The 142358-nt window shown below is 31.7% G+C and overlaps 12 protein-coding genes and 1 long non-coding RNA gene across 71 annotated transcripts; 9 read left to right on the top strand and 4 right to left on the bottom strand.

Moving 5' to 3' along the window:
• Positions 1 to 3472: 3472 nt before the first annotated feature.
• On the top strand, positions 3473 to 7813 carry LOC129315885 (zinc finger BED domain-containing protein RICESLEEPER 1-like). 5 transcript variants are annotated; one of them, XR_008594631.1, is made up of 5 exons: positions 3473 to 3919; positions 4292 to 6289; positions 6383 to 6453; positions 6607 to 6728; positions 7456 to 7813. XR_008594631.1 is itself a non-coding variant. In XM_054960018.1 (4 exons), exons 2-3 carry the CDS (start codon positions 4318 to 4320, stop codon positions 6442 to 6444), a joined length of 2034 nt encoding a protein of 677 aa, XP_054815993.1. In that variant the 5' UTR covers positions 3473 to 3762; positions 4292 to 4317; the 3' UTR covers positions 6445 to 6453; positions 6607 to 6901. The 5 variants fall into 5 exon arrangements, 2 of the variants coding, with proteins under 2 accessions (XP_054815993.1, XP_054815992.1); XR_008594630.1 differs by having other exon boundaries at positions 7357 to 7813; XR_008594629.1 differs by having other exon boundaries at positions 7341 to 7813.
• Positions 7814 to 24102: 16289 nt separating this feature from the next.
• Positions 24103 to 45728, top strand: LOC129314854 (alpha,alpha-trehalose-phosphate synthase [UDP-forming] 1). 10 transcript variants are annotated; one of them, XM_054958300.1, is made up of 21 exons: positions 24110 to 24471; positions 24574 to 24631; positions 24716 to 24786; positions 34861 to 35060; positions 35127 to 35321; positions 35461 to 35558; positions 35669 to 36057; positions 37146 to 37260; positions 37486 to 37587; positions 38745 to 38895; positions 39655 to 39743; positions 40491 to 40539; positions 41186 to 41286; positions 41818 to 42005; positions 42420 to 42537; positions 43635 to 43802; positions 43871 to 43993; positions 44080 to 44173; positions 44259 to 44389; positions 44474 to 44572; positions 45054 to 45728. In XM_054958300.1, the coding sequence occupies exons 4-21, from the start codon at positions 34937 to 34939 to the stop codon at positions 45462 to 45464; spliced, it is 2745 nt and encodes a 914-aa protein (XP_054814275.1). In that variant the 5' UTR covers positions 24110 to 24471; positions 24574 to 24631; positions 24716 to 24786; positions 34861 to 34936; the 3' UTR covers positions 45465 to 45728. The 10 variants fall into 10 exon arrangements, 7 of the variants coding, with proteins under 7 accessions (XP_054814278.1, XP_054814275.1, XP_054814271.1 ...); XM_054958301.1 differs by having other exon boundaries at positions 24111 to 24471; positions 34861 to 34958; XR_008594302.1 differs by lacking the exon at positions 45054 to 45728 and adding an exon at positions 44910 to 45022 and having other exon boundaries at positions 24103 to 24471; positions 34861 to 35321; positions 44102 to 44173.
• A 2943-nt stretch (positions 45729 to 48671) lies between these two features.
• LOC129316142 (trifunctional UDP-glucose 4,6-dehydratase/UDP-4-keto-6-deoxy-D-glucose 3,5-epimerase/UDP-4-keto-L-rhamnose-reductase RHM1-like) lies at positions 48672 to 51965 on the bottom strand. 2 transcript variants are annotated; one of them, XM_054960419.1, is made up of 3 exons: positions 51808 to 51965; positions 49499 to 51070; positions 48672 to 49414 (listed from the first exon to the last, which is right to left on the bottom strand). In XM_054960419.1, exons 2-3 carry the CDS (start codon positions 51059 to 51061, stop codon positions 48962 to 48964), a joined length of 2016 nt encoding a protein of 671 aa, XP_054816394.1. In that variant the 5' UTR covers positions 51062 to 51070; positions 51808 to 51965; the 3' UTR covers positions 48672 to 48961. The 2 variants fall into 2 exon arrangements, with proteins under 2 accessions (XP_054816394.1, XP_054816395.1); XM_054960420.1 differs by having other exon boundaries at positions 49499 to 51073; positions 51808 to 51964.
• An 11772-nt stretch (positions 51966 to 63737) lies between these two features.
• LOC129316274 (uncharacterized) lies at positions 63738 to 68228 on the top strand. Of its 4 annotated transcripts, XR_008594728.1 has the most exons (6): positions 63738 to 63837; positions 63922 to 64031; positions 64141 to 64317; positions 64543 to 64702; positions 65128 to 67231; positions 67469 to 68228. It is a non-coding gene; the product is annotated as an uncharacterized LOC129316274 (long non-coding RNA). The 4 variants fall into 4 exon arrangements; XR_008594727.1 differs by having other exon boundaries at positions 63791 to 64031; XR_008594729.1 differs by having other exon boundaries at positions 63791 to 64031; positions 64123 to 64317.
• A 2720-nt stretch (positions 68229 to 70948) lies between these two features.
• On the top strand, positions 70949 to 73343 carry LOC129315114 (bidirectional sugar transporter SWEET2-like). Of its 3 annotated transcripts, XM_054958663.1 has the most exons (7): positions 70954 to 71240; positions 71340 to 71444; positions 71565 to 71601; positions 71689 to 71905; positions 71998 to 72156; positions 72730 to 72849; positions 72945 to 73343. In XM_054958663.1, the coding sequence occupies exons 2-7, from the start codon at positions 71384 to 71386 to the stop codon at positions 73056 to 73058; spliced, it is 708 nt and encodes a 235-aa protein (XP_054814638.1). In that variant the 5' UTR covers positions 70954 to 71240; positions 71340 to 71383; the 3' UTR covers positions 73059 to 73343. The 3 variants fall into 3 exon arrangements, with proteins under 3 accessions (XP_054814639.1, XP_054814638.1, XP_054814637.1); XM_054958662.1 differs by having other exon boundaries at positions 70954 to 71444; XM_054958664.1 differs by lacking the exon at positions 72730 to 72849 and having other exon boundaries at positions 70949 to 71444.
• Positions 73344 to 74061: 718 nt separating this feature from the next.
• LOC129316747 (uncharacterized) lies at positions 74062 to 75024 on the bottom strand. The gene is made up of 2 exons (XM_054961130.1): positions 74521 to 75024; positions 74062 to 74183 (listed from the first exon to the last, which is right to left on the bottom strand). The coding sequence occupies exons 1-2, from the start codon at positions 75022 to 75024 to the stop codon at positions 74130 to 74132; spliced, it is 558 nt and encodes a 185-aa protein (XP_054817105.1). The 3' UTR covers positions 74062 to 74129.
• Positions 75025 to 78656: 3632 nt separating this feature from the next.
• On the top strand, positions 78657 to 89409 carry LOC129316337 (protein FLX-like 1). 38 transcript variants are annotated; one of them, XR_008594757.1, is made up of 11 exons: positions 78657 to 78815; positions 79441 to 80101; positions 80202 to 80365; positions 80669 to 80751; positions 81271 to 81397; positions 83317 to 86908; positions 87274 to 87384; positions 87544 to 87592; positions 88276 to 88357; positions 88792 to 88884; positions 89004 to 89409. XR_008594757.1 is itself a non-coding variant. In XM_054960701.1 (6 exons), the coding sequence occupies exons 2-5, from the start codon at positions 79503 to 79505 to the stop codon at positions 81361 to 81363; spliced, it is 939 nt and encodes a 312-aa protein (XP_054816676.1). In that variant the 5' UTR covers positions 78657 to 78815; positions 79441 to 79502; the 3' UTR covers positions 81364 to 81397; positions 88276 to 88358. The 38 variants fall into 38 exon arrangements, 2 of the variants coding, with proteins under 2 accessions (XP_054816676.1, XP_054816675.1); XR_008594763.1 differs by lacking the exons at positions 87274 to 87384; positions 87544 to 87592 and having other exon boundaries at positions 83317 to 86493; positions 86846 to 86908; XR_008594759.1 differs by lacking the exons at positions 87274 to 87384; positions 87544 to 87592 and having other exon boundaries at positions 83317 to 86493; positions 86846 to 86908; positions 88256 to 88357.
• A 1268-nt stretch (positions 89410 to 90677) lies between these two features.
• LOC129315521 (uncharacterized) lies at positions 90678 to 93622 on the top strand. Its single transcript, XM_054959271.1, has 4 exons — positions 90678 to 91035; positions 91604 to 92214; positions 92713 to 93228; positions 93310 to 93622. The coding sequence occupies exons 1-4, from the start codon at positions 90804 to 90806 to the stop codon at positions 93445 to 93447; spliced, it is 1497 nt and encodes a 498-aa protein (XP_054815246.1). The 5' UTR covers positions 90678 to 90803; the 3' UTR covers positions 93448 to 93622.
• A 258-nt stretch (positions 93623 to 93880) lies between these two features.
• On the bottom strand, positions 93881 to 98924 carry LOC129315520 (mitogen-activated protein kinase 19-like). The gene is made up of 10 exons (XM_054959270.1): positions 98385 to 98924; positions 97347 to 97755; positions 97065 to 97192; positions 96887 to 96946; positions 96101 to 96250; positions 95824 to 95979; positions 95498 to 95709; positions 95270 to 95371; positions 95006 to 95163; positions 93881 to 94509 (listed from the first exon to the last, which is right to left on the bottom strand). Exons 1-10 carry the CDS (start codon positions 98406 to 98408, stop codon positions 94127 to 94129), a joined length of 1782 nt encoding a protein of 593 aa, XP_054815245.1. The 5' UTR covers positions 98409 to 98924; the 3' UTR covers positions 93881 to 94126.
• Positions 98925 to 108614: 9690 nt separating this feature from the next.
• Positions 108615 to 111001, top strand: LOC129315822 (peptide methionine sulfoxide reductase B1, chloroplastic). Its single transcript, XM_054959898.1, has 5 exons — positions 108615 to 108903; positions 109332 to 109443; positions 110266 to 110331; positions 110437 to 110634; positions 110731 to 111001. Exons 1-5 carry the CDS (start codon positions 108717 to 108719, stop codon positions 110759 to 110761), a joined length of 594 nt encoding a protein of 197 aa, XP_054815873.1. The 5' UTR covers positions 108615 to 108716; the 3' UTR covers positions 110762 to 111001.
• A 992-nt stretch (positions 111002 to 111993) lies between these two features.
• Positions 111994 to 115339, bottom strand: LOC129314935 (F-box/FBD/LRR-repeat protein At3g14710). 3 transcript variants are annotated; one of them, XM_054958413.1, is made up of 5 exons: positions 115094 to 115329; positions 114446 to 114526; positions 113348 to 114316; positions 112724 to 112867; positions 111994 to 112595 (listed from the first exon to the last, which is right to left on the bottom strand). In XM_054958413.1, the coding sequence occupies exons 3-5, from the start codon at positions 114299 to 114301 to the stop codon at positions 112299 to 112301; spliced, it is 1395 nt and encodes a 464-aa protein (XP_054814388.1). In that variant the 5' UTR covers positions 114302 to 114316; positions 114446 to 114526; positions 115094 to 115329; the 3' UTR covers positions 111994 to 112298. The 3 variants fall into 3 exon arrangements, with proteins under 3 accessions (XP_054814388.1, XP_054814389.1, XP_054814390.1); XM_054958414.1 differs by lacking the exon at positions 115094 to 115329 and adding an exon at positions 114709 to 115078; XM_054958415.1 differs by having other exon boundaries at positions 112330 to 112552; positions 115094 to 115339.
• Positions 115340 to 130459: 15120 nt separating this feature from the next.
• On the top strand, positions 130460 to 138028 carry LOC129316552 (SH2 domain-containing protein A-like). Its single transcript, XM_054960972.1, has 12 exons — positions 130460 to 130846; positions 132009 to 132200; positions 132603 to 132812; positions 132931 to 133020; positions 133585 to 133662; positions 133749 to 133913; positions 134869 to 135201; positions 135397 to 135671; positions 136082 to 136244; positions 136420 to 136769; positions 137420 to 137497; positions 137761 to 138028. Exons 1-12 carry the CDS (start codon positions 130697 to 130699, stop codon positions 137777 to 137779), a joined length of 2103 nt encoding a protein of 700 aa, XP_054816947.1. The 5' UTR covers positions 130460 to 130696; the 3' UTR covers positions 137780 to 138028.
• Positions 138029 to 138699: 671 nt separating this feature from the next.
• Positions 138700 to 140857, top strand: LOC129315107 (probable purine permease 11). The gene is made up of 2 exons (XM_054958648.1): positions 138700 to 138792; positions 139752 to 140857. The coding sequence occupies exons 1-2, from the start codon at positions 138750 to 138752 to the stop codon at positions 140819 to 140821; spliced, it is 1113 nt and encodes a 370-aa protein (XP_054814623.1). The 5' UTR covers positions 138700 to 138749; the 3' UTR covers positions 140822 to 140857.
• Positions 140858 to 142358: the final 1501 nt, after the last annotated feature.

Genomic DNA, 142358 nt, shown 5'->3' with positions numbered 1-142358 from the left:
ATTATTGTTAATTTCAAACCCATAATAAAAATTTTATAAGCATTTTTTTTTATTTTAAACTCATATTTTTAATTCCAGATAAATACTATTATTATTATTTTAAAATTTTTAAGTAATTTTATGAGATGCTTAGTTGTTATACATCAAAAGTCAAACACCGCGAGTCATATACTCAAAATTATCAAAGAATTATGAAGACGTGCCCTTTCACGGTTTTCAATTTTATTGCCAAAAAAAAATTCTATAACTTGATTGATTTTCGATCCTCTAAACTTTTCTTTTTGCTTAGGACCATGAAAAAGTTGACAATATATAGAGATATATATATATATATATATATAAAAGGTCATGAAAAAAATACATGTAGAATAAAACAAAAACCAGGATAAATCAATAGCAGGAAATCTTTAAAAAAATTCAACTATAGTATTCAGTGACAAATGAGAAAGTCAATTGTTTATCTACAAACATGGTCAAGACTCAAAAATAATCATTCAATCTCTCGTTATGGTTTTGCTAAATTCTATAACTTCATTTTTGGTATGGCTAATCAACTTTAAAAAGTTGGCAAAAAAAAATTTAAAAATGACGTGATATATAAGCCATTGTTGAATACATGAGTCTGTCTAGGCTGAAAAAATAATTGTTAAAAAAGAAGGAAGTGTAAAAAAAGAAGTGAATAAGAGAAAACAGAATGAAAGAGGAATAGGAATAAAATAATGAATGAAAACTTATTTCGTTCAAAAATATAATATATTGTTTGAAGAATTAAATATTAAAAAATATAAAATATTTTTGGTATTTTAAATTATAATCATTACATTTTTTCATAAGTACTCCTACTAAATAATTACTTTATCTTTATTTTAAAGTAAAACATCATATTATATAAGGGTAACTGTCAAAAGATAGTATTAACTTAAAAATAAGTAACTATTTTATTGAATGATGAGATTCAATTAAAAATAACTTATATTTTTAAATAGAGGGAGTAACTACTATGGTTATATTTAGTAGTAAAGATTTAATTCTATTTAAATAAGATAATTGAGTTGAAACTCTTCCTTTACCCAACTTTGAAATTTAATTTAAAGAAATAGCATCAAAGAAATCTAACATCACTCAAGTCTAAATCCCACACACACACTCAGTTTCTCTCTTCATCTTAAACTAGTTAATCACCCATGTATTACATGAGATGTTATTTTTACAAATTCTTTTCAATATTAAATGGTATGAATTAGTCATGCGGAATGGATGAAATCTAGCTGAGCAAACAACTATTTTTAAAGAATACAATGACTACTTTTATGGAAATGTAAGGTGTCGGACATCATACTAAGAGCCCTCTAAAAATTTAAGTAAGCTCTTCATAGAGCGTGTGATTGAATTTTGATATGACCTAAAAAATCTTTACTTGAGCTTGCATTATACTGTCCTAATAAGAGAGTTAAACAAAAATAATTAATTGCACATAACATATAAATAAAAGGTCAACCATAGACAAAAGAATCATACCTTCACGGCATATACAATGAAGTTAAAACTGAAAACAATTTTAATTGATCTAACCTTTGTCAAAACCTCATACACCCTAGCAACTTGCAACTTGATCGGTTGGAAGTAGTGGTTTCACTCTAACTTGAATAGCAGCTGAACGTTGATGTAGTGACCCATTGAAAAAAAATATTCAAAAATAAGAACACATCAACTTAATAGAAGGCTAAAGAGAATATGCAAGTGCACTTGCACTATCTATCTATATCTATGTTGTGTCTATATAGCAGTCACAAAATTTTTGCGAGCAAATTGCATGACTATATAATTGGATGATTTAACAATAATAATTTACTGATGCAGCCCTCAAATTGGCGTGTTGATAATGATATATGAATTATTTCATATATCAACATTCAAAAAACAAAATCAATGATGTCGACAATAAATTAATTAACAGTTTCAATAAAGTCAAGGTAATAATGAAAATTATTTCAAAAGTTTTTACTAACGGCAATCTCCAGTGACTTGTGCTTATAGAAATCAAAAAAATTGCTCCCAGTTTCCATAAATTAATTCACGGCATGGTTTCAATTTTTATAAATACAATGACTCTATGCTATGCCATCAGCTTATTCCCTTCGTAAGTTCATAGTTTAAATTATATATATATTTATTTCCAGAAATTAATTCAATGCACAATTTCAATTTCCATAAATAGAATGACTATAATTTTCATAACTTAAATAATCAAATTATGAATTATTTAATTGCATTTACAAATATTTTATTACATTGAAAAATTATTCAACCTAGATATCCACTTGTCAATAGAAGAAGAGAGAAAGGTGGAGTTGATGTGGTTTCATAATGCCGATATGTGTGCTCGAGACTCTTGATTTTATGTAGATATATAGATTGAAAGACAATTATGAGGGAGATTTGGTGTCCAAAAAATTTAAAATATTTTAAAAAAATAATATTTTATTAATAATATTTTTTAATATTACTTTTTTTATATATTCTCTCTCTTTAATTTTGTTATAAATAAAGTATTAAATGAAAGGTATTTTTAAAAATTTATATTTTTATCTTAAAAAAGTAAAATTATAAAATATATTTAATAAACTTTATTAATACATGTGATTTTATGTAAAAATATCCTATAAGTAAAGACGGAGGTAGTATTATATTTGATAGTTGTTCATTTTTTAATATATACAAAAGAAAATAATTAACTCACATGATTTTAAAAAATTTGATTAAGTTTAATAATTATGTATGAAAATAAAATAGCTCAAATAAAATATATTTATACTTAATCAATTAAATCTAAATTAATTTTTTTATCTCGAGAACAAAATTATAATTTTATGAGAAGTAATTTTAAAAAATTGTGATAAGTGATTGTTGAAATTTGTAATTTTATTTATAAAAAAATATCATATAACAGTTTCTTTTTTTTTTGTTGGGCCAACATCATATAATAGTTTCTCGCACATTAAAAATCACAGGGTGAGGATATTATATCAAGGAAAATAATTAATACATAATAGTCGACATAATTATGAGACGCTAACCAAAAAAGCAATGAAAAGTTCAAAACCACGAATTGGTGAGGCAGTAAATTCTTGACCCAGCTTGACTGGGTCCAAATCAGCACTCCTCACCTCAACCCAACTAACCACCCGCCCAAACCGGAACCATAGTTGGATCCGCTTGACCCACCCGCGCAATCCGACGCCCGTCCAATGAGTGTTGTGCACCAATCAGTTTTCGTATGGCTTTATCGGATCTAACCCAGATTCCCTCCTACACGCATCGGGTTGTCTACTTTCTCTTACCTTACAATCCAACCCTAATTCTGCCGGACCATCCGATCGGACTCCCAGAAATTTCCAACGCCACATCCTCGTATTATGTAAGAAACCATTCACTTCTTGTTTTTTGCTCCGTTTCCCCTCAAAATGTAACCTTTAGCTCCTTCATTCTTGCATTTACTCTGTCTTTCATGAACTTTTTTTGGTAAACAAAATCATAGTCATAATGGATAAGTCCTATACTAGATAGTGATGTGCCCCATGTTTGATTATGAAGCTAAAGATTCCTTCATAGGTGGAAATTGCATCCTTTGATGGGTGAATTTGTTCGACGTATCTAATTGCAAAATCTTGACGTGGGTGTATCTTAGTCCGTGGAACTTCGAGATAATTTTGCTTTTTGATTGTTATTTTTGATACTGAAAGAGACATGTTCAATATCAATGTAAAATAAACCTCATCTTTGTCGTTATCTTATCTCCAATTTATGCATTAGCCCATTTTTCAAATTCATATGTTGGTTGCTGAACATTTGGCCATGGCTGTTTTCTGTTACTTGTTCTTGCGATGTGGTCAGACTGAATGTACTGCAGATTCCCCCAGTATTTTTCTGTCTCTCAGTTTTTATTTTTTAGTCCTGGCACGGATATTATTGAGTCGATTTGGTCAAATTTATTGCCCCGATGACTATGTCTTATGATAGAATACTTGGTTCGTGTTTCTTAGCTCTTGCAATCTTTCAGTCTTCCTCAAGCAGCCCTCTATACATTTCCCTATTTGCTCTCTCTCTTCTTTTTAACGGGCAGCTGACTACTGACAATGGCTTTATGCAATTATATATTCATGCTTTGTTGTTTTATATTTCATGAGACTATGCTATTTTTCCTCTTTGTATTCTTGGGTGGATTCATAAGTGAGTTTTATTAATTTTACTCCAAGTTCATGGATTAATTTAATTTCAACATGACGAGCAGATTTTTGGCAGTCACAATCCTATGTGATGGAAATACCAAATGATTCAGGTGCTAAGAAACCAAAGAGACTAACATCTGTTGTGTGGAACCACTTTGAAAGGGTCAGGAAGGCTGACATTTGTTATGCTGTTTGTGTGCACTGTAACAAAAAGCTTAGTGGATCCAGTAACAGTGGTACTACTCATCTGAGAAATCACTTGATGCGATGTCTTAAAAGATCAAATTTCGATGTTTCTCAGCTACTTGCAGCAAAGAGAAGGAAAAAAGATAATACTGTCAGCCTTGCAAATATTAGTTTTGATGAAGATCAGAGGAAAGAAGAGTATCTAAAGTCAACAGCAATCATCAAGTTTGAACAGGAACACAAGAAAGATGATATCAATAATTTCTGGACTAGTAAATTTGATCAGGAGAGAAGTCGACTTGATCTTGCACGCATGATTATATTACATGGGTACCCCTTAGGTATGGCTGAACATATAGGGTTCAAAGTCTTCGTGAAAAACCTCCAACCTCTGTTTGAATTTGTGTCCAATAGTGGTGTAGAGGTTTCCTGCATGGAAATCTACAGGAGAGAGAAAGAGAGAGTTTTTGACATGATAAACAAATTGCACGGAAGAATTAATTTGTCTGTTGAACGGTGGTCTTCAACAGAAAATTCTTCATATTTGTGTTCAGTTGCGCATTATATTGATGAGGAATGGTCATTACAGAAGAAGATCCTGAACTTTATCACACTTGATTCTTCTCATACTGATGACAAGCTTCCAGAAGTGATTATCAAATGTCTTAATGACTGGGATATTGACTGTAAGCTGTTTGCTTTAACACTAGATGACTGTTCCATTGATGATGACATCACTTTGAGAATCAAAGAGCAAATTTCCGAGAAAAGGCCTTTTTTAAGTACTCGACAATTACTTGACATTCGCTCTGCAGAACATGTTTTAAATTCCATTGTTCATGATGCCATGGATGCATTGCGTGGAGTAATAAAAAAGATCCGAGAAAGCATTGGATATGTCAGAAGTTCACAGGCAACACAAGGAAAATTTAATGAGATTGCTCAACATGCTGGAATTAACTCTCAGAAGGCTTTAGTTCTTGATTGTCCTGGTCTTTGGAACACAACATATCACATGCTTCAAATTGCACTAGAATACAAGACTGCATTTTCTCTCTTCCAAGAGCATGATCCCTCTTATTCGTCAGCTCTAACTGATGAAGAGTGGCAATGGGCAAATTCTGTCACTGGTTATTTGAAGCTTCTAGTTGAAGTCACTGGTATCATTTCAAGCAACAGAAATCCGACTGCAAATATATACTTCCCTGAGATTTGTGACATACATATCCAATTAATTGACTGGTGCAGAAGTTCAGATAGTTTTCTTAGTTCCTTCGCTTTGAAGATGAAAGCTAGATTTGATAAATACTGGAGCAAGTGCAGTTTAGCTCTAGCAGTAGCGGCTATCTTAGATCCCCGGTTTAAAATGAAGTTAGTTGAATATTACTACTCCCAGATTTACGGCAGCACTGCTTTGGATCGTATCAAGGAAGTTTCTGATGGTATCAAAGAACTTTTCAATGCATACACTATCTGTTCAACGATGGTTGATCAAGGTTCGGCTTTGCCAGGCAGCAGCTTACCTAGTACAAATAATGAAACTAGGGATAGACTAAAAGGTTTTGACAAATTTCTCCATGAGACTTCTCAAGGTCAGAGCCTTACATCAGACTTGGACAAGTATCTAGAGGAACCAATCTTTCCTCGTAACTCTGATTTCAACATATTGAATTGGTGGAAAGTCCACACACCAAGGTATCCAATCTTGTCAATGATGGCACGTGACATTCTTGCGACTCCCATGTCAACAGTGGCTCCAGAATTGGCATTTAGTGCTGGAGGAAGAATGCTAGATCCCAGTCGTAGTTCACTAAACCCTGATATACGACAAGCTTTAATATGCACTCAAGATTGGCTCCGAAATGAATCAGGAGGTATGCTCCCATTTTTATTCTTTTTCATTTTCCTTATAGCAATCCAAATATGTTGGTTATCTCTGATTTATTATTTTGTTTTAATAATCTCAGATTTTAGTACGTCCGCAAGTGCTTCTGCCCTACCTCTACCACTTCTCATTGAGCCAAGTTAACCTTTCCAGGTCATAGTTCTGCAATTGACGTCTTATATTTCTAAATTATCCACATATCATTGTTGTAAATGTTGTAAAGTTTACTTATAACTGAATCATGAGTTGTGTTGCAAGGTCGATTAATCTGTCGTTGTGTCTCACAAGACATCTTGTGGTTTACAGAAAATGTCAGGTCTTAAAGAAGCTGCATTGGGGTTTTCAAGTAAACCGTTTGTTTCTTCTTCCTGATCATATGTTGCTGAGAGGTAGTCAATAAACCAAACTTGCAAGAACCCTATCATGAGGTAATGTACATTCTTAGGACAGCGGTGCTTGTGTATATGGTACTCATAGGGGCTTTTTCTGTCTTAATTGCTGGCTGAGCCATCTGCTGGTGTTGTTGGACAATTGTTTCAAAAGGTGACTCAGTTTGTACAGAGGGTTGCATGCCCTTAAATATGGAAATTTCTCTTATACAGTTTTTCTTCCTCATCTTCTCATGGTAGGGTTCTTCAATTAGCTTCTCACGAAAATCAGGTCATGTGAATTTTTTTTTTTTAATAACTATGTACCAGTTTCCTTCATATATCATGTTAATGAAAGATAAACTGGCAATCAAAGCACAACTTGCTGGTGAGGCCTAGTGTTAGTGTTGCTAAACTGGTAACACCGTCAATATCAGGCTCAAAAATCTAAATGCAATCATGGGGAGGCTCAAACAATAACCTCCCAACCCTAAGGGCCACAATGGCAAGTCTATGAGCATAAGCATATTTGTGAACAAAGGCAATTTTCAAGTTAGCCTGATTACAATCTCACCTTTTATTCGTGTTATAATTCTCGAGGATAATAACGCAATTGCCTTTTTTTCGTTCATTTTAATCACAACTTATAGTCAAATAATATGCTTCAATTAGTTGCTTTTGTCTGCAGTTTTGAGATATACACTCAATTGTTACCAGTTACCAATTAAGCCATTTTATAACACTGGAATGATCAAATGGATCGGATCTTGTGTATTGGAGTGTTCAGGCTAGATTGCATCGATCTCAAGCATCTGAAATGGCTTCGTGTCTACTGACAACGATTATATGCTTCCATAGGAGTACGGCTTTCTCATGCAGTCCTCCATACCTCAAGACTCTCAAGTTACGACAAAGAAAAACAAAAAAGAGCATGGTGACGTTGGATACATGTGATGTGAGGATATTTCTATTTCAGAGGTAACATATAATGGGCATCGGAATGTACCATACCATGAAAAGGAGAAATCCCTAGTCCCTATAGTTATGGGACGGATTGGACTTTGAAGAGCATTTAGGTTTTAAGACTTTTTTGTTTTATTAACGTAAAGTAAAGTAAAAAATAAAATTTGTCAGTGCACATTACATTCAAAGTTTCAAATTCTTACATCGTAATCCATTCATTTTTATTTATAAGTCACTTATCAAAAAATTTTGAAATTTTTATTTACGAGGCATTTTTGTACAGGCCCTTAGTTTAGATATTGCTGTAATAATTGTGGCAAAAAGAGGGATTGAGAGAGGCGCCCATATCCAATTATCTAGAGCCCTTCCGGCCTTCCCTATGAGAAGAAAACACATGGGCATCCTCCACAGCCACCTTGTTCTTGTTAAAAGAGGTGCCACTCTGCGGCACCTACGAAAAATTAAATTAAAGAAACAATAAATTAGAAGTAATTTTTTAAAAAAAAAAATAATGTGACCACGATCAAAACTGTGCGATTTCAAATACATCGGGATAACTTTTGAGGCAAAAAGTCCTTAACCTAAAGGGAAGATCATTAAAAAAACAAAATCTAATATCAAAACTATTTTAGTCCGCGTGATAAGTTGAGTGGGCCAGCCTAATAATTTGTTTATCTGAGAAAATATGATCAATGAAAACTTTCCAATCACATATAAAAAGATTTATGATCCTTCTAATAGGGCTAAAGAGAGGATGATTATGGTTGTGTTTACTGTGATGAGGTGAATTGCTTCAATAAAGTCATGGTAATTAAACATTGACGTAGAAGTAATTTTCTTTCCAATTGGCTAAGAGACCCTTTAAGAATTTTCAAAAGTTTACTAGCAATGTTCAGATCATTTGTCCAATTTACTTTCAATCTGATCCATCCTGAATTGGGTGGGAATTGGAGGACATATATGTCTCTGCCGGCAGTTAATATGTTCATACGAGCTTCCAATTAATATTTCGTTGTGCGAGGATATAGCTAAATTATTATTTTGTTTTCGAATATAATTTGTTTTTTATAACAGTTTCTCTTTATTTTTATTTATAAGTAAAATTACAAATTTTTAAAAGTATTTATCATATTTTCCTTAAATTATCCCTCATAAAGTTAATGTTTATTTTTACTTAACAAATTGTTTCATTAATTATAGGTATAATTTAGTCTAGTTTTTTATTTTTAAATTTAATATACTTAATCAATTTTCTTAAGGGAAAATATTCTTGTTTCACTCAATTTTGAATTGTGTTATTACAATTTATTTTATTTTAATCAATCCTTTATAATTTCAATTATTATATATATTGACCCCTGAGGTTGAAATTAATAAGAATTAGTAAATTTTACAAAACAAAAATACTTTTGGAGGTTGTAGAAAATTTAATTTAATGCTTTTAGCTAAAATAAAAAAATTGATTTAATCCCCTGTTTATATTTTTATTATAATTTTTTATGAAAATTCTACATGTATAAAAAATATTTAGAAAACAAGCTAATTATATAAATTTTGAGGTACAAAAATTATGGAATTAATTCTAAACTCATATAATCATTAAATAAAAAAATGTGAGGATTTTAATTTTGGTTTTTAAAAGAAAAAATGTGAGGATTTTAATTTTCAGGATTAAAAAACTTAATTGATCAAACTATAAAAACTCAATTAAAATAAAATAAACTGTAGGGATCTAATTTAAAGTTGAATGAAATTGAAAAAAAAACCTGTAGATTTGTTTTTCATTTTCTTGACTGTGTGAGTTTGTTTTGTTTTTTTTTTTTTTTTTGCCCTTTCTTTTTTTAATTCGGGAAGGGAGGGAGTAGAATCAGCATTTGATTTTGATCCCTTGACTTTGGGAAGCACCGCCAACTTGGAATGAGAGGTGCCAAACAGCAGAATAGGGAGAGTGGTCCCGTTTGGTATCTTGAAAAATAACGTCACCAGAAATTGGTGGTAATCAGAAGGCAAATCCATTGTGTGCAACCGGAAAAATTAAAATAAATAATTAATTAAGAATAATGATAGAGACCCCATTTGTCTCGGGGATTCACAACATCGAAATCATATATCTCCAAAGTTAATTAGAGACCCTTGACGTGTCTGAACTTTCTGAATTTGACTCCTCTTCCTTTCACTTGCGGTTACCCGTACTCCACCTGTTCCTTTCACACTCAACAAACACCATTTACTAATCCTTATCCTCGTATAACAATTCTAGATTCTTTCACATGATTTCAAAGCCTTCTCTAATACTAATTAATAGTATATCACACAAAAGAAAAAAAGAATATAATCATGTATTGACATCTGACTTAATTTGTTGAAAGAGCACGTATATATTGATTATCGGATAAGAGTTATGAAAACTATGTGTAGTGTCAATTGATGCTATCTAATCAACATTTGCTTTTATTATTTGTTTATTATTTAAATCCAGTGACGGTGACTCGGATAGATCTTGTTGCTAATTTGTTCTTTCTAGGGTTGGAGTTTGGAGAAGCTAGTAGAAGGAGGAGGAAATAAGTTAAAAACTCAGATACTATAAGATACATATGGTGACGTAAAGCACGGCTTGAAGATTATTATTGACATGTGCATTTTTTGGGATAGATTATGATGAAGGCACATGTAGAAGAAATTAGAAGAATTATAACATAAATCCTCTTCATCCAATACAATTAAAGAGAAATAGATGCAGACATACAGCAACGAGCCTCTTTACTTTACATGTTTGGTCCTTTTTTTATAATTTTTAATGTCATTTTATATTATTTTTTAGTCAATTACATATTTGATACTACTGAACCTAAAATTCAGAAAATAATTTACTCATTTATCATATTTATTTATTTTTTCAAATAAATAATTATAATAGACTCCCTCTCTTACTCGGATATCAACTATGAACATTCTATATCCGTATCATTTGATTAAAAAGATTCTATAAACAGGAATAAATGGATGTGCGATCTCTTTTTTTAAAAAAAAAATCATCGTGAAATTAAATTCGCATGAAGTAGAAGGATGAAAAAGCGGGACATGGATGGAGTTAGAAAAGACAGTAGCAGTAATAAGAAAGAGAAGAGAATGAACGGAAGGCGTGGTTTGATAACAGAGGCACATGAAGAAGGACAGTGTTGGCTAGTTGGTAGGGGTGTAATGGGCGACCTTCAAGCACGGGTTCCCTCATTACAGGCAGCATCAACACGACAATCGTAATTACCTTCATTAAATGTCTCACCAACCAAATAAAGTTCATATCACTGCCTAATTCTCTTCAGACACGCAAGTTTTAATTTCAAACACTAAACAATCCCCCATCCCCCTTTTTCCTGTTATGTTTTGGTCCTCTTTTCATGCTGTATTTATATTTACAATTTTTTAAATATATTTTTATCATTTTGCTCATATTAAATGTAAATAAAGTTATTAAATGTTGAAGTATTTTATTTTTAAAATATGTACATTTAATAGGATAAAATTATAAATTTGTTGAATTTTTAAACAAACTTAACAAAATTTAATGTTGAAGTAAGTAAAATCCAAGCCTGCCCTAATCACCAAATCACACCGATGAAAAAGTCATAAAATGATGCCCGTCTATTTGCTATTTATCTTCAGGCAACTCTAACAACCCAATTACTCTCTCTCTCTAATATTATTGTGTAAGACAATTTTTATGAGATATCATATTAAAAAATATAAATCATTTTAGTTTAGGTCTTTCAGGTGTAATTTATAATTTTTTTTAAAAAAATGCCTTTAAATAGTAGTGTAATTAATAAAAATTTTTAATCAAAATACTTTATTTAATAAAAATAAATATAAAAATAATGTGTAATTTTGAATGTTTTTAACTAGATCGTGTAAATTAGTAAAAAATACCTCACAATTCAAAACAGATAGAGTAGATTAGAACAAGGAAAAAGATGGTTAGAAATGCATTGTAATATTAAATGGGTGGAGAATATTTTTCCTCAAAAACACATGATAAAATGGGATGGAAAAGACAGGTGGAGGGAGTATACTAAATGAGTTTGTCATCTTAAGAATAAATGTGTTAATTCTTCATTATTAAAAAACAATTAGTGGTGAGTTATGTGTCGTGGCTGAAATGGATGACTGGTGCCTGGTGGCACTTCGGGTGAGAAGAAATGCACTGATACGTTTGATTGGATGGGCAAGATGGGTTGGTTGGTGTGTACTCGGTAGGCCCGCTGTGCTGTCAGATTCTCTTATTTTTTTAACGATGTATATTACATTCATTTAAAAATATAAAATATTTTTAATAAAATAATATTTATTTTTTAATTAATTTTATTTTTTATATTTATTTTTTTTAAACACCTTATAATAAATATAAATTTATTATTAATAGAGATACTTTTAAAAAAAGGTAATAATTACATTTTAAAAGATTAAAAATATCTTATATTTTTTAACATACAATTCCTTAAAGAATATTTTATATTTTTAAACGAAGAAAGTATATTATTTCAATCTTTAATATTAGATGAAATTTAAAAAAATTAATCCTAAATATACATTTGAAGTTAGAGTAATTAATATTTTTTAAATTTTACCCCTTATACATTCATTATTATTTGAATTCCTAAACAATAATCTATTATAGTTATTAATTATAAAAAATGATAAAATTAAAAAATTGCGTTTTTTAATACTATTTTTAAGGTTATAACTAACATTTTTCAGTAAGTATGAAATTTGTTAGCTTTGTTTTATATTAAGGATAAGAAGGAGTATGTGAGTTATCTTTTCCATGCTGGGCTAATGATGCCTTATGTTTAAGAGTGTCACTTCCACACCAAACATTTCATCACGCTATCCTTTCAACAGTTTAATTTGCTGTTTCCCATCAAACCCATGTTTTTTCATGTCTCAACTTGCTGTTTATCACTGTATCGATCGTTAATATTGTATTAAGCGTAAACTCAAACCCATATTTCGTAAAGACATACATTTAAATCATGTTATGGATATGAGTATCTTGTTAATCGAAAAGATATACATTTAAACATGTGTAAATGTTTTTGACTGTGAGGCTTGCCAAATTCGTAACGAACGTAACTTGTGAAAGTTGTACATCTTGCCCAAAATTTCTGTTACCCAAAAGAAAATGGCGGTTATTGTTTTCAGATCATCTGAATAAGTTATATGCGCGCGCGCACGCACACAAAATATCATCCTAGTTAATCCTTTAAATTTTATTTTTAAAATAAGAATCAAATATAGAACAAAATACAAATTAAATTGTTTCAATGGTTGATCTAAAAAAATTCACATGAGCTTTAGCACGAATTATATATTATTAACTAAACACATCCTATCCTTTGGTCAAATTGTCTTCATATTCAACGCACGATATCAACAGCGACATACACAAGCACAAACTTTAGACCGAGTCGGGTATTATTTTTCGGAAAGTAGTTTAAACAGTTTGACTATATTTTTCAGATGAGTGTTTATATTGCCAAACTTGATAATAATAGGTTGTGTTTTGAGTAATGGTATGGTTAGTTGATTGGTTAGCTACGTTGAGTTAAAAAAAGATGAGTGCTTATATTTATTTTTTATTTTTAAAATATAATGTCATGATATAAACCTCAAACCCATTTTTGGAGGTTGGATTTGCTAATTAATTAGCTCATTTCTCAAATTTTGCTATAATTTTTTGCATTTTTTTCAGTGTTTTAAGTTTTTATATTTTTGGTTTAATTTTTAGTATTCTAAATCCCCATAATACCACTTATAGAAAGATCTATAATATCAACAAAAAAAACAGAAACTTATAATAAAATTTGAGTAAAGTGCATGATTAATAGTTATGTTTTCCCTCCTTATTAACACCATTCTTCTATTTGCCTTCAGCAAAAGGTGGCTTGTCAAAATTGAAAGGTCTAGATTTAGTATAATTTTATTCTTATATTTTTAGTAAATTTTTATTTTAATATGTACATAAATTAAAACAAAAATAATCTTATAATTGTGATCTTGTCAAAAAAATAATTTTCATATAAAAATTACAAATTCAAAATTTTAAATCCACAAAACTCTCGATCCCCTTGCCAGCTCAGTATTGGGCAATTAATTCTATGAAAAAATCGTGGCAACGTGTTCAATTATATGCTCTTGAAACTTGAATTGTTACCACTTATGCAACTATTTATATCAATTCTTTAATGCATCCAATACTAAAAGAAACATAAAACCCCAAAAGAAACTTGGCGGTATAAATTTGTTGTTCTTAAGTGAAAATGAAATAAAACGGTGAAAATACGAGACAAAATTTCTTCCTTTTTTCAAATTTATTCTTGCTAATTATTTTTTAATTGAAATTTTTTTAAATTGTTATATCTTGATAATTAACATCAAGTGATAGGATATAGTCCCTCCATTTTAAAATATAAGATAATTTAAAATAAAATTACACATATAAAAAAAACACAATAATGATACTTTACAAACTTACTTTTTCATAATAAAATTATAAAACTTTTAAAAGTATTATTATACACTTAATTATTATGCTACAATATTATTTTAATTATCTCTTCACTTAAAGAATATAATGTTTAAAAAGTATCATTAATAAAACTTTATTTTTTAAATTATCTTATATTTTAGAATAATAAATTATTTTAAATTTTTTTTATAATTTGGAATAGAAGAAATATCATTTTATATCTGGATCACGAGGCATCCGCCACAGAGCCCATGTGGTCTGTATATTTAAATTTTGGAAAGAAATACCAGTCACAGTGAGGAGAGACAAGCGGAAGTTAGGAAAAAGAAAATATTTCAATAGTATAAAATTTGGATCTATCATTTAAAGTTAAATGTTTAAAAACTATCTTTGATCTAATAGGAGTTGATTGATTAATTAAATGAGGCAAAAATACACATAGAGAAGGGAAATTAAGGTTAGAAAATTATTACCCCATTTACTTGTTTTGGAGCTTCTATACAACCATGCACACTATTTATTGTCTCCACATTTTTGAGCCAACATATGAATTGAACATCGAGGCTAGTAATTGCACATGTTTTGCTGAACATCAGAAATAGCTAGAGCCCCTATCAGAAAGTTTGAGACCACCTTTACAGTTGGCTAAAAATTGAATTATGTTTTTGATACTTTTATTTTATTTTATTTTTATTTATTTTTTGCGAAACTTTTGATAGTTTTAGTTAGACACGCGACTTTTGAAGTTCATACGACCCAAATTAATTAATTACTAAATTAAACTAAACTGATAAACATCAATTTTACCAAAATGTGCCCTGTAGATGGAAATTTCTGTACTCTATTTAGTAATGCTGAATAATTAAGCTATAGAGTTATTGAATTAATTTGATTATAGAAATTAAAGCAAGGATTTCCAGCTTATTTGTATATTGTGTGCCAGCCTCTCTCTCTCTCTCTCTCTATATATATATATATATAAAAGGAAAGTGATCACACTCTAGTTTAAAATATATAATCCAATGTGAGGTTTTTAAATTTAATTTATAGATGATCTATAAATGTTGGCATGAAAAGAAAGGTGCTTAGATTTATGTACTCAGTTTCTTTTAATCAAAACGAGATAAGTATTTGTTATTAATAATTTTAATTTATTTTTAAATTTAAAATTTACTTGTCCTAATTTAATTGAAAAAGATGTATTTTCTATATTAATTTAACCACCTGATTTTTTTCAGCAATTCTTTTTTAAAAAACAAATAAAGAAATGGAAGGGGAGGGCATGACTTGGGGAAAAAAGGGAGGGATCTGTATACGGGAGACTAGAGTATAGGATAAGGTAGGAATTTTGGGTGGTCGGGCAAGGAATGGGAAAAAGACGAAGTGATGGCCAGAGCATGAGCATTATGAGTTATCGAGTGTGCGCAGAGAGAGAGAGAGAGAGAGAGAGAGTTCAATCAGCTGATAATTGAATTTGAGTTTTAACATGTACAATCGGCTTATTAATGGGACTGAGTCAAGCAAAAATGAACTAGACTCTCACCACATAAATAATCAAGATTTAAAATTTTTATTAAAAGCAATATTTATATTTAGTATTCAATATATTCTACAAGGTTGTTTTTAATTAAAAAAGCAAAAACATATACAATCATGTTGAATAAAAAAAATAAAAATATCCTCAACATTTCCATGAGATCGATCACCGTTAATAGTAGTGGTCTCACATAACGAGAAGAATTAGTCTAAACAAACGGTAGCAATGTCTTGAAAATTTTTAGAATACCACAATTTTAAGTGATGAAATAAAAAAGGAAAATTATATTCAAGGATCATCTAAAAAATTAGTCACAGGCAATGATTAATATAAAATAAATTGTTATAAAATAAAAATGTGGTTTATTTTTTCTCAAACAAAAATTATTATTAATTATTATTTATGAATAATTTATTCAAGTGATGAAGGGAGGATTAGATTCAGAACAGTGGGGAAATGAGAGATAGGGAGATTTTGGTAAATGTCCCCATCAAGTTGCATGGTGTACGTCACAGAATCTAATTACAGGATAACTACGTGCATGCGACACGGAAAAACGGAATCTTCCCTATTCTATTTCGCATATTGTTGCCGTTGCTTTCTCTCTTTCAACATCAATCACCTCTTACCAAACCACAAGGGGCAAAAAAAAAAAAAAAAAAGGGCCAAAGTAGCTAGTTCCATTGATAATAATCTGGCTTATACCTGGTAAGAACGTAAGATATGTTATAAATGTGAAATTTTTTTCATCGATAAGTTGTATCTAAAATCATGAATGACAATAAGAAAATATCTCTATTTTTCTTATAGTTCTAACTTTATTAATTAAGAAAAAATGTCTGCCTAATTATAGAAGTTGCAAAATAATTCTCAACAACAATGTTCTTGATGTGACTCATACCACACACACATGTACATGGCATGTATATCATTACTAGATCGGTATCCATATTTTTAGATAAAAATACGATGAGGATACTAAAAATTAAAATAGTTATCCAACTAGTTAGAAGACAGAGGTTTAAGAATCAATTGTTCAATCGTAACTGAATAGGGACCAACTTTGTTATAATTAAAATAACATAAACTAAGAAAAATATACAAAATAATCATATATAATCTTGATGAAAAGAGTAATATTTAATTAAAAAGTAATTCAACAAATTAAAAATGGTTTACTCAAGCGAAAATTTGATGGACTTCTATTTTTGTTTGTTTTTTAAAACTCAAAACAATTGTCATTTCAAGCTTAACAAGATATGGTAAGGAAAAAGAAAAATTCAACCTGGTATGTTGACTTGTTTAAAACCCTTAACTAGACCAATCATATAACACTGATTCGCTAGGTTAGTTCACTGGTTTGACCAACCAACTGAAATTGAATTTCAAGAGTATGAGCATTAACAGACTCACATAAAAAGTTGCCCCTGCAATACCTTGAGAAAAATAAAGTATGCTGTCGATGGAGTATAATCGTTATTTGAAAAAAACTACACGGAAAAAATATAATCACGGGCTAATAAAAACAGAGAACGAAATAGAAAAAAAATGGTGAATGAAGAAATAGAATTTTTAATTTTTTTTCCTAAAAAGGAGAGATGGTCCACTACATATACATGTGTGTGTGTGTGTGTGTGTGTGTGTTTGTGTGTGTGTCTGGAGTGACCCATGATAACAAAAGTGAATGTAGTTAAGATTATACGAGGGTTTAACGCAAATTAAAAATAAAACCAAACAAATAAATTTTATATTGTACACAGTCACACACAGGCATTTCCAACAACATGACATACACAGGATGTTAATTATAAGACATGGTGATATAGAACGTTTATATGGTTTATTTTTTTTAATTAAGACCAGATACTGAAGACAACGTGACCTGAACATTTTGGAGTTGCTTTTCTTCACTTTTGATGTGTGGATCCTTTTTGCTTGAGCTTTTATTCTCCGTTTCTTGGCCATTACTTACACTTAGAAAAACAAAATAGTGCGATCTGTTGCTTTCTTTTATTTCTGGGTTGTCTTCCTTTCCACAAAGCGTCCCACTTTATTTTACTGCCTTTTAACTTGCGAATACGTGATCAAGTGCGACCACACTCATACAGATTTCGATTCGTTCTCCCCTAAAAAGTAATGCCATTACAATCCAAAGGAACGGACCAAAAATATAAAATATACTCCCTCTTGAAATACATGCCTTTTTGTTTAAAGTGTTAATTTTTCTCTCTTTAATATCATTATATATATATATATATTCCATATCGTTAATTTCATTAGGGATAATTTTAATTGCTCAAGTGGCGCTACCGAGCAGAGAAGAGTTGTCGCGGTATCCCTGTTTGTTGATCTCGGTAGGCTATAGATCATTATATTGTAGTTATAAGAGAATATTTAATGTTAGTGATTCTACGAGTCATTCACAAAACTGTGAGTCGTTTTCAACATACACGCGAAAGCTTTATCCAATTTACACCGGTTATAAAGAGAGATAGTAATAAAATTTATAATTTAGAAATTATGAATAGCGCCTATAAATGCTTTGTTAGAAATCTTCTATGGGAACCGGCCCATTGTTGGGAGAGGCTTATTAAAAAAAAAGATTAAAATATATATTTAATCCTTTAATTTTATACAAAGTTTTATTTTAATTCCTTAACTTTATAAAGTATTTTTTTAATTATTTAACCCTAATATTATTAGTTTTATTTCAATAAATTTTTATATTGAACTTTCAAATATTGATAAAATATTATCAAATATCAACACATTAAATTTAATTTTTTTTTTCAAAAAAATAATAATTGATACAACAAATAATTATTTAAAACTAAAGATATTAGAATTAAAAAAATAAAAAGATACTTTATAAAATTAAAAAAGTAAATTAAAACCTTATATAAAGTTAAAAGATTAAAAGTATATTTTAGCCAAAAAAATGTTAGCTATTGATAAAAAAAAAATGTTAGCATGTTAGATAGAAAAATTTCTTAAACTTATAAACTATGCATTTCGAATAAAGTTTCCTTTTATCAGAGTCTTTTAACAAAAGAAAGTTTCAATTAAAAAACATGATACAAAGTCGAGAGGGGAAAAACCTAAAAAGCGGGAAACAGATGAAAAAGGGAAGAGCAGCGGAAATACTCCATTCTGTCTTAAATATAATTATATAATCCAATCTTTCATTGGAATTAAGAATACTTATTGATTATAAGTTTGCAAAAATGATATAAGTTTTTATCATTTAAATAAATAGTTGAAAATTTAAATGTTAATCCTTGTATACATGTAATATGAAGTAACTTAATTGGGAAGAGTCTATCTGTTGCCTTTAGCACATCAAAAGATGAAGTCAGAGCATATTCTTTGCGGTGAAAAAAAAAAAAGAATAGGCAGTTAAATAATTAAAATTGTACTCTTTCTTTCTCAAATTATAAGATAATTTTGATAAAAACTTGTTGTTCCAAAATATAACATACTTTAAAAAGATTAAGGTTTCATTAAATAGATTTATTTTAATATTATATTTTTTCTCTCTATTTAATACTAATTAGGCATGAATTTAAGGTTATTAAATAAAAGATAGTTTTAAAAATTTATATTTTTATTTTAAAAATAAGATTATTAAATGTATTTAATAAAAATTATTAATATATAATATTTTATTTAAAATTATTTTATAATTTAAGATGAATGGGGTATAAAAATGAAATAACTTCCTAAATGTACCATTATTTCAAAACATGAGTTTTAAAAAAAATGAAAATAAAGAAGATTTTTATTAATTATAATTGGGAGAGATATTATCATGTATAATTGGGAGGGTGATTATAAACACTAAATTTCATTTTCCTCTTTCGTTATTTCAAAACATAAGATATTATCATACGTAATTGAAAGATAACTTTTGAGTACGTTTTTAAAGAAGCTAATAGATGTGTCGATCTTATAGCACATAAGGCGTCACCGAATAATTTTGATATTTGTCGTTTTAATATTTTACCAATTAATTGTATAAGCTTTATGACTTTTGACCTTATCTGATCCCGATGCTTACACAATTTTAACATGGCTTTTTATTAAAAAAAAAACATGATACAAAGTCGAGAGGGGAAAAATGAAATAACTTCCCAAATGTGCCGTTATTTCAAAACATGAATTAAAAAAAAAGAAAAATAAAGATTTTTAATTAATAGCCTGCGTTTTAATGTGAAGTGACGTAATAAATGAGAGGAGGAATTTTTTGGAAGATGGGACCAAGAGGAAGAAAGAAAGGAGGGGGACATGAGATCGGAGGGGATCGCGTATCGAGCAGCACATATATTGCTAACAACAAAGCTGACTCCACCGAGACAACTAGACAGGCTCAAAAGCTGCCTACCCCCCACCCCATCTCCCTTTCATCATTATATTATATCGAACGCCCTTGGATTCTCCCCTCCATGTGGATTCCCTCCTCCCTTCTTAGTTCCTTGTGTACGGTAGATCTTTTTCCCCCTCTCCCCTCATCAAATACGATCTTATTTAAGATATGGTCAGCTCGTTTTGTTGCTATAAATATGTGAGAATTGAATGAATTAAATAAATCAAAATACAAAATAAATTCAATCACCCTCCTCTCTCATTATAATTATAATTATAATAAAGCACAGTCTGTATCGTACACTACAAATGTCAAAATAATTACATTCTTTATAAATTTTATGAATTAAATTATTTTTTCTTTTATAAACATGATTAGCATATTTCTCCTTTGCATTTTGACTAGTTTGTTTTTTCTTTTTGTTAAATATATTTCATTCTCATCATTTCCAACAACAAAGCAAGTCCAAAATATGTTGGAGTTATGTTTAATACATTTTTAAAAATATAAATTCATTTATATCATTAAAACTTAATTGGGATACTTCAAAAGTGCAACGGAAATGAATTATAATTCAGACAAGTCTCGGGTAATATAAATTTAATATTATTTTAATTATGAATTCATTTATATCCATTCTAAACTCTTTTCTACAATTACATGAGACTTGTCTATTTTTCTTGAAAAGAAATGTCCTCAGAAGTCAGAATTGAAGAAATTTTGAAAAGAAAAAAAAATACACCTTTTAGAATTGCCCAAATGTCGCAGCACTTTAAAAAGGAATCCACATTTTTTTTTCCATGCAAGTATTCTTTTTGTGTTTTCCTCCTATTCATTCTGGTAATAAAAATAAAATTCCGTCCAAAAAAATAAAAATAAAAAAATCCTCTCAGTGTTTTTTTCCTTCCAATGGCTCTCCTCCAATTTTTTCCTCTTCTCGAGCAAACAAAATTCAAATGAATAATTTATTACAATAGAAATTTATCATGTTAAATTGAGGATTGGAAGTTTATAATTTATAAAATTATACATTAATCTATGCCTCCGAAGGTTTATTTGAACATCTCGAAATTGTGTGGGAAAGGCGAAATAGAGCAAAATGTAATGAAGACAGATTGGACTCCTCTTTCAATGTCTTGTGATGAAGTTAATCATAAGCTTGCCAGGGCAAATTATGCATTACTTCTCTAGTCATATTTATAGAATAAAAAAAATATTTATTTTAACTATATTCAAAAGACATCTCAATTATTATTATATTTATCTTTAACATTTTGTCCTATTAAATGTAAGGAAATTTATTAAACATTGGAACTGATTTATACTGGAAGTGTGTGTGATTGAAAGAACTATGTTTAAATTCTCTATTTTAATTGAGTACTCTTGCTCCTTTCATTAAAAATACTAAAAGTAATTTATAAATGGGACTAGATGTGTGTGTGTTTTCTCCACTTTAATTGATCACTCTTTCTGTTAAAAAAATATATGATATTTTTTAGAGAGTTAGATATTTAAAAGTGTAAAATATTTTTAATCTTTATTAAGGTATAATCATTGTACTCTTTTCCTAAAAAGTGCCCTTATTGAATAAATTACTTACATTTATTTTAGGATGAAATACTATATTAAATAAAAATAAATATAAAAAGATAAAGTCACTTTGAAGACAAGTAACTACTTTATTAGAGTACGATTTAATTAAAAATATCTTATATTATTGAACAAATGGAGTATGTTTTTCCAAGTGACCTGCTTTTTCGTCCTTATATATGGGGTATTTTGTTGAACCTTATTTTGTCTATAAATATAAGGGTGCTATGATATATTTGAGCAATTACATAATTTTGTCATTGTCTTGAAAAAAGATGGCTAAAATATATAAAATCTCCTTAAACTTTAAGACAGTTGTATATAATCTCCCTCACCTTTAAAAGTTTAAAATTAACCTCTAACCTTTAATTTTATCTTTCAAAACTCCCTATTGTTAATTATGTTATTTTTTCATAAAGGTTAAAATATCATTTAATTAAAAAAATGTTATTGAACAAGATATTATATTGTAAAACTATGGCTAATTAATTTTTTATATTTTTTGAATAGTTGAGGTATTGATAATACCCAAAACAAATGTTATTATCACTATATAAAATTTTAAATATTTACTTTTGTATTAGCTTTATCTATTTTTATGTTACCAATGGTGCATAGTTTTCTAATATTAAAAGATAAATTATTCTAACATGATAATATTTAAAATTTAAATATTTTAATCATGTGCATTACATTAATCTAACATGAAAATATAAATACAAATTTATCTTTCAAAACAATAAAATCATGAACCATTGATGACAAAAACATGGATAAAACTAATATAAATATAAACATGTAAAATTTTAAACAGTGATAATAATATTTTTTTTGTTATCAATGCCTCAACTATTCAAAAAAATATAAAAAATTTATTATAAATAGTTATACAATATACTTCTTTTGTTTAAAAATATAAGACATTTTTAACTAAATTTCATCCCAATAAAGTAATTACTTACTTTCAAACTAACTCTTTTTTTTTATATTTACCTCTATTAAATACCCTATAGTAAATATAAAGTCATTATTAATAGGGGCACTTTTGAAAAAAAAGCATTAATTATATCTCAAGAAATTAAAAAATACTTTATAATTTTAAACATTCAACTTCAAAAAAATGATTTATATTTTTGAATGAAGGGAGTAATATTTTTGTTTAATAACATTTGTTAGTTGAATGACATTTTAACCCTCATGAAAAGATAATACAAGTAACAATAGAGAGTTTTGAAAATAAAATTAAACATTAGGAGAGTTAATTTTAAATTTTTAAAGATGTAAATTGTATACAACTGTCTTAAAATTTAAAAAAATTTTATGTATTTTAGCCAAAAAAAAAAGAAGAGATGTTACCTGCGTGCTTTATCTAACATCATCATGACATTAAATTAGGAGCAAAATTAAAAAAAAAAACATTGTAATTTGATGAGATTTCAATTAAATAATAAATTTTTATTGATATATATGGTTTGATTAAAAACACATTTTATATAAGGACAGAAGTGGGATATATATATATATATATATATACACATCCTTAAATTCATTTGCATTTCATCTCATCAATGCATTAACCCAAATTAACTAAAAGGTTTTATCCATTAAAATACAAAGTTTGATGAATCAGAAAGGTCACATGAATTTCAGGAATTTTAGGTTGGTCAAGTTAAATGCACAGCATCTACAATATTTTAATTTTAATGCCATATAAGTGTGGCGGGTTCCGCGTGAGGCTGTGATCCAAAGTCAGGAGCTAAAAGATGCTGAAGTTGTAAAGTAAAAGAATATGTCCATACCTTTTTAACGAACAAAAAGAGAAGATTTAAATAGCCCACATAAAAGATGTCATATGATATGATAATGGTAATATTTTATATATTTTGTAAATAAATTCATACCACTGCTAATAAATAACAACAATTTAGAAAAATCTAGAAGTATATATGTAAATACTCTTTAAATATAGGGGCATATTCTATTCTAATAAGTTTATTTGTTGAATTCAATTCCCCTAGATTTATACACACACTCTAGACTAGAGAGAGAGCGTTTGGTCATGACTTTTTAAAAGGCCAAAAGTATTTTTAACAAACTTACGTTTGGATAACATGTTAGGGTAGTTTTAACAAAGCTCATTTTAAGAAGTAAAAATTACTAAGAAAATCCATTTAAAAAAGTTGGTACTCGTAATTGCTTCTTATGAAATGGAGTTTGCAAGTGTAATTTAAATTTCAACGCTGGGCAACCAAACATGCCAAGAATAAACTCAGTGGGCTTGGAACATGCTTTTAAAACCACAACCAGAACCTCGTGTATATATTAAAAATTGATTTCAAAATCAAAAAAAAAGAATAAAAAGAACAAATTCCCTCCAATTGATTGGGCACAAATAAAGTTCGGCACCTCATCAGTCTCAACTAAGCACCTCCCTTATCATCTTCCTCCTGCTGCCCCGCCAAAAAATGCGTGCGTAACGATTCGATGTCTGCTAAATGCGCCTTCTGATTCCTCCCTACTTAAGCCTATCTCATTGTTCCTCACTCCTCCAGAACCCTCCCCATCTCTCTCTCTCTCTCTCTCTATATATATATATATATGATCTCTCTGTAAACGAAGAACCCTTGCACCCTTGCGTTTCCAGCCTCTCTCTCTGAAATTTACACTTGTACTAAAGCAGAATACGTAGTAGATTAGCCTTCTCTTTGTCGATCTTCATCTCTGTTTCTTTTCATTACCATAACAAGTGAAGAATCGCTGCATTTCTAGTTTTGCTCCTTGAAAGTCTAACTGGCGAGTTAATCTGACTTCGCGCATCGTTCAGGTTAGTTTTTGGTCTAACTCTGCGATGCGATCTTGTTGTTCAGTCTCCTTTGATTATCATAATAAACGAAGATTTACCGTATTTCCGGTTTGGCTCTTTGAGATTCACGCGCAGAAGGAAGCACGAAGAACTCGCAGGTCGGGAGATTCGCGTCGTTTAGGTTAGCCTTCTGTCTTACCATGTGATTATCTCGGTTCTGGTCCTCTTAATTATCATAATAAACGAGTAATTGCTGCATTTCCAGTTTTGCCCTACGAAATCCGTACGTAGAAGAAGCCAGGAAGCATTTGCAGTTTACAGAGCTTGGCGTTTCAGGTTAGCATTCACTCTTTTACTCTGATGAACTCTTAGTTCCTGTTCTTTTGATTATTATAATAAACGAAGAATTGTCAGATACATAGTTTCGCTCTTCAATTAAAACTCGCAAACTGAAAAAGGCAGGCTGCATTCGTGTTGCTTTAGTTAGCCTTTCATCTTTCTGTGCGGTGATTTTGTAGTTCTGGTTCCTGTGCTTGTGTTAGGATTTGAACTTTAGGTTCGTTTTTTTTTTTTATTTTGACCAGAACTTTAGGTTCGTTTACTACAAGTGTTTGAATAACAAAAGAAGAATTGGGATTAGATTCGGTATTCTTCTTCTGTGAGCAACTTATTTTGGTTTTATGTGCTTTAATTTAGATGAATTTGACTAGTAACCTGAAGTTCTCTTTTGGTTGATGATAATTAAGTGTGCAAGAATATCCAATTGCAGCGCGAAAAGTGACCTTGTTCGTTTGCTAGGTCCCTGTTGTTGCATACAGAAGCTGGATTATTCTTTAATAGGATCGACTTGTGATATAGAATGTGCAATTTTCGACATTCGCTGCTGTTTTTATAATGTTTTTTTTTTTTTTTAAATTTCCTTGCAACAAAGTTGTGTCGCAAATTCGGTAGTTGAAAGGGAGCTAATATAAAAAGCAGCAGTCTGCGTGCCAAACTGCTTAGTTAGATAGCTGCATAGACATATATTAAGAAATGATTAGATATCAGGCATGACATTTTTTGTGCTTTTAATTTATAAAAATCCAAATAAAAAACGATCAAAATAAAAATACAAATATTTTTAAAAAAGCAGACATATGTAATAATTCTTCACATATATTGACTTGGAAACGCAAGTAAGGGTGAGAATTAGAGGGGTCCCCCAACGGGCTCAGGTTTAAAATGACCGCGTCTGAAAAAATTCCTCTATGTAATGGGTAGAGATCTTTATATATGTGTGTGCAAAAAATACAAATAAAAATAAATATTAAAATCAAAATATTTTTAATTCAAATCATAAATTATTGATGCACATAACATAAATCATTATCTCAATCTTAAATCAAAACATTTTCCAAACTTCGGAAAATAAATCATTGTCCATAAAACAACTAAACAAACCAAACCATTTTTTAAAGTTCGATTCTATAAATAAGTTTGAGTAGTAAAAAAAAAATAGATAAAATTATATCAAAATAAATATAAAATAACCTTATAATCAAAACCGTGCAATTAATTAGGGCACAAACGATAGCTTGAATATTATAAAAGGAAAGGACAGGGTTTGAGTTTATTTTTTAATTTATAAAAATTGAAAAAGAAAAAAAAAGAAAAGAAAATAACCTAAACGTGACTCATTTAGTTCTAAGCCTTTAGGCCTAGCCTATTTATGCCTGAATGTCTTTTGAACTCTTTGAATCCAAACCTGGCTCCAGTCATTTTAGGGCCTAAACGGGCCGGTGCAACGCGTCAAACCCGTTTTCCTCCTCTAAACGGAAGCCAATATTAAAAAGTTGGAGAGAGTCAAAGTATGTTCAATTGTTTCACCGGAGCATTCCCTGGTAGAGACATTTGTAAAAGGAAGCACTTGCTGGTTACTAAGTAAAGCAGGTGTACAAAAGGTCTATCTAAGTGATGTAACGTTGATAAGCGACCCTCAAGGCTCAAACCATAAAATTAGCCATGAACTATAAATCGCCAAGAGCATGCGTTGATTTCTACTGTGCGGTGTGCTTGTAGGTTATAGTTTACTGTCAGGCGGGGCGGACCTACATTCGTCTCGAGGGGGCCACCCGTCCTCCCCCTTAGTATGTATTAGGAGAGTATGTATTAGGAGTATAGCGAAGTGATGGCAAATGTGGAATTTTTGGGCTCCCAATCCCTTTCTTTTTTAAATCCTACAAAACCCACTCACACTCATAAATGTTGATACAATAGCGCTCTGCCAACCTATATATGTATGTATCTATATATCTATCCACTCATCCAGTTAAACGTTCACTGAACATAGAGAAGATTATTTTTTAATCTTATTTACATGTCACTTTACTATTTTTATGTTCATATTTACTTTGCCTGGCTTTATTAAACACTAAATCAATTATTATAAATAATTAATTTGCCTTTGTTAGGGGTGGAAGAGGTGAAAGTTTATTAAATTTTAACACAAGTAAATGAAGTTTAAAGCTCCTTTTTTTTTTCGGTGAAATATATTATAAGTGACTTGTAAATATACCTGGATGGAACCAACAAAGGTTTGGGCCTGGAGTCAAGAATAAGGGTTGGGCTTAGAGGCCTTGTTTAAATAAAAGTTTGGATTTTAAAAATAATTTTTTTACAGTAATTGAGTTTGAAAGCTTAGCCTTGATAAGCCTTGTAAAAAAAGTCTTGAGTTTGAGTGACCTTTTAAACCCTGTTATATTATTATTTTCTTTAGTACAACACGTGTTTGAAGCCAATAATTTGCTCACCCGATCCTATACGCATTATATTATTATTAATTTTAATTTATTCTAAAATTAATTTAATATTTTTATTTTTTATAATTATTATGTTTGTGTATTTATAAAAAAATGACCCTTTTTTAATTAAGGTTTAAATTTTATTATTAGACTTCTAAATGTGTGTTGTTTAATTTCTAAAAAATTATAAGAATTTTGATTTTTTTAATTCCAAAATATTTTAATTAATTTATAATATTTAATTTAATTTTAATTTTTTATTTTTTAAAAAAGGGCTTACGATCGTCCCTAAGCCCTTCATATAAGGGTTGGGCTTGAGAAATGAAGCTCAAAATAGAAAATCGAGCTTTAGGGCTCAGGTCCTTAAGGGTCGGGCCCGCCTGTATTTTTAACTCTAGATCTAGTAGAAGGGTCTAGTTTTTCACAATGGAAAGAAGCAATGTTTTGATCCTATTGAGAGAGGTGTTTACATTTAATACTTAGGTACTTCAAATAAGCTTGCTTCGTAAAGAAAATACTTATGAGTAATAGAAAATACAAGTGGATAGAGGATATATGATTGCTGTAATTATTTTTTACTTAAAAATATTATATAATTATAATGTATTATTATCTTATAAAACCAATCATTCTAAATATGAAAAAAAATAAAAAACTATATATTAATTGATTTTTTTAAACAAATTTGGTCCCCCCTGTATTTGCACCCTGGTTCCGCCCCTGCTTGCGGTGGTCCTGTCAACGTGGGGTGTAATGAAGCAAAATATACGGAGAAACTTTCAGATTATGAAATATTCAAGGAAGAGATGTAAATGAATTGGGCCATCGCTTTTAAAAGTTAGGCTTCAGATGGTAGTCATCTATGATCAGATACAACATGTTACTCAAACGAGCGCACTCTTGTGAACGAGTTTGTTGATCCCATAAACTTAAATGATGGGCCCTGAGAAAGAGCATTTTCCTGGAGCTTTCTCTCGTCACATACATGAAATACACCGGAGGTCAGATGATTCTTGATTGAGTTTACTAGAGGGCCCCACGAAGTCCCTGGAATTTATAAGATGTGATCATTCTACATCAGTCCATCTCTTATTTAGTAATACGGGATACAAAAAGGACAAGCATAATTCCATTAGGTGAGGTTAATTATATGAATCATATTGCCTCAATGTGTTTTTTCAATAAAAATAAAAATTTATCAACGTTAACCCTGATTACTGATTAGGAAAGTTTGGAGCCTGTTAAAAATTGAAAATAAAAATTTAATAAAACAGCAATGCTGTTAGGAAAAAAGTCATGTTATTTTATAACCGCAATTAATTGTGGTTCTAGGGATTTGAGGCATTGGTTAGTCAGTAGATAGATCCTTTCGGTTTCGTGCCCTAACCATTTAGGATAAATTGTGCGAGGAGTAAATCTAAAAATCTAAAAAACTTGTATTGAATACACAGACACAAGTAGAAACATGAACTCACTATTTTGGAACTTTGAATTAAAATAGTGACCGTGTCTCTAATAACGCAATGTACTCGGATGTATCTTAGCCATACGGCTGACGTGTCGTGCGTGGTCAGCGCAGAAGTACGTAGAGTCTGCAGTGCATCTTAATGAGCATTGGTTTCGAAAACCTGATTTTTGTCTACCCGTTCAGGTTAAATGGACATTGAAGTTCTTATTTCTCCAGTCTCATAGAGATTTGCTTTATCCTTCGATCTCGTATAGGGTGCGCTCAAGAACTCACGATGAATGTTGTCAAGTGCTGGGGTAAAATTACTTAGCATCCTTTAAAACTAGTACATTGAGCAGATTCACATGGGTCAGGAAAGTAGAATTCATGTGGACGGTAGTCTATTCTCGGGATTCTGTGGATATCTTTTTCTATTGGAGCAGACGCTGGCTGCCCGACAAAGTAATTGCATGACAAAGACTAAGGAATAACAAATTAACAATTGATAACCTCTTCGTGATACAGTTTCTTAATTGGTAAAAATGATGGCCAATGAAACATACCACTAAATTACATGATTAAAGTTTAAGAATGTTATGCTCTAAAATACTTTAAATAATTTATATTAGAATATTATTATTATAATTAGCTATTAATATAACTTGTATATCGTATACCAATGTAACTATAAGAGTAGTTTGGAGAACAAGTGATAAATATTCGATACAAAATGAATTGAGATTTTATATTTAAGATTAAAGTAAATTTTTCAACTAGCTTTCACATTTAGATTCGGCTATATATAGCATATGTTTTCAAAATGTCAGCGCCATGTTTATATTTTATTTTTTCTCTAGTTTGAACCCCAGACATTCAATTTCAATCAAACTTTGCTGCCTTCTTCAACAAAGCAATCTACTCATTAGCGTCCGACTTTTTCCTGGGTTCTCGCCCTCTTTCGTCTTTACCACCGGGGAAAAAGTGCCAGCCTTTTCATCATTACCATAGTGTTTGGACAACGTTTTGATTCCCTTTTTCCTGCAGAAATATATACCTCAATCTTAGCTGGGCCCTTGCGGCCAGGCACTTCGAGAACAATCGTTTAGATTTTTTGAGAGTAATTTTTATATTCTATTTTAAAAATATATAACAAATTATTAAGGAATCAACCTAATGATATGTTAAAAAAAAACCATACATTAATTTATATATTTTATCTATTTATCATATTTCAATTAATTTTTTAGAGCTTATTATACTTTCTGCTTTTTGCTCTGTTTAGTTTTAGCGACCAAGATATGCAAACGTTCATCCTTACTTTGACATACATCAAATAGAAGCAAACTTTTTTTTTTAAAAAAAAAAAAGCGGTCTAATATCCAGATTCAAAATAAGTAAATTAAAGTCTTATAACGCGGACCATTTTTGTGGAATTGCATGTAAAGAATATATCTATCAACACACACACACACACACACACAAACTTAGTGATTTTTTTTTTTTAAATCTCCTTATATATTAAATTTGTGGTGCCATCCCCTCCTGCATGCATGACAACTTTATTATTAATTGGAAATCCCCTGGCTACCGTGTAGCTTTGATGGTCCGCCCTCCTTTAGAAAGCAGAACTCACGAATCTTTGTTGACAGCAATCATGCTAACTCCACTTGCAATATTTTATCAGAGAAAATTTCAACTTCTGTCTTCGTGGCTCCATGCATGTCTTATGCATCTATCAAAATTAATTACAACTTTTGTCGCTTATCCCTTCATCTGTTCGTCGATTTTGTCACGTGGAGTTGTATATATGTAATGTGTTTCTGTATTCCTTTTCCTTGGCTTGATATATTACTGATATCTATTGACTATTATCATAGCCCAAGATCGAACCAAAAGTGCATGTAGAGGAAGGCTAGATTTTTTCATTGCCTCGAAGTATATGTTTGTCTCTGCCCATGCATGCCCAGCTTGTTCTCATTTACTAGATGTAGGATCTGTTTGCTGCAGAAAGTTTCTGATGCGGTCTCTTCCCTTGCAGCCATGCATTTTATTTTTTAGCCACCCTAATATCTTAATATAAAATTATTTTGAATAAATTACCAAGAACCATGAGCTTCATATGCACTTGAATGATTGGACAATATGGCATGCTTAATGAGAAATAAATGCTTGTATTCCTTAGATAATGGGATATTAAAATGGAAGCCCTCAGACTTCGGAGAGCCAATGCCTGTGGTATTTCCGCATAAAGCCAGAAATGTTTTGTATCTTGTTCCATTAGTTTAACATTGGACTTGCTAATTGTTAGCTTCCAATTGTAGAATTCTTGGGGTTCTCAAATAACATTAGAATTGGTTAAGGATAAATCTATTAGAAAATCTAACTTATTAAATAAAATTTCATAAATTTTTTTTTATTGTAATTGGCTAGCTTAGATTGTATCTGTGTGTTTAATTTCCCTGGGAAAGGCAAATGGGTCAATCTCTAGGAGAAGTTGATAATGACAGTTATTATTATTATTATTATTTTTTGGCTCTTTCTGTTGGTGCACCGAGGTAGTGAGACTGAAAATTACTTGCCATAAGGAGATGAATTCTTTAGAAAATTTATGGATGATGTATTTGTTAATAATAATACAACATGCAGAGAAAACATATTTGAACCCCAATTAAGTCTGACTATGCTTGAAATGATCTAATAATACTGAATTCCAAGTAATTGTGTAAAAAATAAAATGAGATACGCATTATATATACTCCCTCAAATACAAAATATAAGCATCTTTTAATAATAATCTATATATCAATAAATTCTTATTTTCATAAAAGTATTGGAGTACATTGTTTTTTCTACTCTTAGTTTTAATTTATGATGAGTGATAATAAGGTTATATATATTTTATTGACACAAAAATTGAAGTTAATAGACATAAGAGATAAAATTAGAATTTTTTTACTAGTACTCCCTCTGGATTTTAATATAAGATGTTTTTTTAAAAGCTTTTTTTAATTTAAAATATAGAACATTGGGTAAATGTTATGTGTGTGTGTGTATTATTTTATTGAGGTATTATTAATTAATGGCATCATTTTAATGATGAACTTGAATCTCTCTCTGTTTTTTTTTTTAAAGAACATGGATGTTTTTACTTGAGATGTAAACTTCAATTGCAGTTGACATTGTTCCTGTGGTTTTTTAACTGATGCGAAGTGTCTCATTTGTTTTATTTTTTCCTGATGATTGCAAAATTGGTTGACAGGGATGAAATCAATAAACTCTTGATGTCGATATAAAATATTAAAATGCCTTTCAATAAAAAAAGTTTTATGATAAATGCAGGGACTGACCTTTGCCCTGTTACCTAGCGCGTAACAAAAAACCCTGATCGTAATTTCTCGATTGTAAGTTATTGCTAATTCAATAGCCTAAGCCCTAACGTAGGGTCTCGTCGTTGGAACTATACCATATACTTTGAACACCAATTGCACTGAGCAAAAATGTTCGAGGAGTTTTAACATTTAGGGAAACACTGCATTTGAATTTCACATTGGAGGTCAAAAGTGTAGATATATACAGTTAATAGATAGTAAATCATGAATCATGAAATACAAAAATAAGAGGATCGCTTGATTAAAAAAAGATTATTTTTAATTTTTCTATCAGTTCAATTGTTTGGTCAATTATTCTTTCAAGTCAAAAAAGATCAGCGTAGGTTAGGGAAAAAAAATTGAATTCTATTTATTAGATTAGATTTGGGGCACGCTGCATCAGCGTTTCTTCACAATGCCGTTTTCTCATTAATGGGGCGGGCAAAGAAAAGGAACCGAGCACGGGGATAACCTCATTACGTCTTATGGCGTCCTGGCTTTCACTTATTTTTTGGTCTTGTGTAGGTAAGATCTTAATAGACTCACATGTAGTATGGAAAACATTTTTTGTTTTTATAGTTATGATCAATTAACTTGGATCAGGATTCTTGTAATTTTTTTTTAGGGAATTAATATCTAGAGTTGTAGTCAATTTTGGTCAAAGTTTTTAATGCCACTGAATATTATTATCACATAGTAATATGTCAGTACCACAAAGCTGAATAAAGACTACTTCCTTGATAAAAAAAGCCATAAATACTGACTCAAATTGACCACAACTTTAGATTAAAAAAAAAAAAACTGTTTACCCCAGAATTTAACATTATATTTGGTCTTGGTTCATAAAATTATGAATATTACAATTTATTTTTATAATTTACTATATTTACAAACCGAACAAGTAAATGTATTGGGCCATGTGACTGATGGATTTTATGCTCATTTTGCTGGGCATGCAAAGCTTGCATTTCATATTTTCATTTGTATCAGTTAGATAAAATTGTCTAAAATTTTAGGAGTTGTCAATAATATAAATTTTATAATTGATTATTGATGTGTTGATATTTTCGTATCTTTATTAAAAAAAAGGAAAAATTATAATCAACCACTACTGGGCAAAATTTGTTGTTTTGAATTAATAAATAATGATAATATTACTCTATAAAACCAAATGATTTAAGTTTTGTCATGAAAAGACAAAACTATCATTTTTATATATGTATATACTCCCTCCATTTAAAAATATAATATATTTTTTAAAGAGTTGAATGTTAAAAAATATAAAATATTTTTAATTTTTTGAGGTGTAATCATTATTTTTTTAAAGTGTCTTTATTGATAATAACTTTATCTTTATTATAGAGTGTTTAATAGAGATAAATATAAAAAAATAAGGTTAATTTTAAAGTAGGTAATTATTATATTAGGGTGTGAGATTCAGTTAAAAATACTTTACATTTTTAAATAAAAGGAGTATTCTTTTTAACAATAAATATCTATTAAAAAAAAATTCTTCTTCATTTTAACAACAATTAATTCCTTTATCAACAACTTAAAAAAAACTAATTTGGTAGTGGAAAATAATAAGTATTGTGACTTGTTGAATGAATCCCTATTAAAAAAATAAGTTTTATTTCTATTTTAACAATAATTAATTTTTTATTAATGACTTTAAAATATTAATTTGGTGATAGAAAGGAATTGTAATTGTAATGTGATAAATAAGTTTCTATAAAAAATCAATAATCAATTCTCCCATTATAACAAATATATATAAGAAATAGTTTTATATTTTTACAGTAAATTTTAATTATATTTAGCTCTTTTAATCTCATATAGGAATATCAGAATTCTTTGAACATGTGTAATTAATTTGGACCGTGGTTGTGATTTTCCCATTAAATCATTTTCTCTGTCTTCAACTGAACCTCCGGTCTTGCCTGCATGTCTCAGAGGCCCTATGCTCCTTATAAAGCTTCCACGAGGATTGTATTGCTTACGCTCATTTCTCACTATGTTATTGTTATTGATTCTCTGCAATTCAGATTATGCTGATTTCCCACCTTTCCCAATTTCTCTATTTCACACTGTATGTAATCCTCTCATTCTTACCCAGCTTTTCTCTTGCTGCTGAACTCGGAGATTGACTTGTTGAACCCGAAACAGTTGACGACCACCCTAGATTTTCTAGACAGAACCTTCTCTTGTTTAAGTGTTAGCTGATTTTTGAGGAGACTCCTGTATTGGCGTTTGAATTTGTTCTTCTTAATTTTTTTTTTGGAATTTTTGTGACATATTAGAAGTCTCTGCATCAGATGGGCAATGCTCGTACTTTTCGATTTGTTTCAATACTTTCCTTCGTACAATGTGCCTGGAATTCATCTTAATGAAATGGCTGCCATGGCCTAGCGTTTCACCGAATACTCTCCTAAGTCTCAGGTGGCAATTGTTCTCTTTTGTTTTTCTGTATATTATTTATGAAAGTGAAATTTCCGGTTCCATGGTCTGAGTATCTTGATACCGACTAATTACTATTGCCCTTTGTAAATTCTGTGCGCCCACTCGCTCTTTCTTGTCTACTCTTTCAATTTATTTATGAACCTTTCGAGTTTTACATTTCAATGAGTGGATGATTTTTTTCACTGCCACGGGAATACTCTGTTGTCTATGGTTCTCAATTTTATTGTTCCTTTCTACCCTGAATTTAGATCCATTAGTTTATGCTCTGTTCTATTAGACACTGAATTAGGTATGCTTCAGAATTCTGTTTGTCTACCGTATTTCATATAAATTTAATCTCCTTAACAAAATGCAGGGGAGGAAGTTACTCCAAGGACTTGAGCACCTACTGGTGAAATTGATATTCACCGGTTCGCTTCCAGAGTGAACGTATGCCTGGGAATAAGTATAACGGTAATCATCATCATCATCATTTTCCAGATCGTGTTGAACGACTTGTCAGAGAAAGAGAGCTAAGAAAAAGCAGCAGGGCTTCTCATTTCAATGAGTCAGCTGGTAATAATAATAGGGTTACTGAACCTTTTGAGCATAACCAGCGTTTAAGAGAAGATAATAACTCAGGTGCCTCGCATGTACAATACCTGGAGGGAGGAACTGCACGGTTGCTTAGTGAGGGATGTGAAAGACAAGAGGGGAGGCCTTATAGACAACGACTTTTGGTGGTGGCTAACAGGCTGCCAGTCTCTGCAGTTAGGAGGGGCGAAGACTCATGGTCTCTGGAGATTAGTGCTGGAGGTCTAGTTAGCGCTCTTTTAGGTACGTAATTATAGGACTGGCCTTATAAACAATTGTTTGTTTGAGATGGTTTATCATGTTTGACATGGTTTCCTTTAAACTGAAGTGCGTCTTCTTCTTTACAAAGATGCATCTAATGTGACTGCCTTATTTAACCAAGGTGTGAAGGAGTTTGAGGCAAGATGGATAGGATGGGCTGGTGTCAATGTGCCTGACGAGATTGGACAGAAGGCACTTACTAAAGCTTTGGCTGAAAAGGTACGAAGCGTCTTACACTAAAAATTTTCAAGTGCTTTTGCTAATATGCCATCTATCCCTCTGCATTGTTCAGTATGATTTTTGTTCTCCTCTTCTTACCTGCATTGCAGAGGTGCATTCCGGTATTTCTTGATGAAGAGATTGTTCACCAATATTATAATGGCTACTGCAACAACATCTTGTGGCCGCTTTTTCATTACCTTGGACTACCCCAAGAAGAACGCCTTGCTACCACACGGAGCTTTCAGTCTCAGTTTGCAGCATACAAGAAAGCGAACCAGATGTTTGCTGATGTCGTGAACAAGCACTATGAAGAGGGTGATGTTGTTTGGTGTCATGACTACCATCTTATGTTTCTTCCAAAATGTTTAAAGGAATATAACAGTAAAATGAAAGTTGGCTGGTTTCTCCACACCCCATTTCCATCTTCTGAAATTCATAGGACATTACCGTCACGTTCAGAGCTCCTTCATGCTGTTCTTGCTGCTGATTTAGTAGGGTAAGTTGCAATATGCTCCTTTGACTAAGAATGAGGCTCATTACTGATGGTCTGATTTTATGTTTGAACTTCCTTTACTTTAAGTAAATTTGATAAATATGTGCTCGCTTGTTTTGGAATATCTTTTGGTTTATGAGACCTTTGGACAAAACAGTTTTGGAAGCTATGCTATATGTTGTCCATCCAACTCAAACTATTTGCCAACAAGTAGCATGAGTTTCCTTATGGTGAATATACTTTTGGGCAAAGTCATAACCTACTAGTTGAGGTCAGGTAGCAGGCAACCATAAAATCCTTGCTCTGATTTTCCTGGCATAATTGCTGTTGATAGAAAAATTTATTCTATGCTTTTGATAGAAGCTGATGCTATGGGTGCCCTGCATCTTACGCATACAGCTGGATAAAAAAAAGAAGAAGAAGAACAAGAAAATTTAGTTTCTTTTTCTACTCATGATTGAGATCCTTTCATTCAAATGGCATCAGAAATCAACAAATTTCCTTGAATCTGCATTATTGATTATTTGGTAATCTGACATGGTTTCAAGTAAAGTCTTATCAATGCTCTTTTCTCTAGTCTATGGTTTAATTCTCATCCATGAACTATTGTGGTATTCAACTTGAACTCATCATATGAAAAATTTAAGGGCAGTAAACCTGACTCTTGCCTCCAACTAATCGATCTAAGATCTAATGACTGCAGTCTGAATGTTACCAGTTTCTCTTAGTTTGGTGGTCAAAGGGCTGGAAAGTGAGTCGACTGAAAACTGTTTGGCACACAAGTTGGTTTTAATCTTGTGGATTTCATAGTGAATAAACATGATAATTCCTAAAGAAAAGCACGTTCACATTTACACCAAAAGTTAAAAAAGGCTTGTTTAGATTGTCTATGCTGCCTATATAGTTTTTGTATTTTAGTTTGATGGTTTCTCCTCTTTTCACTTAGGTTCCAACTCTGGGACTCTCCTTTTGTGTGACTGTAGCGTATACCTTTCAATAAATCCCCCCCCTGCTATGTTATGTCTGTTAAGCTCTATATTCCAGTATGATCATTGCTTCTGATTTGTATAAGTGTAATTTCATTCAAACAGATTTCACACCTATGATTATGCACGCCATTTTGTTAGTGCCTGTACTCGCATTCTTGGACTTGAGGGAACTCCTGAAGGGGTTGAGGATCAGGGGAGATTGACTCGAGTTGCTGCAGTATGTGCCTGCAAATTTTTATTCAATAAAATCAGCCTTACATTTTTTTTATGCATAGCACTTAACGTTACTTATTGGAATTCTGCACCAAACTTTATTCATTAAAAGGTAAAAACAGTGCAAAAAAGAAAGGAAAGCTATTTAATTGTTCATCTTTTACTGAGGTCTTTTGCCATGATGATTTTGACAACTTGCTTATGTATTTCTTGTGCATTTTAATTCAAGTTTCCAATTGGGATAGACTCTGATCGATTCAGGCGTGCACTTGAGCTTACTCAAGTGAAGGATCATATCAAAGAATTAGAAGAAAGATTTGAGGGTAGAAAGGTACATATATATCTTTGTAATGGCAGCTTACTAATATCTATGATTTTGTAATGTTGATTGACGTAATAATCCTAATAACTTTGAATTTTTTGACTTATTTTTCATAATTTTTTAAATTTTTATTTTCCTTCTTTTTCTAATGACTTGTAGCTTTTGGGTTCATGTCAGTATTGAACAAATTATACACCATTCAATAATTGCAAAAAATATAAAGATTATGCTTTTGGTAAGAGATCATGGCGTCAAGAACATGACAACTGTTGTTGCCACAGTCTAGTCTTATGAAAGCATGGGAAACTTCTAAATGACCTCGGAATTGTCTTTCTTTAAACACCATAGACGTGACCCACAGCCATAATTACTCATCATTGTGAACTATAGTATCACTGCCGTAACTATACAATGAAACTGATTTTTATTACTAGCAGGCTCAAGATTTACTCTATTCTATGTGTTTTGGAGTCTAACTACCAAATTATTTGGATGCTGTAGATCAATTCAATTTCTTTATTGAATATTTTGGCTATTATCATTTCCTTTAGTTGTGAAGTGTTGTTGGGAGTATTTGTTGTTGTTCTGTTATTTTCAAGTAGATATCAAGTAAGTAACATAAGGATTTAGGGGTAACAATCATGCATGCAAAAATCAATGCTTCTTTTTCTTTTCTTTAAAAATTTTCTTATTGTTAATTCCAAAGAGCTGATAGGTCAGCTAGCAATCTGTTACCTGTGATCCCTCAATTAGATGTTTCTATGAATTTGTCTAATTGTAGGAGGTTCTCACTATCAATTTATGGCAAGCATATTCCATGTTATCACTGTTCGATAGACAATGAGGAAAGCGTTTTTGTAGTTATTCACTCATTAGACACTCCTTACACCCTCATCTTCCTCTATTTATGCTAATCCCTAACTAACTTCATTAACCATCCTTAAATCCCTAATAATGATTTGTCTTTATCAAATTTGTGTTGCTTTTTCAAGTGATTGTGTACTTCAGCAGATAGAACATGTTGTTTTTAATGATGTTGCTTTCACTACATAAGTTTTGTTGTTAAATATGAAGCTTCATGTAATTCTGTTTTAGTTTCTTTGGGCATAGTTATAACTTTATTTAGTACATTCTTTTGGCTTCTTAACATTTTTGTGCCTTGACAGGTAATGCTAGGTGTTGATCGTCTTGATATGATTAAAGGGATTCCTCAGAAAATTCTAGCATTTGAAAATTTTTTGGAAGAGAATGCTTATTGGCGTGATAAAGTAGTTTTGCTTCAAATTGCTGTGCCAACGAGAACAGATGTTCCTGAGTGTATGCTCCTTATGTTAACTTTTCTTTTGTGCCTTCTACAGTATAAAGGTCCATGAAATAGGCTTGTCTTAAAAATATTTCTCATGTCCGACAAGTGAAAGATCAAAATTTTCTAAGTTGTCTATTATAATATGTCGGAGATGTGCTATGACATGAAACTTATGTTCAAAGTCTTCTTTGGCAAGATTGAGAAACTAGCACTGAGTTGAAAGTCGATACTTGAATACTAAAATGACTGTGATTCTACCTTTTGTCAACTTGGAGTTCTGCTGGTTTATATAATATAATTAACATAGTGGCAAGGTAAAAATATGGTGGGGTGTGGGTAGTGGTTAAGGGTTTGAACCTTCTTGATGTGACAGGAAAAAATTCACTCAAGGAATTCTAGAATTGAATTGAAACCTTTTGGTAGCTTTATAACGAAAGAAACAAATTATTTCTGAGAGGGTTCTTCTGGTATACTCTATTACCTTAAGGTGCTCTTTGGTAGAGGGGAAACAGAGTTAGAGAAAGGGAATGAGTCAGGCAAAGAAACTTTTCTCCTGTTCGGTTGATGTCAGGGAACTTTCCTTAGGAATATTGCATTCTGCTGACGGCAGGTCCTTGTACCCTTTTTACCATTTCTTTTGCTTTGATTGAGATAGCATTTCTACAGAAGCTCATTATCCCATGTGCCAAGTTTCAACTTTTCTTTGCATGAATTGTGATTTTAGTTCTCTTTTGGATCATGAATTGGATACATTTCTTGCATTTTCCCAGATCAGAAGCTTACAAGCCAGGTTCATGAAATTGTTGGTCGCATTAATGGAAGATTTGGAACATTAACTGCTGTTCCTATACATCACTTGGTGAGGTTTTAACTTATTGATAATCTGATAAACATTGTATTGATATTTCACACTGTTGAGGAGCTAATTTTTAATGGTACAATGTTAATAACCAGTATCTCATTCAGGAGATAGAAAAGTAGACGACAAGTTTATTTTGGACATTAGCATAATAGCCCAATCATATTCTGTATCTACTATTGTGAAAGAAGTAAACTAGCTCAGTGAAACAATAAGAGGAGTCTAAATTTCACATACTATGTCTGTTCAATAAGTTTACTGATTCTTATTTTGTGCAAAACATCATCTTTTCAGAGTTGGGTGCAGTAAACACTGTTAATAAATCTGGTGTTTAATTATTGACCGCAATAGATTATAGTAATCCAAATGGATTTATACTCAACTACTGGCATATTGTAACCAAATGGATTTATACTCAACTACTGGCAGCGTTAATTACTCGATTGTCTTTCTATTATCTTTTTAAAAACAGCTGACCTTAGACAAAATTAAGTATGATATTGTCTTGTACAATGGATCAGACACATTGGATATTAGAAGCTAGCAATTATTGAGGATACAACCTTTATTCACATCTTTGAGCACTTATTGTTAGATAAAAAATTTATATGAAAACTATATTAGACATTTGTATTACTTTTTACACTTGTCAGCTTATATATTTTCATTTTCATCCTTTATTTGTAATCAATCTTTAATTAATCCATGACAATGCTAAATTATCTGATGTGTTTGTTCTGTTTGCAGGACCGGTCACTTGATTTTCATGCACTGTGTGCTTTATATGCTGTTACTGGTACAAATTTTTTCCTTTGTTTATTAATTTATTTGATTGAAGTCTTTCCTGTAAAATAATACTTAATCTGGGTTGATCGCCTTTTGTCTGTCCAACCTGAACAGTCATGCTGTCTGAACCTATTTTCTTGTCATTTTGTCAATCATCAACATATATGAAGTTGCAATGAGAATCTACATGCCTTTATGAATTTGAATTTCTTATACTCTTTGTTACTTTTAAATACATATTTTGCTCATTTGTAAGCTGTAACATTTAATCTGCACTATTCAGCACATAGTTATTCTCGTTTGTTTTTAAAGGTAAATTTCTTCAGCGTGTTGAGAGTACTTTATGGTGTTTGATGCCTTGCGTAATAGGAAAAATAACTATTGATTGATCTGAAACAATTATACTAGAGAATAACAGCATGAAATCCATTTTCCACTTGGCAAGAGCCATCAATTACACCAACTGTCCGTTGGCCACTGGTAATTTATAACATTCACGCTTCTATTACTTGAAAGTTGAGGCACGCAAGATATTTTGTGTGATTGCATACTTCCATGAGTTGTCAACTGTTTCTGAAGCATGAAATTTTTTTTGCTTGTTTTCAAGTTTTATAGGTACACTTATACTAATTGTATCTAACCAATCTCTTACACAGATGTTGCACTGGTCACATCTTTGAGGGATGGGATGAATCTTGTCAGTTATGAATTTGTGGCCTGCCAGGAGAAAAAGAAAGGGGTTCTCATTCTTAGTGAAGTAATTACAGAACGCCCTTGTTTTTGTCCTTGTATTTAATTTTTTAATGCACATTATTCTAATCATTGTTTAGATTGTAGCAATGTTCTAAGTTACCTGGCATTGTTCCCATTTGCTTGCCTTTTTAAAACCTGTTCGATATGAATCGTTCAACTAGAAACCATTTTACCAAAACACTTGAGGCATTGCCTAGTTTTGCCGTGCTGACGGCCTTTCTAATAGGAAACTTGGAACCAATTGCTGGTATATTCCATCATACTCATGATAATCAATTCGAAAATTCATTAAATAAATTACTCCTAATTCCAGTGTCAAGCCTCTTGGAACTATCTGCACTTCTAAAGCTTCTTCCATTTGAAGTAATCGAATAGATGATGAATTTGAAATTTTCATCTCCTTTTGTTTATGTCATGGTAAAGAATTTCAGTCATAATTTTGGTTGATAGAAGGGTTCCATCTGCTTTGTTTATATTCTCCTTTGCTTGTGTATCTCTTCCATAATCCCATGCCTGAAATTTGTTGTGCTTGTAGTTTGCTGGCGCTGCACAATCTCTAGGTGCAGGAGCAATTCTGGTTAACCCCTGGAACATAACAGAAGTTGCCGCTGCAATTGCACAGGCTCTGAATATGTCACCTGGGGAAAGAGAGAAACGTCATAAGCACAATTATGTACATGTAACGACCCACACTGCTCAAGAATGGGCGGAGACTTTTGTGAGGTATACATATCAGTGTTCTGAATTCTTGTTCTCAGATTAGCTGCTCTCCGTTCATGTGTGAGTGTGACAAACTACAGCATAATAACTTCTTAGAGCATGTTGATTTCTATAAGTTCTGTAAAGCGGTTTTGAAGTGCTGACTTCTTAAACATTAGTCTTAAATCTGAAGGCCTAGTTAGTCAAAAAAAATCTGAGGGCCTAACTTAAGGTTTCTATTGCTATGCATTTTTACAAATATGTGCATAGCATAAAACTTAAATTTGATGGTAGAATATATGGGATGGTGTTTTGATTTACTAATTAAAATATATTTTTTGGGACAATACTAATTAAAATGTGTTATTAGATAATGTTTCTTGCCTTTATATTTTGGATAGATGCTGCGGTGAAAATTTATTCATGAATGCTTTACAGTGAACTTAATGATACTGTGGTTGAGGCACAATTAAGGACAAGACAAGTTCCACCTCCACTTCCAACCAAGACTACAATTGACCGCTATCTGCAGTCAACTAATCGATTGCTCATATTGGTATGCTGTCTCAACATGAAGCTTCTTAATTCTCTGGATATTGTTCTTTCATAAAACTTCTTAAATCTTCTCCTTGTCAATGATATAATGTTTTCTAGTTACCAAGAAAAAGTTTAAGAAGATTGTAGTCAAGGCGAGATTTGAAGACTGTAGCCAACATGAGCTGTCAGTTAACAGTTCACAGGGAGAAAGACTTTCATATGAGAAAATTAAGGCATTATTTGAGATCCTGCGAATTTCATGATTTCCCTCCTTTTTTTCAAATATAAAAAGGAAAATAAAATCTAAATAAGCAATGAAACAATCACTGTTATTGTTAAAGTAGACTTCTTTCGATTCTCTTTTTTTGTATTCCTCATATAATATGGCCATTCTTAATTGCACCACATCCCGAGATGCAATTGTAATATACCTTTAAAGAGGCTTAATGGAATGAATGATTACTTTAAGTTTGAATGGCTTCAGTAACTCCCCTGTGGAAATTTGCAAGGGCTTGTCCTTGGTATTCCTGTTTAGGATAGAGTCATATATTTTAAGATGGAGACACTTCAAATTTCCAATTGAGATTTTTCGATATGCTTATGTCTAGTGGGAAAAATGTAGACACCTAGATGAGGGAGAACATTTGGCTGCCATAACTAGAACGTGAAGTCAAGAGTACAAGCTACAAATAAAGTTCCAAAATCAATTGAGGAATCAAGCTGAAAATTCGTAAGATGAATCCATTTGAAAGAACGATGAGCATGTTGCATGTTAAGAATCAAAACTTACAGTTTTAAGGAGCCTGTTTATCTGTTATCAACATCAGCAGCCACGGGAATTATGTTCTGTGTGAATATGTTAAATCAAATATTCATGTACCTCTGTGTGTGTGAGAGAGATTCATAGGTGTATGAGAAAATTTTCTTCATAAATGTGTGTAGTTCCAAAGTTGAGTTTCCAATATTTTCCAGATCAGAAAGCAAATAAAGGAAAATTGAAAAAACTGGGTAGTTTTTGGTTCCGTTTGTGTGTTCCTCAATTAGTAAATCATGAACTCTAGCATTGGTCATGATTATTTTATTACATTTCCTTGACTCTGGTGATACACCCTATAGGGATTCAATGCAACTTTAACTGAACCAGTCGAAAAGAAAGGCGATCAGATTAAGGAAATGGAACTCAAGGTGCATCCAGAATTAAAACAACCGTTGACAGCACTTTGTGATGACCCGAAGACCACAATTGTTGTGCTCAGTGGAAGTGGTCGAAGTGTCCTATATAATGTAAATATTAGCACTCTCCCTTGTTTAGTAAGCTGCTTGATTGACTTTCTAACTAGGTCATATTACAGAACTTCAAGGAATACAACATGTGGCTAGCAGCAGAGAACGGTATGTTCTTACGCCCTGCGAAGGGAGAATGGATGACAACGATGCCGGAGCATCTGAATATGGAATGGGTTGACAGTGTGAAGGTCGTCTATATTGATGTTTTCGTTTTCTATTATTACTGCCCCTTTGTTCATGCTATCAACTTACAGTACTGATCCTGTATTTTCAGCATGTTTTTGAATACTTCACAGAAAGAACCCCCCGGTCCCATTTTGATTTTGAAGAAAGGGAAACCTCGCTTGTATGGAACTACAAATATGCAGGTACATATTTTGTTTTCTTTTCTTCGGAGACTCTTCAACTTTTCCTCCTGTCTTGTCAGTTCTTATCTTTTCATCACAATTGTAGATGTTGAGTTTGGGAGACTTCAAGCAAGGGATATGTTGCAGCATCTCTGGACCGGTCCAATTTCCAATGCATCAGTTGATGTTGTTCAAGGTAGCCGATCTGTTGAAGTGCGAGCTGTTGGTGTTACGAAGGTGACCTCTTGTTTCTAATAATTCAAACATCTCAGTTCTGTTATCACTTGGAATTCTTATACAGCTATAAACTTCTCCAATCAGGGAGCAGCTATTGACCGCATCTTAGGTGAGATAGTTCACAGCAAATCCATGATAGCACCAATCGATTATGTTCTATGTATAGGACATTTTCTGTCAAAGGTGATTTCTATCTCTGCTGCAAATTAGTTTTGTCATATTTATCTTCTCCTTTATCTGACTAATATGAGTGTGCTCCTTGAGCATGTTGTCATATACTCCCTCCATTTTTATATATAAGAGAATTTCAACTAATTCATACAATTTAAAAAAGTTAGTTAATCCTAATAATTATGTCCGAAATTGAAATGTATGGGCTAAAATGCCCTTATAATTTTACTATTTTTCTCTAATTTGATGGTACTATCCAAGTAACCATTTGAGAAACAATTTGAGAAAAATGTAATTAATGCTTCTTGAAATTTGTAGTTTGCTTATATAGGGTAGTTTATATTTGAAGATGGAAGGAGTATGTTGCTAATTGCCTAGCTGTTCACCATAAAGTCGCAGCTTGCAAATCAGAATTTCAACCGTTATATTATATATCTGGTCGGTCAAGTGTCAAACTGTATAGTGCAACCTCACTTCACGTGAGTGATTTCAGCAGGATGAAGATGTTTATTCCTTCTTCGAGCCGGAGCTTCCTTCGGGTGGCGTGGGTGTTGCACGAGCCAAGGCGTCAGAAGCGGTTAAGTTTCCTGCCGAGAGACGATCCTCTCTGAAAATCCCAACTAATACCAAAAGTGGAACAAAATCATCTCAAAATAAGGCACAACGGCTAGTGTCAAATTCTGAGAAGAAAACAACAAACCATATCTGTAATGCACCCAGGAGGCCAGCACCTGAGAAAATCTCATGGAATGTGCTTGACCTCAAGAAGGAGAATTACTTCTCTTGTGCCGTTGGCCGAACCCGAACAAATGCTCGGTATACGCTTGGATCCTCGGATGATGTTGTTTCTTTTCTCAAGGAACTGGCTCAGGCTTCTTCTCCAAACTATTCATCAACGAATTAAAAATTCACGCGGGATGCTTCCATTTTTAAAATAGGTACATCCTATTTCTAATGTAATCTTTATCTCACAACATTTAACTATTTATTGTACATATATGATATAATCTTTTGGGAGAATCACATCTAAGAACCATTCAAAAGACTTATTGATAGACAAGACCTATGCAGGATGGATTATTGTTAAAATAAAAATAAAAATTTATTTTTCTCTTAAAAGGGACTTATTGATTCTTAAATGTGATTCTTCCTAATCTTTTTTTAATTAGTTCTTCATGTGCGTCACTATTCTTTCCCTCATCTTCTATGAAGGCTTCCGCTCCAAAGTTATCAACAAAATCCTTTAAGCTGAAGACAAATATACACTTTAAATAGTTCTATTTCACTAAATTAGGGTTGTAGCTCTCTATAAATTTTATACTTTGATGCTAATAACTTAAAATGTTTCTTGAGCATAGTGATTATTGATATTGCTTTAATCTTAAAATTAATAAATATAAGTAAACAAATTAAAAAAAAATACTTTTCGTTCATTTTTAAGTGTGAAATGTTCAGTGCATAAGTTTTAGGCATGAATTCTTCACCATAAATATCATGTGTTACTACGATATGGCAAATGAGAAATTTAATTTGCATAATTTTACTACTAGAACATTAAAATTTAAATCATCCATGTCATATAAAATTGTTGAAACTGGAAAGTCGATTAGAAAATCGTTGAATCAGTTGTGATTGGTTCATTTTTTATTTTTAAAATCAGTGAAGAAAAAATTCAGTATGAAACTAAACAAGCTGATAAAATCTAGTCATTTGGCACTGAATTGGTTAAAACTAATTTTTGACTTTAATTTAAAATGAATTTTTTGACATTTTATAATGAAGATTCATAATGTTTTTTGTATAAACTAGGCGTAAAATGGTTTAAATATTATTTATAATATATACTTATTTAATCATTAAATATCACGTGTACTACCCACCCATCTCATTGAAATTAGCCTGTCAATCTCTCCACAAGTCAACCAACCCGCGTCTCCCGAGCCCTTTGTGGAATGCGAGACTGGCGAATTGTGATAGCATTGTGTGGAGGAAAAATATTTAAGTAAATTAGATATATTATATTATTTGTAATATGTTCATTAAAAAAATAATATTTAAGTGATATTAAATATAAATTAATTATAATATTAATAATAATAGAGAGAAAAAATAAAAAATTAAATATGTATTTTATTATAAAAATAAAATCAATTTAAAAAGTGTCACACAAAATTTTATTTAGATTATATAGAGTATTTTAATTAAATAAATTATAAATAATATGATATATCTGATCTATTTAAGTATTGCCGAGAACCGAAAACTTAGCAGTCAGCTAGTCAATAAAATTTAAAATTTTCTTGTCTTTTTTCCCCTTCCTTTTGACGGATGAAGACGTTGAATAAATTAGAGCTGATCAAGGTTGGACTTGAAAATCACGCCCCACGTTAATATAAAATATAATTCATAGTTCAGCTCTAATGCACTAGTAATGTAAATTAAGTGTGGTTACTTTTTCATCAAGCAAAAGTTAGTTTGTCAAAAATTTATTTAATAAAAATCAATTAAATAAAAGTTAATTGTTATAATAAAATTTTTATTTAAATATATTTTTTAAAAAATTAATTTGATATACTTAAAACTATTTGAATTAATAATTATTTGTACTTTTAAAATTTTTTTTGAATATACAATAATAAAAAAAGATATTGATTTATAATAATTTATAAATGTTTAAAAAGTGAAATAAAAATTTTAAATAATATAAAATTTGATATGTTAAATAATAAGAATAAAAAATATAAAGTTTGACATGTTGAAAAAAAATTATGTAATAAATAGTTCAACATACATTATTAATATATAATGAAAAGAGCATTTAAATATATAATTATAAAAAAGACATTAATTTTTATAATTTATAATTTTTATTATACTTAAAATGTTTGGAAAATTATATAATAAATATTTTAAATATTAAGTTAAGAATCAATGTTATCGTGCAAACAAAAAAAATTTAAGAAGTAATGTTTTATACAGTGAATGAAGGGCAGATTTGAGAATTACTTAACACCCAAATGGACTCTCTAAATGCTATTGGGTCCGTTTGATTTTTACGTAGGATCTGCAAAAAAAAATTTTAAAATGAATTTTAAATCTAAATATTGTTTGGTTTTTAATTTTTTTAAAAAAATTATTTAAAAAGTCATTTTCAAATATGATTGAATATGCTTTTGACTAACTTAAAATGAAAGAGCTTTTAAAAAGTTAATATTATTTGACTATACTACTCCTAAATTTAATATCTTATTTTTATTTAAAAAATAATTAATTCATTAAAAATACAACTATCATTTAAATAATAATAATTATATATCAAATTTTTAACATTATAAGTTAAATAATTAATCATATTAAATTTTAACATTAATGTATAACAATAATTACAAATCTTTATCATATTTTTTAAAATTATAAATTAAAAAAGTATAAATAATTATATATCAACTTTTTGGTATTATAAATCAAATTTTATATTATTTAAAATCTGTTAATTTTTTAAATATTTTAAATATATTATATTTGTATAATAAAAATTACAAATTATTATAAAATTAATATTTTTTTTATAATTGTACATTAAAAAATACATTTTACTGTCATAATCTAAATAACTTTTTATTGACTAAACTAACTTTTGAAAAAATATATTCAAACATAAATTTTATTACAATAATTAACTTTTACTAAACTAATTTTTGTCAAATGAATTTTTAACGAAAGAACTTTTGACATGCTACAAACCAAACACACAATCCAAATTCATCCACATTTAAAATGGACTTTAGAAAAGTACTTTCATGCTTATGCTTTTACCCAAACAACATTTAGCTTTATTATTTTTTAAAAAAAACATTTAGTTTTTGGAAAGTACCTAAATGCTTATGTTTTTTCCCCCAAAATGGGTTTTAGAAATGTTGAAAGCGCAAAATACACATTACATCATCTAATTATAGTTAACAAGGATTGTGGTGGGCACTAAGGTTATGACATCCATATTTTACATGAAGACCTTGTTCCATAGCACCAGAAGTTCACATAAACTGGAGGAAATGAAAAGAGTATCTTAATAGCATCCATTTCTCAATACATGTAGCGCACAAAATGGATATAGATGAGTAAAGAATATTCTTTATTGCAGGATGCGAAAAGGTGCTCGTATACAATCATTTATCTAAGGCTCCTCGAAGTACAGGACGCTAGGACTACAAAAAAGTTACACGAATTAAACCCAAAGAACCGAGCCTCACAGAACTATAATGTTTAATTGCTTATCCCCCAACTACAGGCAATAATTGGATTGAACTAACAGCTAGTAATGAGCAATCTAATTAAATAAACACAATGTCGCCCAACACAAGATGCAGAGATTAATTTTGATACCTCAAAACAAGAAGCTGCTTATTTTTTATCGGTTTTCTTGTTTGGTTCAAAGACGTATTTCAGCAGTGATTCCTTGATGGGCAGCAACTCTGGGAACTCTTTCTTCAACTTCGATGCATCCATCTCATTGTTGCTCCTTGGAGCAATTATCACCTTGGCTTGCTCTTCAAGTGTGAAGTTAACCCACTTGAAGTTGGGATCAATGTAATCCCTGTACATCTCAAGGATCTCATTGTGGCTCACAGCCCCAGGATTTGTGAAGTTCCAGATGCCACGCAAGTTTCTCTTTGCCATTTCAATTGAAACAGGCAAAAGTTCATCCAAGATAGTCATGCTGTTTGGAATGTTAACCACTTTGTTATAACGAGTAATTTTTGTGATGAAGTTGCGTGGGTTACTCAGATCAGATGAAATTGGCATGCGAACCCTGAGAGTGCACACATTGTCATATTCTTTCAAAAGCTCTTCAACCTGTTCAAAATTCGAAGTTATTATTTTGGAAATAGTAATGCAGTGGGAATAAATCATGTGAAGTTAGGTTTTAAGTAAACCTACTATAGCTTTGGTTTTGGAATAGAAAGAACCAATGAAGTTGGGCTTGTCTTCCTCCTTAAAACCAATGCCAGAACCCTCTGGATGTGCTGCATCATACTCAAATATACACCCGGTGGCATAATTTATCATCAAGAGCCCCTGTTCTCTGCAGACATCAGCCAGTGTTAAAGTACCAGCAACATTGGTGCGAATGGTTTCTGTTTTATGAGATTCACACCAGTCAACATTGGGTCTGCCAGTCACTCCTGCAGCATTGAAAACATGTGTAGGCTTCACATTGTGGATATCTGCCATGAGTGATGAGCGATCCTCTAAGCGCCCTTTTCCATATTCAAATGGAATCCCTTGTTTTTCACAGAGTTTCCCTAACAGACCCCCAATCCAACCTGTCCTACCATAGATCAAGAACTTATAGGCATGTTTCTGCTGAGTGCCGGTGATCTTAGACGATGGAACCACCATCCGAGTGTTAGTGGAGGCATAGGATGCAGGCTTATCTTCTTCAGAGCCTTCAAAATGTCTCTCCAACCCACCCGGCATCATCAGCATCCTTGGATGAGGAAGCAATGCCCCACTGACATCACCCCACCAATCAGGATTCTTAGTATACCACTCTATGGTTTTCTTCAGCCCCTCTTCCCAGGTGGTCCTCTCAGACCAACCCAAGTTCTTAAGCTTTTGATCATCAAGAAAGTATCTCTGGTCATTAAATGGTCTGTTCTCCACAAATTTTATACTGGAATCTGGGTCCATTGAGAAAAGTCTGCATACATCTTTGGCTACATCAATAACTCTCCTTTCTTTCATGGTCCCAATATTGTAAACATGGCCAACCTCTCCTTTGTGAAGTATAACTTCAAAAGCCTCTGCAACATCTTCACAGTATAAATAACTCCTCACATTCGAACCATCCCCGTGAATTGGAAGAGGCTTGCCTTGCATAGCTAACAGGATGAACTTTGGAATTAGCTTCTCAGGAAACTGGTTGGGCCCATAAACGTTATTTCCACGAGTTGTGATCACAGGCAACCCGTATGACCTGCCATATGCCATGACCAGCATTTCTGCACCAGCTTTTGTGGCAGAGTATGGATTTGTGGGAAGAAGTTGAGAAGCCTCATGGTTTCCAACAACAGCATCCTCATCTGTTTCCCCATAGACCTCATCTGTGCTCACATGAATGAACCGTTTGATCTGGCCAGTGACCTTACAGGCTTCTAACAGAACATGAGTACCGTATATGTTGTTCTTGGTGAACTCAAAGCTGTTACCAAAAGAGTTGTCAACATGGGTCTGAGCAGCAAAGTGCATTATCGTGTCTATGGACTCAGTGATAAGAAGGTAGTTGACAAGGTCAGCGCTTGCAATATCCCCCTTCACAAACTTGAAGTTGGCAGATGATTTTGAAGGAATGAGGTTCTTCAAATTAGAACAGTAATCAAGTTTGTCAAGAACGACAATTTTGTAGTCAGGGTAGTTCCGGATGAGCCGGTTAGCAACATGAGATGCAATAAATCCAGCTGCGCCAGTGATGAGGATATTCTTTGGGGTATGTGTGGCCATTACAAGCAACTTCTAGTAGAAAAACAAACAAATCAGAATACATCGAAGCTGAAATATAAAGTTAACAGTACAGAACGATGGGGGAATTGTCCACTAGCAAGAAAATTATCTAAAATCCATTCCTCCTATTCTCACGTAAATCCCAAAGAGAGAGTAAATAAGGGACTACTTAAATATGTACAAATTTTTTTCGTTAGAAAAAAACGAGTTATTACTTATCTGCAAATGGCAAGTCTAACCTTCGATAACTAGGAAAACAAACAATAAAGTAGTATAGACTCTCTCTCTCCCTCTCTCTCGCACACACATACACACTCAAATCAATCTATCTATATATCTATGAAACAGAATGCACAAAAATAATCAAGAAGGAAGCCAAAAGAAAAAAAAAAGAAAAAGAAAAGAAAAGCATCAGGACTCAAAATTTAGCACAATCAGTGCCAGTGCAGAACGTAATTAACACATTAACCAGATTCATACGTACGGATGAACGTTGAATTGCAAATCAGAAACCATTTCAAGATACACATACAGATCTGATATTTCACTCGTTTCAGCTCAAATGTCCAGAAGGACTGATCAAAGTAGTATGACCAGCAACGATTATCTTCACGATTATAGCAGATCATGAATAATTCTCATAAGACCTGGTGTCACTAGCTTTCAGGAAAAGAAACACGCAAAGGGAAGCAAACACTGAACAATACACAGATCACAACAAGAAACAGAGAGCTGGATCGACTTACAAAATGGCACTAGATCCACGCCTATGAATATGATCCGAAGATAGAAGAAGAGAGGGAAGAAAAATCAAAAGACAGAAAATGTAAGAAGCAACCTCGCAGCAACGGGAGCGTCTTACAGAGATGGAAATAAAGGGGAGTAGATGTAAATATACGCCTCTGTAATTCTCAACTTGGACAGTTGAGCCATGAAAATGGATTTAACTGACCGAAATGTCCTGCTTGATCCCAAAAATTACGTCGCCCTGCTGTCCGGGGATGGGGCCCTCCCTATTAAATGTCGTTAAGGACGTGGATGTTTTTGATCGTCTGTAGACGGGACCAGATGAACCGTTTCTCCGCCTAGACCTTATTGGACCACCGACTAAAGATGAGAAGTTTTATTGGTTGGAATCGTTACCTACCGCGACCCATCTTTCTTCTTCGGTGCGTTCTGAAGCTTGGGTCAACATGTAGAAAAGGCTCACCGAATTTGGATGAAACAGTAATTTCCCTTTTTGGGGCCGTGGGAATTAGAGAATGGTCATGGTTAGTCTAATTCAGTGTACTCGAACTCACGTTAATTTTAATACTTCATTAATATATTAACGCATAATATTACCAATTTACCGTTAAGATAAACTTCGTTAAATTAGATTCTAACATACTCGTAATTGAAAGATGCGTGGGTACAAGTTTTCAACTCCATGGACGATTGGACTCTTCAGCCCTGTTTGGAACGCGAAATTGAAAAATATGGAAATAAAAAGATTCGATGAGGAAAATGCAATAAGAATAAGAAATAATGTTTAAATCCAAAAGATAAATTAATAATAGTTAAGTTATCAAAAAAAATTCTAAAAACAAAATTATAAATTTCAATTCAGTTGCAAACAAAAACCCTTGATAAATACATTATATACAATTAAGATTTGTAGAATGTTCCTTTGGCTCATGAGTCATGACCGCATTCTCTTGCTAATAAATCACATTGTGATCAACACTTGAGCAACTAGCCATGGTGTAGTCGCTGCCCAGGGGTAGTGGAAGATACTTTTCTTGAGATGAGACTATCCTGAAGCAAGGGAAGTGTGGATGAGACTAATGCAGCTTGCTCAAGGATGAGATTTCTTCTCAAGAGATTTGCATAACTGGAGTAGTGGTGTAAACATCTTTTATTCTCTAGCTTTCATGGATAGAGTGAATTAGCATCTACAACATACTTCCTTGCCTGGCATTCGTCTCTTGCAGGAAGAAACCTCGACCACCTTGATAGAAGAAGATGACCTCTCAATCTATGTTGATGGGGGGCTTTGCTTCGTCTTCGGGAATAGCAAGAAGTAAAGGGATTGTTAAGGATGTTAGAGGGAAAGCAATTAACAAGCTCATGCTCCAGCTTGATAGGGGCAACAACTTAATAAGGAGCTGTGGGCTATTTGTGTGGGGCTGAAATGAGCTTGGAATATCAAAACTAAGCATGTGAGGCTACATGGTGATTGCCAAGAAGCTCTCTCTTTGCTAAAATTAAAGCAATTGACTATGATCTTCGTGAGATATGGGAACTTATTGTTATGATACAACAGTTGATACAAGGAACTTGGCACGTTGAGCTTGTGTTTGTGGGGAGGGAGTTGGATATAGAAGCCGATCTGCTTGCGAAAAGAACCCTGTCTCTACCACAGGCGCTTCACACTGTGGCTAGGGACTCTCTTCCCTCAATTTTGGCAGTCATTTATGACTTATTTAATTTCTATTTCTATTTTTTGTTTTAAAAACTATTTCGTAGTACAATTTTTAAAATTATTTTTTAAAACAAAATAAAATAAAATTATGTTTAGTTATAATAATTTAAAAACAGTTTTAAAATTAAAAATGAATTGATAGTAATAATTATAGATGATTAATGATGATGATTTAAAAAAATTGTTAAGATAATTATAATCTTCAATAATTAAATGTAATGTATTTTTAAAATAAAAAAAATGAAAAGAACTTAAAGTTAGCCTTGTTTGTTTTCTATTTTTTTAAAAAACTGTTTTTTATTTTTAAAAATAAAAAATTTAAAAATTTGTTTAAATAAATATTTTTGATTTAATTTTTTCAAAAATTTTTTTCATTTTTTATTTTTAAAATATATTATATTTTATTATTAAAAATTACAATTATCTTAATCAATTTATATCATAAATTATTACCACTAACATTTTATAACAATCACTATTAATCTGTTTTTTTAATTTTAAAATAAAAATAGTTTTTAAAATTAAGATAACTAAATGAATTTTCATTTAAAAACTATATTCCAAAACAGATTTTAAAAATAAAAAATATAAACAGAAATCAAACAGTTTTAAAAAAAATAAAAAAATTCGTTTGGTTGCGTTAATTTAAAAATCAGTTTTATAATTAAAAATTAATTGATAATAATGATCGTTGCTAATTAATAGTGGTAACTTATAATATTAATTTTTTAAGATGGTTATAGTATTCAATAAATAAAATGTAATGTATTTTAAAAATAAGAAAAATAAAAAATAAATAAATTTAAAGTGTTTTTTTGTATTTTGAAAAAAAAATTAAAAAAATAAATTTAAAATATTTTTATTTTTTAGCAATAAAAACAGTTTTAAAAACAGTTAAATTCAGAACACTTATGTTTTTAATTTTTTTTGTTTTTAAAAATAGAAACTAAACAGGATCCTATTTAAAACTTTTTTTATTTTATTGTTCTAAAAACTAATATTTTGTAGAGCATGTTTTGCAAATAAAAAATAATAATAAGAGGTATCTTTCTCATTGCTCTTTTGTTCTCCATAACAATAATTTAAGAAAACTTAAAATTTTTTTTCTATTCTTCATAATAATATTTTATTTTTTTTTTTTAAAATAATTTTTAAAAACATATTACCAAATAAATTTTTAAATTTTTTTATTTTGAAGAATAGAAAATTATTTTCAAAGCAGGTTACCAAACAGCCACTAATTTCTTTGTTTTTGTTATTTTTGTTTTTTGCCTTTTCCTCTGCATTAAAAAACCAGTTATTCACAACTTAATTGTCATTAATAAGGATTATGGATTACTCGACATCATTTATTACTCATTTTATAGGATTGTAGATCATATTCCACGTTAGGGTAAAAAATTAAATGTCTATGACTATAAATTTTAAACACTTTTATATATTATTATACTCAACATTTTTTTGTTTTTGTTTTCGGCGAATTCTTCCGGTGAGGCACAATGAATATGCTTTCCCGAGTATACTGTCTAATCTTTCAAGAATAAATGGTAGATCATTCTTAATTAGATTGACACATAGAATAGTTAAAATTTAAATCTCTAACCACTGAGAGTCCATGTATACCAATTTTAGTTCATTTATAGTAAATTTTATTTTACCTCCGAAAAAATAATTCTTATTTTTTATTGATTTTTAAATAAAACATGGAAACATATTTTTCCATTTTAAAAGAGTCTTTTATTGAACTAGAAATAATAATAAAACGTCAACATATCTTGATCAAATATTCAAATGTATGATGGTAAGTATGTAAATCAAGTCATTGTCATTGACTAGAAATTTATGTCTCATTCATTTTAGCTTATTTCATAAAGAAATCACTTATATTTTTTTAAAGAAATTATTCTGTGAATTTTTATTATATTTATTTAAACTTTTAAAAATAATAAAAATATGAAGAAAAGCAAATTTACTATTATTTTAAAAAATTACTTCAAATAACTTATGAAAATAATTTAATATGATATATGAAAGATAGTGTCTGAAAGAGGTGGGATATGAAAATATATTATAAAATTTTAAACTAATATAATAAGAAATCATTTTTATGAAAAAAAAGTAAGGAAGGCAATATAAAATTTAAAAATAATTAATTAATAATTACTTTTTTATTATTTAAAAATTATTTATTTTTAAATTTTAAACAAACGGATCCTTAAAATATGGTTTATTTACTTACGGGTTTCACTAACGTAGTCATGGATGGTTGTGGCAACATGCACTCACGACACGATGTCAGATGTGAACATAGATAGAGAGGTGACGGGATGTGGCTGTGGCAAGTAATGCAGGGATGATAATGAAATGAAAGGATGATATATCAGTAAATTATTAAAAAAAAACATTTTTAGTCAAAAAAATGACACAGTTTTATACATAACAACTGAACCGTATAGGCCAATTTTAAGAAAAAATAGAATAAATTACCGTGAGTTGAAACAAATATTTGAGATAAATTAATATTGTTCTATTAATCCAATTTTAAATAATTTAAATTTAAATCAGTCAAATAATTAAATATAAATACCGAAGTCATGCAACTTAAAAAATAGTATTTACAAACGACTTTGATAAGCTCTCTATAGAATTATAGACTAATAATAGTTTATAGGCGTGCTTTTTTTTTTTGCACAAAATCTAATATAAACTATATTTTTTTATTAATATCAAAGTCATACCAAGGCAAATAAAATCAAACTAAAGGAAAAAAAAAGAAGTAAACGAATAAAGTTAACTTAAAAGGTTAACTCTTGAAAGTTTTGAAGATAGGATATATGTCATCAAAAGGCAGAAAGTTGTTCACTGCATCCATCTTGACTAAAGAGAAAGATGTCACTAATTGAGTAATATCTTCATTAATAATCAGTGAAGCCATCAATTTCTCATTTGTGTGGAACATTAACTTCGACCATACCAAACCAAGAGGATCGAGTTGGAAATCTACATGTCATTCTAAGCTGCAATAATCCACTAGAGAATGGAGCGAAAGCAGTCTAAAGCAAAAGATGAATTCGGTAAGCTCCATTGCTTTTTCCAAGTTAAGCCCATGACTGATTCTTTATTAAGCAACACAGTAATTCGAATCTCAGGACAGGTGAGGTATTTTTATGGAGGAGTCGGATGTTTGAAGGAGAAACATGCACATATTCGCTTGAACACACATAAAAGGATCTCCTATTCCGATTACATGCATCATGAAGAAAGAGGTACTCTTGATGAACTTTCCTTATAACACATGATACCCAAATGCTTTCCTGTGTGCAAGGATGAGTTCTTGATCTGCTAAATAGTGTGATGATTACGGTCTTTATTAGCATTTCATTTTTCTTGCTTGTCAATAAGCAATTTGAGAAAGTCGTTAATGGCTTATAGAGAGTCAATTGCGTTTCAATTCTCAACTTTAAGACCAATAGAACCAAACCAGAGAGCTTTAAAGAATGGACATTGAACGAAAAGATGAGATAGAGATTCCTCAGCAAGGCATCCAAAGGCACATTTCCCATTGATAGGTAAATGATGCTTTGCAATAATATCGTTTGCGGGAATCATTTCATTGAGAAGCTTCCAAACAAACAGTTGCTTCATGGCAAGATGAATCTTCCAAAAATCAGCCTAAAGGAAGGGACTTGAATCATGATGGATGACACTACGTTGAAACTATTTAAAGCATTTGTTCATAAAAAAATTCCCCATTCGAATTTCCCAGCCAGATAATCTTATCTTCAATCTCATTATAAGAAAAAAAAAAAAACAAAGTATGAGATTGCTTTTGCAGTTTCTGGTATAGAGATTAATTATATAAGATGAAGATTCTATTTAAAGGGCTTTCATGGATCATTTGAGGTGCTGAGCAAATCCGACACCACATGCACTTCATAGCCATTAGGAGAGGATTGGAAGTTAGTTCTGTGAGGGGCTATTTATGACTAGAGCCAACTACCCACCGTAGCTTTGAAGAAATTAAGTTAGCCTGATTCAATATTCCTTTCCACATCCAAGAAGTTATAAAGAATTCTAATCGTACATTGGGAGCTCAAGTCAATGTACTTCCATTGTTGATCCCACCAAAGAGCTATCAGAAGCATTAATAAGTCTCCAAAATTATTTTGCAAGGAGGCTTTGGTTAACAAGATGCATTTTGTCTCGAACCTAAACCTCCATAGTTTTTAGGTCAAAACAAATTAGACTTCCTTATTAAGTGCATACGTTTCTTTCCTTCAGCAATTACCAAAAAGAAGTCAATACACATAGCATCAATCTTGTCACATACATATCTAGGCAATTTAACACAAGACATCTGATAGATGTTAGTAGCTGGAGGAATAAATTGAATTAAGGCTAACCTTGGTGCTTGAAAAGCATGGGAATTTTCTAGGAAGCTAATCTCTTGCTTATAGCCTCAAGAATTTGATTAAAAAGAACAGATGTATCCTTTCCACGATCAACCCACGTCCTAAGTTATTTGCCTAATTTATCCTATAGATTGACTCCAAAGAAGGAGGCCCATTCGTTCCTGAGATCCATTTGAGTGTTAGGGCTCACAATAAGAGGGGATTTTTGAAGATTGATTTGTTGCCCAAATAAAGAGCAATAAACTCCCAACACAAGTTTGGCTGCCTCTAAACTACCTTATGTACTCTTAAAATAGAAAGGAGAATCACCTGCATAGAAGAGGTGAGAGACAGGTTTGGCACTTTGACAGATTTTAGTACATTTTCAATTACCTTTTTGCTCTTCGTTTTCAATTAGATAGCTTAGAGTATTAGCTGCTAGAATGTAAAGACAAGGTGAGAGAGGATCACATTGCCTGATTCCTCTTTTTGGATGAATAGATCCTGAAAGGTATCTATTAACCAAAATTTGACATTCCATAATGAAGACATATTGATGAAGTAAATTGATCCATTCTTGTGAAAATCCCATTTTAAACACGCGCGCGCGCACATAATGGTAGAGATGAAGTCCCTTGATAACTTATCAAAAGCTTTGGAAAAATCAATTTTAAAAGCTGCCAACTTCCTTTTTCTTACACCTGCATGATAAATCCGATACATCAAATATGAAACAAAGAGGATGTTGTCTGTAATGAGCCTGTTTTTCAAGAATGTAGATTGTGAATGAGAGATGAGATCCTTTAAAACCTCCTTAAATCTATTACGAATTGTTTTAGAGAAGATCTTATATATGGCATTACTTAAACTAATTGGACTTAGATCCTTGAAAGTCTGAATTTTTCCTCCCTTAGGTATAAGAGTGATGTGAGTTTTATTTATAACCATTAGAAGAAATTCAGAATTTCAGATATGCCTAACCACAGTGATAACATCCTCCCCTACAATACTCCAATTTTTTTTTTTTTTTATATAGAAACCAGCATGAAATTCATAAGGGCCTGGAGCACTATCTTTAGGTGGACCAAAAGTAGCTTGCTTGATTTCACCACTAGAAAGATTTTGAGACAATAAAGAGATATTAGCAGCAGAGGGAGTTGGCATATTTACCCCTTGTAATATAAGCTATATATATATATATATATAGTTGTATGGATAATTATATTGCGTTATCTATGATCGCTAGTTAAAAAAAAAATTGCGGTATAATATTTTATTCCACCGTCCACCTCCAAATGAGGTGCTGTGCATGGGAAACGACTAGCATAGCTTTGTAAAGAAGCTATTTTGCTTGTTAATTATTTTTGTTGACCAAGGGTTTTTATTAAAATTTATTTCGCTTACAAACTGAAAGTTGTAACTTGCAAGAAAATCCCCGTATTATTAACTGTTAATAAATAATTTAATATGAAATGACATTTTTAAAAAATAGGACGTCAAGTATAATTAAAATTTTAATAAGTGAATAAATAATTTAATTTTAGGGTTCTCTAAAAAATCCAATTGTGGTTGGAACGTAATTTATTTTTATTTATTTAATTTTGTTCTCTATCATTTTCAAGGGGAAATCGAAAGCGATGGGAAATGTTGTCGATGAATATGTTTTATATTTTTCGATGCATGTGATTTGTATCTTTCTCTCGTTCCCCGTAATGACAACTCATCTCTTTGAAAATAATGGTTTTCCTTTCTTTGTATCAAAGCGTACAACCATGAGGTAATTAACCACTTTTATACAGTAAATGTGTGGTTGACAGAATATAATATTATTTGCAAACACTTTTTCTCAATGTATAATAAGTTCTTTTTTACCAGGAAAAAAAACAGTTTTCTAGATTAATTGCTTACTCTATTATTATTATTATTATTATTATTATTATTGATCATCACATGTGTTTCTCTATTAAAAACAATCTTATTTGAGGATAAACGTGAATATTTTTTTTAAGTGAAATTTGAATCTTGTTTAATAATGTTGCGAGAGACAAACCCATTTCACTAATATTCTATTGTTATTTTAACACTCTTATTGTTATATAGTATCAATGTATTTCCTACATCTTACTTACACGATGAAAAGGATAAAACCTAGTCCATATAAGGTGTTTCTTGATATTACATTATGATTTTTCAATTTTATCTATCAATACTTTTTATTATTAATCTCATAAAGTGTGTTGAAGGTTTTAATACGAGTAAAAATAAAAATTTTGGATACTTTTAGACGACTTTAATAATGCTATAACAAAATTCTCTCAATATGTGTGGACAAATTGAAATATCATATAAATAGAATAAGAAGAGTATATGTGTTAAAGAGAATGACCTAATTTCTCTCTCTTTGTCCCAAAAAAAAAAAAAAAACTTTTCCACTCTCATTGTGGATCCAAGCACCTTCATTAGGACCACTAGCATGGCCCTCCATTTCAATTTAAATTGATTCTTGCTGTTTATTAAGATTAATTTTTAAATATTTTTAACATTATATTTATTGAAATAAAAAGTATAATTTTAATATTAAATCTGGACTATGTAAAATACATTTAAATAATTAATTTATAAAATTTATAAATTTTTTAATATTAAAATAAAATGCTAGATTAAATCTGTACTATCAAATTGGCAATGAACATATTTATTGAAATTTTAAGTTTTTTATAATTTTTATATTAATAAATGTAATATTAAACATAGTTAAAAATTAATTTAAGTGAACAGCAGCAGGGATCAATCTGAATTAAAATGAAGGGCCAAGTTTGGCCCTCATGAGCTCGCTCGTCACCGAATGCAAATCGCCTGACATGTGGAAGGATAATTTTCCTCAACACCATGACACTAGAATCTTTGACAGGGAACGGCCTATTTGATTATATCCGAGAACAGATTGTCATGTTTTTCACAAGCAAAATTTGAACCCATATTATTATTGTTGTTGTTGCAGTTATAAGTCGTGCCTTTACTAATTTGGCTAATTTTTATTGGCAAATAAATTTAAATTTTAAATGGAATTCCCTTATGTGAACAAGCAATGTTTTAATTTATTTAATTAGAGTCTGAGTATATATTTGTTTATTTATTTTATTTTCTTTTTATATAACCATATACTTACTTAAATTATATAGCTTAACATTATAGCACTTGTGAGTTAGAAGTCATTTATGGTTATTGTGTACTTCACTTTAAATTATAATTGTTATAATTATATTTTTTTCATTTTAAATTATAGTTGCTGTAACTCAATAATTAAATTTATTTATTCATGTTGTTTTAATTTTAGACTTAACAAGTTATGTAATTTGATAAATGTTATTTTTCAAATCTCTCTTATATGTCTTGTTTGCTTTATTCAGACATTCCAATCTGATCCTATCTCATTTAGTATTATTAACTTCTTGAGACAAGATGGTTCCTTCTATCTCGTGAAACATTCCTAGTTTATCCTATATTACAATGATATTAATGTATTTTTTTAAGGAATTATATTAATGTGTTGTATTGCTAATGCAACACATGAACTGAGCCTTGAAAACAAAAAACTTACTTTCTCATTTAAAAAAATATAAAACATTTTTTAAGAGGTCAGAAATTGAATAATGTAAGACATTTTTAGTGTTTCAAGGTTAATCATTGTTTTTTTAAGGTACCCCTAATGAATAAATTATTTTATGTTTATTTGATAATAAAACACCCAACTAAATAAGGGTAAATATGCAAAGATAATATTAGCTTAAAGACAAAAGTAATTACTCTATTAAAAGGTAATATTTAATTAAAAATATCTCATATTTTGTAATAGTGAGAGTATATGATAAGGATGGTTTAAATTTATATCAATACCTTTTTCTTTGTTGCTTAAGGTATCTTTATGGCTGACAGTCGTGAAACTAATTTATCAAAAAATTTGAACATAATTTAAGGGATTGTTCTCTTTTAAGTAATGTTTTTTCATACACACCGCTAACAATTGAACCATAAAATAACGTTTAAGGAGTCCAAGCCATTATTATCTGTATGTTATATCAATACTTTAAATCTTGATTTAACTGAAAATTTAAAACTTATTTTAAAATAAAAATATAATAATTTAAAAAGAATAAGTTTTTAGAGGTAGGGGATGCAGCCACAACACAAACCAGAGCGGGGGTTGGGTCCATGACTATAATTGAGGAATGAATACGGTGTTTGATCGCTGTGAGCTGTAACCAAGAAAAACACGATGCCCTGTTGCTGCCACGCGCTTTAAGTATAAAATATACCAATGGAATTGATAAAAAAAGATGACATCGGTGGCCAAATGTCATCCACTATTTTTTTTCTGAAAATAAGAAATGCGTCAGCAAGGCACCCTCTGTTTAACTTTATTTTCATCGTATCACCATTACCAGCGATATTATTTAAAAAAAAAACAGATGATTTAAATTTAACAAGCAATCCTTAATTTCACTCTCAATAAAATAATTATTTATTTTTAAATTAATTTTTTTATATTTATTTCTTTTAAACATTTTACAATAAATATAAAGCTATTTATTCATAAGGACACTCATAAGGACACTTAAAAAAAGTAATAATTACACCTTAAAAGATTAAAAATATCTTACATTTTTTAATAAAGAAAGTATTTTTTTGTAAATAAACTCAAAGCTAATATTAAATTAGATTTGCCAATGAGATTAAAATCCAATAGAAGGAATTAATATCTTATAATGTGATGATTTATAATCAAATCCTCCCTTAAAAAATGTATCCATATTTAGTGCCTAATTAATTATGTCTAGAATATATCAATATAACATAAAAAATAAAAATGGGCTACATGGCTTCATCATGGCTCCTCTCACGAGACACCAGTCATATAAATGTGGCTCCAACGCATGCTCATTTGGCTAGCTTTTATCCAAAGCCATGTGTGATTCAAATTTTTTGGGCAAATTGCATATTTGAACTCGTTCTTCCTTCTTCTCCCTTCTTTTCTCTTCCTTTCACCTCTTCTCTTTTCTGGTTCAAGATCTGCCTTAGCATCCCATACTTCCTCCGCTCAACTTTCTCGTCCGTGGGTTATCGAGGGAGAGAGCTCAGGTGCAGATAATGAGACAGAATTTTGAAGCGTAAAGCGATGAAAATCATATTATTGAATCTTGATTAACGAAACTTAGCATCTGTAATTGTTCCTTTAAAAAAATTCCACTCGTCATTTTTCACAAAATTATATATTAAAATTTTATAGTATAATAATTTTAATAAAACACTAAATTAATTCAATAGTGAAATGAAAATCAGCATTTACAAAATCCTTCTACTCCAACTTATATATTAGAATAGAATGTAAAATATTATTAATGTCACTGATATGGGGTGGCAATATATTTTTAACAAAAAATATATAATTAAGATTAATAATATCAATGATTAATGTGAAAAATCAATAATAATTATATAAATTATAAACATGATTTTAATAAGCCTTAAAAATGTGTCTTAATGGTCTAAAATTACACAAGGTATTGATACTGATATTTTCAATATTTTAGGCTTTAGTATAAGAAAAGGTAAAAATGAAAAGTGAGACTATAAGAGGGATTTAAAATAGGCTGATGGAGTACAAAGTAGTATGTTGTGAATTTCACTATTATTTTTTATGTGGATAATGAGTTCAGCAATTAATGTTACTTTTTATTTTCTTGTATTTACAATTAAGTGTATAATAATACAAATATTAATTACGCGCTCGCACACACATGCATGCAACAGGGTGTTGAGAAATTTTTTGGAGGGCTAAGCTAATTGCCTCACTTGCCTTATAGCTTACACGGCCTTACTCGGGAGTGTGAGTTCTCACGGTGGCCACCTCGGAGCAACAGGTTCACGCTTTGAGTGTCTTCAAATTTACTCGCATTGCTCTGTGTCTCTCCTTACTGTTCTTCACTTCTTCCATTTTGATCTAGAAGGAGAGGCCGTCACATCCTTAATTCTTCATGTTCAGTAGCCATCTTTCAGTGAGTAGATGGAGCTTCGGGTAAATGAAAAGCAGCAAAAACATCAAAGCTCAGAAGAGGTGGATTTATTTGCAAACCTTGGTGGTTTTCTTTTTCTTTTTTCCCTTTTATTCATCTCTTTCATCATGAATTTGACTCTTTTTGTTCAAGAAATTGTTGAATTATCAGGTTGGCGTAGTTGTTTGAAGCGGAGCATGATGTTGTCAAGGCTCTTGGGGGAAGTGGGATTCAGGTCATGGTGGGAATCCCTAATGAAATATTGTCTTGGGATCTTTCCCTTTTGTTGCTGATTTGTGGGTTCTCCAGAATGTTTCGTCGTTTATTTGAATGTGGTGTGGATATCAGGTTGGTCTTAGCTCTATGGTTCTCGATCCTCATTTTACTTTTCATTTTGTTTCTTGAGAAAGCAAGAAGTCCATTCTCTCTTTGTTCAATATGCTTAACTACTTCATTTAAGATTAATTTTTGAAATAATAGTAATTACCATTAAGATCATAGAAGTACCAGAGTATATTTTCATTGCTTAACTACTCTATCTAAGACCTCTGTCATTGGGGTTTCTTTGCTTAGCTGCTTTATCCTAGAATCATCCACAGCTCTACATCTACTAAGACCAATGGTGAGATGTAGTTGGCAACTAATTGCCTCATTGGGCCTTTGATAAGAAGAGAAAGATGAACTTCTATTTTTTAGAGCAGGAGACTTAGCAGAAATCAGGTTCCCATGAAAGGTATTCATCACTGTTGCTCTTTCCATTTTGCTTGCTCTTTCGTGATATATTAATTAATAGTACATTCGTAACCAGCGAAGCTTAAGATGAAACTGAATAGTAGAGCTATATCCTCTAAAATTACTTCCGCATATGCTGATATATATATGTATGTATGCATACATGTATATACACAAGTCGAGGGAAATGTATCTTTTCAAAAAGAGTAGTTTCTTTGTATTCTTGGATGTGAATAGTTAGACAGGAGGTCATACTATTGAAGGAAGTTTTAGTCAATTCCATTAAATTATTTAAAGATGCCCTTGTGATTTAGAGTCTCTTTTTCTTTAATTTATAATTCAACAATTCCTGTAAGGTCTAAACATTCCTCGACCTCTTTTTCCAAGTGTTGAAGAAAACTCATATGCTCCTCCTTCATAATGCAGATCAAGGGAGAGATCAAAATATTACAGAATCTTTGTGAGGGCCTAATATTGTATAGTTGCCTGATATTGTTAGAGACCAACAATCGAAGGCTCCAAGCCTAATTTTTGAACATGTCAACAACACTGATGTCTCTCTTGGATTCTGCCATGTGCTTCCTCAATTTTCCTATAAGGAGTATCGATATTTTTTCTTGAGTACATGGTTGTTGATTATTGCATTTGATAATTATTCCTTCAGTGTGGAAATTATCTGTATAACTACCATCTATATCTGTCATGACAGTGTCTATAGCTGTTTTTTGTGCTCGGAGCAGATGCAGGACTTGAGAACTTGCTCTCTCTTTTGATGTTATTTCCATGAACTGTGAATTTTTTTTCCAACTGTATAAATATTTGCTGAATTTGTCCTAAGAATAAAGTTATTTTCATGTCATATGGCAAAGGAAAAAAAAAGCTATTTCTTTAGTTTCCCTCCAAAATTAATCTTTTGTGAACCAATGATTTTCTTTTGAACACTTGATTTGGTTGAACTTCCAATGGTTCCATCATAGATGGCTTGAAGAATATCTCCTTCCCTAAAAAGCAGATTTTCCAAAATGAACTTTATTTAGTATCTTTAGCGCCTCATCGTTTAATTTAATTTCTTGAGTTTTTATTGAGTCAATGTTGTGCTGCTTATCAGCATTTAGAAAAATCAACATGTATTTCAAAAATTATGTTTTGCTAGCATACTTGGTTGTGATCTCCAAGCCACATGAACTCACTAGATGACATGTAAAAATAGGGCATTCTTAATTGAAGGCTTATTTTTTGAAATTAAATAGATTATAATGAATGTTGCTCTTATGGCTTCTTGAGTGGTAATGGTATTTGTACTCTTACGACAAATCAAAGAAACACTTTGATAAATTTCGTATGCATATTGCTATTTGATAGGGGCCCAGCACTCTAAATCTTTGATTAGGTTGGACCCTTTAACCATCAATTTTAATTTGAAGTTATTTGCTGTCACTTATCTTTTGTACCTGTATACAAATTTGGAAGAGGTTGAGGACTTTTCATATATTAATGCCTGGACATGATTGCCACTTTTCTATGTGGTTTAAATTTATTTTAGATTTCCTTACTCTTAATGTTTTGATCTTTGCAAGATTACATTTTCCTATTTATTTGGGGACATTTATAATTATAAGCAGCTTCATTTTTTTAAGTGAAATAAGCATTTTCATTTATTTATGTAGCTTTGACTCTAAGGAGGTAATAAATAAATTTATGTTATAGTAAGTTTAAAGCATATATATCATCAAGTTAATTATTTTCACAATATATTTCGCAATAAAATATGTTGAAGTTGCAAAATTTCAGTGCAATTTTTAAAGTTTTTAAAATTTATAATTGCCAATTAATTTGAAACATGTATATATTGAGCAAATTAAATGTATTTTTTCATGTTTTATTTTCTTTGGCGTTAGGATGTTACATGTATTTTAAATTACTTATCATGAAAGCCCAGCAGATGGCATAATCTTAGACATTGTCGAAACAATTCTCATCTCATGACTCACCTTTTCTTGAAAGACTTTTAAACGCAGAAATTAAAATCTCAGCTTCCGTGTGATTGGGCCAACATGATAATTCATGTTGGATACTACGCTCATTTTCTTGAAGCAAAACACTTGTAATCAATTTAGCTATTACATGTTTTTGTGTAAATGACTTTAACTGAATTTGTGCAATGTTGTTTGTGAATATCTATAAAAAGTTATTTGCTTGGGAGATTTTGTATTGTTGGTATAATTCAATCCGTTAGAGTGGAATGGCATTTTCAATCAAAGAAGGGCATTAAAAAAGCACAGAAACATGAATTTATAGATGCAGCTAGAGCCAGTACATCAACCATCACTCCCACTGATATCTGGAAGAAGCCATGGAAGAGACGCCCCTTGCCCATAATCAAACACTTTGTGTGGCGGATATTATCAAATGCTGTGGCAACCAATGCAGCTCTTGTCCAGAGGTGGAGTTGGAATGTTGAGTTACGCCCCATCTACAAAGCTGATCCTGAAACTGTAGAACATATGCTTTTTTTTGTGCCCTGGATGAGGTACGTTTGGTTTGGTTGTGATTTATCGTTTTGAGTTGATCCATGCATGATTTCTTATTTTCAAAATTGGTGGCTCAGTATCACTGGCTTGAATAGTCCTTTTATGGACTACGATGTTTCTCATATAATATGGACCACTAGAAATATCTCTGTTTTTAACCATAATAAAGTGGACCCTTTGGCTGTGATTACAAGAGCTAAAAGTGCTGTAACTGAATTTTGGAATGTGTGGTGTAGATCTGGTCTGGGAGAGGAGGACAATGGCTCTATGCATCTTGAATGTGTTTAGCGTTTTCCACCAAATGGCTATTTGAAAATTAATTATGATGGGGCTTTCCACCACAAAAAAAGTATTGCAGCAATTGGAATTGTCTGTAGGAACCATACTAGTGAGTTCCAATGGGTATTTGTGGAGAAAATTAAGTCCCAATCAGCATTTATGATAGAAGCTATGTCCCTGAAAAAGGCTTTGATGCTTGCCATAGATTTAGGAAGAGATAAGGTTGTGTTTGAGATTGATTGCTCCACTCTTGTTTCTTGTATTCAAGATCGAAGACCAGAATTATGTGAATGGTTTAGTAGAGATGTGGTCTTAGATATCATAGATTTGATGATGCCCAATGCTAGTTTTTCCATCTCTTTCACCAGGCGTGAAGGTAACAAAGTAGCTGATTTGTTGGTCATTGGTGGTTGTAAGGATGTGTATGGGTGTCAACACGTCCACTTCCTTTGCTTAATTTGATAGCTGTAGATGCCATGAGAGCTGGGTCGTCTGCAGAGGAGCATCTGCATTCAGATGATAGAATGGGTATTGGCTGATCCTGATGCTGCACTTTAATTTCGTTGTTTGCTTTTTTTTTTTTTTCGGGCTTTGTTGTTTGTCATTCATTTTCGTTTGGTTATTTGCTTTTGGACTTTCATTGTTGCTTTGACTTTTTTGTGGAGAATGAAGTGTTCAGTTGATACAAAGAATTAAAAAAAAAAATCTTTTTCCAAACTGAAATGAACTATTATATTTATTAAGAATTTATTGATTTTTCTTCCTGTCTAAAGAAGTATTTTTACAATTTAATTTCTTTATATTCAACAACATTGTGGTTATAATAATATGATTTAGATTTTAGATGCTTGGCCCTGATAATTATTGTAATTTTGTTATAATATTTATTTATAAATTATTCTTTAATTGAGTTTATGCACGGGTATGCTTCCCGTCGTACGGCGCATCACAGTGGGGAATAATTGCTAGTTGCAACCAATAAAAGAATGCTTATCAATAATTAAAAAAAAATATTGAATCAGATTTATTATTTTCCTTCTCTTTTATGTGGGCAAGGCTGCTTTTTAAAACACATTCTTTTTTGGATGACAACATGCGAGATATACACGGAAAGGTCAACAGCACTTCGTGCGAGGAGGAGAGGCCAGACCAGATCAATATAGTATTTAGATTTTTTCCATACTTTCTCCCAGAATATTTTTCCATATCCAATCTTAATTATTTATTTAATTATTATTTTAGTTTAATGATGTGAGATTATTAATTATAATATTAATTTAATGGTTATCGTTAATAAGCATTTTAATTTTATTTTCAAAAACATTTAAGTAATGAAAACGGATAATTTATTTATTTTAATATTATAATTAACAATATCATATCATTAAAGTAAAATAATAATTAAATGAATGGTTACGATTGAGTATGAAAAAATTTATTGGGAGAGAGTAGGAAACAGACTCAAATCCGACCAGCATATATGAACACGTAAAAACGTGAATAAACGTGGAGGAAAAAATGATACAGGAAGGATTCAGTCGAATCAGGCTTTATGAACTTGAGTATCATTTTTTTGGTTGGGATAATTTCAGACTCATGAAATAAGAAAATAAAGTTTTATATAATTTTAAAGTAGTGATTTTAAAAATAGATTGGACTGGTCTGACCGTCGACGAGTCCGAAATTCAGTTTAATCAATATATAAAAACTGTTTTGAAGATTGAGCCGTCAGACTGAAAACCAAAATCAGGCTAAAAATAGGATTTGGTTTCAAGAACCGGACTGTTAAAAAACATTTTTTGTTATTTATTTATTTTTTTAGAAAATGATTAATTTTTTTAATCATTTGATGTTATGTTGTATTATGTGGTTTTTTAAGTCATAATAAACTTAAAATATTTGATTTTTTTAAAGTTAAGCAGCAATTTCATATTATATTTAAATTATTATATATATATATATAATTTTTTAGTTTAATTATTATATCATCGGTTTGATCATTGGTCCAATCCAATTGAACCATGATTGAACCATGTGAATCGTAAATTATAGATTTTTGTTGATTCAATATTCAATTCAATTTTGTAAACATTGTTCCAAAACAAACGGTGATTGTCAGAATACTAGTGTGACTTGATCCTGTCAAAGCATGCGATCAAGCTCAAAAGTTCTGGAGCTGGGGATGCCAACTCCCAGTCTCCTGACAATCATATACGCCTCATACTAGCTTCTCATGAAATAATACCCGATCTAGATGAAGAGAAATGAAAGGAGAACAGGGAGAAGGAAAATTGAGAAAAAAAAATTGTCAAAAATAGCAATGTTTGGGAGTTTTTATTAAGATGAAATAGAATGAAATGGCTAGAAGCTTTATCTTATTATTTAAGAGAATTTGTTACAAAAAGAGATTGGCTTGAGATGATCTTTTAAACTATCACTTATCATCATAAACCCAGTTTTTTGACCCTACAAGAGTAGAATGGTTTGGGGTGATCTTTCAAACTATTGCTATTCTAAATTCATTCTTGACCTTCCAATTTGGAGGTAAAAAGTGAAATGATATCATATAAATAATAATATTATAATATTATAAAATTACTTTCATCTTTCTTACCTCCTCTCACTCTTTTGCTCCATTTATTGTAAAATTAAAAAGTATAATTATATTTAATTCTAATATATTAATTTTGTAATTATTTTGAAATAATAATTAAATAAAATTATTTATTCTTTTAATAAAACTTTCAAACAACAAATTGTTCAATTTCATTTTACTCCATCTCATTTTATCTTATTCTGTTTTATTAATGATCATTTTCCTTCGTTTTATCATATATTTTTAAATATAAAGGAGAGATAGATGATAGAAAAAAGTGGTTCTAAGTTTCCACGGGTAAAAAAATGTACTTTTAATTTATATATGGATGATAATAGGTAATTCATAATAGATTAGAATATTCAGATTAAAAAAGTAGAATGGGACTAGAAGCATGTAGCATGCTTATCATCTCCAGAGGAATATCTTATCCTGAAGACAACAGTGATCCAATGACGCGGAAGTTAAATAAGATGATTTGTACTCCTTCCGTTTAAAAAGAATTAAACGTTAAAAAATATAAATATTTTTAATTTTTTAAAGTATAATTATTTTTTTTAAAATATCTCTATTAATAATAATTTTATATTTATTATAAAATATTTAATAGAAATAAATATAAAAAGATAGAGTTACTTAAAAAATAAGTAATTATTTATTGAGATAAAATTTAATTAAAAATTTCATACATTTTTTAGTGAAGGAGTAACAATTTATAAAATTAGGAGAAAATGCGCTTGAACGACCCAAAATTTGTAAGATTGGCCCCACATGACCACATAATCTTCGCTTACCCTCTCCCCAATCGGATCCTACTGTGGTAAGTGAACTTTTGTTTGACATTTTTTTTCTCCCGATGAGCAAGTGATTTTATTTCAAACGTTCTGTGTTTTTTTTTTCTTTTTCTTTTTTACCTGAATCAAACGTCTAGTGTTAAGTTTATGCACATTCTGCTGAAAATATAGTAAACATCAGCAAGTTGTTTATCTGCAGTCCAACTATCCAGGTCATCGTCTTTGAACTGCTCGGCGATATGAGTATGAGTTGATCCTACACAAGGGCTCATGCCGGGTTTTCTGCTCCGATCGTCAACAATTCTTTTTACACTGTAGCATCGAGTGGATACTGGATAAGTATGAAAATCACATGTGGAAAACGTGGATAAATTAACGATTTGAGAGTATTTATGTGTAATGCCTGCTCTGGCTTGGTTTGGCTTTTACCGTTTTTAGGCGTTTCTTGTTGAGGTTTCCCTGGAAGTTGTATTTGAAGATTGATGATTCTTTCTCCCGCAAATTCCGTCTATACAATCTGCAAAGATGCAGCAGGAATCGCCGGTACTTCTTGTCTGGGTCTTAGTTTCTGGGTTTATGAAGTTTTGCTCATGAACCAGCAAGAAAATCTGCATCTTCGGGAAATGACTCCTTTAACCTCTTCTTTTACTTGACTATATGCAGGGAACATATTTGCTTTGGGCTTATTTGTTTCGCCCGTGTAAGTTTTTCTCTGAGATTTCTTGAGCTCAGAAGAACTTAAAATGTTTGCTTTCTCGATTAAAGTTTGCTCTTGTTTGAAATGTAGATCCACGTTTAAGAGGATTATCAGAAATGGGTCAACAGAAATGTTCTCAGGGTTGCCTTATATTTATGCTCTATTGAACTGCTTGATCAGCATGTGGTATGGCTCGCCACTCATATCTTCTGATAATATGATGGTCATGTCGGTCAATTCAGTTGGAGCTGTATTTCAGTTTGTGTACATAATTGTCTTCATTGTACATGCAGAGAATGCAAAAAAGGTTACTCTTCTGAAAGCTTTAGACTTATTCTTGTGATAATACCATAAGACTATTGATTAGATTGTCATAATCTAAGACCTGCGATTTGGTAGGTAAGAATGCTTGGATTGCTGCTGGCTGTTTTATGCATATTTGCAATCATTGTAACTGTAAGCTTGCAAATAACCAATCATTCAACGCGGCGAATGTTTGTGGGATTTCTGAGTTGTGCTACTCTCATATCAATGTTTGCCTCTCCCTTGTTTATAATTGTAAGTTTCAGCTGTGCTAAAATATTTATCCAAACAATTATCTACTCATAGTCTGTGGCGGAACTAGGATCTAAAGTCGAGAGGTGTGAGATAATTTAATTTAAAAATTAATAATTTAAATAATGAAAAATAATAATTACACCAAGACTAAAATTGTAAAAACATAAGTAGATTGATTATCATTTTTCATTTTAGAAAATTATATTGGACATATTAATATGATCTTTTATGTAAATATGCTTTTCATATCTTATCTTGATCATTAAAATATTACACATCTAATAATTTTTTGAGCCTAAATATTTTTTTATTTAGTTCAAAGGGTGCAAAATACAAAAGTAAGGGGTGCAAAATTGTAACATTTATATATCCTACTTGTAATTTTTCCCAAAGTGAGGGGATGCCACCCTCACCTAAACGTGGCTCTGCCATTGCATATAAACTAATCTTAAAACGTATTTTTGTGTGAATTGAAAAGTATCCTTGCTTCATAGTAGCCATCTTATGTAAAATTTTCTGCATCAGTTAGCTTAGTTGATTGACTTTAGTGATGAATCCCAATGTATTTTCCAGAAATTGGTGATACAGACAAGGAGTGTTGACTATATGCCATTTTATCTCTCTCTTTCCACCTTCTTAATGAGCACCTCTTTCTTTATTTATGGATTGCTCAATCAGGATGCTTTTGTTTATGTAAGGTTCCTTTCCTTTTTGTAATTGATTCATATATGTGATTTACAATGCGCATATAACATCACTCAAGCATTCATCTGTGTTTGATTTTCTAGGCACCAAATGGGGTAGGATCCATTTTGGGATCGATTCAGCTGGTATTATACTTCTATTACAAGAGAGCATCTGTAGAAGACTCTAGAGAACCTTTGCTAGTGCCATATGCATGACACATTCGACAAGAAGGTAAAGTCAGATACACATTTTATCTGTTCTTTCAGTTTCACAGCCTGTGATGAAACCTACCTTGGGGCTTCTTGTTGTAAGATCCAATACTCAAATGAAAGACAGTAAGGGGGCATACTATTTGTGCAAATAAGAGGATGCAAATCCTTGCATTCATAGAATGATATTCAATTATTCATTTCTATCTTGATGCTTGATAGCATAATGCCGATACTATTGCCGCAAAACAAAAGTAAACATTCTTTATTGTATCGTTTTTGTTCGATCTATCTTCCAGTGCCAGTATATTATAACACAAGAATAATGTGTTCTCTTTTGCATAATATATTATAACACAAGAAGGAGAGGGAGAAGCTTTATCTCGCTAGATGTGGTTGGCAACATGAATTGTATAATGTGTTAGTTATCAAAAATAAAATTCATTTAAAAAGAATTTGAGCCTGCACACGTTTGGGGCAATTCAAAACATGCATGAGTCGCCTTTCTATGTTAGACTTTGATCTAGATTTTGGAATGCTATTGTTACTTCATAGGTTCTAAATTAGTTTTGAAATATCTGGTGGGCAATGCTATCCCGTTCTAATTCTTGAAGCGACCTTTGCTGACAGTGATCAATGGCGAAAGTGAACCTTTGTTGCATACACATTATTCTTGAAGTAAATAATTTAATACCACTCTTCAATAATTAACTGCCAAATCACATGCAAGCACTAATTATAAAGTTAAATGATCATTATAGAAAAAAGGTTTTTTCATAAATGTGGGAGGCGAGCAATAATTGTCTGCTTCTATATTTTCCAAGTGTTTCTCAACTTCCCAATGTTCTTTGCCTTTTCTGTGTGTATTTCCTTTCTCTGGTTTTACTGCTGTCTATGCTGTATATAGAATTGTGGGTTTGAAGCTTTCTAACCTTATTCAGATGGGTTCATTAATTACCAATGAAAGGGAAATACACTGCTTCGATATGGTAAGATGATCATTGCATATTAAAACTAGATCACATGTCTTTACTGTCAAACTTGGATGCCTTTTACAACTTACAAGGAGTAGGAGAACTAAGATGACAGTAGATCTCTTAGAGTAGTTCTCACGGTACCCACTCTCTTTCCCTGCACAAAACACCCACGAAGTCAGAGATAAGTATGCTAAACTTAATCTAACTCTTTTATTTATCAGATCTACTTGTGAGTCTGTTATGACAGATGACATGAGCATCAGAGCATGTATAACTTATCAGCAACGTTTCATTACATTATTAAGGTCTGATTCTGATATGCCATTTTGATTAAACAAGCTATAAGATCAGAATGATAGAACAATTAGTGGTTCATCCCACTATTTGTCTTTTACTCTCTATGTTTTACCATTAATGAGCTCGAATCTGTTAAGAAGAACCGGGTTCTGTTACCATGCAATGCAAGAATGTCAAGGTGACAGATTGATTACCTGGTTCAAACTTTCATTGCATCTAGTTTCGTCCTCAGAATCTCTAAGCAATCTCCCCTTTTCATCATAGAGAATTAGGCCACTAAACCTTGGCAGCTCACACTTCTCCCCCCTCAGTATAGGCCTTTGCCACACTGCAGACGCTGAGTTATGACTCTGTCTTCCAATTTCAACACTGCCCCTTTCTAATCCAAGCAGCTTCCTCTGGCTCCCTACATTCGCCTTCCATTTGCATGCCCAGCTCCACTGCACCGACCCCATTAACACGCTTTTCACCGAGATCCAGCCACACCTCGGCTCTGACCATTCCATCGTGCTAATTTCAGTCTCACCATTGCCAATGTCAACTTCTTGATGAGCAATTCTGTTCTTCCTAGCCTTCCTTTTGAGCACAACAAAGGTGCAGATTGCAGCAAGTGCAAAGCATGCAGAGGCTAGTATCAGAAGAGCCCCTTGGGTTGAAAGCTTTAGTTTGTCTTCCAAGTCCCACAAGGCTTCTGCCATGAATGTGTGGGTCTGTGTCTGTGAGAGCGTGTGAGGATGTGTAGTAGTGTTGTGAAGTAAGAGACGAGAGTGGAAGGAATGAATATATTTTGGTGAGATTGAATGGAGCGAGAAAGAAGAAATGAGCATGCGGGGTTGTGAAAGAAGCAAGCTTCTCACGAGGGTCCACCGCTAGTTAACATGAGAGTAGAAAGAAGTGCCTTCATTTACATCTGTGGGCCATGCCTTGTGTTTTTTAGCCTTTTAATGGGTTGAGACTTCTGAGGAATCTCACCGTTCAAAGCTAATAAAGACATTACACGGGAAGCTTGTCAATCCAACCCAGCAAGCTAAATAATAATTGATGGTGAAGTTTAAAAAGTTTCCTAATTTTTATTACTAGTTTTTATAATGGTCAAGAGGTTGGCATTGGTTTGTACTTGAGTCATTGATTTTATCACCATCAACGGTGATTTATCATGAAATGAACTGAAACTGCAGCGGCAATTAATATGACTGAATGTTTTTTTTTTTTGTTTATTTGTTTATTTACATTTGGGTGTAAACACTCTTCCAGTGCAACTGCAGTCATGCTTTAGAAAATTTTTCTAGTGCAAACTATGATTTACTTTTGGGTAATGTTTCGTGCATGAAGTATCCTTTCCTGTCTTGCTTTTGGCTGCAATTTAAAAGTGAGTGTTACCAGCATGATTGGATTTAACGTAAAAGGTTAGTCTCTCATCACATACAGAACTGAAATTGAAATTTTCACTAGAAAAAGTGTTCACATTTAGCACCTGATTATGTCCTGAACAAGATTGTCTCTAATGAGAGAATATTAGGATATTTTGTGAATAATAAAAAAGTGAGTTAAAAGTCAAATAGTTCATGTAGGAAATGTGCAGTCTCCTTAAAATTTAATGCAAGTAAATAGGGGTGATAATGAAAAATATTATAATTTTAAAAAACAAATTTGATTTGATTAGTTTGTTAGGTGTGAAATTAGTTGAATGACACTTGTATTTTTATTTAAAGATATCAAATTATACATAATTTCTTTGAGGAATATCCAAACAATTATACCCACGTTTAACACTAGACGACAAATTCTCTGAAGTTTTAAATTTGTTCAGATGATATTTGTTTGGCTAGTTCTAATTTCTTTAACATCAAGGTTAACATGCAATTCAGGTGAAGTGGTAAATCAATGTGATCTAATGAGTTTACACAAAATTTCTATTTTAACAACATCAAGGTTGCTATCAATCTCCTCTTTTGCTTTCAATCTCTTATTCAATCAATGTCTTTTATTATTATCATTATTATCCAGTTTGATTCGTCATCTATTATTTAACAGTTTCATCATTGTATCAATAGCATGGCACGAGGCATTTTTTTTTTAAACAAAATTGAATTAACTGTATTAAATTTGTTTCTATTTAACATGCAATTTATATCTCTACCACATTATTCTTTTATCATCATAGTATTTAAAATCGGGTTGGCCTGATAAACCATTGAATCATTACTTTAATTTGTTTAATGGAATATTTTTTTTATATTATTAGTCTAACTACAATTTGACTACAATTTTAATAATTAATCCTTAAATTATTGCCTTGACTACGGGGGTAAGAATAGATTAGACTCTTGACAGAGGCCTATTGTCTAGTTTAGTTTATTTACTAAATAAGTCCAAGCCTTTAATTAAGTCTATTTAATTAAATAAGTCATGTCCATTTTTTCAAGGCCTAACTTATAAGTTTAACAGGCTAGCCTATATATATTATGTACTATATTATAAACACATCAGTTTCATCTTATGATTTTTAATCAATTTATTCTTTATTACTTCTAGTTATATTTTTAATTATATTTAACTTATATGTTAATTTTAATATTATCACTTTATTGTTATATTATATTATAGTTAGTAAGTCCTTTTAATTCTTATCTATTGTAATTGATAAATTAGGTTATATATTATATATTATATATTATAATAGTTTTAAAGTATATTTGAAATGTTTAAAACTAAAATGCGAGCCTATTTAAAAAGCTTTATTTTAAATAGGCTTGTAAGCTAGCCAAGCTTTAAGTAGACTCAAGCTTGAGTCATTAAAAAAAAGCTTTATATAAACTTCAAGTCAGATTCAGGCCTTTGATTTATCACACAGGTTCAGGTTTATTTGATTAAAGCATAAATTGGTCCAACTTATTTTTACCCTTACTTGATTGATTATTAGTCTAATTTTTTTGAATGGGAAGATAAAAAATCTATTGCACTAAAAAGAAAAAAAAAAATATCCACACAAGTTCAACTAAAACTAATAATTAAATACCCTTCATCAACCTCTATCTCCTAAATTGGAGGTAGTGGTTTATTAGTCTTTTTTTTTTTTGATACTAGATCGCATGATATCCTGTAATATCTTGAGTTTATTATCCAGATTGAATTTTGATCCCTGTGTTGGAAACGTTATCGTAGTTTATCAATCTAATTTTTAATACGTGGTTTTTTATTAAAAAGGATCAACATGGCTCTTGAGATTCAAAACCAAAAGTTGTGGCTAATTGAAGCCCCACCTGAAGTTACAAGACCACCTGAAGTTGTGGCTAATTGATTCATACAGACGGTCAAAGATAACTGTTACAAGGCCACCTTTTCACTCTCTCCGGCTCTTTTATTTCTGTTTTCGGTCAGTCAAATTCTCACGGGCTCTTAGTTCTTTGCTTGATTAATAGGAAATTATTTTTATTAATCCAATATAATTATTAATTTTTAAATCTGATAGGTGGATCATTTCAATATAAAAAGTCTACATGAATACGATTGATAATAAAAATGGGATATAAAGATAAAATATTCAAATTTTCAGATAATTTATTTGTACAATATTTATTGAATTTATTATCACCAAACAATCTGTATTTTTCCCAGTAAAAATGTATTTTTTATTCAACCTCTTAGTCTCCTTTAATATATTCAAAATTTAATATTTTGTGTAAAAAAGGAAAACTAGTATTCTGTATACCAAATTAAAATCTTCTACTCCTTTCGTTAAAAAATGTAATACATTTTTAATTGAATTCCATCTCTCAATAAAGTGGTTACTTATTTTTTAACTAATCCTATCTTTTCATATTTACTTCTATTAAACAACCTATAATAAATATAAAATTATTATTAATAGAGACACTTTAAAAAAAAAATAATGATTACACCTCAAAAGACTAAAAATATCTTACATTTTAAAACATTTAATTCTCTAAAAATGCCTTATATTTTTAAATGGAGGGACAGTTTAATAAAATGTTAGCAACTTTTTTTTTTGCCAATTTTAGGGGCTGTTGGAAATTATTTTTATTTTATTATTTTGAGAATTGGTGTTTTATAAAACATGTTTTGATAAAAAATAATAAAAATAGATATTTTTTTATTTTTTTTGTTCTTCACAACAATAATTACAGAACACCTAAAAATTATTTTTATTGTTTTATTCTTCAAAATAATATTTTATTTTTTAATTTTTTATAATAATATTTTATTTTTTATTTTTAAAAATACATTATTAAATAAATTTTTTTTATTTTATTATTTTGGATAACAGAAACTGTTCTTTTCCAAACATGCCCTTGTTTTCTTACTCTCTGTCATTCTCTTTTCTGGCCGTCTTGATTCTGATTCTGATAGTTAGGGAGAGAATGCTCAAGCTAGGGCTTTCCTTAAATCGACCGGCTGAATCTAAGATGACTGAAATCGCCGCATGAGCCCTCAATTCCTGCTACGTTGCCGATTCTGCTCCTGAGAGGTCTGTTATCTTATCCCTACATGGGATACGTACTCTAAAATTCCAGGGATTTCATCGGCAAGAACGTATTTCTTATAATTCTTTGTGTCATATAGTTGATGGAAAAGGAGTGAGCTTTATCTAGTACCGATATATTTTTTATTCTGTTTCCCAAATAATTGAGTGTCTAGGCTGCATTTTTCATCTTTTTCTCATCCTCACCCTCGCTCTCTTGGGTTTTGTTGAATCGGGTTTCATTTTGAGCAGCTAGGTTTTATCGGCATCGAAACGGAATAGTTCTGCTATGAACAGGATTTTTGATAACGTTTTGGGTAAGATTTTACTGACGAAAAGGATGTCAGAAAAGAATTCTCGAGGGCAAAAATTTTGGTTGTGTTCAGTGGTTTTATCCCTCGTCCATACTTTCCTACACCTAGTGAAGTTTTTTCTTTCTTTCACAATTTTTTTTACTTCACATCCTTTTCCTTTTTCTTTTTTCCTTTTTTTGGGGGGCATTACTTGGGAGCTAATTTTCATTTTCAGGTTTGAATTTGGATATTTATAGGCTTATTGGTTGAAAATGGTTTTCCTGGTTAAACATGACACCTAGTTATGTATTTTAACTTCGTAGATGACTTTTCTGCAGCTTGTGCTTTCGAGGGATTCCATACATTTCTTGGTATTTGAATTGAAATTTTTTGACATACCATGTCGGGAAGAAATCGTGGACCTCCTCTTCCAATGAAAGGTGCTCCTCACGCTGGACTACCTCCTCCAATGCATGAACCTCCTTTTGGTGGCAGAGGGCTAGGGCCATTGCCACACCCAGCTCTACTAGAAGAGATGAGGGAATCTCGGTTGGGCCCCAGGCCCCTTCCTCCTCACCCTGCTATAATTGAGGAGCGTCTTGCTGGTCAGCATCAAGAAATTCAAAGTCTCTTAGTGGATAACCAGAGGCTGGCTGCAACTCATGTGGCTCTGAAACAAGAACTGGAAGCGGCCCAGCATGAGCTGCAGAGGATGGCACATTTTGCAGAGTCACTGAGGGCAGAGAAGGATGTGCAGATGAGAGAATTGTATGACAAGTCTGTCCGGATGGAAGTGGATCTTCGTGGGGTTGAAGCCATGAGGTCTGAACTTCTTCAGGTTCATTCTGATATTAAGGAGCTTACTGCTGTGAAGCAGGAACTCACCGGTCAGGTTCAACTAATGACCCAAGATTTAGCCAGGATGACGGCAGATTTGCAGCAGGTTCCTGCTTTGAGGGCAGATATTGAGGCTATGAAACAAGAGTTACAGCGTGCAAGGTAATCTCTGTGTGTGTCTTTCAAATGATTGAAAGCATAGTGTGACTTTCACTAAAAATGATTCATTATGTAATTGTTTCTTCGGCTTGTTGGCTTATAGAGCTGCCATTGAATATGAGAAGAAAGGGTATGCAGAAAATTATGAACATGGTCAGATGATGGAGCAGAAGTTGATCACAATGGCTCGGGAGCTGGAGAAGCTTCGTGCTGAGGTTGCTAATGCTGAGAAAAGAGCACGTGCTTCTGTAGCTGTTGGGAATCCAGGTATCTAATGGGTCAACTTGTGAAATAGTGATCTAGTTTTAAATGCTGGTAATCAAGGCATGTGATTTCTTCTTTGTACATGCGGTCACATAGTAGTGGTGTAATCTTAATCACTACCATCTAATTGTGATAGTGATGTAGGTGGAATGGGGTCTACTTTTCTTTTGAAATCTCATTATTATATTGCATTTAATAGCCAACTATGACATTCATGCTTGGGTATTTTTGTTATTGATACACCTCACTCGAACTTATCAATGCTTTCTCAATTCCTTCTTTCCTTTGTTATAACATTATCTGCAGGTCCAGGTTATACTGCAAACTATGGCAGTGCTGAGGTTGGGTATGCTGGAAATGCTTACCCGGTCAACTATGTCATGAATCCTGTAAGTTTCTATGTATTTTAATGTAATTGCATTTACATCTGAAATTAAGTACGCTATGGATGAACAGGCTTGAATATTAATTAGCTCAAGCTTGCTCATTGTATACCAAACTTGAATTCAACCTGAATTAAATCGTTGCCATTTATACTTAAACTTTTAGGTCCAGTTCTTGGTTCTTGCTAAGTTTTATAGTATGCTATTTTAGCAATGAGCAAAATCCTACCAATCTGAGCAAAGTATGTGTCACGTTTGTTGCTGAATCTAATGTTCCATTTGGTTTAAAAGGTTCAATTTGGTTGCAAGCTAAATCAGGGTGAATGTATAATGTAGTCCTGAGCTTCTTTATTAAAGAAAATCCCGGCTGGGATTATGTAACTCACAAATGACTTAATTTCACCCTTAAATGCATAAGCAGATGTTGGTAAGTGCTTTTATTATGCATGTTATATGGGAATGTGAGGACCATTGATTTACTTGTTTAGGTCACTTTAGATATCATTCTTTGCTGGTAAATTTCAGGTACAGTCTGGTGTGGAGAATTACCCTCAGTATGGGCCTGGACCTGGCACTTGGGGTGCGTATGACATGCAGCGAGCTCAAGGACACAGATAGATTTTTTCTATCTTGCTAAGCAATCTCATAACTGGTACCTTGGGCTGCAACTTTCTAGATGATTAGTTTAGGATTTAAGTGGTTTTCTATTCATCAACATCTTGGGATTGTGTCCATTAGGCTCTTGTGAAGAGTTGAAGTTGTATTTTATTTGAAATTATTATTAGATTGATGTTGCAGTTACAGTATATGATGTTTCTCCATGTTCTCTTCAATTTGGTAATTGGTTTTATAGTTTTAATTGAGGGTGTGGCACTCATGCTAATCTTTCTCTTGGTCCTTGGCATGAGTTCTTCCTCTAGTCGTTTCTCCAATGGAAAACTTAAGTTCCTTGTTTAAAATCCTTTCTGGATGCGATACTTTTTATAACATATGAGCTACTGTCCCTCTACATTGCCAAGCCTTTATGGGTGGTGTGATTCAAATCTCAAGGTTGATGTAGGGTAACTTTCTGAGGTTAATGTCTCTCACTATTTCAATCCTACAACACAATTGAGTTGAAAACATGTCCCTCTTCCTCGTTCTCATCCATTGCCATCTAAATTGTACAGGCACTTTGGCCTGTCTTCTGTCATGTACTGATGTACAATATACTGCAAGGCTTAGTTGGAGGCTATGAATTGTTTTTATTCATAGCCTCCACCTACTTTGGTTAGTAAAAATATTCAGAATATCGGGCAATTCTTGAATTTTGAGGATCACTATGACTTGTAGAACTTTTTTGGTAGAGACTTTTGAGTATTGACGGGGAAAAAGTAAAGTCTTTTATGTTGATGCTGAGGCTTTCTTGGAAGTTCTTGAAAGCTAGAAGAAAATGTAGAAGGGAAAATGTAAGAGTTAGATATTTATAGAGGCAACCTTTCCTAGCTTTGCACTTATCAAAATTTAATTGTGGTAGCACTAAAGGTGAACTAGGATTCTCAACCATGAGGAAATCCTTGGAATGAAATATGATTGAGGTAAAAATTCATCACATCACACTTTTTCTGGGGACAATTCTTTTGGCATAATTATGGTCATTTTTCAATTTCGTTGTCATGGGGATTACTTGGACACAGATTCAAAGAGATAAAAGGGAATTATTATTCTAATCCACTTCCTTTCTAATTTCGCTTTTGTTCAAGGTTGCATTATGCGAGGATATGTTATTCTGTGCTTTTTGATGCATAATGTTGAATACAGGCTATTTTTAATTGGGGTGAAGACATTCTTTTGGTAAATGAGTCAGAACATGGCATTATGTTCTGGATTTGTTCAAATGCATTCTACATTTGCATTTTCATGTTAACCAAGTATAGCCTTACTAATGAAGAATGGAAAAAGGACTATCAGGGGTGATAATAGTAATTACCTGTAAATTAGAGATTTAGAATAAACAAATTGATTAGGAACTAGTCTATTGGGTAAAATCTCATTTTGAATTTAAATATCTCGTTAGGCTTATATTATTCTTTGGTTAATTATTTTCTTATTTTATTTATATCTTGTTAGGAGTTACTGAGTTATCTCCTGGGCTTGATAGAAAGCCATCAGTAATTGAGGCTAGCTTACATATATGTCGATTATTAATAAAGTTCAGATTCTCTTTCTGGTCCCCTCCCCAAATTTTCTTCTACCCCCCTGGGCAAATTCCCTCTATTGTTTCTATTTTTGTTCTGCATCACTTGTTAAGTTAGAAAATATAATTTCAAGGAAGTTGTGTCCCTAGAGAAGTTGTAAAATGTTTCTTGAAATCTAGGTGGTGATTAAGGAAAGCCTAGGGATAGAATATGTTGGCCTAGAATTAGCCATGCCGTGCATCAAACTGCCATTTTATAGATATGACAATCTACTTTAAGAGGATAAAGTGTCTGCCTTTCCATTGTCTTCTTTTAGACTGTCATGGAAATTATCTTGCCTGTCATTCTGTATGTATACTTTTCAATTATATTATATATAACTTTGTGCCTGTAGTTGACGTCGCAAGGTGCTTGTAGTGACGGTGGAGCTATGGCACACTGCACAGTGCAACATTGAAGATGGTGTACATGATATGGTGATAGAAGAAAAGCAAAACAGAAAATATGTTTGAAAACTAAGATGTAGATTTGTAGTATGTGATACTCTCGAAGCCTTTTAATTATAAACCCCATCACTTTCATCTTTAACTAGTTGTTTAGTTGCTTTCTGGATATTTGTGGTTCATTGAGTTTTAAACGTGTTTCTGAAAACGTAGGCGTTGCAAGTGACCTATTAACTTAAATATCTATTTTAATGCATGATATGTCAAATCACAGCGCATCAGCTAAATTAAACTGTCTTCAAATAATTCATTGGCTTGATTGTTAAGGATTAAGCATATGAGGTAGCACATAAATATGTAATTTAATTCTTGCATCTGAGTCACAGATAGTGAGCGTGAGATATATGCTTAACACTTGTTAATAAATAATAACTAATGACGAGTGAATGTATGCTGCTGTACTATTCTCTAGGATTTGTCAAAAACTTAAAGAGTGCAAGTTGGCCAATGCTGTGTACTGGCCAACACTAATTCTAGCATATGGTGAATAGGAGGAAATAGATGGCGAGATAGAATTTATTATAGAGGGAGATGACTACTTTATAGCGAAGCTCAAAATATAAGTACAAGCTCATAGACTATATATTTAAAAGCATATAAATACAATATGTTGACACATACAAGTATTTAAATGTCTTTATATCTTTTGAACTATGTTGAAATCAGTGGTATTATAATTGCATGGTTTATGATCTGAATTTTATAGTTCATTCTGACAAGGCAGTCAACAATACAGGTTGCTTGCATGATTCAAAATGAGTGAGCATTGTGGCCACAACTGTTAGAACAACTGCGCATATTTGTTTCTATCTGAATTGTTTGTGCTATTCCAATAGTCAGAGAAGACCTAGATATTTGTTTCCCCTCTTCATTTTAAGCTGGGTTTGTGCAGTCTGACTTAGAAGGACATGTTTAATGCATGTTCTGAACTAATTTTTCCTTCTTTTGATTTGGTAACTTGTTTCTGGGAAATTTTACGTACTCTTTAGTGAACAACTACTACTGCCATTTTAAGGAAAGGATTATCAGGTGGAGTTCAAGTCTTTTGCTCCTGCTTTATGTGTGTGTCTGTGTTTATTTGATATCTATCACAATTTCCCGACCTCCTTAGCCAATACACTTTTAAGTGATAGTTTTCCAGGCCTCCATATATGGTTGTTGGCTTGTGCTTTTTTGTGTTTCTGGTTTTGTGGTCTTGATTTTCTTGCTGTTGTCTGTTTGTGTTGGGCGTCTTATTATGTTCTCATTTTGTCTTCTGATATATCTTGAGGTCATAAAGGTAAACCACTCTCCTCATACTTTTTAGGGAATCTAATCTGATTTAATTTAGTGTAGTTAATAGAAAAAAAATAAGAATGAAGTGAAACCTATTTGTTGGTGTTGATTCAGAAATTATCATTTGAAGAAAGAAATGGTGGATTTATTGAGCTAAGTTAGTTAAAAAAATAATGAAATTATGTTCCAGGTCATTGATCGATAGATAAATAATGTAGAAAAAAATAGATAAAAAATGTACAATGAGTGAATGAGAAAATAAATTGTGATGTTATTGAACGGAAAAGCAACAATTAAACTATTATTGAATGGATCAAACTGCTTCAAATCAAAATTGAATAATTATTACCTGGCCCAAGAAATAATTTTTAAATTACAATTCAATGAAGCCATGGTTTCTTTAGGAGGATTCTATTAGTCTTTGTGAATGGATTGCTTAGCTCCATTGAGCTTATGCTCAAACTGGATCTTCTACGTTCATGTATTCATGTGTTGGAGAAGAGAGTAACGCAGGATATGACTGTATATGAGTTCCACTTCTCATTTTACATCTGTAGTCTTTTTATTTTCAGTGTCTCCTTGAAAACATTATATATTCACTTTTGTAATTGTAGAGGATCTAGATTGCCCTGTGCTATCTCGTCTTAGTTGATATCATACTCCTAATTTAGCGTTTGGTTCTCTATCCTCTTTTAAATAAACCTTCTGCATATGTTGTTTATGTGTTAGTGTGGGAATATAAGGTTACTCAGGGTCATAGTTGTGAATCTCCAGCGTTAGATTTTATGTAAATATTGGTTTCCTGGAAGGAAAGGAAAGAACTAAAAGGTCTGTGTCTGTTGAATTGTATTGAAGGTGTGCAATCTGTGTAGGGCCTGCTCATCAAGTTACCTGCTTAAAATTGTAGCTTGATATTTTGTTGTACTGTCACATAGAGAAGGGTCTGCTGAATGTAAACTGCTGTTGAGTTACCAATGCCCTTGTGGCATAGTGGCATGGCAGAAACTCCTCTATAAGTGGGGCGTCATGGGTTTGATTCTGCTCATTATCTCAAGCTGTTAGCTTGCTCGTGTAATCCAAATGTGTGTCTGAATTTAAATTTTTGAGAAATGCCTCTTTTGTTGGAAGTTTACAATTTTGAAATATGTGCTACTGCTGCCTCCTACCCCCTCCTTATAAAGCCTTTTTTTAAGAGAATTGGGAGGAGCCTTAATATATGGCAACATCTTTGAGGTGAGATTTTCCTTGGCGCTTTATTTTATTAATCTTTTTGTGTGGCACTCCCCTCCCCCTTTCCTTAGGGGTCACGTATTCAGAGAACTCTACCTTTACTACAATGATTTGCATAGCCCTTTTAAAAGATCAAATGTTCTGCACAGGCCATTAAATTATCAGTTGAACACTTGAATATTCTTTAACGTTACAAACTCAGTATTTCCCAAGAATCTTTCAAGCATTATAGCTGTCAAGTTTGATATTCATGTTATTATCAACCAATAAAATTTTCTTTCTTAAAATGTGTGCCTTTTTACCAAGTAAATACGTTCCCTTCCTTAGGATCATTTTTATTTACAAAACCAATTTTATTCTTTGATTTCTTTCAGCTAATTATTTATGATGAGTGACCTGGCAATTGTGGCAAATCCACATTTTCTACTAGGTATTATTAAGCCCAGTTAGCTGCTCTAGTTCCAGATTGTGGAAGCTATACATCGAATTGCAGGCTAATTTCTTATCTTTTCCTGTGGCAATCTTGGAACTGAAGAACACCTTGAGTGGTTTTTCTGCCCACTGTAAGCCTGTCTTTTCTGTTCTGTGGTAGAGCCCATTTTCTCTTAGCTTCTCTCATTTTATTCTGAAGTTAGAGTTTCCAGAAGCTGAGTAAATCTAATTTGTATCCGTGGATATGCCTCATGTTTCTTATCTCAGACTAGTCTAGGAGTTGTTTTACCAATTTGGGTCTAGATAAACTGGCAAGACATTGATGTGAAATTATTGGAAGAAAATTTCCAATTGTTGGGTTTTTAGTTGTAAAGTACAATTCTCTCTCTCCTTCACGAGTTTGGTGTGAGGCTGCATTGAAGGAGTATTATGTTCTATTGGGAAGTTTTTTTCCATTTCTGAAGCAGCCAAGCATATTTGTAGCATGACGCTGTTACTGGAAAGATACATTCAACACTGGAGCAGCCGAATGTGGTTCTTAGTTGAGTAAGTTATGCAGCTTTTTCAAATGGTAAATTCTTTTGATTGTTTTCCTTTTCCATTCCCTCCTTTGCATAGCAATGAATGTAACAATCGCACCTGTCCATTCGTTTTCTTTTTAGCCCGGTAGGAAACTGCTCATAATGATGAATGAGATAGTAGCTCTTGTCGGTTCTAGGTCTGAATTTCTGATTTTATTGGGTGTTCCACTCTGTTTCTTATTATTTGGTGTCAGTTGAATCTGTTTTCTTGATTGACCGCTCGTTGCTTTCTCTTCTCATTTGCTCTATCTAAGCAATGGTCTGTGTATAATTTGTTAGTGTTTGTGGGCTTTAAAGCTGGGATTGACAAGTTTACCTATCATAATGAAGGTTTATGTGATGTCCAGACGTGTAGTTGGATCTGTTGTAACTTGTGAGTAGATCAATTGATGCGCTGAAGGGGAGCTTTTGATTGTTCAAGTTTGTAGTGATTGTTTAGAGGTCACGTTAATTTCTTCTCCAAATTCCATATCTCTTGGCAAGGATTTTTAATTGATGTTTACTAATTAAGATTGAAGTAGTTGACAATGAATTTTTTCCCCATAATATAACAAGTTGATTATTCAGAGGTGTGACCTTGATCTCTTATCCAAATTCCAGATCTCGGCCAGGATATCTTGTTAATTATAACAGTAGGTTCATGAGTGCGGTAAGTGATCTTTGCTAATTTGTTTAAGGCATGACAATTTGCTAACCTTGTTTTTTTTTGTCCTGTTTTGCTGCTGAGTACTGGCCTTGCCACCTAACTAGGAAAGAAGAAATAAATAAAGTTCTTGGAATGATTGTTATGAAAAAGCCTTGTCAGTTCTGTTGTCAGTCATGGCAGTTACTGAGAAGCTATGAGCAAGTGTTGCTCGCCAAGTTATCTGCATTGTTGTATGTGCTGTAGTTCAATGAAATGTCTTCTTTCATCTTCTCTTACAAATCCATCTGCTCTGCCCGATCTATATGTGAGATCTTCATATTATAGAAACTTAGCTGCTACTAAGTCTATTCACCTTGAATGACACGCTTTCCTGATCTAAATATTATAGCAGTAGCAGCTTAACTGCTATTCAAACTTATGTCCTGAAGAGCATGTGTTTTACTGATCTATAGATGATGACTACACATCATAGCAGCTTAACTGCTATTCAAACTTTTGTGGCACGTTCAGAGCATTTGTTTCCTGACATTGTATATTTAGAAGTTTTTGGTTATGAAAGCCCATTCAGCCTGCTTTTATTTTAGTTTCTATCCGCCTGACTGCCTGTTTTGTTCTAGAATTATGTGATCCTTTTCCTGTTTCTTAGAGTGTGCTTTATTGTGACAGTTGAATGATTTTTCTTTAAGGGTTATGGCCATTGGAACCTGTGAACTATCTGTTGCTGCTGCTCTCCTTATGAGTCACTTTTGAACATTGTCAGGTACTCAGGTACTTTCACTGATTTGCTTTCCATGTTTATCATTTCTCAACACGTTCCTTTTGCTTCTCCTAAAAAAAAAAAAAACAGAAAAATTATATGTTTTCGGATAGTTGCATCTTTTCAGATATTCTCTACCTTTCTTTACTTCTAACCATTGAAATTGTCTTCTCATTTAAAAAATTATTTGTGATGTGTGTTTTGAAAGATAATAGTAATTTCAAATTAACAACTAATTCGCTTGTAGATGCCTCTCGTGTTGATGTGAAATCCTGATTTTGATTACTGTAGATAGCTAATGTCTTTTTGCCTGATATAACCTTATAGTTCTGAATTTGTAATTCGGACTTAGAAATGACGTTGGATGGGGATTATCTGATCTTTGCGAAATGTCAGTGATTGTTTAGGATCGAGGGCTAATTACTTTACGGACCTGTTTCGCCAGGAAAATTGCTACCATGGATGATTGTTGGAAATGAAGCTGTTTGACTCAGGTGTTGCTAGGAAGATGCAGTGATTGAAATGCTCAATGTCAATGGTAATGCTTGGTTTAGAAGACTCATTGTTATGATCATCAGTATTATTTTTTGAATTCTGTTGTGGATCTGCGATTTGAACGTTTGTAGTTTAATTTCTGAATTTGTTTCATATTTTCAGGATACAAGACCCATTAAGTTATATCCGGTGTCCATTTGATGAGGTTTTCCTACAAAGGCCCAGGGGGGAAAAAAACTGGTTATCAAGACAACCTTCTGAGAAAAAACCACAAGCTACTCTGGGAATTTCATGGATCACATTATGTCATTGTCTTAAAAAAGAGCACAAGGAGAAGTCAGGTCAAGTGTTATTGAGGCTACAAGTACTGCTTATGATGCTTGGTTGCTTTGTAAAAGTATTACAAGGGTCGTTCTGTAATATCCCATGAGTACAGTTGGAGAAAGATTGATAATTTTCAATGTTGGGAGAGGGCTTTAGAATGATTGATAACCTCCATTGTTGGCTCAACATTTGTGAATGTCGATTCTGACCCTAATCATACAAGTATAAACACTTTCAAAGTTTAGTAGCTTTCTTTTTAACCGAATAGGACCAAAAGTAATTTATTTTTCTAAATTAATGTACTATAAAACCAATTAAATATCATGAAAAATACATACAAAAGCATGCATACTTGAGAATCAACATGTCATTCGCTCGATTTGCATGAGAAGCTATACCAAGTAAAAAAGAACAATTAGTGAATGCATGTGAAATATATTATATAGGTTTGGTGCTCAAGATATGTAACTATAACCCAGAATGTGCTTAAGAGGTACGATGAATATTCAAAATTTTCATTTTCACGAGTACTATGAATATTCCTCAGGCTTCACGCTTCCAGTTCATCAGGCGTTTAGAATTATATCAAATTAATTGATCGCGAGGTAAAAGAAGAATTATATCAAATTAATTTAATTGATCACAATATTGCTAAGCATAACGAAATAAACTAACATTCTTTGTCAAAATTATATAATTTTCGTTTTTGGAATTGAAGTGATACTTGTAACGTATATCAGGATATAAAAAATCTTCAATGTTGGAAAAAAAAGGTAGAAAATCATTTTGGAAGAGTAATCCTCAATTGATCACAATATAATATAGTACTTCAATCTAATCTGATGGTACGGATTCCAAATAGTATTTTTAAAACATAGTATAAGAATAATCATTCATATTTTTTGTACATCAAGATAATTACGATCTTCATTCTATTAAATGTTTACATACTTATATTCAATTTTAATACTTTGATTTTGTTTTAAATTTTTTTAGAAATGTTTATTTTGTATTAATAAGATATTTTGATTTTATGATATACATTTTTAACAAATCAAAAACTTAAATAATTCTATTTTGGTGAGAATCCAACCTTTGAGGAATCATGCCATGCATTTTAGGTGTTTAATGTGCCAATTAGATTTCATAAAGCCAGGAAAAATAGGATAAGGATCAAATCTAAAAAGATCAAAATTTTAAAGATTTATTTGAACTGAAATTAAAAACAGAATTTAAGAGAATCTATATATAGAGTGATTCTTTATATCTTCCAGGTAAGTATCCGCAGAATGCGATGAGAAGCAGGGGAAAAAAACGAATATTTCATTAAGAAATTTAACTGAATAAGAATTAAACCTAAACTACCCCGCTGAAAAGAAAAAGGAAAGAAAAACTGAGATTTACATCAAAAGTTCCAAACGACAAATCTTGACAGGATTGCTATTTCTGGCCGTAATTGAATAAAAAAACAGAAAAATATTAAATTTACATTGATTGCTCCAGCATCAAATCTGTATATATAAATATATGCAGATTCTTCTCAAGCTTTAAGCTTGCCCCTTGCATTCAAATACACACACACACACACACACACACACATGCAAATTGTTTGAATCCTTGCATCCAGAAACTCTAATAATGATGGAGAAAGTGAAGTTTTGGTGGGGTTTGATAGCAGCATTAACATTGTTTGAAGCAGTTTCTGGGAATTATAATGGTGACTATATATCAGCAGTTGGTGATCCTGGAATGACAAGAGATGGCCTCAGAGTTGCCATTGAGTCCTGGAATCAATGCAATGAGGTTGGAGAAGAAGCTCCCAACATGGGAAGCCCCAGAATGGCTGATTGCTTTGATGTCAATTATTTTGGTAACTTTTCATTTTCTTTTAATTTTTATACTGCATCTACTTAAAAAAGAATCATGCATTTTGATTGGCTATTACTTATTGCATTGTGCCATTAGTTTACCTTCAAAACGTACTTGGTTAATTTTCTGGCCGTCTCTTTCACTAACCTTTTTTTATTGGACATGATTCTGACTAAAATTCAAGGACATTTAAAACTTTAATACCTTAACATGCTTAAAAAATAAAAAAAATTAATGCTCTGAAAAATCTCTGAATGTGAGTTTTAACAAAAAGAAAAATTAAAGAAGATTAAGACTTTCATGCCCCGATTAAGTTCATCTTTTAGTTTTGTTTCAAAGGTTCATCTTTTAGTAATATATCATTCTCTTAGAGAGAGAGAGAGAGAGGATAATGAAAAAAAATCAAGAACTTTATATTTAATATTGCATGTATTTCCCTTCTTTCATTCCAAATTTTAAATGAATCCCATCCAAATAAATCCCATCTTCCACAATTCCATATAAGCTATACTGCATTGAAGTGGCAATTTTAATTTTCTGAATATGAAATCTTTATCCATTAAAATCAGGGGATATCAAGCTGGCTCACAAGGTGCAAGAATGGCAGAACAAGCTAGGCATATCCAACACTCACTACCCAATGACAAACAAAAGTGCAGACCACTTTGCAGCATGGAAAGAGATATACTTGGGTCAAAACTGTCAAGTAATAGACTTTCCGAGGCCGTGGCAGTTCTGGATGATCATGCTCAAGAGTGGCAATATGGACACTTTAGCTGCCATATGCCCAGAAGATGGCAAAAAGGCAAAGCCTTTCAACCAGACCAATAGGTTTCCTTGCTTTGGAAAAGGCTGCATGAACATGCCTTCAATGCACCATAATTACACCACCGTGTATCATCAGAATCAGACTGATCATGGCATGATCATGAAGGGAAGTTTCTATGGCTCATGGGATCTGGACATTGATCCGCATGATGTGGAAAAAGCAGTTCATATGAATGATACTTCCTATTACTCTGTAACTTGGGAGAAGCCAGTGGGCAAGGCAAGTTGGGTGTTCCACCATTTGTTGAAGACTTCATCCAAGTATCCATGGCTCATGCTCTATCTCAGATCAGATGCTACCTCTGGTTTCTCTGGTGGCTACCATTATCCAACAAGAGGCATGTCCAAAATTGTAAGTTCCTTTTGCCATTTTGCTTCCACAAATATCAAGGAATATGAAGCACTTTGAATATAAAATTAATACTAATACTAGTACTAATCTGAGCCTTATGAGGAAAGCAGATTACTAGTTGATACAGCATGTTGAGGTCCAACAATACTTGACCAAATCAAGATGATCAGATAGTAGATAATTGTCAGATAAAAAGGAAGAATACTAGAATAGTACATATTTTAGAAACCATCTCATGAAATTTGTGACAATTATTATCTATAGTGATTTGACAGAGGTTTCTAGACTGATTCACAATCACCACATCTTGAACCATCCTTCTTCTGACACCATCGAAGAGATCATAGATTTGATGATGCGTAACTTGATTGTCTATACTAATTGGCTTGCTTTTATCGAGCACATTACACGAAATCTTTTATGTCATGGCCTTGTAATTTTTTTTTTTAATGTGGAAATTATAGACTTGATTCTGGATTTCCATGCAAAACTTGATAGGTACCAAAGTCACCACATTTCAACGTAAGGTTCACACTTGACATCAAGCGAGGAGGTGGTCCAAAGAGCCAATTCTACCTCATGGACATGGGAAGCTGTTGGAAGAACGATGGCCTTCCCTGCAACGGTGACGTCACCTCTGACGTCACTCGTTACAGTGAGATGATCATCAACCCCGAGACTGAAGCTTGGTGCAAGCCAACCAGGCTCGACCAATGTCCACCGTATCACACCTTCGCAAACGGCACTCGGGTTCACCGGAACGACACCGCCCGCTTCCCCTACGACGCGTACCACGTGTACTGTGCTCCTGGCAACGCCAAGTACTTGGAGCAACCCGTAAATACTTGTGACCCGTATAGCAACCCTCAGCCACAAGAGATTCTGCAGATTTTGCCCCACCCGGTTTGGGGCGAATACGGGTACCCGACCAAGAAAGGCGAAGGGTGGGTTGGGGACCCGAGAACTTGGGAGCTTGATGTTGGGAGGCTCTCAGAGTCACTTCATTTCTATCAAGTAAGTTGAAAATCAAAATGAACGAACTTTATTCATTTTCCCCCACAGAACTTAGAATTAAGATTTGCGTATGCAATGCAGGATCCAGGTACTAGACCTGTGGAGAGACACTGGCCATCGATTGACTTGGGGACTGAAATCTATATCAGTGATGATGGCCAAATAGCAGAATGGACTGTCAGCAATTTTGATATCATCATTCCAAAGCATGCTTATTGAATTCTGAATTCCCACGATTCAAAACCTTGAGAGGAGATTAGTAAACATTGTTGAATTAAAAGCTTGCAACAGTCGGAGTTCCTCCCCCCCCCCCCCCCCCTCTTTATAACATGGCCTTTGCAACATTTCAGAGATTGCATCTATCTACTTTATCATTAAATATTGTCAAGGATGACTTGATTATTATTTATTCCTTAGAGTCAATACACAGATTCTATGGAGGTGCTGGTGAGTCAGGGAAGAAAGTGTTTTCTGCAGGAAAAACATGTCAACAGTTTAATCTTAAACTGTTGAGAATTCTTATAATTAAATTTCCCAAAAAGAGTGATGGGTTCAATATAGTGATCAAATTTAACATCTATAGAACATTTATATCATAGCTTGGTGGGAGGTAATAATACGTCCAGGTTTCCTAAGATATCAAGTGATGGAATACAAACAAAAAGAACATTCATATCATAGATAGCTTGAATCAAGATATAGGGGGGTAAGGAATGATTTCCCGCCAAGTCTTTATTGAACAATGAAATGACGTAACAATATAATTTACAAATACCGTAATCTGGAAGTAAAAAGTGAAAACCAAACCTAAACCCGTCTAAAATTTAATCACCCTTCTTCCTTCCAAGTTCCAACTACTGGCATTAAAGCCCTTAAAACCTACCTATGACAACCCACACTAAAAAGCCCCAGAAGGATGCCTATGAGCTGCAATGGCCACCGCAGCAGCACCAACAGCGCCAAACTGAGACCGTGCCTGCAGCAACTTAGCATCCATTGAGGTGACAGCATCATCCATGTTATCTACCTTGGCTTGTTGGAAGTAAGGGTTGGTGTTGAGGTCAATAGTTTGTCTGCCTAGTGAGTTACCCCACTGCTGAGATGGGTGTTTTCCTTGTGGCACAAGCTTCTCCGGGTTTGTGGGTTGGGCCCTATAGGAACACTGAGGAGACGCAGAAGGAGAAAGACCATTTCTGCTCAAGATTCTTGAATCATAGTTGTTTTTCATATTTCTCCCATTCTCATAGGGTAAAACTGGCCCTGCAACTTTGCCTGGTTTGGCTGTGAGAGGAGAGAAAAACAGTTAACACAGTTAACATTTATATGCAGATTGCAGACAGGCTAGAAGTGGGAAAAACAGTTCTCACTGGGCTTTAAATTACGTAACTATAATACAACAGGCTCCGTCAATAAACAAAATCATGACCCCCTAACAGATAAAATGAAAATGATCTTCTGATCCTCCAAGGCAATTATATCATAACCACCAGCACCATAGTTTGACTTGTTGGATGATAACGAAACTCAACCCATGGCTCTTTAAGAAGGCTATGTCATAATCTAATGTTCTCATTTTGTTTTAATTTTCACTTGAATAAGGGGTCTAAAATTATCCTCCCAAGTATTTGCTTTTTGGTTAATTTGGCTCTACGATTCAAACTCAAATACTTCAGCCTCGGAGACAATCGTACCACCGAGCTAAACCTCAGTTGTTAAGTCAAAAGATTTAAATGTGACTAAAGAGATAATCGTCGCATCATTTATATATAATTTATACCTGTTGGCACCCTTGGAGGAGGTCGTGAATCCCTTAAATGAGTTTCAGAATTTGACTCCGTTGCTCCCAAATTCTTAGATGCCTCTACTGGTATTTGCTTGTTCTCATATGCCGCGCCATGTGCATAAGGAGGAATAGGTCTAGAGTAAACAGTGGACCTTCAAACAGAAAATTTTTACTCAATACATACTACCAGACTAAACACGTAGACATACGAACGGAAGCCAGATATAATGATCCGAGATAAGTGTATGTCTCTCTTACCTTGGAAGGGAGACATGCTTCCTTTCTGGAGGAATCACTGGACCACTTTTAACACTGTTTTCCTCAAAATAAGCAAATTGCTTTCTGAATTGACCAATTGCGCTGCAATGTAGTATATGTTGGTAAATTATATGTTAGGAACACACACAATTAGCTATGAAATTATATTAAACCAATAAAAAAAGACAGCAAGCATAATGTACAATCTGCAAAAAACATATTTTGAACCTAGGACAGAGGAAATTTGTGCTTTCAGTTCCATTCAAGTAATCTTTAAGCAACTGAGGATGGTATTCCAGTATCTCCCTATATATCAGTTCCCTCACGTCCTCCTTAGTCACCCTTCGCCTCTCAAACTCAAATTCCAGCTTTGAAATTGGCTGACAAGATGGTTCTCTCTCAACTCTGGCCAATCCCTTAAAGTAAGGATCAGCTAGTGCCTACCAACCATAGAAAAATCAGTTCCTGTAGATACATATTGAAACGAAAAACTTCTTTTCATTCAAGACCCAAGGGCTAAAATATGACCAAATATGTGATAGATGAACAGATACCTCTTCAGCAGTAGGCCGATCCTTAGGATCAAACGCCAGAAGCCTTTGCAAAAGGCAAAGTGCGGATGGATCGGCATTTGGAAATTTCTGTTCAAATGGGACAGGAGATTTTTTCCTCATTTCTGTCAAGTACTTTCTTGCCTTCTCATTACGAACCTGCAAAATTAGATACAAGTTTTAAAAACTCCCTATATTAGCGTGCAGTTTTGAATGAGGGAAACATGGTAAAAAAAGAAGAAGAAATGATCGAGAAAGACAGGAAGAAAGTACTCCATACTCCAGTGATAGTTTCCGGTGATGGTGTCCCGAGAAGATCTGTAATCAAATCTAATTGATGTACAACGCTTTTACCAGGGAACAACGGCTTTCCTGTCAGCACCTCAGCAAAGATGCATCCAATGCTCCATATATCAATTGCTGCTGTATACTGCAAACACAATGCTATCAAAATCAGACTATGAAAGAAGGACAACTACACATTGCAACCAAACCACTCCAGAGGAATAGACATAACCTGACACGTTTACCTGAAGGACAGATAACTCAACTTGCAGGAGAGATCAATAGTCCTCCCTGAACAAGAATTATTATAATCTAGGCATTATTGTTTACTATAAATCATACAGACCGTGTTTTATACAGAAATTAAAGTCAAGTCAAGCAAGCAACACTTATTTTCACAATCACACCTCCTTTTTGGGTTCAGTGACACTGGCCTTGTAACATGCTGGAAAGAAAAATCAACAAAAAAGAGATACCATAGTGCTGACTTATTAAAAATCATATCAACAGTCAACTTCCACAATTCTATGATTGTTGCTTGCTCAAGCCTAATTTCCTCCGCCTATGTGCCTACAGTACAGGGGTCAGGTCCTACAAAAATTTCTTGGCAAAATGTAAGAGGATGCCTTGCTTACAATTAGATAATCTTTTATGATCCACAGCTGGACATCCAATATGGACATGCCACTTTTTAAACTGCACAGATGGCCACATAGCGGATAGACCGTCAAAGACCTAAGTCATAGGGTTCTCAAGAATACAAATTTTAGCCAAACTATACCTTTGAAAAGAATGATCCACACAACTCTGGAGCTCTGTACCATCTTGTAGCTACATAATCCTGCAAGATGTACCCAAAGCAAGCTATGATAAACCACACCGGACCTGATAAACTATATAAAACAGTTATAACTTCTATCTGCTCTATTTGCCAATTTGAAGTAAATCAAACTACATACCGTCCAAAATATTGTTGTCGGGGCATCATTGAATGCAACTCTGGCCAGTCCAAAATCACAGACTTTGAGTTTACAATTTGCATTTGCCAATATATTCTTGGGTTTAAGGTCTCTGTGATACACATTTGCTGCAATTAAATGTAAGTTCGTTTAGAGCTTAGAAGTGCTGAAACGGTCAATTCCAAGGTACAGCTGGCATATTGTGTGAAAAGAATGCAACGAGCAGCAAAAATACATATAAAAGGCCAAACAAATGAAAGAGAATATCAGAGAAACTGATACCTGTATGCATATACTTCAGTGCACGTAGCATCTGGTAAAGAAAAAACTGATGGTGCTCACGTGTCAAGTCATCATTAGCTTTGATGACTTGATGGAGATCAGACTCCATCAGTTCAAAGACAACATAAATATCTTTGAACTCCCTCTTTGAAGGTGGCAACATAATGCGCTTAATCTCAACAATATCAGGGTGTCTTAAAAGCCGTAGCAGCTTGACCTCACGGAGAATTCTAATGGCATCAGAGATATGCTCAAAAATATCATGAATCTTTTTTATTGCAACCTTTTCCCCAGTGTGCGTGTCAATTGCTGCACAAACTACTCCATAGCTGCCCTTACCTATTACTTCAAGAATCTTGTATCTATTTGCATCCCCGCACTCAGTGAAAAAGTCCAACTCTTTACCATCCTGTACATCAATATTATAGAACTTGTAAAATTGTATGTTCCATATTACTAATTACCAATGAATGGAACTAAAGTTAAGTTACCTGGAAAACTACGGTTTAAATAAACCAAACCAAATTCCAAGTACGAGTAAGGCTTAACCAATTTTTTCTAATTTAACAAAGCAGCGGACAAGGCAATAGTTGTTCCCAAAACAATATGATTTGAACTTCGAAGTCAAAAGGCAAAAATCAATCTACGCTTTTAAATTCTAGTTAACAAATTTGTCCTGGAAATAAATCAATCTGTCGGCAGCCCCAATGAAAATTTGAAACCATAAGATAAAATTACGATAAGAGCCATTGGCAACGGAAAGTCAGGAGCAGAGAATCTTCCACAGCATATTGCATATTCAAGAACTTTATTTGAGGCCAAAACATGTTCAAGAACTGGGATAACCAAAGAAAGGAACTTCTTTACATCAAAAACCCTGCCATCCTTCGTTTTTCACAAACACACATAATTTCTTTCCTTTAACTTCCAGGCCCAAATTTCGACTTCATGTAATCATTCCCAGAATTTTGTTAGTTTATAGCACAGTAACAAAGCCTACTCAGAGAAAGGCAGTCGTTAATTGGAGTAAGGAACAACCTTCTTGAGCTGATCTTGCTGCATCTTGTTCAAGGTCTTCTTTTCACAATTTCCCTTCTCTTCTTGCACACAATCTTTATAATCTTTCCGGAGATAGATCAAGCAGCAGGCAAAGTTTTCAGAGTAAAACTAGCCGCATTCACCCCACCTTGACCTACTTCGAATCACAAGCCCAGAATCCCTCACCGCGCTCCGCTTGAAACCGCACATACACCAATCACCAGCAAACTCCTCTCTCATACACCAACTGAAAACCCCAGATCGAAGATCGAACTCAAGCTTCAAATCAACATGAATTCAGAAACAAAACGAGCGATTACCGAACGAGTCGAGATTGATAAGGCTCCGAGATCGGGTCTCAATATAGTGAAACATGAGCTGAGGGACAAGTCAGGGTTGGAGTGAAAGCAGAAACTCCGCACTTGATAGGATCTGAACGCAGAGGCGAGAGAGACAGAGAGAGATCCCAACGACCACATATAGAAGGAAAATTGGGAAGAGGGGACAGAAAATGGCTGATTTTTTTATGAACAAGTTAAATCTTGTTCAAAAAAATTTGAACAAATTAAATTAAATACTGCTGGTGCTATTTGAATTTTTAAAAAAAAAATGTTAATTCTGTGGCAGGATTTGTTTGGTGTGATTAGTAGTGACATCCAGTCCTCCCTCGCACAAAACAAACTTCCATGCACATTATTATATTTTGAATGTGGCTGGAGTTGAAACTCTCTGCACCACTAACTCAGTTTAATAATTTTTTTATAAAAAACTCAGTTTAGTGTTATTATTTTTAAAGGAGAATCACATCTAAAAATTATTTTAAAAAATTATTTATAAATAAAAATTAATAACAAATCTCATTTAAAAATATAAATTATATTCTCATTTTAACAATAATTTATTTTATATTAATTCTTGTTTATAAATAACTTTTTTAAGTGGTTATTGAATGTAATTCTTGCTATTTTTTATGCCAAAAAAATTATGTGAATTGGGCTTCAAAAGTTATTAGAATTAATTTTTATTTAAAAAACTCAGTTTAATATTATTATTTTTTAGTCTAAAAATTTTATGTGAGTTTTGATCCCACAGCTTGATAATTTATGAGTCAAATTTTTATCAACCAAACTAATTTTTATTAATTATTATTATTATCGTTAGTACTAACTCATGTGTCCCGTGCGTTGCCAACTTGCAACATCAGCCGTTTATTTATGCGATTTTTCTATGATTGTTGTGTTATAAATATTAAAATGTAAATTATATAACTAAATTATAACAAATAATATAAAAAGTCTTGGTTCTACTTTATAATAGGGAGTGAAAATTGTATCTCCGCTATAAATAATACAATTTTTAAAATTTATTTTTTATGCTTACAAGGAAATGCTATCAGAATTTAATTTGTGTAGAAATAATATTTTTATAATATGGGCGCGCTTATAAATATTGGAACAATTAGAAATAACTTTTTTGTGATGAATATTAATTTGTTCTTGGTAAGTTATTTTTTAGCATATATGCTAAATATATATTGCTGCTACTAATGACGTGTTGTCATGATGGTACCAAAACCTTTCCTTGTGAAGTGTGTACGTGCGTGTGGCTGCTTATATTTCATGTTTTTTAAAGTTCTTTTTTCATTCTTCAGCAAGCAGTTGGATAATTTTGTTAAATATATGTATGTATGTATGTATGATGAATCTTGTAAAATTGGGATGCCAAACTTAAAATGAATTGTATTGTTGATCATCATGCATGGCTCCTTACTCGTTTTGTTTTCCAAGTAAATGATATAAATTGATGTCATTATCTTTGAAAGTGTTAGAACAAAAATGATGAAATGCGTACCTTATTGGAAGCAAATGATGAGCGGATGAAAGATTTCGACATGAACTCACTTCCCGATTGAGGCCAGATTTGAGAAGAGGAGAGAGATAGAAAACCTTTGAAAATGTTTCAATTAATCAACTTTTTTAGGGTCTATTTATAAACCTATTGACACCTTTTAATTAATAGTAGTTGTGTATTTTCATTTATTAATGAACTCAAATGACTTATTGGACTTTTTAGTTCAAAGAATGGATCTCTTGATTTAATATTCATTCATTGATGAATTTTAAGAATATATCAAGTTCAATGTTCATTTGTTAATGGAATTCAAAGAATGCATATCTTGATTCTGTATTCTCAAATACGTTATGTTTACAAGAATGTCTTTCAATTCTTCATTTCTCCCTTTGATTTTGATCTTATTATTAACAATAGCAATAAATAAATGGTTTTAAAATGCAAATACATGATAAAACTTTTGTCATGAACAATGTTAGAGCCATGATCAAGCTAGAAATGCTCCTACATGACCAAGATGGGATATAAACTCGTGGCTACATTTGATTCACTGCTAAAAGATCTTATATATTGATGTGTTACTAATGTTTTGTTTAATTTAATATATGATAATTGTCAATGTAGTTTTTCAATTGACAAAAATAAAATTAACAATTTTGTCATAGCAAGTTGCAAGAGCGGACCTACGTTGTATTCATTTTTTTTTTTTTTTAACATGGTGAGATGAGGCTTGTGCCTTGAGGGATTATATCAGAGTAAAATTACTGCCTCATTTTTACACTTTTGACTTTCTCCTTTGTCTCTCTTAACAATGCATTTCTTTTCAATTTCTTTCCTTTCTCTTCCACTTGCATGTGTTATCTCTTTATGGTATAATAAAGTTCTTGAACCTTTATGTTTGCCTTTTTTTTTTAAGCAAAACTTTCTGTTTGTCATAGTTATCAATTTCATTCATGAAATTTAAAGTTCACCAATTAAGTACTTAAAATTTTATAATTATACGTAATTAATCCTTATTTTGTTTTTTCCCTTTAGAACATCCCTGGCAAGTTGACAATTACCTATAAAAAAAGGGCAATTATCACAATAAATTTACCATTACTTTGAGGCCTCGTTTGGTATCTATGAATCATGAATTTAGAAATGGAAATGGAAATGGAATCTAAGTTTGAGAGTGTTTGGTAGTCTAGGATTGAGATTCTTAAGAATTGCAATTCCAGTAAAATTATTGGAATCCAATTCCATCTTCGTCACCATGGAATCAGTTCAATTTCACATAATTGTTGTTTTGAGACGTCTCTACCCTCCTCATTATCTGCTCCCATTTTCTATTGTCGATCATATAGAAGGAGTTGCAAGTGACCTGCAACACTCGATTGATCTTGTGCTTTATCTTGCGGATGACATGGTCATGGACAAGGCTCAACCCATCGAGCCAGGTGTCATCGTCGGTCATGGCAGTGCTCACCCAAGACGGCATTGCTCATCTGCAGGTGCTAGAGCTCATGGAGGCTCCTATCCACTGGCCACTGCCCATGACATCTCCCTCTTCCCCTTCCTTCTCTCCCCCTTTCCCTCTCTCTCTCTTCCCCTCTTCCCCCATGGCATTCGAGAAGTAGATCTGCAACGACTTGAAGATGAAGAAGAGATCATTGTTGGTCATGGCAGAGCTCATCCAAGATGGTGTTGCTTATCTATAGGTGCTCGAGGTTGTGGAGGCTCCTGTCTACTGGCCACCAACCATGACATCTTCGTCTTCCCCCTCCCTCCCTCTCCCCGCCTTTCCCTCTCCCTCTATGGCATTCCAGAAGTAGATTTGCAGCGACTTGAGGATGAGGAAGAGATGGGTTGATACGCCTCTTGCAAGTCTAAAATTTCTCCAATATTGTTTATGTTCTAAAAAAATCTCCCAAATCTTGTGATTTATATCAAAATCTTGTATATGGGTTGAAGTTGTTGAAGCAGATTTGCAAATGAACGTTGAAGTCGTTGCTAATGGGAGGAGAGGTGTGTTGCGACTTTTTTTTTACAAGGGGCATTTCAGTATTTTTGTTATTTTAAATCCATATAATTATTAAAATTATATCAGGATTTCACACCCATATCAAACAAAATTTTATAATTCAATTCAATTTCAATTATAATTTTGATTCTGATTTCAATTCTAATTTTAACTCCATCAAAAACTCTTCTATCATATCAAACGAGGCCTGATAATTACCTGTATGAAGTGGATAATTTCATCAAAATATTTATTACAGTTACTTTTATAATTACCCTTATGAAGTGGACAATTTCGTCAAAACATGCTTCTAATTATCCTTGTGAGATTTATTAGTCAAAGAAATAAAAGTTTTCGTTTTATCAACTGTATAACTCCATTAATAATTACCCTATTGGAATTGATGGCTTAATTATAACAAATTACAACGACGCTTATCTTTAAAGATTGACATCTTCGTTATAGAAATCGATAACTATCCTGATGAAAATTAAAAGGCATTGATAACTATTTGGCTATAAGATCTTTTAGTGAACCACAACAATTGGGGAGGGATGCAACTTTTCTTTTTTAAATTAGACAAAAGTTTTTTTTTTGGATAATTGATTAATAAAATTTAATTTGAGTTACTAAAGTTTAAATTTATTTAGTTTTCAAATATAGATATTTTACTACGTAGTGGTTTTCAACACTTAAATGGATTATCCTTCTTTTCTTTAATTGTTTCTTGAAAGACTATTTTGCAAGAAAGTGACGCTAACACTGGAAGTGCGGAACAACGTAACTAGTCATTAATTAAAATTATGAGGCATTTCCAAAATACAGTACAATTTGACAATTAATATTTATTTTATATAATTTTCATTTTTATCGATTATCAAATTTTAATATTGTGGGCTGATTAAGAATTGAAGCCTACCTTTTTATTTGACGAGCTATACACATCGATGTCAAAACATATACCAACAGGAAACACTTATAATAACTTGAATTTGAAATTATTTTCTTCTTAGCAATCATCTAGCATCTGTCTAATTTAGACTCAAACATTACTGATCTTGAATTAAAAAGCTGTCCCAATATCATTTTAACCAGCCATAAGGATTGAATCTAAGATCTTGTCTATACAAATTTAGTCATTCCCACTTGATCTGGCTATTACATGGTTTTTTTTCCCCCTTGTCGCCATTAATCTTTTTCTCCCTTTGTGTGAGTCAATAATCAACTTTTTAAAATGATGATGAAGTGCAAGTGAATTAATTTGTCTCTCTGACTTAATTTTCTAACAATTCAAAAGAAAAAGAAAGAAGTTCTTAACTGCAAATAATAACTACTGACACTTGAAAACACGTTAAGTTTAATAAGAAAGAAATGTCAATAATAATAATAATAATAATAATAATAATAATAATAATAGATATTCTCATAGTTTAGTTATAACCATAATAGCGATTATAAATAAACTTTATAACATTTAACACCATGTATTTATATTTTTTAAGTATATGTCTATGTAGTTACTCCTTCATTTAAAAATATAAAGAATTTTTAACCGAATCTCACTCCTAATAAAGTAGTTATCTACCTTCAAACTAACTCTATCTTTTATAATTACTCTTATTAAATATCCTACAATAAATATAAAGTCGGAGTACTTTAAAAAAAACAATGATTACATCTCGAAAGACTAAAAATATCATATATTTTTTAACATTTAATTTCTCAAAAAATACCTTGTATTTTTAAATGAAAGGGGTATAACTTTTTTGGCTAAAGTATGTGGTTATAAATTTACATTTTAAAAAATAAAATAATCTCAATCTTGTTTTCTATTTTTATTTAGAGGACAAAATTACCTAATTCTCACGTACCAATTAAACTAAATAAATTAATTCATGTCTCAACCTTGTTTCTATTTTTCAGCTTTACCTTTATTGATTGCCAACTTTATTTGCTAACATTTTATAGGAAAGATTTCATTCATTTAATGGGACTATATTGAAAAAAATATTAAATACTTTTATAATTTTTCTGATAAATATAAAAAAATTATTTGCCAAAATTATATCCCATGAATAAATAGGAACAGACACCGGACTAAGCACGAGTCACATGGGCATCTTTCCTTTGACTTTGGCATGACGTCGCCTAACGCACCGCCCAGTCATATCATCATGAGTCATGGCATGGACGGTGGGGTATCAACTAATTAATTAATTTTTTATTTAGATTTTACAAATATAAATAATAAATAATATCTAAACAATACGTGGACGGTGGATCAGAGTTTTTCCTAATAATTTTATTTAAAAAAATAAGAGCATTTCAAAGATATAAAATAGAATTGCATAAATAATTTTAAGGACAATTTGATAATTTGTTTCATCCTCGTAGAAATTATTTTATAATTTTTTACTTTGTATTTTAAAAACCTATTAAAATTAAAAAATATAAATATTACTTTTGTTTTCATTTAGAGGTTAAATTGTCATTTAATTCTTATATTTTTGCCCATGTTTTTTTTATAATAAACAACTTTTTTAATCTTATAATCAAAGTTGAAACCTCTTTGTCACGGGATTTTTTTTTTCCAAAAAGAAAATTAAGCGTTTGTGTTTATCTCTTATTCATGCTATGCAATCACTGTAGTCTGTAGATCTACTCTGACAATTGTAGAGGGACACAAGAGATAGAGTTATGTAAAATATTAATTCTTTAAAATGTAAAATATTGATTTTTCAGCCAATATGCATGAAATGTCATTATTATATAGTACGTCGGTTGATGGCAAGTTGCTGGTCCAAAACCTTCAGCTTGTAACTGTTGTTGTCATTGTTATATTCAAAGTTGTTCATCCATTCATTTTATTGAAAACGATTCGTGGATATTATTTAGTGTCATATTTTGTCTCCAAAAATATCTTTAAAAAATCGCAATAAGTTTTTATAATATCTTTACACGCCTCAAATTCTGAACAGCGTGACTGACAAGAGAATTAGATATTTTTGGCCAAACACAAGAGAATTAGATAACTTTTATGAACTTCTCTATTTATGGTAGTTCGAACTGTTTAAGGGTCTTAGAGATTAAGATAAAACAATGACAACAATAATCTTTATTAATTAAAATATAACCACAAAAAAATTTGTTCCAATTTGAATATTGATAGCGTGGAAGGAAAAAATAAGTAAACCCATCCTCTCAATTTCTAAGTAATCCCACCGACCAAACCAAATTTCTATGTATCCACCACAGCCTAGCGGAAAAAATATATGAACAAATTATTTAAAGCAATATATGGACAGAAATGGGACAGCAATTAAATTATTTAACGGTATTGAGTTGAGAACATAAAAGAAACAAAAAAGTCGTCACAATTACATTAAATAGTAAATATAAATACTATAAAGGTTATTTAGATTAAAATTCATTCATTCTCTCTCCTCTCTGTCTCCAATGTGAAATACTTTACATTAACCACCTTTCTTTTACGCCTTAATTGTACAAACTTTTCCCCTATTTTGAAAACTCATAAAAAAACCCCTCTAAAATTAAAATATATATTATACAAGCCTTTATATATTTGAAATTATATTTTCATCGATTCAACTATTAGTTGGCAGCTAAATTTAATTTTTAAACTTTTAATTTAATTAAAATCACCCTCTTTAACATAAGAATTATTTAAAAATTTAAATTTTTCAAAAAATATATTCTTATAGAACTAAAAAAATATACTTCCTCCATTCAAAAATGTAAGGATTCTTTTAAGGAGTTAGATGTTAAAAAATATAATGTATTTTTAATCTTTTAAAGTGTAATTATTGTTTTTTAAAAAGGCTCCTCTTAATGAATGATTTTATATTTATTATAAAATATTTAATATGTATTAATATGAAAAGATATAGTTAGTTTGAAAGTAGGTAACTACTTTATTGAAAGGTAAGATTCAGTTAAAAATACCTCATATTTTTAAACAAAGGGAGTATAATAAATACATTTTTTATTTTTTATTGTATTATTAAATTTCTTGATTTTTATTATATTATAAAATTTTATTATTTCAATTTTTATCAAATTTTAAAACTTATTTATTTATATTTTTTAAAAATTTAAAAACATATTTCTAACATATATATTTGTTATCACATAACATAAAATATTATAAGTTTGAGAGAATTTATAAATAATTTAAAATTAAAATTAAAACTTGTAAATATGTTTTTACAATAAAATGATGTAATTATCAAAATAATGTAATTTAAGATTTATTGGGGTGAGGGTTAAATTAGTAAATAAAATTTGTTTTAATATCAATTTTAATTTAAAAATATGTGTTTATAATTTTTTAAAATATTACTAACAGAGTTAAATGATTAGACTAAATTGAATATTTTTAAAATAAAAATTTCATATAATTAAGGTAATATAAAAAAGTGATTAGAGTTTTTTTTTTTCATAACTCAAACATATATATTTTCTCCATATTTCCTATTCCGATCCCGTAAGCGAAACTCCAATGGAAATGTCCAAATGCCAATGGATTTCCGTATACGAAGCCCATCTCCAGAATTAAAGGAAAGTGTGGATTCTTTTCTTTTTTTGTTTTTTAACCAACAAAGGAAAGTGTGGATTCTTGAATTTGCCTTTTCTATGCACTTTGCATCTTGATGTAAGAAAACTGAAAATGCTTCTCTTCGTTCTGACTGTAAAACTTTAGATTAAAAAAGAGTATATACCAATGTATTCTAACCAATAAAATTATATTTATTTAATTCTTTTCTATACCTATATTATTTGAATTGGCCATTGGGGAAAGGATATACCAAGATAAGGGTATGTTTTCAGGTTAAAAAAGCGCTTATATAAATACTTACATAACTTACTTGCTATTGGTCATTACCAATAACAAGCTGACAAACACTATTTAACATGAATGTGTATCCCAATATTTAAACTCAATATTTTAAGATAACTGATTTGATTTTCTCAATTAATCCAACCAAATACCCCCAAGTAGCGTACACCATTTATGTTTGCATCATGTGAACAAAAATATGTGAAAAAATTACATATTTGTTAGGAAATGAATTAATTTGAATGGATGATCATTATGTTTCGATTATTAAATTGATAAAAAACATTTTTTTTTACAAAGCAAAGTCATTTGCAGGAACCATGCTACTATAATGTAAAAGGATTAAATTGTATTTTTACTCATTAACTATTCATTTATGAACATCTGATATCTTAAACTTACATATGATGTCAAATGTTGAAGGGAAAAATTAACTACATGAAAATTTATGATATCATACACTCTTGAGCAAAAATGTACTCTAAAAGGTTGGCCAAAAATGTACTCTAACCCAATATAAAAAAATATATACCAATCAACTAAAATAAAGAAAGGTTGCATAATTGAGGCCAAAAAGGTGGTAATATTTTCAAAGAAAGATTGGATGAAGTATAATTTAAGAAAAACATAATTATTCACCCTTATAATTTAATCAGACTTTGCTTTTAGTCTTTATAGTTTTAATCACTATTATTTCAATAGATTAAGTGTGTGTTTGATTTTCAATTTACATATGACAAAAGTTTATTTAAAAGATTCAATTATTTATTAAATTTGGCCAAAGCATATCCCAAATGCAATTTAAATATACTTTTGAGAATTATTCAAACAGGTCCTAAGTGACATTTGTTCTTTAGATCCTTAATGATGTCAAATTACAAGGTCTATAAGGATTTAAAATATTCAAAATAAATTATAAAGATTAAAAGTAAAATTCAATAAAAATATAAAAGACTAAAGATTGTGTTATTTTCTATAATTTATAATAATATTTAGACTTAAATGAATTACTACTCTTGAAAATTAATTAAAATTAAGATTTTTTTTTGGTAAAAGTGTCTAATATCCAATATGATATCATAGGGTCGGATTTGAAAATTATGAAGTGAGATGAGTATATAAATTTTATACTGTGATTTTTTTTTTCATTTTCTAGATTTAAACCAATAATCTTACATAAAAGTATAAAAAAATACTGGATTCTTTTTGAAGTTATTTATTTTCAGAAATAGAAACAGACAAAATAAAAATTTTCGGGCAGACACATAACTTCTAGATTGCACCAATCTCCCAGTCTAACCCTGGAGGCGTCAAAACTTCCACGTGGCTAATACATAGCCTGGTTCTGGGCATCTCGCATGCCTATACTCATCCGACACGTGTCACAACAAAAAGTTGCCATCCTTCTCCGCCACACCAACTCAACGCTCTTCGCCAGCCAATCATTTCATTAATGATCAACAATTCACCTCAAAACCTGAAATCGACGGATCCGAAGAAGAAGTAGTAAAATCAGTTATGTAGCGCGTAGCAGAGAATCCAACCGCCCACAACTAGAATGCTGTTATTCTATTATTCGCGGCGTTGCTCAGTAAAAGCGAAGAACGTAAGCTTTTAGAAAATGGCTTCTCACAGATTAAGCTTACCAACATCGCACATTCCTTTTCCGTCCAAGAGACTAGTCGCTCCTCAGCTTGAATTTTTTGTGTGCCCTTCGCGGTTTCCTGGCAAACCCAGAAAGATTTTGTCGTCAATTCGGGCAATGGGGTCATCATCATCATCTACCCAGAAAACCGACAGCATCGAAGGTAAGTGATCGCTGATATAGGAGCTCTCGGTTTTTTTATTCTCTCGGTTTTACTTTTTTCACCATCTATACGCTGCCTGGATTTTAGGTTTTAGGTTTTCGCAATTCTTCTATTACTGTTGCTGACTGGATCGAGCTTAAACCAGTAATTCTTTTATGCTTCTGGCAAACTAAACTCATCATGTTGGCTTCTATTGTTGCATCTACTGTTAAATTATAACACTCACAAGACTAGTTACTAGTTAGTCAATTTGATTCATGCGTCCTTTTGAGGATAAGTCAATCCATCTTTCAGCACTGCCCCATCCTGCCCATGATCAAAGTAAATCGACTTGGCGCACGCATACTTTCTGTCAGGCTTGTTCTACATAGTTATTGAGATTTTGAATTGTGATTTTCTGTTCCACGGTCCTCCTCTCTGTCATGCAGGGGCCGGAGATGTGGATTATAAATCTTTAAGCGATGATGAATGGAAGAAGAGGCTGACAAATGACCAATTTTATATTACTCGCCAAAAGGGGACTGAGAGGGCTTTCACTGGGTATGTTTGTTGAATGGATTTTGTAGTTGTAGCTACACATTAGGCACTAACTGTTCGGTGATATTGGCCACTTTTTGACTATTATTCAAGGATTTTTTTTTTTTTTTGGGGGTGGGGGGGATACTGTATCAGTGGCTGTGGCTTTATTACTTGCATGTCTTTGTGCTTAATTTCTAACTTCTAGCAGCCAGTCGTGAAATCTTTTTCTTTTTTGTTTTTTGTTTTGGCCAGTGCTGGTAGTGAAATCGATTCACTATTTTCTGTCAGGAGGTCTTTGATTACTGGGGAAAAAAAGATACAATAACATCTGCTTAATGAATTGATCTTGCTATTTCTGGTTTCAAAAAGAATCCATCAATTTTTCTTCTATATCATTTTCATGGTATATAAACATTGGAGACGAGGTTTCAGGAGTTGTTTGTGGCATTTCCTTTGACTAAAGTCTTTTACAAGAGAGAAATTTTCAACGCACCTCATCATCATGCAATGCAAATGCGCTTCATTAAATAACATGTAACTATCTCTTGTTGCTCATTATAGTTTCACAAGAATGCGTCTTTTTTTTCCCCCCGTGTTTTTGGGACTGACACAAGCTTGTGTCAAAGGTATATAATTTAACCATTGTATTGGGAGATTTTTGACCAGTTTGTTGGATCATGTGACTATGATTCTGCACCACGAGTAAGTTATTGAGCTTTTAGTCCACATTTATGCTCGAGGAAACGTTCATTTTGGTTCCTATAGAAAGGCCTACGGGTTTGAGGAGAAGGATTGCTGGTTATCTATAGGATTATACTCTCATGCTGATCTTATTGATTTCAGGAAGTACTGGAATACTAAAACCCCGGGAACTTATCATTGCATATGTTGTGACACGCCGTTATTTGAGTGAGCAATACCTTAAATGTTGTTATATGAAATCAAATTCCATCTTTTACCCTGACATAATGGAGTTTTCTTGAACCTGAGTCACTTGTTTTTTTTCCTTACCAGATCTTCCGCTAAGTTTGATAGTGGAACTGGCTGGCCATCCTATTGCCAGCCCATTAGGAACAATGTGAAATCAAAGTTAGATCTGTCAATTATCTTCATGCCTCGCCAAGAAGTCCTTTGTGCTAACTGTGATGCTCATCTCGGCCATGTGTTTGATGATGGTCCTCCACCAACAGGAAAGCGATTCTGTATCAACAGGTAAATTGTTACTTCTACAAGGTCTCCCTTTTCTATTTTGATCATGCATTTTCATCTTTGTCTTGAAATTGATGTCTGGTGTGGAAATTCCTGCAGTGCTGCCCTTAAACTCAAACCTAAGCAATAGACAGTGAAAGTGTGTTTGTCTTGAGTAGGAGGCCTATCGGAGTCAAAAATGCTGGGGAAGCTTGAAGGTGATCGGCGCATAATTTATTTCGTACTTTTCTTTGAGTACGGAGAGAAAACTGTCTGAAGTGAGATTCTGTATAAATATTAAACAGATCGTACTTACACAATGTTCAGAAGAAGATCTTATGTAAAGTGAAATTAAAAAATAATGATAAGAGTATTGTTCATATTGTGAATACTCAATCCGCTCAGTGTTCAGTTTTCACAGAACCCTGTCTGGCTTGTTTGATATTTGAAGTTGTTTCTTGATTGTGATTTCTTTTGGGCTTTTTCTGATCTGGTTCAAGCTAGCTCCCCCACCCCCCCTCGGGACCAAAAAAAAATCGAAAACCCCACGCTCGCGCACACACGCAGACAACAGAGGAGGGAGGAAAATTAGTTTATATTAATTCAACCAACATTTCAATGAATCATAATAATGTCTGCTTTCTCTATTTAAAAATATAAGACATTTTTTAAAGAGTTAAATGTTTAAAAATGTAAAGAATTTTTAATCTTTCGAGATGTAATCATTATTATTTTTTAAAAGTGTCCCTGTTAATAGTGACTTTATATTTATTATAGAGTGTTTAATAGGAATAAATATGAAAAGATAGGGTTAGTTTGAAAATAGATAATTATTTTATTGAGAGGTGAGATTTAATTAAAAATGCCTTACATTTTTAAATGGAGGAAGTATATTAAAAGAAATAAATCAGCACCCCCATCTCTGATTCCAGTTTACTCCATATAAAGCCCTAATTTGTACAGCTAGTGTTTAATCCATATAAAATTCATTCGATTATTCCCTGCTCTTATATTCGTGTTGATCACTATCGAGTTTATTTTGAAAATCAAGGTGAGAATGACTGAAGTGTTAGCCAGATTGTGAAAAGAAATGCTTCACGGTATTCTAAATCACATACTTTAACTCAAATGATAATTATGTAGTAATATATAGTAAATAAATATAATAAAAGAAAACTTTTACTGGCTTATAGTTTCTCATTAGTTCTCAGCTGAGGTAATTTATACGCAAGGACGTGCTGAGAGATGGGAAGAACTAAGTTGTTCTATTCTCTATTGGCAGAGCTACATTGACAATATTTGTGAAACAACTGGTCATATGATAAGATTATTTGCCGTTGAGTACATAATAGACGTATATGCAATCAAGTACATCCCATGACCAGAAAAGAAAATGGAGCATCCGTGCATATTAAAATGGGATGGATTCACCATTGTTGGAGGCATAATCCCAGGAAAAATATTGCCGATTTTGTGGAATATCAAGGAACATTCCTCGAAACAAGTTTTGTACAGGTAAAGGATAATTTAACTTGCAAAATTTAAAGTTATCAAGTGAAGGCCATGGGGATGATTTTGCGGAATATCAAGGAATAATCACGCCGCAAGTATGCTTAAACTTTAAAGTTAACTTGGAAACTGTAAGCTTTAAGCATAATTGCAGCGTGATTAATCCATGGGCCTTTTTATTATATTAAGAAACCATTGACATCAGCAAATTCAATTGATGCAGAGCTGGAACACTTGGGAAATGAGAGCAGCTGCTCCTTAACCTTCTCCATGTTAATATCTGAATACTGCAGCCAAAATGCTGTGGTTATAGTCATCCTCTCCAACTTTGCTGCATTTTCCATTACAAATTTTGCTAGAGAAAGCTCATGATCATGCACATTAAATCCTCCAAACTGGAAAACTCTGAGGCGAGACTGAAAGCAGCGAGGCACTGATGCAGAAGCGAAGAGATCTTTATCAAATTTAGATACTCCCTGAAAATATTGTCTTTGATTTGTCAGTCATATTAACCGTCTCTAACAAACACATAAATGAGGAGTTTAAAATTCCTGATAATTCTACCCAAAAAAGCCCAAGAACTAGGAAATATGACCAAACTTACATGAAGTAAGACAAGATTTTTAAGGATTGGCGAGTTGTGGAGTAAGTTCAATAGGGCTTCGCCGTTAACCTCATTTATTTGCAGATAATTCAACCTTCCAAATGCAGGTAGATTGGTGAAAACATCGTTAGCATGCATAGGTACCTGCATGACAAGGGAAAACTTGTTTATTATCTGATGCTACGGCGATAAGATAATTTTCTTTTCCCTTTTGAATGCAAAGCAGCCAGCCAGAGCCAAGAAAGTACTCTATTAAAACTCAAGAAAGATAACAATCCCACTTGCATAGAACGTATGATAATAGGATTTGACAATTGAGATGTCACAAATATCATTCTTATTTGAAAAAAGAAAATAATTCGCTTTTACTATTTTATATGAACTGTTCTCCAAATCTGAAGATATAAATTCATAAAAAGAATAGCCGCTGGAGAAGTATATTCAGTTCTGCTTCAGAACTTATCTGTAATCATTTTTTCTGCTTTAATTCACAAGTGTTCATATTATATAGTTATTATCAAATCCTTTTGCTTTAAAAACAAGTGTTTATGGTGTTCAACAACAGGCAAAATTACTAGCAACATTCAACACAACTGCTATTCTATGTCATGAAAATGAGCATACCTTGTAGAACCATAATTTTAGGCTCTCCACTTCATGAACTTGTCTGAGAAGCATATGTGCTCGAGGACTGATTTCTTGCATTCCATCATTTCTGTCTTCATCAACAACAATCGCAACAGAAGCCATAAGAATGGATGACGGATTTGATAGAATGATTTCATTTTCTAGATCACCCTCATAAGAGAAATCAGTTAGATGTGGAGCATTAACGTTAATGGAACATCTGCTTGACTCATTGGATGGGCGGTTCCAGAATGCTATGGAAAAGGTTTGAAGCTGAGGGACCTGTATGCTAACATTCTGCATTGACCATTCACATCCTCTAGCTTCAAAAACTTTGAGGACAGGAAAGCTAAGAGTCAGATCTTTTGAATCAGTAGAGGAATCTCTCACTAGCCTAATTCCAGAAAGGCTAAGGTGTTGAAGGTTTGGGAGACAAACAGATGAGGGAACACTAAGAGTACATCTCATTTGAAGCACTAAATGCTCTAGGGAGCTACAATCAAAAAAAGAAGAAGAAGAAAGAAAGACTTTATCAGCATACTGAATATGAAGATTTTGGACTCCTTTTTCTAGGATAGAAGAGATCCACGCACTAATCTGAGATGGATCATACAGGAAACGCGACAAACTGAGAGAGACATTTGGGATGCTTGAATCACCAAGGTGAAGAAGTGTGCTGTTCACAAAGTGTATGAAGTGTTCTTTTGACATCCTCTTCCCAGAATAAAGCATAGAATCGTTGAACCGAAGTCCGGTAATGGATGTCCAAACACGAATCCACCTTTTAGATAAGACACTAGTACGGACTGCCTCTGTTGCGGGAAGGAAAGATAGGATGTGACCGAGAATGTTTTCATGTAAATTGCTGAGTAAGTCTTTGTTAACAACCATAATTTTCCCCAAAGAAAACTTGTCTCTTGGATTGTTATGAATCACCAAACCAGAAGCCATATCTGAGTGAAGTACCTGACAAATGATTTTCCGTCGCGTCAAGTTTCAACAATCATCTTTAAATCAATCAATAAACAGAGCAAAACAATAAAACTGCATGCTATTATAATCAGTAACGATCAGTATGGGAAAAAAACTACTCACTTAGGGTCCTGCATGCCGAAATGCATGAAATAGAGGCCTGACTAAGATTTGCAAGTTTTCCATTGTGGCTGTGGCTTACTTCTGCAAAGAGAGTGAATAATACAAATTCTTAAGTTAAGCTTATATAAAACAGAAAGTGCCACACACTCCATTTTAAGCAATAACTAATTTCGCGTTGTAGTAGGAAGAAAAAAGCAGGGCCTGACCAAGAATGTAATCAATCTTTCAGATAAGATGCTGGTTCACGTGACTTGAATCATTACCTCGAGAATTACATGATTAAAGTTTTATCGGTATCCTTGCTCAACTTCATCTCCAATACAGAGATGAATTCTTATTAAAAAGAGAAAGAAGAGAGTTCATAAAACTTCTTTAAGAATCCATTCAAAATTTCAAATCAAGTCAGGAAATTGCTGGGAAGCAAATGAATTTAATCCCATCGATTGGATGCCTCCGGATGACCCAGAAATAGAATGGCTGTGATCCTAACCACAGATTATACCGACCACAAAAAAGATTGTAAGGCTATCCAATAAGCTTAAATTAAGTATCAGAACACTAAATACCAGTTTCATGCACCAAGACTCGAAAAACATCAACAATGGGAATAAGAAGGACAGCTTAAAGGGAGCAAAGAAAGTGACACACCGAAATGCCCCGAGTGAAGAAAGACGAGAGCTTTAGAGAAATTGGAGGGTTTAAAACTAGAGGGAGGGTGGGGAGTGAAGAAGAGAGACCGAGGTGGAAGGAGATTGAAAGAGTCTGTGGAGACTGAAGATTGGGTCAAGGGAATCGGCCAGAAGAGGCGAGTGTTATCGATGGATAGAGATGAAGGCATGGGCGTTTATAAAAGTGGAGGAGGTGAGGTCAGTGAAAGTGTCTTGGGTTCCAGGCGCCATCTAACGACCACAAATATTTGACACTTTGGTAACCTCGTGAAATGCAGATTAATGATCTCTCAGCTGTTGCAAACAACCTGCCATTAAACTTAAAATGACCAATGTTCTCACTCCTCTCAAGCTTTCAACTACATTCATTTAAAGTAAGGTACAGTTAACTCATTAAATACCTTGGCCCAAAAAAAAAAAACTCATTAAATACATGTTAAAATAATGTTTTTTTAATTCTATCTACATTAAAAATAAAGAGGAGAAAAATACACTGTATATAGTAAGCCGTAAAAATAAATTTATAATAAAAAATATAATAAATAACTTTTCATGTACCTTATATTAAGGATTTAAAAATTATTTTACACTATAATAGATATGGGAGGAAGTATGCTTCTCTAACCTTAATATGTATGCTTCATCCTTGAGTTAATCTAAAACAAACTTAATTAACTCCATGTTTGTTATAATGCCCCATTTGATATGAGAGAAGAGATTAAGTGAAAATAGAAGTTGAGATGAAAGTAAAAATGAAAATAGAAGTCTCTTAAAAATTGCAATTTTTAAATTTTCCCCTAATTTACAATTAATAACCATATTAAATTATAGTTTAAAAATTCAAATAATAATACATAAGCAAGCAGAAAAATTGAAAAAAATAATTAATTAATCTAATTTTATCTTATATTTAAAATTAAAAAGTGTTTTCAAAGTTTGTCTTATATTAAAGAATACTCGTAGAACGAAAGTGAGAGGACGAAATACTTCTTTAATAATAATATCATGAAACTAATTAATTAAAATTAATATAGATGATAAAAACTTTCATCATTTAAATAAGTGGGTGGGGCTTAAATTATAACCCTTATACATGTAGCAATTTAATTAATTAGTAAAGATCTATCCATTACCCTCCACATATATATAAAACCACCTTTTTGTTGTGCCTTTTCAGTTTCCAACCGTGGTTGGCCCTTGTCCAGCATTTCTCTTTAATTTATTTTTTATTTTTCATTTACCGTTTTTTTAAACCCTTTTTTATGTAACTGTGATTCTATATGGATTACAGATTGATCCTTTAACTTAAACAAAAAAAAAAAAAGAACAATTCAAACACAGAAAAACACCATAAAATGGCAAGGGACAGAGAACACGGAAACACCCAGCAATGCACCTCTTAGGCACTTCTTTATTTTTAAGCCAAAACAAGTCTACCTCCCTCGAGCTGATTTTCTCTCCGTTGTTACTGATTTTATTTTTAATTATATTTAACCCAAACACTTAATTATTGCTTTGATTTTGATGCTCCATTAATTAAAGCCACAACAATAATTGATGTAATGGTACCACCAAAGCAGAGGATTATTGTTGAATAGATCTAAGAACCGTGGGTAGCTTCAACTTGCATCCTCATTGCGCTATTCCAAGAATTGATTTCTCATTATATAATTTTCATATTACATAATATTAGTGTGTGTATGAATATGGGAGAATTTCAATAAAGATCTGTTGATTATATTTATTTAAATTTAAAGTTCCTAAATTTCTGTTATTACACTACAGTTCAAGAGTATTGATTTGATATTAAATTTTTTAAAAAAATAATAAAATTATCCTTCATTTAAATTAATATCGAAACTTTTCTAGATCACTTGTTAATTTATTTACAAAATGTTGTTAATTATCCTATTTTACTTGCTTTCATTTTAGGTGTTTAAATTATCTTAAGACATCTTATTAATTCTTATATTGTATGTTATTTATTTATTTACATATTGTTGATCATTGCTTAATTTTTCTTGTTCATTGCGAGACTTTCACTTAATTTCATTTCAGGAAAATGAATAAGTGAAGTAAGGCAATTAACAAATAAATTAGGGCAATTCTGATATTAATTTAAATGAAGGGCAATTTTATCATTTTTAAAAAATTTAATATCAAATTAGTATCCCTGAACTCAATAAAATTGTAAAAATTTAGGGATTTTAAATTTAAATAAGTGTGATCAAAAGGTCTTATTGAAATTCTCCCTATAAATAGACTTTGCAAATTTGTATAATAATATTGTTACCTTTTAGAAAATATTGTTATAAAACTATCATATACTATAAGAAAGTTAAATGTCACAGGGCTAGTCTTTCAACTCATGCTCATTTAGACATTTTTCATTAGAAGATGTTAAGTAAATTTGGTTTGTGAAAAAGGAAGATGCTTTGCTAAATTGAAAAAAAGAAAAACTTGAGAGTAAAGGATAATTGAGAGAGCTCAAAAAATGTGAAACTTATGTTGTTTAAGAACTCAATAATAGTTACAAATAAAAAGGGAGGTCGTACTTATAGGCCTTCCTTTGAATCTAAAAATTTTTTACTTCCTTAATAAACAGTGAAGATTGAATTAATCTTATAAATATAATTGATTCTCTATAATTCTCTCATAGATATTTACAATAAATATTTAGATATTTACTTGGAAATATCTAGAGATAGTGTTAAAATATTGAGACTGATGTTGTGTAAATTTTTTTAAAATGTTCTTATACATTCTACTCTTTTAAGATTAATCGAGGTCTTTTGGAAGATTTTGCAACATTTCGGAGCATTTCGCAGCCACTTAACCTCTTAAAAAATCATGATTTGTGACATAAAGCTTGAAACAACGGTGACATTTATTTCACATCATTCCATTTGAATTAACGTTACAGTAATTATTTAACAATAATTCCAAAATAATATCAATTAAATGAGACCTCATAAAACTCTTAAATAATAGAATAGAATAGTATCATGACTCGTCATTACTTTATGTCATTAATTTTGTAAGTTATTATAAAAGTTAATATATAATTTAAATCTTAAATTATAAATTCAGGGCATTTTAAACTTAAACTTTAAAATATATATTTTAAATTTTAAACAATTAAAGTTGAGAGCGAAAATAATTTCACCCCATCATTAAAAAATAAGGTCTAATATGTAATTTTTTTCAAATGAAGGTAAGAGTAAGGGAGAGTGAAATTTGATGAAAGCGCATATTAAATCTTAATTTTTACAAAGCTAATGGATGTTTGTTTTAATTTAATGGTGAGAGCAAAATTGACCCAACTTTAACAGTCTATAATTCACAATATACTTTTTAAAGCTTCAGGGTTCAAATCACCCTAGAATTTAACATTTAAAATTTAAATTATATATTAACTCAATAATATTTTATTTATGTGTGAGTTTGCGTTGCATACGAAACTTTTGATATATAATTATTATATTTTTAAATGGGGAAAAAAATGAAAGTTTGTTACAGACACGAGAGCGAGACGGATCCTTATGGATTTGTTAGTTATGGGACTATCTCAGTTCAATTAGTTGGCCATAATAAAATACTAATATATCAAAAATCGAATCAGTGATCAGACCAAACGGGACAATATGTTAACATTTAGTAGTATGATCGTGGTCATAATTAAATCGATTGAGTTAAATTACTATATTTTCACCTATATATTTATTATCTTGGTTAAAAAATATTTTGAAATGAAAGATATCATAAATAAAAGTTATCTTTGAAAAATTATTTAATTAATTTAAAAGCTTTTAACTATTCTTCTCATCTTTTGTGAAAAAAAAAAAAAAAAAAACTACTCTCCTCATCTCAATATAATGTTTCATCGAGTCCGGTGTCCATCACTCATTCTTATCAGTTGTCACAACTCGCAAATGGGTCTGTGTCTTGTGGGAAAACCAATAACATGGGCGAGCATGAGATAGAGTCTGGTTTGGATATATATTATTCTCTTTATTTCAAAATATGAAATATTTTTAATAATTTTTTTAATAAAATATTTATATTTATCCCGCGTTTCACTTATAATTAATTTATTTATTATGAACACTTAAAAAACTTATCAATTACACATTAAATGAATGGGGTACAAAAAATTCATTATAAAAAATTGATTAATATAATTATTTATATCGTATGGTATAATTAATTTATAAAATTGTATGGTATAATTAAATTATATCTTCAGATTTGGGGAACAGTTCATGTAAATTAATAAAATTACTTAATTTTCAATGCTAGGAGTTGAAAATGCTAGCTTAACTTATTGATTTATAAACTTTAACTTGTTAACTGCAAAATAAAAGATTTTAAAATGCATAATAAAAGTTGCCATAATATCAAATGAACTTGCTAAATCCTTAATTGAACTTACCATATCAATATGAGTATATATTTTACTTGTAAATTTGTGGGAGTCGATTCCAAGTTGCAAGATCTATAAAATCATATAATTATCTATTATGCTTTTATTAAAATTTTTTAACAGCACTTATAGTTGTATTATTTGTTTTTCAAACAAGCTTATCCTTAAAAATTTGTTAATAGTTACTAACAAGCACGAACTGGTAAGACGTCATGCCATAGCATAATCAAATGAATAATTGTATTAAAAAATTTTGCTAATAATTTATTTTTTTTTAAAAAAAAAAAGATACGTGCTTAGCTAGCTAATGGACCCACGGCAGGCGGCCCTCATTAATGAGCTTTTTTTTTTTTGTTGGCTCTTTGCCAAACAATGATGAGTTTATTGAATTAATCAATTAAATGTACCCATCACCCGATTGCAGTATCTTTAATTCCTTCCCGCTTAAAAAATAAAATATTTTTCTATCTATCCTATTCATAAAGCAAACAAATAATTATTGTTATCATATATTCGTATATGGCACGTGCACGTCATTGATTTTTGTTGACAAGTTTTTTTCTTTATCGATTTATCGAAAGAAATGCTGTGAGAGAGTCGAATATGTTATTAAATAAAGTATGTTTATTTAATATAGTAAAGTTAAAAATTTATAGAACTTTTAAATACAATTATAAATTATAAATTTTTTTATTCTGATAAAATTTATTGAGAGAAATTTTTAAATAGAATTGAAACAGTAGATATTTCACACCCTCGCAGTTAATATTGTTGACATTCATTGACTAGGATTATACAATCAATAACAAAATAATAGTCCCTCCAGTTTCTTTTATGAGAAGATTTTTTTTAGTCCTTTATATAAGCCAATATCTCTTATTTTTTATAACTTTTGATGTATAATTCTAAGAGTATTTTTTAGCAAATTCTAAAAAGAAGCGAAATATTTTAATTTTCAAAAAAACTCTTGAATCACTCTTTCTTAAATGTAGAGATAAATAAGAAAGTGATTTATTTTTAAGGTAATTTTATTATTCTAATTAACTCACCTTGGTTTTGATGATTTTGTTAGAAATGACTTATTAAAAAAGACTAAATGGATTATTATATCCATCCCAATTTATATGATACTTTTAGACAAAATTAATGTACTAATAAAGTTTATTAAATACATTTTACCATATTATTTTTTTAAAATAAAAATAAAAATTTTAAAACATTTCCTTCATTTAACACTCTATTTGTGGTAAAATTTTAAAAAGAGATAATATAATGAAAAGAATGATATTAAAACATTATTAATAGAATTTTATTTTTTTAAAGTGTATATTCTATTTTAAAATGTCAAATCTCTTTTAAGTTATCTTATAAAATGAGACAATCGAGGAACACCAATCCAAGTTACACAGTACTACACACTCATGTTAGGGCTCTTCAAGTCGAATCCATGGAGGTCGGGGACTAGACTTGATAATTGGTTTCTATTGCTATTTACAATATTTGGTCTCTATTATCTTGTAGCCCCCGGCTTTCAAATATTTAAAATTTATCCTTTTAATTAGCTTTAAAATCTAGAGTATTATCTCCTTTCTCATTGAAAATACATCAATGTTGTGTTTGGATATATTTAAATTTAAACCATATTTCTCATCTAGGCTCATTAAAGAAGAGAATTAGTTGAATCAAATTATTTATATATTTTAATTATTTAAAATTTTAGCTAGTTCAACTCTCTCATTTTATCCATGTTTGGTGGGTACGTTGGTCGCTCTCACCTCTCCTCTCCTCTCACATCATTAATGCAAGAATAGATAAACCTGTCACTTTTAACCTTTTAGTTTTGTTTTGAATCCCAATCGGTTTATTCTTTATTTAAAATATAATTTTTTATTCATTGAAATGAAAAATTTTAAATACATGTATTTTAAAATAAGATTTTAAATATAAACTTCTAAATTCAAAATTTAAATTCAAGCCTAACAATCCAAATATTACCTAATTTTTTTTTTTCAGAATAGTCATGACCAACAATGGATGACTGAATGGCACAAAACCTTCCCTCTTCATAAGGAAGGTCACTTTGTTTAAACACATGCTTGCGTGTTTGAGCTTGGAAACACTACTACAAAACATGTTTGCCACAACATGTATATAGGAGCTTTTTTGATAAAAAATGCTTTGATTTGAAAAGGCAAACATACCGGAGCTATTTTGAAAGAAAACACTTCGGTAAGCTGGGACCTATGAGAGCTTTTTAATAAACAAAACGTTCCTGTATGTAATTTTTAGCTTACAGTGGCATTTTTACATGCAAATTAAAAGCTCCTGTTCGTTACTTAAATAAAAATAATTAAATAAAATATTAAAATTTTTAAATATTTCTAAAATATAAATGATTATTTTGCAAAGGAAAGTGAAATTATATAATTAAATTTATTTTGAAAAAGTAAATTATTAATGTTATCTTTGATATTTTATATATAAAAAATAATATTTATTATAAGAATTTAAATTATAAAATTCATAGTAATTGTTAATTTTAAATTATTTATAGACATAAATTACTCAAACCGGAACATTTTTTTTAACTAAAAAAGCTCTTGTAAACAATATTATATTTATATTCTTTTTTATATTTTTAAACACCTATGAAAGCTTTTCTTATATAAAAGCTCTCGTGGCTAATGGAAAAATACTGGAATATTTTTCTTATGAATAGCTTCCATATGTTGCATTTTTATTTTTGTTTTATTTTTTTTAATTTCTGAATATCAACCGAAACTTTTATTTTTATTAGTTGGACTTGATGTGGAAATAAATCAGTTTTTAAAGAAGTAAAACCTCGTTTAGCAAAACAGGACCCTTGAATTTTAAAAGATTAAAAAAATAGTAAAATTAGTTTTCATATTATTCATGTGACCCTCTAATTTATTTTTAACACTACTTGTATTTTTGGCAGGGACGTAAAACTAATTTTCTTTTACATCTTTCTCTTCAAGCAAGCACATTCTTTCAAATTTGCAAGCTTTATTTATAGATATAGCAAGTGGAGACAAGTAAATTTGCAACTTCATCTCTCAAATAATATGAAATCATCATGTTCATAACTTGAACTCAAACACACATACTACACCGTTAAAATTATATGTTTTCATTAAAAAATAAAATAAAACCATTTGTCACAATTAATATTGTTGACACTCGTTAACAAACAATTATACATCTACAAGGCATGACACAATCACAATTGATGTTAATCATTCATCCCAAAAAAAAAAAATGATATTAATCTTGAGTGTGCTAATCAGCAAAATGCATGCATGTCAACAAAGACCAAAACCACGATTTGGTTTTCTTCTTACGAAAAATACAATTTTTTGTTGTTGAAATAATGAATAATTTATATAGTAGCAATAGTAATATTAAGTTGAAAAGTAATACTTATAATATATAGATGTGAATTCCGTGATATATAATTTTATCCATTTGAATAATTACGAGTCATACCACAATAAATGCAAAAAAAAAAAAAATACACACACATATATACAGCTGTTAATTTGGAAAAGTATGATTCTTGTTATAAATAAGGTTATTGACGTCGACACGTTACCTATGTGGCATATGGTTGTTTAGATAATTTAATTATGATTTTCAACTTTTCATATAAAAACGCTTGCTTAATTATATTATTTATATAATTTCATATTTTCTAAACTTTAGCTTGTTCAAGAAACCTGTACTTAGGCACGGGAATCAACATTAAGTATACATGTTTTGTATAATTATATATTGTCAACACGATAGTCGGACTTCATTCCATTGACCAAGCAACGCATACAATATAACAATATAGCTGAGTATCACGATTAATCACAAAATGCAATGAACTCTATAAGTCAGCATTGCTCATAAACCATATATTAACATAACATAATTATGGATTAGTGGTCAAATGCACAGCGTGTGTGTGTGTGTAACTAGAGTCCTTTGTAAAACACAACCAAGTCATGATTGTTTTAATTTTTTTAAAGGACCGGGTCATGACTCATGAGGCACGTAATATAAGCCATGCGTAATTATTTCATGATTCTAAAAAAATAATTAATTAAAATTTTAATTTTTTAAAAAATATTATCTATTTTTTCAATTATACATTCATTAAATACTTTCTATAAGGGTCTCAATAATGACAATTGAAATACAAATAGATCATTTTTTTAATAAGAATAATAAACGAAATTGGAATATAATTAAAAAATTATAAAAACTGCCTAATATCTTATATTTTAGATTAAATACTTTAGAAAATATGCTATACCATGGCCAGGTCCGATTATTAATCAATGGACTTTGGTTTCTAGTTCTACATGGGATTCTCGTGGGCATGGCCTATCAATTTCACTGCATTAGAAATAAGTTTAAAAAAATAGCAGGATAAGATGCAATCCATTATCAAGCTACAATGCTCTGTATAATATTAATGTAAAATTATTATTATAGAAATAAAATATTATTTTGCATAAGTCAATATTTTTTACCGTAATGATATTATAATGAACAACTGGGTCTAGATTTATACTTTTATTCTATTTTGTTAAACAGTTTATGAATGACGACGCACCTAATAACATCAAGAGTAACCAAGAGATTTTGTTTGTACCTCTTATATCTTATCTAATATTGATAAAAGTTGATCTTATGTAAGACGACGTGTGAAAAGTTTTTTTTTTTTTGACTTGGCAAAAAAAAAAAAAAGAAGGTGGCTTGGCTTTATTATTGGACAGAAGCTAAGGCCATTAGTTAGTACCAGAAAGTGGAATAATGTTTCCTTATACCAGCTGGTCAAATGTGTTATCGGATGGCTATGGTACAAAAATTAAAGCAAAGCCGAATTGATCCCTTGATGGCTGAATCGACTGGTCTTGACGGAAATCAGTAGTAAATTCTGGCTATGAAAATCAATTGAATGAGGTCATTATATTTAAATCTCATCAGGATGCTTGTCTTTAGAACGCTGATTGATGTGATCATCGTTAGTGAAAAATATCCTCTTTTTCAGAAAATTTATCAAGATTCAACAAATTACTTGGATTCCCTGAAAGCTAGTTTGGCTGTGGATTGAGTTGCTAAAGTTTTTTTTTTTTAAAAAAAAGGATTATCCTCCTAATCTATATTCCATATTTCTATCTTCTTGTCCATTAGGTTATTCTCCGGCCACTTCTTTTCTTTATTTCTTTTTATAAATAAAAATTCAGGTAAGTTGAGTTATAAAGACTCATTAAAATTAGGACAGACTTTCTGATTGTTAAAGACAACTTGTAAAGATAATTATATATTACTCATCAACAAACTCATTATATCAATAATAGGGTTTGAATTCATAACCTTATAAATTATGAATTAAATCCTTATGAGGTGGATTAATATTTGTTGGCTATTTGCTATCCACTTCATTTGCAAGGCGAGATATCTCAAGTGGGTGTTAGGTAAATTATACTTGTTTGGTTTTTGTTAATCAGTTTTTGCACTTTGTGGTTTTCATATTTGGCTTGTTTTGGACGTTGCTGTATTTCAAAGATGGATTACAATAATGAAAGCTGTGTTTCTGACTTCTGTTGTGCTGTCAAAAAATATTGGCAAAATATGCCTTATCATAAGAAAAGTCTAACATGATAAGTAGTGAATGAAAAAGACGGTCTGAATTTCAAGTGGGTGAAGTGATTGCTAAAAGGGCAGAAAAAATAGAAAAGAACAAAAACTATTAATTAAATGGATTTAAAACTCGTTAAAATAGTTTTTGTGGCTCTTGTGATTCTACCTAAATTTATATTTGTTTAACTTAAATGCAATTTCCGTACACCAAGTGATTTGGTTAATAAAAATAGAGGCCCGAGAAAATGAATCAGGATGCATATTATTGCTTGAAAGTTATTAATTACAAGTAGCATGATGCCAGCAAAATGATGCCTGTCACAGCATTAATTGATGAGTAGAAAAATATGAACCCAAAAAGATAGGAAGTCTATTAATAGAATTTTTTTATATGACTATTTAAATTGTTCAAATTCGAGCATTGTCGGTTTTTAGTTATTCCAAAATATTTTTTTCATTCACATAAATTGAAACAATCAAAACTCATCCCACGAGAACTAATATCCTGCGGATAGAAACTTGACAAGCTGACAAATATACAAATCAAAGAGACAAGTGGTCAAATTGCTGTTGGGAAACTCAATTTTGGAAACTTGGGCCGGCAATTGGGCCTACCATTCTGGACTATTGTGGCTGCCAATTTAGAATTTTCAAAGACATTCATAAACATTGTCGTCATGTCACCAGTCTTTTTTTTAGGAAAATAAGAAAAGAGAAGGCGTGTTGTCTTTATTCTTATTTCTTATAGATTTAAATTCGAGTCTTCAGTTTTTTGTCATGTCTTCTGCATTTATTGATTTATTTGATGCTTTATTATATATAAATACATATTTCACCAAAAAAGATATATATATATATATATATATATTACTTTAAACCTTGTTTTAAAAGTATTAAAATTTCGAATCATCACCCGATCTAATATAAGTGGGGCAGATGGAGACTCATTGGATTTTTTGTTGTTTGTTGGCTTATCTGAAAGTGTAGGAGTGGCAGGATTTTTGAGAATAGTATCACTTGCACCAAACCAGTTATAGCCAAGGGGCAGGCCGTTGTTTTTGGCTATACCGAGGTATTGGCTATAATGAGGTACAGCTTAACTTGCAAAGAGTTAACATTAGAGGTGTTACGAAGATATGGGATCTTGTCCTTTATTAGAAGAACACTGAATTAATGACTTTGTTGATGGAGCTTTCTCACGCCATAACTCTATTGGAGGTAACTAGTAATATCCATTGGAAGCCTTTGTGCTTAAATTATCAGAGGGGGACCCAATTGTGATTAAGTTTTGGAAATGTTTTATTGGTCTCCGAAAAGCTCGGGATGGCAAGCATATAGACAAGTGAGTTTGAGAAGTGACTCAATTGAAGGTCTGAATTTGGTTAAAGATGACAATAATGATTTTCGTGCTCACCAAAAATTGACATTTGAATGCCAAAATTCATTTCGTTGTGATTGGGACATTGATCTTGGTTACATGTGTACAGAAGACAATGTCAAAGATGATCATCTAGCCAAATATGCTCTTATAATACTCATTGATCTCAATTTTGTTTAGAATCGGTAATTCGAACAAAGTGGACTTATTTGAGTCGAGCTCATTTGAATTGAGTTTAAAGTATCATATTTCTTCTAAAAAGTTTATCAAGTCAAGGCCGACCTTAACACCTTCGAACTTATTCGTGTTGGCCCGAATATTCAAAACTTTTTAAAAATATTTTTTTAAATTTTTTGAACCAAGTTTAATTTTTAAATAATTCTATTAAGTATAAAATATTATTTTAATTTTAAAAAAATAAAATAAAAAATAACTTATCAATGTTGTATTTAAGTAGCTCTGTTATTATTTTATTGTATTATGTATAATTTATTCATGAATATTTTCGTAGCTCTGTTATTATTTTGTTGTATTATATATAATTTATCCATGGATGTTTTCATTATTTATAAATTAATGTCTTAATTATTTAAATATTGTACTTATCATAGTCATGTATAAATATTTTATATATTTTAATTAAATTATATTATTTTAATTATGATCAAGTTGATTTTAATTTAATCACGGTTAAACTGCTAACTTAAAATTATTGTGCCAATTAGTTCAAAGTTTTTAATAAATTTTGAGTAAATTATACTTTTTATTTTTATGAATATAGAAAAATAGTCATCATTATATTATATAAAGCAAAATTATTTAATTATAAGTAAAATATTATTTTTTGGAATCATTTTTCTTTAACTTTTTATGTTATTTAATCATTACATATAAGAAATTTTGATTCTAATTTATTCATAATTTTTAACTAAGTCTAGCATGGACAATAACTAAATAATTATTTAAGAATATTGTTCTATTATTATGTTCATCTAGTAGTAGAGTTTGGAATTCATGCATGCTCAAGTTTTATTTTCAATTTTTTTAATTTTATTTTTACTTTAAAATTAATTATCTTATTTTGTAAAAAATATAAAATTAATTTTTTTTACACAAATGATGTATAGGACTCAAATTTTTTTTTTTAAAAAACCAGGTCTTAAAATATAAAAATAAATATTAAAATATATTTTAAATATTATTTTGAGATATTTTATTAATTAAAAATAATAAAAATATAAATATTTTTATTTTTTAAAAAATAAATATAGTAATATGCTCAAATATATAGTATTTTGATATAAAATGATATAAAACTTAAAAATTAATTAATGTTTATCACATTTTATATGTTTTTTAAAAAATTATTTTTTATTTGAGTATTTGGGCAAAGTTTGAACCTGATCGAACTTGACCCAAATTTTCTCAGACCTATTTGAACTGTTCGAACAGGCAAAATATTAAAAAATTAATATTTTTTTTAGATTTGACTCTAAATTTTTAGGGTTGGTTTGGACTAATCTGTTGGACTTAGCTCAAATTATCAACTTTAATTTTATTTATTGAGGATGTTAGCTCTCTTATTTCTTATTTTGTATGGTAGTTGTCTTTTATTGTCTTTCTTTATTTCCAAAAAAAAAAACCTTGATCTAATGTGGGAATTTTTTTTTGTAAAAAAGAGTAAAACATACCAACATCTCTTCTATTTTATCTCAAGTATAGAAATATCTCTTTTATTTTTAAAACCTATATAAACCTTTATTAAATTAAAATTTACATAACACATAACTTTCTTCTATTTTAAAGATCTTATTTTTATATATCAAACCGTTAATTAATCATTAAATCATGTATTTTGAACTAAAATATTCCTCTTTAACATAAATGCTATTTGAGAATCATTTAAGTTTTCAAATGGTAATTATAATATATAAGTTGACAAAAAAGTTAAATATAAATAAGCTTATTTATATAGTATATAAGTTTCAGAATCATTTATATAAACTTGTTTATATAGTAATTTTTTAAATTTTAAATATAGAAGTTGACAAAAATAATATTTCAAACATCCTTGAATAAAAACTCAATAAATTAGAAAATTTCTTGGCAAAAAGGGAATTAGTAATATAATGAGAAATAAATAAATTAATATAAATTATGTTTATTTTATTAATTTAGTATAATATGTATTTATTTATTTTAGTATTTTGTAAAATATTTATGTAAATAGAACCATAATATTCTTTAAATACGAGGAGAGTGAATACATTAAATTCTAAGGGTAGATTAATAAATTTAAAACTTTTTCACATATTTTAATTAATATAATAAAATATTTTAAGATCTTAAATAAAATATTCTTAACAGTAATAAAATATAGATTAAAATATAGATTTTTTTTATTAAATAGTGAGGCAAAAGCCTCGAATGAAATTAACCAAGAAGGATCCTTGGGCAAACTAAGCCCTTTTCATCCCTGTACAAAAAGCTCAGAAAGACTAGCAGGCGGGTCATACAGCAAACGAATTTCATTGGGTGGATTAAAATATAGATTTTGAAAATAAAGGAGATTTTTTTTATAATTTTAACAAATATGATGGACTGTTATTGTATTTTAGTAAAAAACGAGATAGATGTTACCCACTCATAAACACTAAGATTTTAGAAATTTTACATGAAATAGAATGGCATTCACCTAGGCCCATAAACGCAAAGCTTAACGAGCTCTCAACGTGATGGCCCATACTCACTTCCTATATTGTACAGTACTCAAATGGACGTGTAAAACAAAAATTTTATATGATTTTTCAAACATTTTTCAGTTGTATAATGAATTCATTTTTTTTTTCGTAGGCTACACTTAAACATTGTATTAAAAAAAAAACACTACAGGAGATCCAAATTCATATAATTGGAAGTTTTGAAAGAAACTTGCCGGCATGTGACTTGCCCAAAAGGCGACAAACATGAAATTATTTATTCAATGTCTATGAAAACTAGCATCAACATGGGCAGGATGTGCATCAAATTTAAACATTTGTATGCAGTATAAGTAAGTGTTTATGTGTTACGTGCAGTAGTTTAATTTTCAAAGTCTATGCAAAGGTATAAATACCACCGTTAACAAATATTAGATATTTTTTTAAAAATTAAACGTTAAAAAATATAAAATATTTTTAATGTTTAAAATATCATTAATGTATTTTTTTTAAGTATCGCTAATAAATATATCATTTTATATTTATTTTAAAATAAAATATACTATTAAATAGAAATAAATATAAAAAGATGGTATTATTTTAAAAATAATTAATTATTTTATTAAAAAGTAAAGCTCAATGAAAAATATTTTATATTTTTTAATAGAAGGAATATTAATTTTAGATAAGAAACATGCATAATAGTTGGAGATAGGTAGCATAATCACATATATTTAGTTATCTGTTGACCAATAATTTCAAGCATATCAAACTGAATTCGTTGTAATAATACAATAGAACTACATAAAAAAAAATAAAAATTGTGGGAACAATTGGCAGTGTCAAATATGGTCAAAAATGACAAAAAGTTCACGAGTCATTTAGAGAAGGTCAAGTTAAGTAGCGAACGTAAAAAAACAAGTGATTTTCACATTTTGCTGGGGAGAGAAAAAGAACATAGCTTGACTTTGAAAATAAGAGGGTACTTCAGTAACATAATTTTTTGTAACCTGTAAGTTGTAACTGATATATCAACCAATCCTCGGCCCAAGGTTTAACGTCCGTTCGTTTGGAAGCAACAAACATTTTTAAGAATGGAATTTCTTGCTTCGGAAGGACAATACTATGGCCACGTCATATAATCATTTATCAGTTCTGCAACTATTGGTCAGCGATAGGTTGTGTCATGTAACTCGAAGCACCAGATAACTACCTACCTACAAACTTGAAAGCAGAAACCACCGGAGGGCGCCCCATCAAACCGTTAGTTTAACAGCCGTCAGGAAAGAATCATGATGTTGGGACATCAAGATTCCTGAAAATTGGTAGTTTTCGTTAATGTCTTCGTTAATTTAGGCCTGAAAGGTTTCGACTTTCTGAGGTTTCTGGAGAGTTTGCCATAAAAGCGAAGAACCCCACTGCTCTCCGATGGGTTCTGATGCAATAATGGGAAGTGGAGACTACCCTCTGCTGAAGGATTTGAGACTGGAAATTGAAGGACAGGAGGGAACTTTCTCTGTCTGTTTCTGGGTTTATCTAATGAGCTCCACTACGTTTCCTGCTACGATTCTCCAACAGGTCTGTCATGGCTTGCTTTTCTTAACTTCTCTAACCGACATGGCTTCAGTTTTGAGGAAGAAAATCGAAGTCTTGTTTTTTGTGTGTTTTATCGGTTCCTTGTGTTTATTTCTGTTCCCTTACAATGACTGTTGCCCGTCATTCAGGTTTCGCGTCACCACAAGCAGTCGTTATGATCTTTACTCAAATGAAATTTTACTATTTGTTGCATCATCTAATCTAGTATGAACCAGCCGTAAGAAACTGGAAAGTTTTATAGTTCTCTACATATCTGACTGCACAATTTAATCCGTTATGGCAGTAAATCTATCTACTACATTACTTTGTATTTCGGAATATCTTTATCTGGTTCAAGCTCACGTTTCCTGGTTCTTGTATACTTGAGTGGAAAGAGAAGGATCTCTTTTTCTGCTTCTAGTTTCCCAACGTTGTCTTAAGTTTCCTGTTCCTGCATTTGTAATGTTCTATTTTGTTTATATAAACCTGTGACTGTCTAGTCTTAAAAGGATTATTTCAGTTCGTGCAAACTCTTATAAATAGATTGTCACCAGCTGTCGTGTTTTTCAATAATGATTTCCCCCCTCATATCTAACTACTTTGTTGATATTCCTGATTTCCTTTGTGTTTCTTCTCTCTTCTCTACTTTCTAACTTGCCAGCTCTCTTCCTGTCTTATTATGTTCCTAATTTTGCAGCTGCAAACAAATTGCTATGCAGTTTAGCTTTTTATAGTTATAGCATGTGCTCAATAGCCTACTCGTATTTTGCCTGAACTCGGATTTTATTCCATCTTCCTGTGTGCTTAGGTTATTACTATTTGGCAAGTTTATTGGCTACATGATCATCATACAATGTGACTGATACCGATAAAACTTCTTAAAACAGCCAGCCCATGATTCCTCTCATGCATGACCCAAACATCTTTACCTTGATAGTGTAGCTTAACTAATTGAGATTCACTGAAATGATGATTTTGTTCAATGTCTTTCTCTTGTTTATGCTATTAAAAAGATGCTGAAAACTTTAATTTTTTATTTTTTGTTGGATATATATATATTTTTTACGGGGCACTACATAATTATTCTTATTTCTTTTTTCCATGTGTTATATTTCCTATTTACTTTATCCACTTGGTAGCTAAGTACAATTAATTGGACATGCAGGTGCTCTCTGATATCTCAGAAAGTGCTCCTTTTCTTGTTATAAATGACAACAAGAGAATCAACCTTTTACCCGTTATTCTCTTACATGAAGAAGCTCCTAATGTTGGTGATGTCAATTCCTGGACGGAAGTTCCGCATGCAACTGTAGATTTTGAGTTTCCTTTAGAAAAATGGGTCCATGTTGGATTTGAGGTATCTTATCTTATATGATTAGTTAAGGATGTGCGCGCGCGCCTGAAATGTGACTGCTTCTATATCCTTGTATCTTTACATATTGCTTTTTTGGTTATCCTTAGACCTCATGGACAACTTTCTTTTCAGTGTGTTGTTACATTAACCATGCAAAGGAATTAAATTAAATTTTATCTGTAAACTATTACATTGTGCTGATGCTTTGAGACCTGCCTTTTGACATTTAAAAGAAACAGGAACAAGATAAATATGGATGAGAAGATGTGCAATTTTCCCACCAATCCATAAAGAACTTTGGTTGCCACTAAGGCACTAACTCATTACAATGTAGACACTAATTTTCCCTATTTATTCTTTTATTAATGTAAATATATAACATGCTTATATTCTTGTATCATACAGATTACTCCAGATCATATTCAGCTTCAGATTAATGGAGATATTGTTGGAGAAAAATCTCTGTCTTCCTTATTAAACAGGGAATGCAATTCAAGTGGTTTGGATAAAATTACTTTGGCTTATGTTGGTGGTGATGGCAATATTGTTCAGGGTTATGTGCACAATTTGGAAGTCTTGTCCTCCGTTTCATCTATCAAGGATCAACTTTTAAAGGTGACCGTACATCTGGTTTTTGAAATTCCATTGTTGTTTTGATGTATTTTCTGTCAGGCTTTAAGAATCAGCACAAAATTTAACTAGATACTTTCTTCACCACTTAATCTTATACCAGGACCCTCCTCTGAAGTTATCTATCGATGAATTATCTGCCTCTGAGATTGAAGAAGAAAGTGATGGAGTTTGGAGCATTGTTGGTGGCAAGGTTAGAAAGATCTTTAGTCAAGCTTATCTTGTTAGGCTATTCAATGTGGTCATTTTCATGTATGGTAAATTCATCTTTGAAGTGAGTCATTTATCATCTGTTTGAGTTTTATTTATGATGTACTATGTGTGTATGATGTATCAATTTTGAAGGCTTAAAATTGATGCTTTATTGTCTTCCATCTTTTTAAAACCATAGAGTCGTTTTCCAGGTGACTTGACTGCAAATGTCCTAGCCGTATAACACTTGTAATAGTTGTATGACCATATGGCTATGTTCTGCTCCATTGCTTCTATGCACGTAATTTCAAGGCTCTATAGATGAAAATAATTTTCTACCATACATCCAGTGAATTCTACATGGACGATTCTACCAAGTTAAGGATTGAGAGAACTCATATTAAAATGTTCAAATGGAGGTAAAAGAGGGCATGAAGAGGGGCTGTCATTTGCTGATGTCTATACCATGATTAGCTTTGTGACATGGAATTGACTTGAGTTTGTGGTTTGATAACCTGACTGCTAAAAGTTGATGCCAATTTTTCCTTCCTATGATTTGGTGCAGGCATCCTGTCGTAGGAACTTTTCATTGGACGTTGTTTTGTTGGATGCTTTTCTCCAGCCTGTAGACATGGATACTGAGGTTTATGATCCTGGCTTTTATGTTGATCAAATGAATGATTTCTCCTTGGCAGTATATGTAGTTTTTAGTATTGATAATGTTTTCAGGTTTTTGCTTCACTTTTGTATGCTGATACTGGAGCGCCAGTGGAGAATACAACTGATGCAGAAGCACCCCTTTTGGCTAGCTTTGATGGGATTGAATTTTCTGCTCATGAAAGACCAAGTAAACTTTTGCAGGGACGTGCATCATTTAAGCTCAAGATATCTCAGGTAAAGATATCATGGATGAAATGTTGGTTTATGCTAACTCTTTTGATGAAAAAATGTTTATAATTAGCATATGTACCTTGTCAATTAATCTTGTCACTACATGATTAATTGATTATCACAGATGAAACCTATTAAAGTTGGACGTGCATTATATTGAGCATAAGTGCTATACTTGACTCATGTAGACAATCATGGCAGATCCTAAATTTGAAAAACGGTGAAGATTCATAACCATAATTGATATTTATATCTTGATGCTTTTTTTTCCTGGTCTGTGAAACATAATTGGCATACTTGACTTGCACAGGAAAAGGGACATCCTAAAATTTAAATTATAATGGGGAAAGAAAATCAAGGAGTTCACAGTTTTTACTGTTTACTAAGATAAAGTCACAACACCCAAAAAATACATGTTCTCTGATGTTGAAAAATATGAAATTTTCACTAGAAGGTTGGTGCACTTATTTTGTAAGATGTTTTATGAGTGAATCATATGGTTATTTCACACGGTACTTGCAATGCAGTGATGCACAGCCCTCAAGTTGTATTTGTACAACTTTTGATTTCATATGCAATTTCTGCCAAGACCCTCTCTCTCAATAAACAAAGTCTTTGTTGGCAGTTTGCTGAATATTTTGGGGTCGATTTTGTAGAAGGCTGTTGCAGTTAATCATTTCCCTCTCCATACCAATGGTCTGCCTTAATATTGAAGTCGTTCACTCTGCACTACTTCAGACTAAATTATGAAGGGTTGTATTATAGACTGAGTTGATTGACCCTCGTTGTAATGTAGCTGTTGTTCATCATCAATGACAAAACATAAATCCAACTTGGCTTGAATTTATTATGGAGTATTATGTTGAATATCTTCTCTCTTCTGATATATAACTGTAGGAATTTTGATTCCATACTGACTCCTCTTGGCTATTAACTTCATCTTTTGTTTCCTTTTCAGCTTTCATCCAAGTGTGATAATAGGTTGTTTCTCATCCGGTTTTGTCTGCCAAAGTTGGGAAATTATCCTTTCCTTGAGACATCTTCTCGTCCAATTCGATGTATTTCTAGAAGTCGCAACACAAGATTGTCGACCCTCGTGTGGAAAAGATCAACTCCTCCTGATGGGTCAATGGAACTTCAACATGCTGCTGCTCATGAAGTGAAAGCCAGTAGTCCATCAATGAAGCGGTTCAGACTCGGGCATGACAAAATATCTGTATCAGTGAAGGCTGACTGTGCCTCAGAGCAGCCTGATGAGGAATGCAATTCTCATGCCAGGACCGTTAATCAGGTATTTTCAATTTTTCAAATTATTATTTCTTTTAGACTTCCACATGTAAAAGTAACTAATAATGATACAACTTCAAATAGGACTTGGTGCGTGCATATTTTTTTCAGGGTATTCATATTCAGTATGCAGGTGTTACGGTTGTTTTTAATCTTTAATACCTAAATTACTCAATATCACAGTGAACTTGTTTCATAGGTTGAGAATGGGTTTGCAGCAAGCTTGGAAGGTAGACCTGAGAACTTTGATGAAGCAGATAACTCTCCATCTGATTCAGGGAGTATAGGAGAGGGAAATTCATTGTCCAAGATTGCAAGAAATCCAATGTCTGATATGACCATATTCAAATACTGCCTGGCAGGCTTAAGCGAGAGGTCTCTTATGCTCAAGGAAATAGCTACCTCTGCCTCTGACAAAGAAATTTTGGAATTTGCATCTCAGGTGTCACACTATTCAGGATGTTCACATTATGGGTAGGAACTTTTGCTTGCTCTGTTTATAAATGATTTATATTTTGAATGCCTGCATTTTAGTAGTAATATGATTGTTTTAATATTCTATTAATGATGTTAAATTGACTTTAAATGCTTGTAACTAGAAGGGTTGTGCTGACTAGTGAGAACCTGAGATGTTTGTTAAGATTTATTCTTCAATTTGTCCATCTTGATCAACAGCAAAATTAAATTGTTTGCTATTTTTAGTCTCAAATGCAACATTACTAATCATTCTCCAGAGTGTGTCCGTGCATATTATTACTCTATTTTGCAACTGGACTTAGCATTTATTCTCACTTGTTCTCAATCTCTGATGCTTCACTGTACTTGCAAATAATATACTGCAATTACTATATCTTCTGTAACTTTGCTCTGTGTTTTGAAATCAGAAACCAAATATCAATTGCCAAGAGATTGATAGAAGAAGGAATTCTGGTTTGGAAGACGTTGTCCCAAAACAACTACAATATTCAGTGGGAGAGTGCAGTTTATGAGATTGAAGAGAAATTCATGAAGATTGCTCGCTGCAGTTCAAGATCTCTCACACTCCAGGTGACTGCCAATTGAAATATCTTGTAATTGAGGCAATGTAGTACTGCTATTGAGTCAAGCTTTTCCAAAAATACAATAGAAAAGAATTGCATATTTTAAGATATTCTGGTTTTGTTACCAATGCCATGGAAACACTAATATGCAAAAATATCATTATATATTATTAACTTTGCAGGACCTAGAGCTTTTGAGAAGAATTTCTGGATGTCAAGAATATCTAGCCCAAGAGAACTTTGAGAAGATGTGGTGTTGGTTATACCCAGTGGCTTTTACAATTTCAAGGGATTGGATACTCCCACTCTGGAAATCCACATCACCCAAGTGGATAGAAGGATTCATAACTAAGGAAGAAGCAGAAGCTTCTCTTCATGGTCCCAGGGGGCTTCAGGAACCTGGGACATTTATACTCCGATTTCCCACATCGAGAAGTTGGCCCCATCCAGATGCTGGTAGCTTAATTGTGACATATGTTGGAAAAGACTACAGACTTCACCATAGGCTACTTTCAATTGATCGTATTTATGGGTGAGCTTTCTTTCTTTTGAGTTGAATTTGTTGCATATCATCTAGTTAATTAACATGTTTTATATAGGCTTAAGCAAAAGTGATATTAGTAAAACTAAATAGGGAAGGGCTAGTGAACTTCAAGAATGACATCTTTCTCCTTTTTCATGCATTTTGCGACATGTCAAAAATTGAGAATGTTTGGAATTAGGGTTGCAAGGTCCAAACTATTGGATCATAGGTCATAGCCATGGATGGTAGTTGTTCTTTTGTTCCCCTTCTTCCTTTTGCGGTTTACAAGTTCTAGATGATTACCTTTCTTGGTCTCTATTATCCACAAAAAATTTATGACAAGAAAAATATTCTTGTCAGTGTATTCTGTCACGAAAGAAAATTTTTCTTCTAAAATTTTCGTCCAATCTAAATTAAAGTTCACTTTTTGAGGAAGTTTTTTTCTTAGAGTAGGGACATTACTTCAATTTTAGCTTTAGCTCAATACTTGTATTGTCACGTACTAGTCAATATTGTCAAGGCTCATCATGGACTGTGCTGGGTCCAAATAAAAAATTTTCAAGCATCAGATAATTTTTCAAGAAATTTAGTTTCTTACCACCTAAAAGAGAAGTAATATGTAGTATGAACACATCTGACCCTCCATTTGTTTCTTACAGCTCTGGAGACAAAGGAACTGGCTTGAAACCACTACAAGATATGCTACTGGCAGAACCTGAGCTATGTAGATTAGGAAGGCAAGATACAACTGGCTTTCCTATTAGTATAATAAAGTTTTATGTGTTTGCTATCAGATTCTTCAGTGAAAACATCGACATCTGGATATCTTTTTATAACTCAGCACATGATTGATTATTTTAAAATAGTTCCTTCATATGCTATGATTTTATTGAACTTTATATTAAGCATCCGCAAGTTTTGTTTTTCTTAGTATTGCTTAAAGATTTAAGTCTTACATTGCTCAGCATTAACTGTATGCAAATCATTGGCAACTCTTCAGGATAATAAGAAGTCACTAAGATCACTAGCGTTGGAGCAGAGAATCCTTCAAATGGAAGTTCTGGTTGCTAACTTGAAGGTCGTCTTCTCTTGCTTGACTGTAAAGTGGGAAGAGGAAGGCGGTGTTGGAATCAAGATACGCCATTATAGATTGCATAGTATAGTATCCCTTTCAACATGTATGTAAATGTATAGTTTCATATCAGTTTCAGAGAATCATTATGAACAGCAGATCCATTCATATATTACCATTCAAAGCATTGCTTTCATGTTGTTATGCTCTTGAATCTTTTGTTCTTCCTGCCTTTTGATCGCCCGATGATTCTATAGTTTAAACAAAATTTTATTACTTTTTGCATGCTGAGCAACAGAATTCCAGAACAAACATATAAGGGTGTGTGTTGTTTTTGTTCAGTACCATCAATCTGTCAGCAGAGTTTCATTAAATGTAGATTTCATATATTTACACATTTATTTGCATAATTTAATTATTTATACCTTAAAAAGTTTTTCTCTATACAGAGAAGTAATCTACCGACCACCATATGGCAGAGCTAGAAAGAAAATAAAACCACCTCAGGAGACCTACAATTTAATGTGAATATATTGAAGACTACAGACTGATCTGCAATATACAAATATACAATTAGGTTGACTGACTTGGTAGTGGCAAGTTCTCATATAGTTATCACAATCTGTGGTTCTTACTTGAACTTCATTGAACTGTGGTTTTGGGAAATTAAACCTTTGTTTTCAAGTTTGCAATAGTAAGAAGGTCCATTGACTCTGCCGCTCTTCAAGTGGAAGATCCAAAGTAATGATTCCATTGTGAAACTAAACAGCACTATTGTACACCACTAAAGAATAAACAATCTTTTCTACCAACAAGAAAAAGACTAAATAGTTTATCACTATGCAAGTAAAGCAAAGTTAAAAGTAGGGAAGCTAGTTTCATCTCCAAGCGAAAGTTCAAGGACTTGGAATCCAGAAATGGCCGGCGAGGAAATTGAAGCTTCCCCATGCCACTTTTCAGGTCTCTTTCTTCCTCTTCCTCTCTCACTTCAATCCATGTACGTGCACATAGCAGAATGAATGCTTTTCAAAATTAAGATTTCGTTGAGTTCAAAATTCCCACTGCTTCAATTTTTCCCCCATTATTCCCCCAAAATTAAGATTTCTACTTTTTTGTGTTCAAGATTGCTTTGAATCCAGTATTTTGGAAGCAAGATGAATAACTTACGATCTGTGTCGCTTTTAACCTACGATCAAGTTCATTAGCAAAGATAAATAACAACTTTTCCGCTCGTGCCTAAGATTAAACATGGTAATACCATATCAATCATCACATCAATTCAATAGTATAAACTTTGGCCAAAGGAAAATTAGTTTACTTAGGGTTAAATGACAAATTTACCTCTAAGTTATAAATCCAAGGGCATCAAAGACCTTTAATTCATTTTTTATGCAACGTTCACCTTCAATATTTCAAAATGGTGTATTATTACCTTAATCATTAACAAATATCAACTTCGACTGTTAGTTGACTAATAAATTAAAGAAAAGAACTAAGAAATTTCTCGGTCTTTTTCTCTAATTTTTGGAGTCCTTCTTTTACAATTTTTTGGATCTTTATCTATAATTTTTGAGTCTTTTTCCTTACTCTTCTTAGTCATTTTTAATAATTTTATGGTTAACTAATGGTCAAAATAACTTTTGTTAATAGTAAGAGAGACATTGTACTATTTTTAAAAGTTAAAGGAGAATGTTGCTTATACAATATATAGTTTGGCGGTGAAAATTCCTTTTAACCCTTCTTTTTATGACACTTTTCAATTGTTCAACCATGAGTACCTTAAATATCATAGTATACAAAATGTCATGGAGTGGAGGATAGCAGTCGCGTATTAAGCAAAACTATTGAACAATTTCTAACAAAAAGTTATGTTCAGCTTGCTGATGTTACAGATTTCATGTTAAAATAAATTATTACAGATAATGGCCAAGAACCAAATACAGCCAGTGTTTCAACTATAATTCATCGCTGGAAGTGGTGGTTTATGGTGGCAATCAACACTGCCTTGCTCTTAATAGGCCAGTCTGGTGCAGCCATTCTGGGAAAATTCTACTTTGACCAAGGCGGAAAAAGTCTATGGATGGCAACACTATTCCAATCTGTAGCTTTCCCTGTCCTCTCTCTCCCTCTCTTCTTCTTCCCTCACCCCCAAAATCTTCCCAAGCATTCTTCTATTCAAACTCTCACCATAGTTTACTTCTTCTTAGGCATCTTGCTAGCAGGGGACAACCTTATGTACTCGTATGGACTCTTATATCTTCCTGTTTCTACTTACTCCCTGATTTGTGCTTCCCAGTTAGCTTTCAATGCCATCTTTTCATTCTTCGTCAACTCTCAGAAGATCACCCTTTTAATCTTAAACTCTGTGATTCTTCTCACAGTATCAGCTTCACTCATTGCATTTCACTCGGATGAAAAAACCAGAAAAGCTTCCAGTAAAGAGTTCATTATTGGGTTTCTGTGTACTATAGTTGCATCAGCAGGGTATGCTCTTTTGCTCTCTCTCATGCAGCTAACATTTGAAAAGGTTTTGAAGAGAGAAACATTCTCAGTTGTGTTAGAGATGCAGATTTGGACATCTCTTGTTGCTTCGATTGTGTGCTTAGTGGGTTTGTTTGCAAGTGGGGAAGTGGAGAGATTGAAGGAAGAAATGGAAGGGTTTGAGAGAGGAAGTCTGGTTTATGTTCTGACATTGGTTGGGACAGCTATGTGTTGGCAGGTTTGTTCTGTTGGAGTTGTGGGACTAATCTATGTTGTGTCTTCACTTTTCTCCAACGTTGTTAGTATGATGAGTCTGCCTCTTGTTCCTGCGGCTGCTGTGATTTTGTACCATGAAAAAATGGATGCAGTCAAGGTTGTGGCCTTGTTGCTGGCAATTTTGAGTTTTGGTTCTTATATCTACCAGAATTATCTTGATCAAAACAAGTTGCAACAGCCAGAAGTTCATGCCAATTCTAGTCCTGATAACTTTAGGTCAGAACGCAGATAAATTTTTTAAGAAAACTTTCATGTAATTCAATTGTGTTTTCTTTTACTACGTCCATGACAGATGGAGTTTATAAGTAATCAATGATTTGATGCTATATTTGCAAGAAATGCTAGTTCTCATATTTTTACTTAAATAATTGTAATTTAATATCTATAATTTTAAAAATTGAATGTAATTGAGTTCCTGTAATTTTAAAAATCGTATGTAATTTACTGTATTAAATGTTGCCAATATAATCAATCATATATCGTTTTCATTTTGATACATCATTTATGTACCATTCATACTAAAAAACGTAAATGAAAAAACAATTTTTTTTATGTTGAATTTTTTTTTTAGTGATTTGGGTGAATTTTGGCTTGAATTAACTGTACTGTAGTACATCTAATTAGAATTTGTTTTCCTACCCTATAATTTCGTATAGTTAAAGTGAGATTGACGCTATGGTTAGTTCCACTTGTTAAATGAAACTGTATTTTTGTTTTTGCCCCAGTTAATTACACGAAATGTAAGAAAAGAAAATCTGAGCGTTACATTAGTAACCATGGCTAAAAAGGATAATAAAGTTATCAAACTAGATGACATGAATTTACAAATGCTTTGTTAATTTTACGTTGTTATGAATAAATACGCATAAACACGGATATGAAATTATGAATACTAACAATAAGATAATAGTCTGAATATACTTTGAATTGTTATTTGATAAAGACAGAAAATGAATAATACAACAATGACAGTTACGCCACCGGTGAACAGCACAGGTGAAAGTGAACGACAGTGACTTTTTTGTTTTTAATTAGCTGCTAGCAGATCACGTGATCCAATTATTACATCAGAATCAGTGTCACATGGTGTTCATAGCTTTTCTCAACTGCCATATTTAGTGGAAATAGCACAGGTGTTCAACATTCCATGGTGACAGCCTATTTATTCACAAGATCATTCCCATTTCACACTGCCTTTTCCAGTTTGGTAACTCACCTGTTCTCACCTCTTTTTTTGTTTCTTCCTTGTCTATATATGCAAATTCTCAGCAATCTCATGATTTGACATTAATCTTTCCAATTATTGAAACCAACTTTTTTTAATTGTCGGTGATAAATTTAGTACTGCTTATATGTGTAACTCATGCCCACGGTGTTTTAACTGGTTAATAGAGTCAAATTATCTTATTCTGAAATTTCAGATTCAAGTTTTAAGATATATAACTGTGTTAAATAGAAATTCTGAATGCCTGTAGGATCGCCATTAGTAAGAACAACAACAACAACAACAACAACAACAAGCCTTTATCCCACTAGGTGGGGTCGGCGCCATTAGTAAGAACGATCCCATAAAATAAGGTACGAGTGGTAATAATATCTCTAGATTCTCTAAGATAACAGTCAATGAAATTAAAAAATAATAATAATATGTGTAATCCATTACCTGGCTCATAATGAGATTACAAATTTGGAATCTTTATAATTTAATTGTGAGTTTTTTATAAGAAAAATTTCCAAAAAAAATGCTCCAGGTAACATGTCACATCCTG

This window comes from Prosopis cineraria, unplaced genomic scaffold (genome assembly GCF_029017545.1).
Source record: "Prosopis cineraria cultivar Desert tree isolate PC_DT_omini unplaced genomic scaffold, ASM2901754v1 PC7, whole genome shotgun sequence".
Taxonomy (NCBI): domain Eukaryota; kingdom Viridiplantae; phylum Streptophyta; class Magnoliopsida; order Fabales; family Fabaceae; genus Prosopis; species Prosopis cineraria.
The sequence above is the reverse complement of the archived record's forward strand: the minus strand, read 5'-3'. Positions and strand labels throughout refer to the sequence as shown.

What these genes read in the sequence shown, in the direction of transcription:
- LOC129315822 (XM_054959898.1), top strand. Translation starts at nt 108,717, where the DNA reads ATGGCTTCTCACAGATTAAGCTTACCAACATCGCACATTCCTTTTCCG. An exon ending in GAAAACCGACAGCATCGAAG is followed by an intron (nt 108,904 to 109,331) that starts GTAAGTGATCGC and finishes TCTGTCATGCAG; the next exon opens with GGGCCGGAGATGTGGATTAT. An exon ending in AAGCGATTCTGTATCAACAG is followed by an intron (nt 110,635 to 110,730) that starts GTAAATTGTTAC and finishes AAATTCCTGCAG; the next exon opens with TGCTGCCCTTAAACTCAAAC.
- LOC129315114 (XM_054958663.1), top strand. Translation starts at nt 71,384, where the DNA reads ATGATTCTTTCTCCCGCAAATTCCGTCTATACAATCTGCAAAGATGCA. An exon ending in ATGCAGAGAATGCAAAAAAG is followed by an intron (nt 71,906 to 71,997) that starts GTTACTCTTCTG and finishes GCGATTTGGTAG; the next exon opens with GTAAGAATGCTTGGATTGCT. An exon ending in CCTCTCCCTTGTTTATAATT is followed by an intron (nt 72,157 to 72,729) that starts GTAAGTTTCAGC and finishes TGTATTTTCCAG; the next exon opens with AAATTGGTGATACAGACAAG.
- LOC129315885 (XM_054960017.1), top strand. Translation starts at nt 3,832, where the DNA reads ATGTTGGTTGCTGAACATTTGGCCATGGCTGTTTTCTGTTACTTGTTC. An exon ending in ATGTACTGCAGATTCCCCCA is followed by an intron (nt 3,920 to 4,291) that starts GTATTTTTCTGT and finishes CATGACGAGCAG; the next exon opens with ATTTTTGGCAGTCACAATCC. An exon ending in GCTCCGAAATGAATCAGGAG is followed by an intron (nt 6,290 to 6,382) that starts GTATGCTCCCAT and finishes TAATAATCTCAG; the next exon opens with ATTTTAGTACGTCCGCAAGT.
- LOC129315107 (XM_054958648.1), top strand. Translation starts at nt 138,750, where the DNA reads ATGGCCGGCGAGGAAATTGAAGCTTCCCCATGCCACTTTTCAG. An exon ending in TTCCCCATGCCACTTTTCAG is followed by an intron (nt 138,793 to 139,751) that starts GTCTCTTTCTTC and finishes AAATTATTACAG; the next exon opens with ATAATGGCCAAGAACCAAAT.
- LOC129316142 (XM_054960419.1), bottom strand. Translation starts at nt 51,061, where the DNA reads ATGGCCACACATACCCCAAAGAATATCCTCATCACTGGCGCAGCTGGA. An exon ending in ATTCCAAAACCAAAGCTATA is followed by an intron (nt 49,415 to 49,498) that starts GTAGGTTTACTT and finishes AATTTTGAACAG; the next exon opens with GTTGAAGAGCTTTTGAAAGA.
- LOC129315521 (XM_054959271.1), top strand. Translation starts at nt 90,804, where the DNA reads ATGATGGAGAAAGTGAAGTTTTGGTGGGGTTTGATAGCAGCATTAACA. An exon ending in CTTTGATGTCAATTATTTTG is followed by an intron (nt 91,036 to 91,603) that starts GTAACTTTTCAT and finishes CATTAAAATCAG; the next exon opens with GGGATATCAAGCTGGCTCAC. An exon ending in CAAGAGGCATGTCCAAAATT is followed by an intron (nt 92,215 to 92,712) that starts GTAAGTTCCTTT and finishes AAAACTTGATAG; the next exon opens with GTACCAAAGTCACCACATTT.
- LOC129314854 (XM_054958296.1), top strand. Translation starts at nt 34,937, where the DNA reads ATGCCTGGGAATAAGTATAACGGTAATCATCATCATCATCATTTTCCA. An exon ending in AAAGATTTGAGGGTAGAAAG is followed by an intron (nt 37,588 to 38,744) that starts GTACATATATAT and finishes GTGCCTTGACAG; the next exon opens with GTAATGCTAGGTGTTGATCG. An exon ending in AATGGGTTGACAGTGTGAAG is followed by an intron (nt 43,994 to 44,079) that starts GTCGTCTATATT and finishes CTGTATTTTCAG; the next exon opens with CATGTTTTTGAATACTTCAC.
- LOC129314935 (XM_054958413.1), bottom strand. Translation starts at nt 114,301, where the DNA reads ATGGCTTCTGGTTTGGTGATTCATAACAATCCAAGAGACAAGTTTTCT. An exon ending in TAAAATTATGGTTCTACAAG is followed by an intron (nt 112,868 to 113,347) that starts GTATGCTCATTT and finishes CTTGTCATGCAG; the next exon opens with GTACCTATGCATGCTAACGA. An exon ending in AAAATCTTGTCTTACTTCAT is followed by an intron (nt 112,596 to 112,723) that starts GTAAGTTTGGTC and finishes CAATATTTTCAG; the next exon opens with GGAGTATCTAAATTTGATAA.
- LOC129316337 (XM_054960701.1), top strand. Translation starts at nt 79,503, where the DNA reads ATGTCGGGAAGAAATCGTGGACCTCCTCTTCCAATGAAAGGTGCTCCT. An exon ending in CAAGAGTTACAGCGTGCAAG is followed by an intron (nt 80,102 to 80,201) that starts GTAATCTCTGTG and finishes GTTGGCTTATAG; the next exon opens with AGCTGCCATTGAATATGAGA. An exon ending in TGTAGCTGTTGGGAATCCAG is followed by an intron (nt 80,366 to 80,668) that starts GTATCTAATGGG and finishes CATTATCTGCAG; the next exon opens with GTCCAGGTTATACTGCAAAC.
- LOC129315520 (XM_054959270.1), bottom strand. Translation starts at nt 98,408, where the DNA reads ATGCAGCAAGATCAGCTCAAGAAG. An exon ending in ACTGAAGTATATGCATACAG is followed by an intron (nt 97,193 to 97,346) that starts GTATCAGTTTCT and finishes ATTTAATTGCAG; the next exon opens with CAAATGTGTATCACAGAGAC. An exon ending in GTGGATCATTCTTTTCAAAG is followed by an intron (nt 96,251 to 96,886) that starts GTATAGTTTGGC and finishes TTGTGTTTGCAG; the next exon opens with TATACAGCAGCAATTGATAT.
- LOC129316747 (XM_054961130.1), bottom strand. Translation starts at nt 75,024, where the DNA reads ATGGCAGAAGCCTTGTGGGACTTGGAAGACAAACTAAAGCTTTCAACC. An exon ending in GCAATGAAAGTTTGAACCAG is followed by an intron (nt 74,184 to 74,520) that starts GTAATCAATCTG and finishes TGTTTTGTGCAG; the next exon opens with GGAAAGAGAGTGGGTACCGT.
- LOC129316552 (XM_054960972.1), top strand. Translation starts at nt 130,697, where the DNA reads ATGGGTTCTGATGCAATAATGGGAAGTGGAGACTACCCTCTGCTGAAG. An exon ending in TCAAGGATCAACTTTTAAAG is followed by an intron (nt 132,813 to 132,930) that starts GTGACCGTACAT and finishes ATCTTATACCAG; the next exon opens with GACCCTCCTCTGAAGTTATC. An exon ending in CAAGATCTCTCACACTCCAG is followed by an intron (nt 136,245 to 136,419) that starts GTGACTGCCAAT and finishes TTAACTTTGCAG; the next exon opens with GACCTAGAGCTTTTGAGAAG.